The following is a 121,896-nucleotide window of genomic DNA, read 5'->3' on the forward strand; positions in this document are numbered from 1 at the left end:
AAAAAGAGAAACTGAGGCTGGAAGGAAGAAACAGAAGCAAGAAAGAACTTTGGAATCCAGGAGGCCTAAGTGAAAAATCTCTTCCCAGCCAGGCACAGTGGCTCAAGCCAGTAATCCCAGCCCTTTGAGAGGCTGAGGCAGCTGGATCACCTGAGGCCAGGAGTTCGAGATCAACCTGGCCAACATGGTGAAACCCCATCTCTACTAAAAATACAAAAAACTTAACCGGGCATGGTGGTGCACACCTATAATCCCAGCTACTTGAGAGGCTGAGGCAGGAGGGTGGCTTGAACCAGGGAGGCAGAGGTTGCAGTGAACTGAGATCATGCCACTGCACTCCAGCCTTGGTGATGGAGAGAGACTCCATCTCAAAAAGAAAAGAAAAGAAAAGAAAAATCTCTTCCCTACTTTCTAATAGCTCTTTGACTTTGGACCCATCTCTAGCCTCCCTGAGTCTGTTTCTTCTTCTGTAAAACAGAGATGCTGCTACCTTCTAATTGGGTTAGCTTTGAGATTAAGCAGGCTTGCTGTCAATTGTGTGGCACAGAGTGGGCATTCAAAAATTCCAGTTATTACATGGGTGCCCAAGGTCAAAGAGTAAGATGAGCATCCAACTTCAAGATCATTCACGCTTTAATGCGCACCGTCTGCGTTCCTTGCTTTTTTGTTTTTGTTGTGGAGTGCATTGGCATGATCTCAGCTCACTACAACCTCTGCCTCTCAGGTTCAAGCCTTTCTCCTGACTCAGCCTCACAAGTAGCTGGGATTACAGGTGCCCGCGACCATGCCCCGCTCATTTTTGTATTTTTAGCAGAAGGGAGGTTTCACTATGTTGGCCAGGTTGGTCTCCTGACCTCAAATGTTCCACCCACCATGGCCTCCCAAAGTGTTGGGATTACCTAACCTACCATCTGTGTTCTTTCAGACACTGAGCTCCATTCTAGAATTGCAGATATCAATACAAAAAGGTCCCAGTGGCCGACTATTGAGGAAGTACGAAGCAAGGAGTTCAGCTTGCACGAAATGCCAACCAACTGCAGACCAACCACAATGCAGCGTGTTTTCCCCCAACTCATCCCTGCTCCTTACAACAGTACAGATGGCCATGTTTTGAGTTCCGTTGAAGCACGTTCACCATGCATATATGACCACACACCCTCATGGTGCTCCATGGGACAAGTCTCCAGTTAACCAATGAGGAAACCTTAGCATGCAAAGAGCAAGCCAAGGTTCAATGTGCTAGGATCATTCGTTCATCCATTTATTCACCCAATGACGTTTATTGAGCATCTACTATGGCACTTAGGGTACAGCAATGAATACACAGAACAAGTACCCTCGTCCTTATGGAGCTTCCAAAAGCTTCTACCAAGTCCATCCGCATGCTTCTCCTGCCTGTGGGAGAGGAAAGACCCCCTCCTCATGGACTGAACCATGATGGAGGAGGGAGTTCCCTAGGGAGAGAAGGAAGCAGGAGTCCTATAAACCAAGCAGGAGGCTTATAAACAAGAAAACTCAATTCCATCAGCTTCCTCTTCTCAACAAGCCAGTCTGAGGCGGAGTACAGGCAGCATTTGATCTCTTCATCGTCATCCCCATCCTATCTCAGCCCCCAGAAAGCCTGGGGGCCTGGCGGGAAAGTTCATCTGGGCTTTTGTCGAACTTGTGCACAGCCCTGAGCTCCAGGCCAGCCAGGCTGGGCTCACCACCTCGCTTTGATTGTTTAATGAAAGTGCTTTGAAGATCCCACAGATGCTCTGCTGTGATAAGGTAATTGTCCAAGGGCAATGTCTACAACCCATTAATGCTAGACTTGGTGCGTACTGAACTTGGAGAAGGCACCTCAACACCATCCGACACTTGGTCTTTTGTTCGGCAGCTGGGAGTTTGGGAAGAGGCTTTCCTCTTGAAGTTTCTAAAGGGTGCCAGGGAAGAGAAATTTGTGTTACACACGCCCTTCCTCACATCTCTGCATGAGCATATGCACTCGTGTGTACACACATGCACACGCACACTCATACTCTCTAGTATACAGGTTCTCGTATACTCTTATACAGGTGCACACATGCTCTCAGCCTCACATCTTCATATGAACGTATCCCAACACAACTTCATCCCAATCCATTCCCTTTCAACCGCCCGGAACCATACTGGGGCAGGTTGGCAGGGGAGCTGGTGGGGGCATTCTCTTCTTCCTGGGAAGGTTCTTTTTCCACTTCAGAAATGGAAAGAAAGAGGGATTGCCAGGCACTGGCAGAGAGGAAAGGCTTTTACGGATATCAGGGACCACTTTGTAAAGATGGCTTCAAGCGAATCTCTGAAAGCCAGTAGAGAAGCATTTGTAGGAGAGGGAAGTGCGGAGAGGAGGAAGGGGAGTGAGAGAGCGCCTGGGCCCGTCCTGGGTCTCTCTCTAAGCTTCAGCCTCACTTATCTTTATTTCCAGAACCTCAAGAGGTAAAAGGCTCCCAGGACCTACCTGAGCAGGAGATGAAGGGAGAAGAGGGAGAAATGGAGGAGAAGAAAGCAGGGAGGAGAAGGAAGAATGGAAGAAGGAGAAGGAGGGAGAGGAAGAAGAGGTGGATGAGGAAGGGGAGGCGGGAGAACCCAAGGAAGAGAAGGAAGAGAGGGGAAGCGGGGCCGGGTGCTGTGGCTCACGCCTGTAACCCCAATATTTTGGGAGGCTGAAGTGGGTGGCTCACCTGAGGTCAGGAGTTCGAGACCAGCCTGGCCAACATGGTGAAAACCTGTCTCTGCTAAAAATGCAAAAATTAGCCAGGGGTGGTTGTGCGCTCCTGTCATCCCAGCTACTTGGGAGGCTGAGGTGGGAGAACTGCTTAAACTCAGAAGGTGGAGGCTGCAGTGAGCCGAGATTGTGCCACTCCAGATTGGACAACCATCTCAAAAAAAAAAAAAAAAAAAGAGGAGGAGGAGACGAAGGAGGAAGAATAGAAAGGAGAGAAGAAAGAGAAAATAGAAGAGGAAGGGAAGGATGAGGAAGAGCAGGGACAAAGGAAGAGGAGGGGAGGAAGGAGGAAAAAGAAGGGAGCGAGGGGCCCACGTAGCAGGAGGCCTGGGAGAAGTCTGCTTAGTATCACTGTCGTTGTGTCTTTCCCAATGTCGTTCTTGTCCAGTTCATGAGAGCTGGAATCCAGTGCGCGCTATTCTATTTTTCTGGGGAAAATGAAAACAGGAAAACAGCTCGGTTTCCTTTCCTGGTTACTGTTCAGGTTTGGGCAGATTATTTCAAGGTCACCCCGGAAGAGTGCCACTTCTTAAAAGAAAAGAATAATAAGAAAAGGTTGAGGGAGTAGAAAGAAGGTGCTCTTTTTCAAGGTTGCCTCTTGGAAATGGAGCGCTGATGAATTCCAGCCTCCGAAACCTGGAAGGAGCCTCCAGAGTCCTTTGTTCCTGGATGTTCAGTTTCGCTCCCCACCCCCACGCCCACCCCCTCCTCTCTCGTTATCGAACATTTGAAGACTGAATAATTCCATTTGTTGATGTCTTTGGCCTCTTCCAGCAGTGCTGAGCAGGCCAGAGCTTCTGAAAATGCAAAAGGCCCCCAATGAAATCAAAACCCCCGGTTTTCAAGGTGGATTTATCACCCTTTAAAGGAATATTTATTGAGTAATTGCTTTCAAAAAGTGTTCGTGACACAAGGATCTGAAATAAAGAGCATCCTCTCCCTTGGGCCGGGGGAAGAGGCTGTCGGCCACTTGGGTGCAGGGAGGAGGGAGCCCCTTCGTGGTCTGTCTTGGGAGGGAGCAGCCAGAGACAGACCAAGTTTCCCCAGCGGCACTCAACCTGGGGTCTTGCTTCTGTATCTTGGGCCTGCTTATTCCCATTCCATTTTGGTTGGATTTGGAAGATGCCACTTGGGAATTCGGGAAGAAGAATTCCTATTAGCATCTTGGCTGCCCTTAAGAAAGAGGAAAAGCAGAAATGCAGAGATTTCAGACCAGACGGGTGAGCTGGAGGTGGAGACAATCATCCGAGCCAGACCCCACTGGGATGGAAATGATTCCTGGGGTATTAGGGGGCTGGGCTGGGCCCAGAGTTGCACCCCCAGACCAAGCAGAGAAGGAGGCTCCCTTCTGCAAGGTCTTTAGCCAACCTCATCTGGACCAGAGGATCTTCCCAGGGATTCAGGTCTGAGTTACAGCCGAGAGAGCAGTGGAGGCCCATACATACCTCAGGAAACCATGGAGATGTGGGGGGTGGTGACAAGACAGACGGTCCCAGAGAAAAGCCGCTGGGGTGAAGCCAGAAAGGCAAGGAGGAAAAGGGAAAGACCGAAAGAACAAAACAGATGGAGGAGGCCACAAGATAGACTGAGGGGGACGGAGGGGCAGACGGGAAAAGTGTGAGTGAGAGAGAAAGAGAGAGAAAGAGGTGAACGAGGGTGAGGACAGAGAGGGACAGAAAGAGGGATCAAGGGCTAAAGGGAAACTTTCTGGAACGAGTCCAGCCCAGCTCATACAATCAGAAGCCCCTCACAGCCTCCCAGCAGCAACTGAAGGTCTTGGGACTTGATGAAGTCTGCATGGGAGTGACTTTTTTTAGGGGGTACGCAAAGGGAAACAAGAGGAGGGGAAGCTGCTCTCCCCAACCCCCAGCCACAGTGCCCAGGTGAACCCTCCTTTCCCCTGTTGGATGTGAAATCGCCATTTCACCCTGCCACACTCCTTAATTGTTGCAAAAATCATTTGTGAAATTGGTCTCCAACAGGCAAGAACGGCCCGGCTCATTCCAGTAGACAACCCCCCCCCCCACACACACAACCCTTCCCCCTGCAGGGGCCCACGGAATCCCCAGCTGCAGAAATGCTGGGGGCGTCACAGTTGGACCCGCCTGTGAGTCTTTTGCGGGGAGGGTGAGGGACCACACTGTGGACGAGGTGGCCCCAGTGCAGGACTCCTGAGGCTCTGAGGGTCCCTGGCTGCAGAGGTGTCCAGCTGTTCACTCCCCACTTGCCTCAAAATGCTTTGATAGCACCAGCCAGGAGAGACAGAGCCTCCCACCCTAGGCACGCCCAGGAGGTCTTTTCTCACTCCGGAATTGACCTAAACACACACTCACACATTCCTGACCCATGCTTAGAGCCATACCAAGGCAGCATGGAGGTGACCTCAAAGCAGAAACACAGACATGGACCCTCACTTAGAAACACAGACTTACTCCAAACAGACCTACACACAAAACCCACCTGCATCTTAACACACACACCCAGGCACAGGCCTATCCTCACACACAAGCACCCTGGCCTATTTCACAAACACATGGAAAAAGTGCCTGGAAATCTTCCAGGCAAAGAGGACAACTAGCGATGAATGAATGGATGAATATGCAATAAACCGAATCTATATGCACGTGAGTTACGTGTGTGTGCATACGAGCATATCATACAAATACACACACACACACACACACACACACACACACACATATAAAGAATATATACCCACCTATGGAGGTCAAAGCAGGCCAGGTCCCCAGCAAGGCTGGCGATGTAAGGGGGTTGCCATCTTCCCTGGGCACACATGCTATGGCTTAAAGCTTGATCTCCCAATCTGTCCTGGGGAAGGGCCCCATAATTTGGGCCAGGCAAACCACCCTGGTGTCCCCCTTCCAATTCTAAAGCTACTTGGTATCTCCCCTTCTCAATCAGAGATAGTGTGAGTTTAACAAGTTTTTCAGCAGGGCCCCCATTCCCAGAAGTGCCCCCAAAAATCTGATGAGCCCCTTGTGTTAGGACAGTGGGGAGAGGAGGGAGATCGGTCACGGGCTGAGAGGGGCAAAGGTCACAGGTGAGGCGAAGGGGAGGGATGGGGACACCCTGGGGCCAGCCAGCGGCGAGCCCCCCAGGCTAAGACAAGGCTGATCCCACTGCCCTGCCCAGAGAGGGCGGGCAGGGGGCAAGTTTGAGGGCTGGGTTTATTTTATTGTATTTTGCTTCCAGCGTGGGGCCAGAGACACTCTTTCCCCCGGGAGACAAAGGGCCTGCAGTTGTGGCGTCCCGCCCCGCTGGGAGGGCGTTTCGCCCCCAGGACTCAGTGTCCGGTGGTGGAGGCTACTGGTCACCCTGGCTTCAGAGAGCAAAGAATTCTGAAACCTCTGATCACCCCACCCCAATTCCCGATCATTTAATTAGGATGTCCCCCCAAACCTACCAGAAAGGAGCTCGGAGTTGATGAGCTCAGAAGTCTTGACCGGCTCCCTCCCTCCCATCTCCCACCTTTTTGGACCTCCAGGTCCTCACACCAGCACCACGTCCCTGTAAACCCAACTATCTGCTGGAAAGGAGTTCTGGGCCCGGTCTGGGGGACGGAGGAGAAGAGCGGAGGCGGCTGGAGGTGTCTGCACGGGGTGGGGCTGGAGCGGGGGAAAGAGACCGGTCCCCAACATTTGGCAAACCCACTTTTCCAAGCCTCGGAACCAGATACGGTTACTGAGGGCTTCTCAGAGCGGCGGGGAGGGAGAGTGAGAACCGGACACTGGGGCTCTGACATTGTCACACAGAAAAAGTCAGAATTCCCCCCTTCAAGTCACCCCAGGCCGGTTCCCGGGGAGCCTCACTGGAGTAATTTCAGAGGGTGTAAGACGAGGGAGAGAACAAGAAATACAGCGGACTCTGCCCCTGGGAGGCCAGAGAAAAGGCGAGACTCCTGGGAGGCTCCGGGCCGGAGGCAGACATTCCCATAGAGCCGGGACGCCGAGAGCGGCCGTGGGCGACCTGGAGGCCAGGGACTCGGCGGATCCGGCCCATTCATCAAAGGAAGGCACTGGGACAAAGTTGGCCCCCTCCCCTTCTCCCCCAGGCCCCAGCTCGCCGGGATCGCCTCCCTCTGTTTTCACGGCGGTTCAAATTCTCCCCCAAAACGAGGTCGAGCCGGGGATTAGAAACGAGGGGAAAAAATATTCGTTGGCGATTTCTTTTCGTTATTGGTCCCCTGCTCCCTTGCGCCCTGGCCCCCTTCCTTCCTCATGAATAAAAGAAAAGTCCGAACCTATCAGATCGCGTTCACTGCCGCCGCCTCCTCCTCCTCCTCCTCCTCCTCCTCCCACCACCCCCCCCCCCCGTTCCTCGTACTTCGGTGAACACTTTTGCACAACTTACCCAGCTGATCACTCGCGCCCCCTCGCTTTTCCATTTCTCTTCCCCCAACCCCGTCACCCCAGGTCGCACCCTCCAGCCCCGAAACCCGAGAAGGCTCCTTCTCCCGTCCTTCCCCGGGTCTCCTAGGGGGCGGGAGTGTGAAAGCTGGTGCGCAGGGAGAAGCCAGTGTGGTCCGGAGAAAGAAGGCGTGGAGAAGAGGGAGGGAGTGAGAGCGAGAGAATAAATATATAAATAAATACGAGAACGAAATCCACTCCGCAGCCTCCCGGCTCGGAAACTTTGGCCCCGAGCGCGAGAGCGCGGCGCTCGGCACTCCGAGGCTGGTGGCCCCGATTCCGGCCGCGTCCCCCCGGCCCCCCTCCGCTGCCCGGCTTCGTCTCCTGGTTTTGCCGGGCCCTTCAGCCCGCACAACTTCTGGTAGAGCCCAGCCGGCAGAGGCGGACTTGGGGCTGGAGTGTTTGTTTGTTTGAACTTCCTTGTCGTCGCCACCTTCCCTCCCCCCAACCTCCGCCCCCCACCTCACCCCCCTCCCCAGCTTCTGGACGCGTTTGACTGCAGCCAGGGGTGGGGGGTGGGGGTAGGGAGTGTATGCAGAGGGGAGGGAGAAGAGGTTAAAAAAAAAAAGAAGACGAAGAAGACGGAAAGAAAGAGATCGCAGCAGGGGTGAAGGGAGCGGACGGGAAGCGATTTTTGCCGACTTTGGATTCGTCCCCGGCGTGCGCAAGAATGGCGGCCCTTCCCGGCACCGTACCGAGAATGATGCGGCCAGCTCCGGGGCAGAACTACCCCCGCACGGGATTCCCTTTGGAAGGTAAGAGCGCCCAGGCTGCCCTCGCTGAGACTCCGCCGCCCGAAACTCGGGGTCCTTGGAGAGGCTGCTGTCTCCAGAGGATGGTGGCGGCGCCGGCGGTAGCAGAGGAATCCCGTTCTCTTCTGGGTCCCAGTCCGGGCGCGGAACCCAGGAAGTTTCTGGGACTCGTTCTTGTCCGCTTCTGCGTGGGTTTCACTGACCGGCGGCCTCCGCTTCCCAGGTCGCGAGCTGCCGGCCTTTCCCAGCAGGGCCGAACTTCTGGTAGATTTGGACTCCTAGTAAATTTCAGGTCCTGGCGAATTTCAGCTCTTTCCACTATTTCCACGCACTTCTTCCCTGACAGTTTCTCTGCTCTCCGGGCTCGCTGGCTGCCGGCTTTCTACTCTTGTTTTGAACTATTTTTTCCACTCTCGGAATTGGTCTTCCAGTACCTTTTATTTAGAACCACCTACCATGGGTGATACTTTATGTACCTCAACTACCAAGGCTACCCCTTTCTGCCAAAGCCACATTCAATCACTCCTGCTTTTCCTTCTGGAAGCAAACTAATTGGAAATAATAATTAGTAACGATTTTCCCCCTAAAACTTTTTCCTTGGGCTTGCGCGCTCTGGAAATTTCCCCGGAGAGAACTTCCAAATGGCGAGGTTTAGAGAACCTCTAAACTGCGAGAGGGGCACGGCGATGTCCAAACGAGGGGAAGGAGTCGATTTTTTAACGCGTCCTTCCAAAACCTCCAGCGCCTGCCCGGGGAGAGCGGAGAGGAAGGGCTGCGGCGAACCGGGTGCCCAGCTGGAGAAAAGGCTGGGAGCGCACGGCAGAGACCCGCTCCTGTGTTTTTGTTCTGTTTTCTTTTTAAACTAATGGAAGGCCTCAACGTGTCACTGATCATTTGGCTTCTGGGGGTAGGTAGCCTAGGGTGTCACAGAGGAGTCGTTAGAAAATATGTGCGACTTCTTTTTTTTAATTACTCTTCTTGTAATCGTTAGAGTCCCTGGCGCGTGAGGAAGGGGAGAGAAGGCAGGGAGGGGGTGGGCAGGCTGGCAGCCTGCGATCCGGGAGGAGCTCCCCTGGGCACCGAGACGGCGCCGGGTCCCTGAATTAGACAGAGGCAAAGAGAGCCGCTCCGTGATCAAGTGCGCGCAGGCAGCCACGCAGGCGGGAGAGCGCGCAAACCCAGGGATTTGCAGGGCCACTCTCCTGTAGCGAATGCAAGTAAAACAGGCGGCTGAGGACGCGCGGCGGATTAGAACAATATTTGCCCAACATGACGCAGAATACTGAGGAGAGCCGAATGCCGGTCGCTAAAGAGGCTCTTGAATATAAAGTTGGGCGCTCAAGAGCTCTTGAGCGCTAATGGCATATCCCGCCACGGAGACCGAGTGACTCTGACTTTGCGACGCACGATTTCTGATTAAATCCGAGGGTGGCTTCAGACACCTACTTTTACAAAGAGAGGTGGGGGGACCGGGAGAGCGAGGGAGGGGGCGGTAGGAACGGCCCAGCAGCGGAGCCTCTTCTCGCCTCCTCCCTTTCAATTACAAGTCGGCTCCCTCCACTCCTGCGGCTGTGAAATCGTTCTAATCTTCCAGATCTCCGCAGCCGCTGAGTCCCCAAATTGGGGGGATCGAGGCCGGATTAGTGTGCTGGGTGTCTCCCCAACCTTCTGTGAGGAAATTGTGTAGACTTTGCATTAAGGCGAGCAGGGCGTTCTCCCCTCCCCAGCTCACACCAGGGAGATCTGTCTTCCCGGTTCCCTAAGTCACCCCCACCTGGAGACTGTGGCCCATCCGCCTACCAGCCTCACGGAGCCTGCAGGGACGGTGTATGGAGTTATGTGGCCAATTGAACTACTTTATTTAGGAGCTTTGAGGCAGTGGAGTGGGTGCTAAAATTGTCCCAAAACGAAATTAGGACTTCGAGGGTGGTTAGAAGCAAAGGGAGTCGCCCAAGGGACAGCCAGGTACCCTCAGAGGCAGCAGCCAACAGCATATGTCACCAGTCCCTCGGCTGTCTCAGCTATTTCCTGGGGCAGTTCCACTGCTCCAGCCAGAGCTGTAAATGTAGTAATCAAACAGCCCTTTCCAGCCCTCAACAAAATGGGATCATTCGTGACTATCAGCAGTGTGGAACTGACCAGATGAGCCACCATCACTCCAGGTATTGGCCTCTCCGAGACGCAGGCAGGCCTGCAGCCCAAGCTTCAGCCTGAGGGACAGAGGGTCATTGGTCCCAAGATCTCTAAGGCGCTGCCAGCCTTGTAGCTCTGCTGTCTCACCTGTCTCCCTCTGTTTCTTAGCAGCATTCAAATCCCCCAGCTGTGTCCTCACCCCTCATAGTGTGGCAGGAGTTGGAGGACACAGCATCTGGGCAGACCCTTGCAGCCGTGACTCCTCTATCTATCTCTGCAGATTTCCTAGATTTATGGCAGTTATTTCTCCAACTACCTACCGAAGCCCCAGCATGAGGACCACCAGGATCGCTGTCTGGGGCCTTGGGGCTCAAATGGACAAAACTGGAGTCGGGGAGTGCACTCAGTGTCTGCCCTCCATCCTCACCCTGGGCCTCTCTCCTGCATCTCTTCTCCCTTCTCCAGTGTCCACCCCGCTTGGCCAAGGTCGGGTCAATCAGCTGGGAGGGGTCTTCATCAACGGGCGGCCGCTGCCCAACCACATCCGCCACAAGATCGTGGAGATGGCCCACCATGGCATCCGGCCCTGCGTCATCTCCCGCCAGCTGCGTGTCTCCCACGGCTGCGTCTCCAAGATTCTCTGCCGCTACCAGGAGACCGGGTCCATCCGGCCTGGGGCCATCGGCGGCAGCAAGCCCAGAGTGAGTGTCTTTGCCACAGAGGCTGGCAGCTGGCCTCCCATGGTCGGGGGATCCTGATTGTGGCCTCTCTTACTACCTTGTGTCACCGTGGCACTAGGTTGTAGGAAAGTATAACGGGAGGGTGTCTCCTACTCCCAGATAGCCTCCCATTGTTTTCCTATGATTTGAATTTCTCAGGGATGGGGCTAAGTGAGGTCTAGGTTGTCCTAGACATTGAGGCCAATGAGCCATTCCTGGGCTGTCCCCACGTTTGCACATTTGCCTCAATCCTTGTCCAATCCCCATCACCTAACAAGACCAGAAAACATCTTCTCTCAGACTTCCCTGAGATAATGAGGGGGACCCTGGGGGTCCTAATTAGAGTTACTTATTGCCTATCCCTGTCTTACCCCCACCCCCTGCCACCCTGCCAGGCTCCCAGCTGCCTTCCTGGGAGCCAGGAACTGGTTTCTTGAAAGGATAAAGCCAATCTCTCGGAGGGTAGGGGGACACTTGGTAACCAGAACTACCAGCCTGGTTTGGGGCTCTTAAGAGGTGATATTAAAAGTATTTCCCTCCCCCCCCCACCCCATATTTCCACTCCTACTCTCCCACCTCCACCTCTGAAGCAGGTGGCGACTCCGGATGTGGAGAAAAAGATCGAGGAGTACAAGAGGGAAAACCCAGGCATGTTCAGCTGGGAGATCCGGGACCGGCTGCTGAAGGACGGGCACTGTGACCGAAGCACTGTGCCCTCAGGTGAGAAGGCAGCTGAGCCAGCAGACCTGGCCGGGAGTGTGGCTAGGGTTCTGATGTGGAGGGCTGGAGGTGGGAGAGAGAGAAGGGGAGGTGATGGTTGACAGGGAACTTACTGAGAAGTTGGGAGGAAGGGAGATCAGAAAGGCAAAGAGAGTTAAGACAGAGGAGTAAATCAAAACAGAATGTAATAAGCTGGAAAGAAAAGAAGAGGGAAAGAAAAAAGTTAAGAAAGAGGGGAGAGAAGGAAGAGTGAAAGGGAGGAGGAAGAAAGGTAGGCGGGCAGGCAGGAATGGGCAAAAAGTTAACCTAGAAAGTTGGATGATAAGAGCCCCCCTGGCGCTTTCCTGGAGAAGTGGCTTTAATAGATGGGTCTGTCCTAAGAGAGTGGATGCCCACTGGCTTCCCTGAACCGGTGTTCAGAGTCATCATTTCTGGTCTGTCGCCACAACCAGCCATTTGGGTCCCAAATTTGGAGATCCCAAACCATACTGCCTGTGAGAGAGAAAGTGACTTGGGGTGTGTGTGTGTGCGTGTGTGTGTGCATTCTGGCATGCAGGGCCAGGATGCACACCTAAGTGTGGGGGTGGCAGCAGGGGCTGGAGAGTCTGGTGGCAGCAGGGGCTGGAGAGTCTGGTGGCAGCAGGGGCTGGGAGGTGCTGGGATCTCTCAGGGGTGTGAGTGGAAGTGCACCTAGGGCAGGTGATAGTGTAAGGCACAATTGCGTGCAAGCATCTGCATAGGAATGCACAGTCTAACCACCCTGTGAGTGCCCCGTCTGTGAGCCCGGCTTCCCCAAGTGAGTGCCGGTTATGGATTGCCTGTGTGTGGAGGAGGGATGAATGGATATCTGTAAGGAAGCAGGGGGCTTCCTGACTTTCTCCCAGGGGCCCAGGCCACCGCTCGCTCCTCTGCCCCAACAACTTATACTCGCTCTTTTGCCTTTGAATTTCTGAGGTTTAGTGAGCTCGATTAGCCGCGTGCTCAGAATCAAGTTCGGGAAGAAAGAGGAGGAGGATGAAGCAGAGAAGAAGGAGGACGACGGCGAGAAGAAGGCCAAACACAGCATCGACGGCATCTTGGGCGATAAAGGTAGGGGATTCCGGAGCTGCGAAGCCCCAGCCCGGGTTTTCCCACACTCAGGTGTGCGGGCCGGAGGTTCGCTCGCGCCGCCGGCGCAGGAGACTAGAACTCCAGCGGGAGAACTCTCAGGGCTGCGAGGCAGCCGGGAACCGCTCAGGCTTTGCCGGCAGCGCCCCTTCGGTGCGCACCCGGATGCGGGCTGGATCCGGAGCCCGCGCCTTCTTTGCGCAACAGAGACGGGGCGCGGACTGCTCGTGCGTCCCGGGAGAGCCCGGCTGCGGGGCCAGGCGCAGTGCGCCGCGAACCGTGCCACCGCCGTGCGCGCCGGATCTACCCTAGTACTGCGGGAAGTGTGTCCTCCCGGGCTGGTGTTTTGGCTGCTACTCCCGGCGTTGATCAATTATTTATAGGAAACTTGGGCACGGAAGCAGGGGGAGGGGGTGCGGGGGGTGGGAATCGAGGAAGGAGGAGCCGGCCCGAGGCTCCCTAAATGAATTTGTTAACCAGACCCGCACACGCTCTCTAAACGGTCCCTTGAAACCCCGCCTGACAGTTGACTGACCGCTGCAATCAATAAAAATTAGCCAGAGCCGCCGCCTGACTCTGAGCCCCGCGTTGCCAGGGCGGACTGGGGGACAGAGGGTGCCTTCACTTTGGCGTGCGCCGGCGGGGCCGGGAGTGGAGGCCAAGTTCCCAGCTGCCCAGGGTCGGAGGATCCCACTGGGGGTGAGATTGAGGCTGCACAAACCCTCTCCCCATTCTTAGCGCGGCTTCCGCGGGCAGGCTGGAGTCTGAGCCCAGCGCCACGCTTTATCTCTGGATCAGCTAAGGAAGGCATTTAGTTATCTAGCGCCCGCAAGCCCGGGGAAGAGGATTGTGCTTTTGTTTCTTGACGCGAGGAAGTTTCGAGAGAAGGAAGGGAAAGTTCCTCCTCACTACCCTCTCCCGTTCCTCATCGCCCTCTTAGTTCTCCTCCTAGTTCTCTTTGAGACTTGGTAAGTGCACGTTAAGGGGCGACCGGGAGAGAAATAGAAATGGAAGACCCAGAGTCACAAAGACTGACAGTTAAAAGAAAAGGCCCCAAACACTCGCGCGGGGTGGGGGCAAGCTGAGGCAATCGGAAGGACAGTGGCCGTGGGACCCCGCAGATCCATGGCTTTGGAAAAAGTGGCGAGTGCTCCAGAACCTGAAAGCTTACCAAGAGCCTGTGTGGTTCCAGTCTCCTCCCTCCAGAGGTTTCTCCCGGCACCCCTCTCCTCGCGTCCCAAGCACTCCCAGCCCAGGTCTCTCTCCAGTTCTCAGAAGACCCTCCCAACCTTGAAGATGAACTTCACAGACAAAGCCGGCCTAAGACAACTCCTATCTTCGCCCAGCCCCCACAGGCCTGGCCCGAGGAGGATGGATCGGGGGCCGGGCGGTCCCTTGTGAGAGCGGCCCGGAGCGAAGGGAAGGGGGGCGGGCTATTGACACGCAGGGCCCCTAGTGCTGCCGCTGTCCCGCCCGGGACAAAAGGGCGAAGGAAGAAAGGGACCAAGCGAGCTGTACCCGGCGCCCCGCTGTGCCGGGCCTGCTGCTGGGCCTCGGGTCTGCAGTGGGAGGCAGCCCGGCACCGCCAAGTGGTCAGAGGCCTGGCGGGTCTACCCAGAGCCCTGGGACACCTGCTGAGGGACCCAGCCCTTATTTCAGTTCCTATTGGAAGGAGACTAGACGGACTTTTTGTGGGCTGAGAAGGGGGAGGGGTACACAGAACTTGAATAATCTTTCCTGAACAAATAATCTCTGCTGCACAAAAGACAGCTCTTTTGAGAGTTATCCCAGGGAGAAGGAGACGAGTTTAGTTTTCTTTGGAGAAACTTTAGGTGTGTTTGCACACAGGGAGTGTATCCAGTTCAATTTGTGAGGAAGCACAAATAGGTAAATTTCCTCTGAGAAAAAAGGGAAGGGAAGGGAAGGAACAGGATGGAAAGATGGTGCAGTTTGGAGGATTCCTTTGCTCATCACACCAGCTAACAAGCCACTTCGCTGGAGAGAGGTTTTCCCTGCAGCAGAACCAGGAAGCACCGTGTCTCCAAAGGTTTAAAGAGAAACCCGTGCCAGATGGGGCAGGCTGAGTTCACAGGTGCTGAGTCTAGAGGAGCTGAAGAAATGAAATGATCTCAGGCAGTGAGCCTGGTGTCCAGGAAGTCCTGCAGTCTTTGCGTGGCGGTGGGTGCGCTGGGTGCGGTGATTGTGCACTGGACGGCAGTGTAAGCTTAAGCATCTGTTGGTGTGACTGTTCACCCACGGGCCTTTGGATCTGAATGCTGGGGCGTTTAGATGAGTGTGAATGAACAATATGATGGTGCAGATGAGAGAGGGCTATCTAGCCATCTGTGAGCAAATTGTATCCGTTTCCTATTTGAGTTCCTGGGCAGGTCAGCAGGCCCTCCTGTGAACTCCTCATCTCTCTCCCAGGCCCCAGACATCAGTTTCACGGCCAAGTTAAAGGTGACAAGACCTTCCAACCTCCATCCGAGTCTTCCAGGTAGGGAGAGGAAGAGATGCCCCATGGGCAGAGAAGGGGGAGTTGTGCACACCCACAACTTTGTTTTGGCTTCTTGCTCTTAAAAAAAATGCTTTCTCTGGGGGAGTTGCCCCTCTCATGGCAGGGAGCCACCAAAGAAGGGGTTTAAGAGCTCTCCTCTTTAAGCACTAAAGAGAGATCCCTCCCTGAGTCCGTTTTTTCCTGTCGTCCGCTTGGCATTTAATAATGTTAAGACTTATTAGAGCTGGTAATGAAAACTGGGACTGCTGAATAGAAAACTGTGTTGGAGAGGGGTGTAATAGCTTCCAGGCATGGTAAGAAACTATTTATCCGCAATCAGTTCTCACTCTCAGAGTTTGAAGCACAAACGTTAAGTTGAAGGGTTTTAAAGCAGATTAAATTGAGCTTTTATTTCTGTGCACTTTCATCTCTGAACAGCTCACTCCTGCTCCCCTTGGGCTGATATTCATGAGGCTGTTCGTTTTTTTTTTTTTTTTTTTTTTCTCTTATCCTTGTTAAGACTGACTTATTAGGATTGTTGGTTATGAGCATTCTCAGACCGCTACCGATAGGTGCCTGCTCCAGCCAAGCTCAGCTCACCTGCAGAGGGAAGTGGACAGTTCCTTGCCTCCATGCATGTAGACTCTCTCCTCTTCACCCCTTTCTCCAAGGATCAGGGGAGAGACAGACCAGGGACCCAACAGGGAAGGGATCTGAGGAGGGAAGAGAAAGGAAAAGATTTTCACAGAATCTGAGCTCAGAGAGATTCTTGTGGGGAATAGGATAGGGGTTTGCAATGGGTCAAACCATTCCTCAGTGGGAGCTGAGGGAGTATCAGGAAATAAGCAATAATAGAAACAACAATAATAGCAGTGACAATAAGAACACAAAAGCCCCACGCATCTGACAGTGCACCAGTTTAAGCCAAAGCTGACCAACGGGACCAGGAGCTCCACTTTGGTCTCGAAGATAGAAAGACCAAGGAGGTTACAATTAATATGAAATACAGGGGAAAGTTACAAAATCAGAAAAAAAAAGAAGTAGTAGTAGTGGAAGCAGCCTCTTTCTCTGGGTGGGTGGGGGGGAATCCTAGAGGTGTTGAAGTCCAGCTGGAGAATTCGCAGACTTCCTGGGTGTGAAAGATGGTCTGAGCTGGGGAGAGGGTTGGCGAGGAGGGTGTGGGAGGCAGATGTGTTTCTCTTTGCATTTTTCCTTTATTTTTAAGGCAGGGAACTTTTTAAGGCAGGTGTGGAGTGGGAAATGACGGGGAAGGATCGGAAAGGAGGGGAGAAGCCCGGAGTGTCGGTTTTAGACACTTGTAAAAGGAGGTGGGAAACAATTTAATTTGGCAGCGGCGATAGCTGCTAATGCGGTTTTCGGTCGTTTGCTACACTGGAGGAAGCTGTTTTGATTGTGTGTACAAGGACCTGCCAAATTTAATTAGGCTCCGGGGGAGCGAGTGAATAGGGGAAGGGGGGCATGGCTCCCCTCAGCCCACACCATTTTTTCGGCTTCACACCTGGAAGGGACATTGTTTATGGGATCTTCGAGAACGGAGAAGGGGCGGGGGCGGAGAGGGACAGGAGCCTCGGAAAAGGGGGCGAGGGAGGGGACGAAGATAGTCCATTTATCACGAAACAATCTGCATTGATTTAAACCAACAAGTTCCCTCCTCTGTAAATGTGTGTTTAGAGAAAGGTAATTGACACTCCACCAAATCAAAGGATTACCCCGGGTTGGCAATCTAATCAAACAGAGTCCAGGCGGGATTTGAAGCTGTTCAGAGTGGGATCAGCTTCGCATAATGGGGGCTCGGAGGAAGATGGGAGGGTGTCAGGCAATTCCCGGCTTTAGGCAGCGCTAGGCGGAGGATATCCAGTGCGACCAGGGGGAGAGAGGGAGGGGGCGCGGGAGGGGCTCACCCGGCCGGCGGCTGGAGGGGGATGGGGCGAGCGGAGAGGGGCTTGCGGAGCCGGGAACCTCCTGGAGGAGGGGGCTCCCGGCGAGGGGCCGAGCCCACACTGGGCTGACAAGGCTCCCCTCTTCTTCCCTCCATCCTCCCAAGCGAAGAAAAGAGAGAGGGAGGCGGGAGCGGAGACTAACGAGGAACAACAATGAGGAGATAACTATTACAAAGGCAAACACTGGCGCTCGCGCGCTCGCAGCCCCAGAACCCGCGGTAAATAAACAAAGTCTGCAAACTGTTTGCCAGATAAACTCGTGCCTAAATCGAGTGTGACGGGCAAGGAGAGAAGAGACAGAAGGAGATAAGGTTGGAGGGGGAATGAACGAGCATAATCTAATAGAAGACATTTAGAAAACAAACTTTAAACAAGGGAGAACAGGCGAGCGGAGGGCAATTATCCGCCCCAGAGAGCGGGGGAAGCCGTCGGAGGGCTGGGAAGGGGTGGAAGCAGGGGGAGGGGGGGACTGGGAGCCGCGGAAAAGCTGAGTGTTGAGGAGCGCCTTTGGGACTCCGTGGGGAACCAAGAGGGGCTCCCCAGGGCGCGCAGGAAAGGGGGCTCGATTCCCGGATTGCGGTTCCCGCGCTCAGCCGGTCTGGGAACGCTGGCACGTCTAAACCGGGCAGGGTCCCCTGCTGCGAGGGCGTGAGGGTTTTGTGTTCCCCTCGGGGCACGCACCGCCACACACCGGCTGTTTCCAGGCGTTTGTACCTAAAAGACTAGTGTGCACGGCGCAGCGGTTAAAGGAATTAGATATTTACCAGTTTGAAATAAGCCTGGCTAAGAAGAAGAGAGAAGAGAGAGAGACATTGAAAAGATGAGGCTGGGGGAAGACTTCAAACGAATTCATCATTTGGAATGGTGGAGGGGAGATTTACCAGACAGTATTGGAAAGTTATTTAGATATTAATAACACATTTTCCTGAGGCGCGACCACGGCAGCCATCTGCGCTACTCTCGGAGCTATTTGGCTGGGTAAAATATGGGCGTCTCAAATGTTGGGAAGAGATAACGCAATCAGGCTAACCCTGGTCCTAAGACTGCATCGCAGCGTTAAACCCGGATTAACCTCCCCCCAACTCCCGCGGCCCCCTCCCCTTTCACAGCTTTCCAAATTTTCAGTGGAATTTACATGGAAGGATTTAAAAGCACATATAACAGTAGCCTTAAAGCAGTAAGGTGATTATTTGGGCTTTTTTTTTAAGAATGTCTTTTTGAAAATGATCGTTGTTACACATTACATTATATATAAATAATATTATATAAAAACATATTTTTATATAAGAAACGAGGGCTGAGCAAATGAGATTTATTTCCAGGTTACCTCTTTGGAGTTTCTATTTGCCATCATTTTATCATCAACAAAGTTGATGAGGCTTCTTTTTGTACTGCGGGTCAAGAGCGCCTAAGGATATAAACATGTAATGTACAAGGTCCTGGCCGTGGCCCTGGAAGCTCATAGTCTAAGACTAGACACAACTCACACCCCAGAAAAGACAATGCCTGGGTCCTGCACGGAGGAGAGACCCCCAAATGAAGGTTCTCCAGAGGCTCTTCGGCCTTGAAGGCCATGACTAAGGTGGGGGGGGGGGCACATTCCAGAAATTCCAGAAAAATAGCTCTTCTCTCACTCTCCTTGCAGACTAAAGAGGTAATTAGGAAACTCAGGATGAGGGTCAGAGGCGCTTGGAAGATTGGGATGCCCCCTCGGTTTCTGCCATCCCGGCCTTCCTTCTTCTTTTCCCCTTCCCCCAACTCTGGCTGAAAGAGGAAAAGGTGGAAATGGGGTCAGCGCTTTCTGACCTGCTCTGGAGCAATTGGCCCCGGCTGGGGTGGGCAGGCGGAGGGAGGGAACTCGCCTTCCCAAATCGAATCAAGGCAGAACGGTGACCTAAGGGGGAAACTTCGCCATTACTAGATAGATCTCTCCAAAACTTCAAACGAAGTGGGGTGGGGGCGAGGTGAGGCAGGGAAGGAGTCCGGAGAGAGCTCAGGGGGAACTACGAGCTTGTGAATGGGGAGGGGCCTGGAGAAGGAAGAGACGGGGTCGAGGGCAAAGGGGAGGCGTGGGCCAAAGGAAGGGGTGTGGGGTAGGGGATGGAAGGGAGGGGGTCGGCTGCACTTGGAACTTCAACCCCCTGGGAGAGGAAAAGCGTCTGCGGGTCGCTGTAGCCTCGGGAGGGGTGAGGGGAAGTTGTGTGCGCCTCAAGTCCAGCTCCGAAGAGGCCCCGAGGGCGTTCCAGGGCGCCTTGGACACGCGTGCCTGGCCCCCGGTTTGGCAGCCGAGCGGAGCCAGGGTAGATTGTGAGGGGTACTGGGACCGCCGCGGGGCTCTGTGCGTCTGCTGCCGGCGAATTGTCCGATTTTCCCAGTCTGCGGGTCAGCGAATGGACCTTTCCACGGCTTAGTTGCCCTGGTCACGGAGATGCGATGGGCCTGAGCTCCGGTGGAGACGAAGGGAGGGGTCGGGGGAGACAGCAGAGACAGAGCCACGGAGGAGGAGAGAGCTAGAAAATTCAGAGTGAGAAAGGCTGAGCGCAGCTGAAGAGAACCGTGCGTACAGTTTGAGGACGCTGGACAATGCCGAGGGGCCGAGGGAGGCGCCGAGCACCAGGAAGAAAGACAAAGAGATGCAGAGTCCCCGAGAGGCTGGCCCTGGGACAGGCGGATCAGAAGAGCCAGCAGGACCCAGAGACAGCCGGCGGGAGAGCACTCCCGGAGAGGGCGAGCGCGCAGAGCCGGGCGGCGGCGAGGGGAAGGCGGGAGGCGGGAGAGCCGCGGCCGCCCTTTTGATCCTCCGCGGCTTCCCCTTATCAGAAGCGCTTTCGGTGACACTGGCACAAAGGCAGTTCATCATATTACAGCTCGTCCCAGCGGCTCGCTGCGATCCTGCCGCTTAATTAGAGGCGAGCGAGCTGGGCCGGCAGGGCGGGAGGGAGGCCGACCCCAGGCGGGGGCCGGGGCTCAGCGCTCCAAGCCGGGCTCTGGGCAGGGGCCAGCCCGCGTGCCCGGCGGTGTTGGGACTTGGAGCGAGGGGGAGGCGGGGAACCGTATTCAGAGCGTCGCAAAATTAACAGGCCGTCCCGGGCCGCACTGCCCGGAGAGTGCAGCTCGCCGCCTTCCACTTTAGCCGCCGCCCCTTCTAAGTTCGCGGCTTTGGGAAGGGACGGCGCTCGGGCCACTGTCCCCGCTTCCAGGCTGCGAACGCTGCAGACTGGAGGGCGAGTCAGGGGTAAACATACAACAGACACATACATGAGACACATCTGTTTATTTGTGGGCTTATTTTCTGTCTCCACTGCCCTCCCCCAGGGGGAGGTAACCCAGGGCGAGCTGAAGACTCAGTGCAGCTCTGGGTCCAGGTCGCACCCACCAGCCCCGCGCGGCTGTGTTCCATTCCCTCCTCGCGCCTCCTTGCTCGCCATCTGAACCCAGGTGTGGGAGGCCGGGGCGATCTGAGAGGGGCGAAGTGCATCACGGTCCTGGTCCAGGTACTAGTGTCTATCCTGCCCGCAACTCACTAGCGATGTCACCTTAGACAACCCACTCAATCTCTCTGGGCCTCAGTTTCCTTCCATGAAGAAAGAATTAGCTAAGACAAATGTTGTTATCCTTGTAGGGGATCCTGGATCCCTTTAAGAATAAGCTAAAACCGAAAAAATACTTTTTAAAACCTTGCCGTTTATATACTTACATACTTTCATACAGGCAGAATTTTTCATCTAGTGTAAAAGGATCTTTAGGCTCCTAGAGGCCACATCCCATTCAGAACCTCTCAACTGCTGCTTCCTGATGACTTCTGTATTCTCCAGGGAGCTTCTGATTCCAGGATGGGAAGCCCAAAATGAGGAGACCGGGAGGAGGGGCACTGAGTCCCTGCCCTTGGTCTGGTCCTTACTGCTTCCTCCCCTCTCCAAAAGAGTGGAGAGCATCTCCCCCACCCCATTTAGTTATTGGAAGGGTCCTTTCTGCAGCGTTTATGTGCTGAACTTCTGTCACCCAAAAGAGAAATTTTCCTCTGGGGTGTATGTGTGTGAATGTCTTTATTCATTCTGCAGAATTTTGTTGAGCAGCTATTAGGTGCTAGGCATGGTATCAAGTGCCTGGGACTCCTCAAAGGCACTTACACTCAAGAAGGTCCTTGCCCTCATGGAGTTCTGAGCCGGGCAGTGGAGACAGAAAATAAGCCCACAAATAAACAGATGTGTCTCATGTATGTGTCTGTTGTATGTTTACCTGGATACACGTGTCTCAAATATGTGTTGTGTGTTTACTTGGATCTCCTGTGGGCTTCCATCTTTGCAAGGCTGCCTTGTGTCTGGGTGTCTGTGAATGGTGGGGGAAGGTGGGGGGTGTGCACGCAAGACAGCAGAGTGTTTAGGGGGCTGGGGCTGAATTTGGCAGGCAGCATCCAAGCTGACCTCTGGAGTGGCCTGAGTCGTAGGCAGGCTGGGCCTGGCTTCGCCACAGGTTCGAGGGATAGGCGGAGGGAGGAGCGGCTGGGCTGCCGAGCCTCTTGCCTTCACTGCACTCTTTTTCTGACACTACGAAAAGACTGAAGATCAAAGTGGCCCCCCACTCCCCCGTCAGGACAGAAAAAGGGGTGGGGTGGCAGACACAATAAGTAGCTCGGAAACTACACCCTAAACTTTCCTGGGTCCTTTCTATGGGACCCAGACCCTACAGAACCCCAGCCGAGTGGGCGAGTGGGTGGCCAGTGCTGGGTTCCCTACAGTCCCAAGCCTCAGCGAGGGTGACAGGTGGAAAGGGACAGCCACAGCTTCGGGCTCTGATTCAGGCCGCGGTCTTTAGGTGGCTGGAGAAGGTGGAGAGAGAGCAACAATCAGAAGTTTTGTGAGGTGTGTGCGTTTGTGCAGTGTGTTCTGTAAACTTTTTCAGGGAGACCGTGGGTCTCGATCAAGCCTCCTGGTTTTCTGAAAACTTGTCTCAAAGTCTGCTCTGGCTTTACCTGGGCTGCAGACTTGGGAGTTGGAAGGGGTCAGAAGGAGTCCTAAAAAAGCTTCTGGCACGTCTTATTCCCAGTTGAAGCCTGCAGAAGTGCCTGCATCTTCCACGCTTTCTGGTAACCACAGACCTAACTCACGAAGCTGGTGTCTAAGCTGCCTGGCAAGGCGCTTTCCAGCCCTCGGTGATTCTCACCCTGAAGCTCTTCTTCCCGCCCGGATTTCTTGAGTTCGAATTCACCCTTCTGAGGGTCTAAAAATACAGTAGAAAGAGAAACTCCAATGGGGGGGTATAACCCATCCTCCATACTCTTCCTTCCCCCTGCCTGTAAATGCCAAAATTCAAAATGCCCACCCCTCCCACCTTTTCGATGGGTGAAGATTCTGAGTGATTGCAGAATCCCAGCATTTCTGGGATTTGTTGGAGGTCCTCGGAATGAACCCTAAGAAAAGAAGCCTTGGAACTTTCTTTAGTAAATGGGGCTGAACCTCCCCTCGTCCAGGGATCAAACTGGATTCTGGTTGGGACTTTTTCTCCGGTGGTCTGGTGGCCCATACAGGGGACATGGAGAGGTTCACCCAGAGCTGCGTGTTACAAGCGATTACTGCTGTAAATGGCCCCCTTTGCGTCTACCCCTCTCCCCAAAGACCCGTTCTTTTCCGTCTCGGAGGTACCTGAGCCTCAGTTTCCCTATCTGATTAGTGAGGCTAAGAGCCGCTCCTGGCCTCCGCAGGCAGCAGGAAATTAGGGCCGGGAAGGCGGTTTGGAAACTGGTCCGCGGGTGCAGGCGGGGAGAGGGTAGGAGGCGCCAGGAGTTCGTCCTCCTCCCGGGGCCGCCCCCTCCCCGCCGCCCCCTCGGCGCAGTCCCCGCTCGCGCCTCAATGGCCACTTTAGAAATACAAACAACTTTAGAAATAAAGTAACCAAACCCCCGAAAGGGGCTTTGAAGGGGCGAATGCCTGGTGGCGCTTTACTATGGTGTGGGCCAGGCCCCGGCCTAATCCCGCTTTCATTTCCACCGACGGCCGCGGGGGAAGCGCTCCCGGCCTCCCGGCCCCTCAGGAGGCTGATTAGGCCACAAAGAGCCCCCATTATCCCGAGAAGAAAACCGGGGGGCGGCGCGGGGCGGCGCGGCGCGGGGGGAGCGGCCCGCCCGCGCCCGGGCTATTGACTTAGTGGATGAAGTCAAGAGCGGGCACGCTGGGAGCCCGGGGGTGGCGGGGGGCGGAGGGCTGGGGCCGGGGCGGGGATCGGGAGGTGCGGTGGGGGGAGGGCCGGGGCCGGGTGCGGGGGAGGGGCGGGGGACGGAACAAAACCCGGCTCACAAAACCCACAACAAAACCGAGCGCCGGGCGAGGGGAAGCCGGGCCCTGGTGGAGGGGCTCGTCTGCTGAGCTTGGCTGGGTCAGCTGCCCGCGCCGGTCAGCGGAGGGGAAGGTGTCAGAGGACCCGGGCCCCGCTGCCCCTGCCGCCTGGGCTGGGTTGCTTACTTGGGACGGGGTGGTGGAGGAAAGGAGAAAGTTGCGTCCGTTGGACAATCTGTCGCTAAGTGCTACGTGGCTTGGGCACCCGGTTCTCTCTTCCTCCTCTGTGACCTTGAGGAGCTGGGTGCAGAGGTCTCCAAAAGTCACCCCGCTGTGGCGACCTGAGAATCTGTGATCACAGCTTTAGAGGTTGCTGAACTGGGGGCCGGGCAGACGGGAAGGAGGCAGGGGACTGAAGGAGAAAGAGGATTCTGAAAGAGCTGGGTACCTTTGGTGAAGCATTCTGAGCGCCTAGGTGTCCTCTTCTGAGAAATGGGTCCATAGGCAACCTCAAGGTAGGCTAGGAAGCCTAAACGGCAGAATTACAGGAAGTACGGGGCCAATGGCAGGCTGGAGAAATGTCAGCCCGATCCTCTCCTGCCCCTCACTTCCTCCAACGCTTGTTTCAATCACTCCCCTGTGACATGAGAAATAATAGTGGCCTTGAAAGAAATGGGCTGTAAATCCATATGTGATCACCAAATGCGGGCGGGGGTGCGCTGGGGGCAGGTGCTCAGCCAGGGGCAAATAAATAGTATCCCACCTGATGGACAGTTCTAGAAGGAGAAATACCCTGTGCTGTGGGCAGCTCCTCACTCGGCAGAAGGCCAAGAGAAGAACGTAGAAACACAGAGACAGTTCCTGGAGCCCAACAGACACTGCTCTGTGTGCGGAGGGACTTCCCTACCCTTATGCCTCCTGTCCCCACAGACGGAGGCTGCGCAGCCTTCACAGACAGGGTAGGGAGGTGGGGGTGAGTGCTCTGGATTGAGGAGGTGGTGAAAACATCCTCCAGTATAAGGGAGGCAAGTGAGAGTATTGACACAGGCTCCCACCTGACTTGCCCCCCTCCCCCCCATCACCTCCCCTCCCCAACCAGAGTGTTTTCCCCACCCCCAGCCATCTTCCAGAAACAAGATTGTCCTGACTCCAATCATTTGAATTCTTTGAAAAGTGAAGGCCACTTTACTCTTCATCCTTCACTCTACTACTTTTTTTTTTTAAACCTGGGTCTTGCTCTGTCACCCAGTCTGGAATGCAGTGGTGTGATCAAGGCTCAGTGTAGTCTCAACCTCCCACCTCTCAGATTCTCCTGCCTCTGCCTCCCGAGTAGCTGGGACTACAGGCACATGCCAACACACCCAGCTAGTTTTTGTATCTTTTTGTAGAATCAGGATTTTGCCATGTTGCCCAGGCTAGTCTGGAACTCTCGGGCTCAAGAGATCCTCCCACCTTGGCCTTCCAAAGTGCTGGGATTATAGGCATGAGCCACCATGCCCAGCCATTCCACTGCTATTTATCAAGGCCCTAGGTTGTGTGGGCTGTGCTGGGGAGGATACCCCCACCCCCAGTCCAGACTCATCAAAAGCTAAGTTAAAGAGTTAGGACTTTTTCCAAGGGCAGCAGGTAGCTGCCTTGGAGGATATTTCAGTAGGGGAGTGATGGACTCACCGAGCAGAGACTGTACCAGAAAGTAGAGATACTAGATAGGAGGTCAAGGCTGTGGGAAAGGAACAGAGAGGTACAGAGGGGCTGGAGAGCAAAGGATTCAAAAAGAGAGGGTTAGGAGAGGGCTGCCCCAGCTGGAGACAGAAGAGGAGGAAAGTATCCCATTCCCAGACTCCCCCACTGATGCCCAGGGGTCCTGAGCCCATGACTGGCTGCTAGGTTCTTTCAAGGGAACTTGGAATTCTTCCGCAGGCTGAGATTACAAAGGGTAGAGTGAGACTCAAACAGGTCTTAGAGGTCACCCGGCCATTTTTACAGATGGGAAAGCTAAGATCCAGAGGGAGCGACATGAATGAGGCCAAAGGAAGGAAAGGCCACTGGTCCCAGGGCAGTTGTGTGCGGGTACAGGAGCATAATAAACTGGTAAAGGCCTTGCCCTCAGGAATACGGACAACCACAGGAAATGTGGCCTTTCCCCAGCCTGGCACTTCATCACCCTTTGTGTTTTATGTGACACATGCTTTAAAGTTCTGATTCACGGAGGGGGAGACTGAGGCACAGCGAGTTGATTACCCAAAGGAAGTAAGGGGAGGAGGGCGCCCTCCTAACAGGCTCTGCAGGACCCTGATGCCTTTGCCCTAAGAGGCCCGAAGGGCAGCAATCCAGCTCCCCTTCTTACCCCATCTGGACAATTGCAGCCCCCAGCCCCCTTCCCGGTTCCTCTTAACTCCCAGATTTTCAGGTCCAGGGGAGACTGTGGTTCAAGCCAGTGCCACTCCCCACCACCCCACTGCCACCCACACTCCCAGCACCCAGAAGCACCTACTGGGATCTTCAGCCCTGCTAGAGACCACAAACCTGGCCCGCTGAAGAGTTTGTCCGTTTACCGTCTTGGCAACAGTCCTTTCAACAGCAAGGGAAAATAAAACCCAGAGGAAAAAGAGTCACAGATTGTGGTTAGGGTTGGAATTCAGATCCTCATGGGAATGGCCCCATGCAGAGGCCTTAGCCTGAGCACTAACTGTTGTGTCATTCTGGAAGAGCCACTTCGTGTCTCTGGCCCCTGGTCCTTTTGTCTGAACAATGGCAAGGCAGGATCCGCCTGGTGGTTTTCGAACTGTATTCCATGGGGACGGGATTCTCAGCCTCAGGGGCGATCCTCTGGGCATGTGTGCCGTGGAGGGGAAGCAGTAAAAAGCCAGCCCTGTTCCCCTTGGAGAGAGGAAACTCCAGGGAGGCAGAACTTTGTTTTGGGAAGAGCAAGGACCGCTTCCCATCCAAGGCTGCTCTAGAGGAGGGTGAGGGGAAGAAGCTCTGTATGCTCTTGGAATCGGAACCCTCAGACTCTGGTTATTGGTCTTTGGAGATAAGGTGATAACTGCTTCTCTGGTGACAAATGATTATCCTCCTCTTCTAGTCCTCTGATTAGGGAACTTTCCCTCCTGGCTGGGAGGTCTCTTTGGAAGAAGGGCAGGGCTGGTCCAGAGACACTGATGTCTGCCTCTTCAGTCCCTGCCCCGCCTGGCTTGCTGTGTGACCAGGAAGCAGTTACACTCTGTGCTTCATTTTGGGGCCTGGTGGGGCAGCTGGTTGCAATGCCATCCTTGGATGGTGCAGGAAGGAGAATTTAAGGCAGCTTGTGGGGGGTGGAGGAGCAGGAGGGCAGAGGGCTGTGCCCCGGTGTCACCCAGGTGCTTCTGCAAGACACACACACCCGGGCACTTTCTTGATTTGGGACATCTGAGCACCGTGGCCTTGGAGGAATCTGTCCAGGTCATTCTGACAGCCTCCCCAGCAAGAGCCACTGGTCTTGTGCAACGCCTTTTTTTATGGATAGGGATACTGAAGCCCAGAGAGGGGAAGGGATTTGATACCTGTTGTACAGCAAAGAGAGAGGAGTCAGAAGAGAGACCCAGTCCCAGACTGTCAAGTCAGACACCATGAAGGGAACATTCTTCCCTTCATGTTGCTGGGTCCCTCAGCTTTTGTTATGGTCACCTGTCCCTACTAAGGGTCCCATCTGCTGGGGCACCATGCTGGGAACAGTGGGGCTGGCAGGGCAAGACTTCTGCTCTGTCATGCTGTCCCCAACTCCTGCTTGTGCCACGGATGATCTCCTAGACACCCACTGTCATCTCAGCTCTGGGCTCTGAGCCCTTATATCCACAGGTAGCTTCAGTACATGGAAACCCCCTGGACTTGGAATCAGTAAGGCCCAGATTCCTCCCCAGTGCTGCCCCCACCATGTCCCCTGAGCTGTGGCTTCCCCTGTCTCAGCCTTAGTTTTCTCATCCAGGCAATGGGAACAAATGAATTAAAACACAGAAAAGCTATGTGGCACGTAGGTAGTACCTGTTTAAAATGAGCTAAAAGACCCGAAAGTGATTTGTGTGAAAGAGACAATCCCTTAAGGTCTATATGCTGGGAATTTCCTAAGTCAAAAGCACATTGCTTCATCGGTGGCTCTAAAATGTGTATGCATAAGTTTTTATAGGTTTTTGAAAGATTTATGGTAAAAGTAACATGGACTCGTAAAATTTCACATCATAAAAAACTATATAAAATACAAATTTTATATACTTCTCTATCCCAGGTTTTATATCCCTTCTCTATCCCTAGCAACAGCTTTGTTGAGTCAGGATATAGCTGTCTAGATTTATACGGTGATAACTAGATCTATCTCTGTATCTGGGTAGACCTATCCATCTGTCTATTTAGATACAGATATATATTTAAAGGAAAGTGCCGTCACATCAGCTTAACTTGGGGGCAATAGAGGCTTCAAGGGGTGACTATGAACCCCCAGAATTAATTTATCAGTGGTGGGTATGTGTCTGGATATGTGCATTTCCCTGGAGAGAGATTCCGAGTCTTCCAGAGCTCAGGGTCCCCCAAAGGTTAAGCATCCTGAGTTGGAAGATTTGCAGGTGTTTGTCCGCGCAAAGCTCCCTCCCTCCCCCGCACCCTCCCTCCAGGCCTCACAGTGCCTCCCCCACCTCCTCATGCACCTGCTGAGGCTTCCGGCCTCCACCGCTTCAAAGAGGCGGGCTGGGCTTTACCTGCCTGCCTCAGAGAAAAGCAGCCTGGTTTGAAAGGGGAAGTGGCATTTCAGGCACTTAATTAGACCCAGGACAAGAATGGAAGCTGGCTCTCAGGTCAGGCCAGGGGGGATTGTTGGGGGATTAACACCCAGGTAAACCCATCAAGGCTCACCAGCCCCCTGGCAGGAGGCGGCAAGAGAATCCCGGGCAGCAGCGGAAAGGCTGGGCCAGCTGGGCCCACAGCCTGGGAATCACATTCCAGAGTGGGGCAGGGGGGTGTGCAGAGCTGGTAAAGGGTGGGAGGGGAAGGGAGGGCCACTGGCTGCCTCTACCCTTAACTTCAACCAGCCCCCTTTCCATCCAACCCCCACTCCAACATTGCCCCGGAAAGGTAGAGTTAGATCTACCATTTTACTCCTACAGCAAAATGTATTGAGAACCCACTCTGTGCCAGGTGCTATGCCTGGGAGCTCAGCGGGCAACAACACAGGGTCCTGGCTACGCAGAGCTCATGTACTGGGGGAAGATAGGTGAGAAGCAGGTTCACCAATACAGAAAGGCTTTTAGAAGGTATAAAAGGGCTTGAAGAATATAAAGCAGAATCGTTACAGAAAAGGACTGATGGAGGAGTGATGTTTATTAATAATCAGGCTATCAGGGAGGCCTGCCACCAGAAGAGGTGGCATTTTGACTTGAAACCTGGAGGGCAGGAAAGAGACAGCCATTTATTGAAAACATCTACTACTTAGGACAATGGCCAGTGGAGAGCCGACTGCTGGCGTGTTAAGTGCTTTGCATTAATGAGTTTATCAGATCCTCCCAAGAATACCTGGAAGGAGCGATCATTAATTAAGACGCCCATTTGTAGGTACAGAAATGGAGGTGCACAGAGAGGTGCTTCGGCTCTTCGGGTGCAGATGAGCAGGGCCATCTCAATGGACACCTGTGCTCTCCACCTGCCCACCTCTTGCTACGTGGCAGGAACTGAGCCAGATGCTCTATATGCCTCATCTCCCTTTACTCCCCAGCCCTGCTCCGAGGGTAGCCATTACCCCAATTTTGTAGATGAAAGCACAGCTCAGAGAGGTTTATTCAGTTGCTTGGAGTCACACAGCCAGCAAGTGTAGAGCCAGTAATTGAATCCAGTACCACAAACTCTTCCTGCTGCGACACCTGCAATTTTGCAGGCATTGACTTTGGAATACCCTCAGCTAATTAACAGGGTCCTTTGTTCCTGGAGAATGGCCTTCCCAGTCTCCTTCAGGGAAAGGGTTTCATCCTTCAGGGAAGATTCATTGAATCAGAATTTGCTGATTGTTTTTCACGAGTGGGCTTCCTGGCCCACATTTTGATATGCTCTTGGGTTTATGAATTGAGGAATCACAGTCAGCCTTGGGAATGTGTTGCCAGATAGATATTGCAGTCCCGGTTAAGGACTTAAGAACTGTCACGTGTGTGTGTGTGTGTGTGTGTGTTGTTGTTGTTGTTGTTGTTGTTGCAGTGGTGCCGTGTATGCATGGTGACAGCAGATCGTATTTGGGGAGTTAGGAAGGAAGGGGAGTGGGTTTGTGGTTAGACTTAGGGGAGGCGTTGCTTTCGGTTGTTGGCGTTGCTGGTGGCTGTGTCCCTGTGACGTGGAGTGTGCTGTCTGGCTGAGAATGTGTTCAGGGGTGTGTGGCTGTGTGGCTATGGGTGTGCAGCTGCTGGTGACGTGGATGGAGGGCTGTATCCGGGTGTGTCTCTGCAGAACAAGTGATACCTGTACCATGTGACTCTGTCAATTCCACCATGTCCGGGCGCAGGTCAGGGAGTTTGTCTACGGCTCTGAATGTATCTGCCCCCATTTTACAGATAGGAAACCAAGGCTTAGAGAGATCAAGTCATCTGCTCGAAGTCATCTAGCTGAGAAGCCGCTGAGCCTGGCAGGGAAAGCAGGGCTGCCTTCAGAGTCCAGCCTCTTTTCCCTGCTCCCCAGGAAAGGTTTAAGTGACAACAAAAGGTTTAAATGCCAGCATGCGGCGACGCCAGCGTCGGTCACGGGGCCTGGTGGACGTGTGTGCGGTCACATGCATGTCCCCCTTCTCATTCTGGTGTCTCAGCTCCTGCCCATTCCCTGGGCCCCCAGCCCAGCCCTGTCGCAGGAGGGCCTTTCTTTCTCGGGGATTGCAAATACGCCAAAGATTAACGCCGCCCCGCAGCTGGCTGCAGCCCTGAACAATGGCAAGACCTAGGAAGTGAAGAAATTGCCTGAGGAGCACAGCAGCCCGGTCCAGAGAGGTGGTTCACAGAGTCTGCCTGCTGGCTGGGGCTCGAGTGGAGGGAGCCCTCCCCCGCCCGGCAGCTCCACGCTCGCTCCCGGCTGGAAGGATAAACAGCCTGCAAAGAAATTCTCCCTAGAAAGAGCACTTCGCTCAAGTGCAAGCCCACCGCCTTAGACCAGAGATTAGGGGACAGTTAAAGAAGGGGAGGGGTGTCGCCTACGTAATGGGGAGAATATGCAATAAATAATCATAGGTGGGAGAGAGTGCGGGGGTGGGGGCTGGAATCCCCACTGGATGCTGGACTCAGCCTCAACACAGTTCTCCAGAATGGATGACAAAACGCAACACAGCAGAGCGTACCCGGTGCTCACGTGCCATGCCCTCCTCCTTCCTAAATCTCCATTCACCCACTTCCTCCCAGTGAGCCTGCAAAGTGGCAGATGCCCTCTGAGCACTTCACGAGCTACCCAGGGTAGCACAGGGAAAAAAACCACAACATCGGGTGAGGTGCAAGGTAGCTCACACACATGAGCTAGGCTGTAATAATTAGAGGTGTAACGAGCATTCTCATGTCCAGTTGGGAGGGAGCTCTGGAAAGCAAACTTGACATTCTGGAGGATTTACCATGAGCCAGACACAGCTCCTTTAATCGTCACAGCCCTGTGAATGTCACAGGTTTTACTAATCCCATTTTACAGATGAGGGAACTGAGGCTCAGTGAGGTCAAGTCACTCGCCTGAGACCACAGGGCTAAAGAAAGAGGCCAGAGGAGGCGTTTGAATCCAGACCTCTCAGGCTTCGGGCCAGGGCCTCCTATCACCCCTGGGCTGGTAAGGAAGGAACTGATCAAAGTAAGAACTCATCTTGCTTGGCATGTGCCTGCAATGCCACTGTGATATTAGTTCCTGGGCCAGAATCATATATGCATTCCTTTAATTTTGGGCATCATTGTTATCGTTTCATTTTAACTCTGCTATTCTGTCTGGAGCTAGTCAGGTTGCACAGACTTCTTCCCAATTCATCTCATGGCTGCAAAGCATAAAGGCTGTTATTTTCAATGAAGACAACGTGACTCCCTTCCAGCAGCCAGAAGCTGGTCTCCCTGGATTCCAGTTTCCACGGTCAGAAACCAGGGCTGCGGCCGGTCCCAGCCCATGACTACGGAGCTTAGAAATGCAGGTGGCACGTCCCCTCAGTAGATGAAGCCACTTAATTACCACGCAATCAATATGCAAACAAGTGCCAGACTGGGTTTGAATCAAATTTCTCATTGGGGACTCAGTGGGGGAGGAAAGTCCAGGCGAAGGGGGGCCAACCAGGGCTGGGCTGGCAGGGAGGGGGCTGCCGGATGAAGCGAGGGGCTTGGGCTGGGACCCAGGCACCTGAGGGCTGCTCAGAGGCCCTCCAGAGTCCCCAGTGTCTGGCGTGGGGCCCGGGTCCCATTGAAGGGAGCCGGGGCCTGTGGCTTAGGGCTGCAGTCGGCGGGAGGGTTTCCAGGCCTGTCAGCTGAAGTCTGGCGGCCTCCACTAATTCATTTGACTCGGAAATCTCAACTTGACCAAGTTCCCCCTCCCTTCTTTAAAACAAACTCATTAAACTTGTCAACACTCATTAGGCCTGTAAAACATTGAACTAGAGCCACCGGGGAGACTTGGAGAAAGGGTGTGTGTGTATGTGTGTGTGTGTCTGGGAGTGTGCGATCCAAAGCTGAACCAGGTCCTGGGAGACCCATCTCCGAGACTTGGCAGGGGCAGAAGTCACATTCGTTTGTTCATCTACTTCCTTCCTTCCTGCATCTGTGTTTTATCAAAGGCAGAACAGCGTGGGGGTTTGCAGCGTCAACCCTGAGCTAGAACCAGGCTTTACCTTCCTGGCACTCTAATGCAGCCCTTGCCTATGTGTCAGTTTTCCCCGTCTGCAATATGGGTATTATCATAACCGACCCATCCCACTGGGCCATTGGGAAAATAATGTATCTAAAGCACCTGAAACTGCCTGGTGCATTTTAAGAGTGCAATGACTGGTAGCTGTTATTCTTGTTGTTGTGATTAATGATCTAAAATATAAGAGACAAGTCTGGGCTCGGTGGCTCATGCCTGTAATCCCAGCACTTTGGGAGGCTGAGGCAGGCAGATCACTTGAGGTCAGGAGTTCGAGACCAGCCTGGACAACATGGAGAAACCCTGTCTCTACTAAAAATACAAAAAAATTAGCCAGGTGGGGTGGGGTGTACCTGTAATCTCAGCTACTCAGGAGGCTGAGGCACAAATGGCTTGAACCTGGGAGGGCAGAGGTTGCTGTGAGCTGACATAGTGCCACTGCACTGCAGCCTCTGTGACAGAGTGACACTGTCTCAAACAAATAAATAAATAAATACAGTGTAAGAGGCAGCTTCATTTAGCACTTTGAAATTTGAATTTGGAAAGATTCAAGTTTGAATTTCAACTTCCTGGTGTGATACTCTAGATCAGGGACCATTTCCCTGAGTTTCAGTTTTCCAGAGTAAAATGAGTAAAATAAAATGTGTGTTAAAAAAAAAAAAAAGGATAATGAGGCCAGGCAAGGTGGCTCGTGCCTGTAATCCCAGCACTCTGCGAGGCTGAGGTAGGAGCATTTCAGAAGCCTAGGAGTTAGAGAGCAGCCTGGGCGACACAGAGCCTGTCTCTACAAAACAAAAAATCAAAACGTTAGCCAGACATGGTGCGGCACGCCTGTGGTCACAGCTACTCGGGAGGCTGAGGAGGGAGGCTCGCCTGAGCCTGGGAGGTCGAGGTTGCAGTAAGCTGGGATCACACCACTGCACTGCAGCCTCAACAACGGAGCAAGACCCTCTCTCAAAAAATAAAGAAAGAAAAAATAGGATTATGGTGACGAGTGAGTTCACGCACACGAAATCAAAACTAGTGTGGTGTCTGCTGCTGTAGGAATAGTAAGAATGTCATTTTTTTCTTTGTTTTCCCTCCCTATTCAACCCACGCCCCCGACTTTACCAGGCAGCGCAGAATCCGGGGGACAGACTGAGATCCCATTGCTCTGGCACAGAGAATGGGGGTGGTCAGAGGCTACGCTTCCTTATGACCCAATCCAAAAGTGAGGCAGATACGGGCTTCCGGGAGACCAGCTGGGGATCGAAACCCCACTCCCGGACTAAGGGTGATGATCCCTGTGGTCTGAGCAGCAGAAGCCTCATGTGGAGAGGAAAAAGTGATTAGAGGAGAAAACACTGGCCCCATTGCCTCCACCCTCCGTGAAAAAAGCACCTGCAGTTTTTAAAAACTCCAGAAAGAGAAAGAGTTCCTGGCTGCTCTTGCTTCCTGTCACACTTTCCTCCTAAGAAGCTCTTCTCGGCCCTCGAGCTACAGACCGGGTCTCCTCTGCCTCCTCCAGGCTGCCAGCAGGACCCAGCTCCACGAGGCCCAGAGACACTTAAAGGGAGGCAGAATTCAGGGGCCCCATGAATAGCGGTTTTGTCTGGGCTGCCTCTTAGGGTCTGCGACTGTAGCGATGGTGTGTTTTTTCCCTTTAAAGCGGGGTGTCTACGGGCTCGCTCTCTCTCTCTCTCTCCCTTTTTCCTTCTTATTGAGAATGCCCCCTAAAAAAAAAAAAAAAAAAAAAAGACGCCAGCCTTCTGCTATTTTTCTTCTCTCTCTGAAAATGAGAACATCAGCTATTGAAGCGGATTGATGAACTCTTCCCAAAAGTTTATTAAGGGAAGGTTAGACAAAGGCCCCAGGGCCCGCAGGCGACTGAGCAGTCAGTGTATATACTGGGCCCTTTTGTCCCCCCAGGGCCGACGCATGAATACCTCTCAATGGCCCTCTTTAGAGTGACAAGATCAAGCCAGACAACGGCTTGTTAAAAGGAACTGCGAGCTGTTTCTCTTTTTCCAGCCCAAAGCTCCGTCCCCCACTTCTCCTGCATTAATGTACATCTGCAGCGGGAGGAATAATCGCCTGGAATTCTGTCGGGTTTGTGTGGGTTTTTCTTTCTTCTTAAATACACCCTTCCTCCTCCTCTTCCCTGCCCCCACCTGCCCATCCCCCCTCCTGCCCTCCCTCTCCCCCCAACAAAGGTCCTGGAGCCATATGTTACTGAGCACATCCTGCCCGTGTCTTCCAGGGACCCCAGGGTGGGTCTTTCTGGAAGACAGCGAGCAAAGGGGGTTCTGGAGCTTCTGTTTCTTTCGGTCCATGCTCATAATAATCACCCTGTTTCTAAACACTTACTGTGTGGCAGGGGCTGGACTAGGGCCCCAGGCTTCATCACCTCTGCAGACTTTTACGTTAAGGTAGGCATTACTGGCCCCCCAAGTGATGGAAGGGAAAACGAGGCAAGAGAGAAGTCCCTTTCTCAGGGAATCATCTGGATGCAGCTCCAGGCTTGGCCTACTCTTGGGGTCTTGCCCTGATTTTCAGCTGCTGCATTCGGGCCGGGGTTAAAGCCAAAAGCAAATCTTAGCCCCAGTTCTATGGCAGGCTTCTGCCTGGCTGACGATGGCTCAGGCAGCTCAGAGAGAATGTGTTCTGCAAGGAAGGTTTGCTGGTAGAAGCCTGACCCTAAGGACACGTGGCTGGGCAAGGTCGTAGGAGGGCTGGTTGGGGTTGACATTTCATAAACGTGAAGTTGCCTTGGGAGAAAACTTTCTGAATTATCAATGCTCAGGGAATCCTTTCTCAGACAAGCCAGGGTTATACAAAAATCCAGAATTCCCTTCATTTGGGCTGGAGAGTGTGTGTGCGTATGTGTGTGCATATATGTATATGTGTGCACATGTACACATGAGTATGTGTGTGATGCATGTGCAGGCGTGTGTGTAATGTGCGCATGTCTGTATGTATATGTATGTGCATGTGTATCTGTGTGCATGCATGTGGCTCTGTGCGCATGAGCACATGTGTGATGTGTGTGTGTGTAATGCAGAGCCACTGTCCACTGGGCCTCCCATTTAGAGCTTGGCTCTTTGACTTAGACCAACTCAAGTTCGAATCCTGGCTCTGCCACTTGCTGGCTGGGAGGTTTTGGTCCAGTCATCCCCCCACCTGTGGAAGAGAGGCGATACCCCTCAGACCCAACTCTGCCCGGGGCAGAGCAGGCCTCTGACAAACGCCATGTTCCTGTTTTCCTTTCGGCTCTGCTCTTCCCCCAGACACCTTGTTTTTTCTGGCTTAAGGACAGAATTAGGAGGGAGGAAAACGGAAAATCCAGATGCCAAGTCCTTCCAAGGAGACCAAAGTGGGGGCTGAGTGAAGCCCGGGAGGTGGAGGGAGGGTTGTTGAGGAGTCGTCATAATTTAAGAAATCTGCCTGCCTTCTGCGCCCCAAGACGAGCATTGCTATTTCATGGATGATTCAAGTCGAACTTCCCCCAAGGAAGGACTGTGACCCCTGACCCCTGTAACCTGTATTTACCACGTTCAAAAGCCCCTACTAGCCCCAGAGAGCTGACCTGAGCTGGGACCAAGGCACCAGGGCCGGCAGGGCTATAAACAAGCCTGGCTCCTTGGGCTCAGGAATCCTGAGCGAAAAAACAGAAGGGGGCTCAGAGGTGGGGCCCAGTCCTGGCCTGTGAGCCAGCAGCTGAAGGGAGCGGGGAGAGGACTCACCTCACGGGGGTGGGGGACCTGGAGGATGAGTTCGGGGAGAAATTGGCAAATAAGAGGCTACTTCCTCTCTGTGACCCTCAGTTTTCTTGGCTGTAAAATGGAGCAAAAACTACTTTGCTCGTAGGAGTTTTATAAGGCTGAAGTTAAACAGTGAATGGATGGGCCGGGCGCGGTGGCTCAAGCCTGGAATCCCAGCACTTTGGGAGGCCGAGGCGGGTGGATCACGAGGTCAAGAGATCGAGACCATCCTGGTGAACATGATGAAACCCCGTCTCTACTAAAAACACAAAAAATCAGCTGGGCTTGGTGGCGCGTGCCTGTAATCCCAGCTACTCAGGAGGCTGAGGCAGGAGAATTGCCTGAACCCAGGAGGCGGAGGTTGCGGTGAGCCGAGATCGCACCATTGCACTCCAGCCTGGGTAACAAGAGTGAAACTCCGTCTCAAAAAAAAAAAAAAAAAAAAAATAGTGAGTGGAAGGGCTTCAGAGTGCTAGGCGGAAAGGTGAAAGGCAAATGCGTGCTGAAGCAGGGGCACGGGACCGGGACGGGGCCAAAGGATTGAGGATTAGACAGTTGACACGTGGTTGTTACTTGATCAGTAAATCTCTGTGGAAAGATAAAGACCAAGATCTCCGCTGAAACAGAACGACGTGGGTCGGTCCCTGCCCTCAGAGGCTGCTTTGCTTGGTGGGGTAGATAGGCAAACAGATATCCCTCCCTTCAGTGCAAGAGTTGCCATGGGGGCAGGGGGTATAGGGGCTGTGGGAGAGTCCAGCTTTGGGGTCCGTGAGGTGGAGATGAATTTGTCTTTATTTTATCAAAGTCGCATTTCCCAAGCATCTTTGCAGAAACTTTCTGATCTTTCCTCCCACCTCAAACCTGCCTTTGCTCTGTCCACATCTCTTAGATTAGACTTTAATTCTCTTCCGTCTCCTCGATGGGCATGCAGAGGCTGAGAGGATTGAAACGGCCTTTCCCAGAGCATGCTCTTGGACTGTCTGGAATCCTGCACCCTAACTCAGCCCTTTGCCCTGCCCTGTAACTGCAGACAAGAAATGACCTCCATGAGCCTCAGTCTTCTCATCTGTAAAATAGGGCTTACGATACCCACCTCACAGTGTCCGACAAAGCCACGTGCCGTGTCTGGCACACAGTAGGTACTCAGAGTGTGGGCCTGGAGCCCATGCTGGCTTTCTGGCAGCAGCACACAAGAACCCAAGCTCCTTCTGCCAACCGGGCCTGGCCTTTGAAGCTTAATTCGGCTCCTTATTATGGCAATTAATTACCGGGGGACAATGGAGCACAGCCCTGCCCTCTGCCCGAGCCTTCCAGTGGCAGGGGGCAGGCGGAGGGCCCTGGGAGGGGGAGGTTAAGTGGCTGACTGTTTGTTTATGGGCACAGGACGCTTTATTGGTTTAACACTCCAACTTGCTCTGAAATCAAAGACCATTTCCAAGGAGGGGGTGGGAGTCAGTCGCTTGGAGCTCAGAGAGTAGTTTTGTTTATTTTTTGGGTCCCAACAGCACAACCCGGTCTCTGCCTGTACCAGTGTCCTAGAAACCTGCTCTGGGGTTGGGCAACAGGAGTTGGTGCTTTGCTGGGGGTAGGGTGGGTGCTGGGAGGTTGCCAGGGGGTAAGGAGGCAGTTCCTCCTGTAGGCCTGGGAGGAGAGGGGGAGCTTTGCTTTCCAAAGCCTGGGGTGAGTGCTGCTGAAGCCGTTCCTGCTCTCTGAGCTTTGGTGATCTTGCCTTCAAAACGGACCTAAAGATGACCCCGGCCCAGCAGTCTCGGAGGATGTGCCGGGTAGTGCTCACTGGGGTGGTCACACGAGGCAACCTTTCTGCAGTCCTGGAATCTGCACTGCTCCGTTGTTCCTTCTTTAGTTCATTCGTTCCCTCATTCATTCAATCACTCATTCTCTCATTCTGTAAGAGAGCCTGTAGCTTCGTGCCCGACTTCTGCTTGGAATAAGAGAAAAGAAAGCTGGTTTCTCAAATTCAAAAACGCTTTATTAGTTCTAGGTTTTTGGGTTTTTGTTGTTGTTGTTGTTGTTGTTGTTGTTGTTGTTGTTGTTGTTTTGACACAGAGCCTCTCTCTGTCACCCAGGCTGAAGTGTAGAGGCACAATCTCAGCTCACTGCAGCCTCCACCTCCCGAGTTCAAGCCATCCTTCTGCCTCAGCCTCCCTAGTAGCTGGGATTACAGGCACACACCATCATGCCCAGCTAATTTTTGTTTATTTTTAGTAGAGATGGGGTTTCACCATGTTAGCCAGGCTGGTCTCGAATTCCTGACCTCAAGTGATCCACCTGCCTCGGCCTCCCAAAGTGCTGGGATTGCAGGTGTGAGCCACCATGCCTGGCCTGTTAGTTCTTTATATTGAAGGAATCGCATATTATTGTGATAAAACCTCAAACACAAACAGAATATAGAATATAGAAAGTAAAAGTTTGTCAGCCTCTGCCTCCTACTCTCCAGAGTTAAGTATGATGAATAACTTGGGAGTCTGATCTTCTAGATGTTTCTCCACAGAGGAATGTGCACATCTATACGTATGTTTATTTTGACAAAGTAGGACTATGCAATAGACACTGTTCTGGACTTAATCAGTTACTAATGTGTCCAGGACATCATTTCCTGAAGGCTGGTACAAGAGGCTGCTTCCTTCTTGACACCTCGCCCGTGATGGGTTTTATCCATTGTTTTAGTAACCTTCAACCTGATGATAGCCGAGAACTGACGCATCTAGCCCTGGGACCACCACTTTCACCTATGAACTGAGGAGCCATTGCTGTCCCCAATTGTACAGATGATAAAACTGAAGGCCAGAGAAGCTGGATGATTTCTTCGGGTCTCCCGCTAGAAAGTAGCTGGAATTTGAGGGGGTTTGTTGTGTTTTGTTTTGCTTCGTTCTGTTTTGTTTTTGAGACAGAGTCTTGCTCTGTTGGCCAGGCTGGAATGCAGTAGCAAGATCTCGGCTCACTGAAACCTCTGCCTCCCATGCTCAAGCAATTCTCGTGCCTCAGCCTCCCAAGTAGCTGGGACTACAGCCATGCGCCATCACCCACAGCTAATTTTTGTATTTTCAATAGAGATGGGGTTTTGCCATGTTGGTCAGGCTGGTCTCGAACTCCTGGTTTCAAGTGATCTGCCCATCTTGGCCTCCCAAAGTGCTGGGCTTATAGGCATGAGCCACCACATCCAGCCTTGAGCTGGAATTTGAATTTGGGTTATCTGGCTCTCGATCCTCTAGAATAATCTGGGGTATGTGGAGGAACTGGCCCTACCCTAAGTTCAGGGGGCAGCCTCCAGATAAGAAGTATAACACAGCCTGTGGTGAAAGATACGTGGCATTGACATCTCCCCACAGGCCAGGAACAGTTTTGACTTTAACATAGCCTTGAAGTTTAGGCCAGCTGCTACCAGCTCATCCCAGATGGCTTCCTAGTGCCACAGTCTTCCCTTTTCCCTCCCAGCGAGAGAGCACAGAGGTGAACTGGGGGCTTAGAAAGCCCCCACCCCACGCATTGGCCTTGGTAAAGTGGGATCCCCCGGCTACAATTCACTTTCTCTATCCAGGATTTTGAAAGTCACAGCTGTCCCAGATCCTCGTACCAAGATTGGGATCTGGAGCTGAAAAGAGCTTCTCCTGCAGATACTCCTCAGATGTCAGCTCTGGAAGCATTCAGTCTGACTCTCTCACTTTCACAGATGGAGGGGCAGAGGGCTCAGGAAGGTTAAGTGACTTGCCCAAGGTCACACAGCTAATCAGTGGCAGAGCTGGGACAGATTCCCTTTTGCTGGAAAGATGATCTCGTGCCTCTGAGGAGGTGGTGACCTCTCTCCTGGCCCCTGACAGCCTATGGCCACATCTGAGTTTTTCCTTCCCAACTGTTGAAAGTCTTCCAAACCTCAGGGAGGCCGGGAGGCGTAACAAATGGGGAGCTGGTGACCTGGAAAAGGGAACACCATGGCTGGGGAAGGGGAGGGAGGAGGGGAGGCAGCTACGTGGAAGTCCAGTTACCAGGCTCTCCCAGCCCTCTCATTTGGCCGGCACTTTAGAGTTTACAAAGCTCGTCCCAAGCCATGATTCTCACAGCCCTCTATAAAGTAGCCTTGCCATCCCTATTTTCCACCTGGGGAATTTGAGAGCCTCAGAGGGTGACATCCGTTGCTCAGAGTTCCACAGTAAGTGATGGAATGTCAGATCTGGGGTGAGGCGGGGGCAGCTTGAAACCATCTAGTCCTATCCCCCCATTTTACAGATCAGGAAGGTAAGCCCCTGAGACGGGGAGGCTAGGAGTCCCCTGCTATAATGCTCATTTCCCTAGACGTATGCTGGCCCCCTGGACATAGGACGGCGAACCCCACATCCTGAAGGGAGACAGGACCACGTGTTCCCTTTCCCAGGGAGCGTGCTTCTTGACAGGGCCCTCGGGAGACACTACCCTTTGGTTCCAGTGACTCTAAACCTGGGAGCGTAGTGTGGTGGCTAATCTTGGATCAGCTGGACTCAAGCTCCAATCCTGACCCTGCTGTGTGTCCTTGGGAGGATGGCATCATCTCTCTGTGCCTCAGTTTCCTTGTGTGCAATGTAGAGCTGTATTACAGGGTGGCTGAGAGGGTTAGATGATGTGATGTGTGCACACAGCTTAGCAGAGAGCCTGGGCTCGGTAAGTGCTCAGTGAAGATTAGCAGTTTATTATTATTTCTTAAGTCACGGTCTAGTGAGAGGGGTGGAGAGTGTCCCAGCTCTCAACCTCAATGGCCTTAACAACACACCCATGGCACACGACCTTCACAGGTCTCTAGCCAACCCGTGAAGGCGAGCAATGAGGTGGGCTTGTGCCAGGAGCTAGAGACATGCAGCATAAGCAGGCTGGGGTGGCTTTTTTTTTTTCTTTTTTCTTTTTGAGACAGAGTCTCGCTTTGTTGCCCAAGCTGCAGTGCAGTGGCACAGTCTTGGCTCACTGCAACCTCCGCCTCCTGGGCTCAAGAGATTCTCCTGCCTCAACCTCCCCAGTAGCTGGCATGACAGCCGTTTGCCACGATGCCTGGCTAATTTTTGGTATTTTTAGTAGAGATGGGGTTTCACCACGTTGTCCAGCCTGGGCTTGAACTCCTGACCTTGAGTGATCTGCCCACCTCGGCCTCCTAAAGTGCTGGGATGACAGGCGTGAGCCACCATGCCCAACTCAGGTTGCATTTCAGTGCAGAAATGGTGACCTTTTCCTGTAGAACAGAAGAAAGAGGCTGGGCGTCATGGCTCCAGCCTGTAACCCTAGCACTTTGGGAGGCTGAGGCGGGAGGATCACTTGAGTCCAGGAGCTTGAAACCCGTCTCGGCAGCATAGCCCTGTCTCAATAAAATAAGACTCTGTCTCAATTAAAAGAAATAAAAGAAAGGTGGTAGTTCATTTTTACCTCCGTTCCCCAGGGCTGTGCCAATCTAATTCATTCTGTTTCAAAATAGTCATTTAATTTAGAGCTACTTAAAAATAGCCCTGCAGACCGGGGCTGAAGGCTAACTCCAGACCTTGGGTCTATCCCACCAACCTCTTTGCACTTGGTGGCCTAGCTGTGGTCTAGGTGAGGCCCCAAGAGTGCTGTGACCTGTGGGGACCTCCTAGGCTCTCCAAAGAAGTTGTCAGGGAAGGAGGTGGCACAGTCTCCGCCACAAGCCCCAGAAAGGCTGATGGCACGGATGAACATACCTGCAAATGCCACAGTCTTCCTAATAGCTGCCCAGCAACATTTTCAGGGATGCTGAGGGCCTGCAACCAGTCTTGATCTTCTTAGCCCCCAATCTGAGGAAAGGCGGTGCCAGCCAGTGATTGTGGGCAAAGGCTTTGGGGTGAGGGAAGGGGTTGGTGGGGCCCGGAGGGTGACTGAGGGAGGCATCTGTCCAATCACAGAGCCCTGACACCACCCTATTCCCTGGCAGAGTCCTCGGGGTTCAGCCCTTCACCCAGGTGCTGTGTGGCAGCGTCCCACCTGGAGACAGCCTTTGAAAGTCAATTATTTGAAACTGAGGAAGCCAAGGCCTCACAGGGCTCTCGGCATTCTCAGAGCAAACAAACATTTGGCAAGTTCAAAAAAAAAGGAAGCAGGATTGAATTTCCTCTTCGACTCACCTGGGGAAAGATTCAGACTGCTTGGTGGTGGGGGCATCGGGACGGCTGAGGGAGTGGGGATCCACTGGAGTCACTGAGAAAGGCCCCTGGGGTACTCTATAGCTTCTCCACAGCAGCTAGTTCTAGAGCTAAGGGCACCTAGTTTGGACAGTTCTTCCTTTGGTCTGACCTCTTTCCCTCCTGCTGCAAATCAAAAGACAGCTTCCCCCTTGCTCACCGGCTGAGTTGAGGATTCAGGCTCAAGTCCTGACCCTAGCTGTGTGTGCTCTCAGTTAAGTTGCTTTACCTCTCTGTGCCTTTCCTCATCTATAAAACTAGGGGGAAAATAGTAGCCCCCTTAGAAGGTCTAGGTCAAGTGAAAAATTTTATAAGAAGGAGAGAGGTGGGGCGAAGTTTGTTCAGCGGCTGGGTTTTGCCCACATCCTTCAGAGATAGGAGGGAGGGAGGGAGGGAGGGAGGGAGGAAGGAAGGAAAGAGAGGAAGGAAGGAAGGAAGGTGTGAGTTTTGGTCGGCACACACCCAGAGCAGTAGCCCTGTAAAAGGGGATCTTGACCTGAGAAGCCAGATTCTCATAAAACAACGGAGGGCCAGGAGGACAAATCACAGAAGGTAGATGCTGGAGGATGCGGTGGAGGGACTGAGACTGGTTGTGAGGAAACACACACCTGTTACTATCTACAAGTCACGGAATCTGGGTTGGCGGGGTGGAAATCTGAGGAACTGGAAAGAACTCTACAAATGTGGTAGAGGCAGGGAGATGGTGCCAACGACCTTCCCACTCCATGCCCAGGAATGCTGGCCCACCTGCCTACTTCTGTAGGATCCCTGTCCCTGAGCCGGTCTAACCAGCACCGCGGGTTGAGGAAGGTCTAATCTTCCCTTTCCTTTTTCTCCAGCCAAGGCCAGTGGGACACGTGCCCTCTCCCGGCTCCCAATCCTCCTTTTCCTCGGAGGACTTAGCTACATTCTTCCCAGCTGAGCTATCAAAGGACCCTTCCTCGAAATCCCAGTCTCCTAACCATGCTTCCTCTGAAACGGAATAGAACACGGGAAAATTCCGAGCAAAACCCGTGAGCCCAGGAACAGGAGTTCTCAGCCTTGGCTGCATACGAGATGCCTATGAGGGAGCTTTTTAAAATCCCAGTGCCCATGTTGCACCCCCGCCCCATTAAATCAAAATGGACAGGGAGTGGGGAAGTATATTTTTAAATCTCCTTGAGCGATTCCAAGGAACAGCCCAGACTGAGAACTTCTGGCTCAGAGTCAGAGCTGTGGCTATGCCAGCCACATTAGATGCCTGAGCCACACCCTCTGAATTTCAGCCTCCTGGCCCACACAAAACAGGCACTGTCAGGATCATCTCACAGAGCTGTAAGGCAGACAGGAAGAGAAACCGGTGTGGGACAGTGCCTAGTAGGTGCTCAGTAAATGTTTGTCAAAAATAATAACGATGGCCAGGTGCGGTGGCTCCCACCTGTAATCCCAGCACTTTGGGGTCCAAGGCAGGTAAACTGCTTGAGGCCAGGAGTTAGAGACAAGCCCTGGAAACACAGTGAGACCCCCTCTCTACGAAATATTTTTTTAAAAATTAGCTGGGCCTGGTGGCATGTGCTTACGCTTCTAGCTACTCAGGAGGCTCTGGTGGGAGGATGGCTTGAGGCTGGGAGCCCCAGGCTGCAGTGAGCCGGGATCACGCCACTGCACTGCAGCCTGAGCAACAGAGTGAGACTGTTTCACAATAATAGTAATGACATAACCATAATAATAACAGCTCCCATTTTTGCAGCACCTCCCTGGTACCAGGTACCTTGCATGCATTTACATAAACTTTTCTCTGGACCTGAATGATGCCTGGGATTAGGACCACTTTCCCCAAGAGGAGGGTAGCCCTTTGTCCTGGTGTGGGGCAGGCGGGAGTGTCTGGGAATCCTGGAGCAGGACCCTGGCTGGCTCTTGTTTGGACACATCTTAGATAACCTTCGGCAAACAGTGACTCAGCCACTTTGGCTGCAGATGAGTTCTTCCCAGACCAGGCCTGGCTTCCTCAGGTTTCCTCCTGCAACATGTCAGGGCCCAGGAGGATGTGGTAAGCGCCTGTGTCGGTTTTCCTGGGGGGCCCTCGGGAGGGATCAGGGGCCGAAGGACAGGAGTCTCTCCTTTTTATCTGATTTCTAAGGCGTTTGTTTTGCTGGAGCTCCCTCCTCCCTCCTAGATGCTGGGGCTCAGAGAGGCAGAGTGAGCAGCCCGGGGGCACCAGGATTCAAACCCAGGTCTTAGTCTCTAAAGCCGTATTCTGCTGGCAGCCTCTGGTTCCACATAGCAGGGGAGCACCAGGAGGAATCCATAGCATCTTTAGAGCTCCAGAGCTGGTGTCCCGACTCAGTGGCCTTAGGACTTAGCAAAAACGGTGGCCATATGGTGGCACCCTCGGGAGATCTGCGGTTGGCCGCCCCCTCGCCCCTTACTGATACACCCCCAGCGTGTCTGAGAACCAGTTCCAGCTCTCTCACTAACTGCCATGTGACTTCTAGCAAGTCACATTCCCTGTCTGGACTCAGTATTCGCATCTATAAGACAATGAGTTGGAACTAAGTTATCTCTCAGATTGCTCCCAGCTTGAACCAACTCTTTTGATGCAGAAATGAGGTCTCAGACGTTGGAGACTAAGTCCATACTGGGAAGCTGTCCCCAAAAGGAAGGCTGGAGCCTGCCCGAGACCTGAGAACAATCCTGTACTCTGCTGCTTAGAAGCTTTGAGACGTGGACAGTAGCTTGGCCTGAGCTCTGGCTTCTTTATCTGCAAATGGAATGAAAATGTTGCAACGTGGCTGTCATGGTTAAAGGAACTAATCCACAAAAAGCCGTTAACAGGGAGGCCAGGCTGAGGCGGGTGGATCAGGAAATTAGAAGTTCGAGACTGGCCTGGCCAACATGGTGAAACCCCATCTCTACTAAGAATATAAAAGTTAGCTAGGCATGGTGGCACACACCTGTAGTCCCAGCTACTCTGGAGGCTGAGACAGGAGAATCACTTGAATCCAGGAGTTTGCAGTGAGCTGAGATTGTGCCACTGCACTGAAGCCTGGCCACAGAGCCAGACTCCATCTCAAAAAAAAAAAAAAAAAAAAAAAAAAAAAAAAGCCTTTAACAGCTCCTGATACATAGGAAGCGCTCCCTATGAGCTGAAATTATCACTGATGAGGATTTCTCTGCATCCTAGAGCCCTTGTCTATAAAATAGTAACTACCTCAGCAGGGCGAGGTGGCTCACTCCTATAATCCCAGCACTTTGGGAGGCCAAGCAGGTGGATCACGAGGTCAGGAGTTCAAGACCAGCCTGGCCAATGTGGTGAAATCCCGTCTCTACTAAAAATACAAAAATTAGCCAGATGTGGTGGTGCATGCCTGTAGTCTCAGTTACTTGGGAGGCTGAGGTAGGAGAATCACACCTGGGAGCAGAGATTGCAGTGAGCCGAGATCACGCCACTGCACTGCAGTCTGGTGACAGTGAGAAACTCCATCTCAAATAATAATAATAATAATAATACCTACCTCGTTGAGCCACGGCAAGGCTGAAATGAAACAGTAAATGCCGGCAGTTTGGTGTCTGGCAAATAATCCCAACTATTTTAAAATCAATTGTTTGCAAGGGTGTGGCTGAGTCTCCTGTTTCCAACCCCCATCGTGAGAGCAGAAACTGAGGGGTGGGGCATTGTAGGGCAGGGTGGAGGTGGCTTTCGGTTGCCCTGCCCGGGACGCCAAAGACATTCTGTTCCCAAAGCCCGGAGTGCCCAGGCCCAGGGGACCTGCCTGTGCTCTTCCCACCTCCTCAGCTGTGGCCCCAGCAGCCCCAGCCCAGGCCTCGTTCTCCACTAAGCACCCCTCCACCCTCTTGCTTTCCCTCTGGCCTCAGCTCTCAACCCCTAATTGACGAAACCTGTTGACCTGGGGCCCAGACCTGCAGCCCCGGGCGTCCGTCCGTCAGTCTATCTGTCCATCTGTCACACCGGAAACCTCGCTGGTCTCGATCCAGGGCCTGGCCAGAGGGTGCCAGCCTGCCGGCGGGGACTGCAGGCCATGGAGACCACAGCCGGGCCCGTGTGCGTCCCTCCACCTGGCTCCTTGTCCCATCAGGCACCACTTAAGAGGATATACCCGTACAGTACACGTAGAAGGCGAAGGCAGGGCTGGAGACGCCTTCAGAAATGGAAATGGGACCCATTTGTTTATAATTTACTCTGACACTTAACGGGAACCCGATGGGGCCAATAAAGGCCCAGAACCCACCCAAATCCTGCCTCAAAAGTGCTGGAGCCAGTCCAGTTCTCTGGGGGCAAAGGCATCTCAAAGCCGGGCAAACCGCTTGGCTCCCAGCTCCCCACACCCCCTCGCTCCCTCCCTCCTTGCTAAACTTTTGAAAGACCCCTCACTGTTCTGAGCTCAGTAGGCCTGCCAGCCTTTCCAAGCTGTGGGGCAGGAAGGCAGCAGGCCTTGCTTTCGAGGTAGAGAGGGGCCTAGAAGGCAATTTGAGAGCGGACTAGAATATTCCGGGCACAGGGTAGGCAAAGAGAGGGGGCCAGTGACGGAGGAGGAATCCAGTTTTCAATTTCCCTCAACAGAAAAATGAGTGCATGAGAGACAGAATAATTTTCCAGTGTGCAGCCCCTAAGTGAAACCTCCTTGAGACATTGTGAGTTATTAAAGAGGAGGAAAGAAAAGAAATGGTAAAATCAGTTTGCCTTTAGCAGAACTGTACAATGCACTCTTATTTCCAGGGGAATCTAATTAGAGGGCAGACAGCCGAGCCTGGGAGGGGAAGAAAGCCAGAGGTTGGGGCTGGGAGGCCGCAGTGGGCCAGGTGGGAGGAGGGTGCGATGGTGGAGAGCGGGTCCTGGGAGCATGACGTTGAACAGACATTTTCCCTCCCAGCATCTCAGAGGGCTCAGCAGGCCTGGATTCAAGTCCCGAATCTTGGCCTTCCCTTATATCTTTGGGTTGGTGGTTTAACCAGAGCACCTCCACTTTTTTCATTTTAAAATGGGAATGGACCAGGTGTGGTGGCTCATACCTGTGATCCCAGTGCTTTGGAAAGATGAGGCAGGAGGATCACTCAATGCCAGGAGCTGGAGACCAGCCTGGGCAACATAGCAAGACCCTAACTCTACAAAACAATTGTTTTAAATGAGCCAGGTATGGTGGTGCCCACCTGTAGTCCTAGCTGCTCGGGAGGCTGAGGCAGGAGGATTACTTAAGCCCAGGAATTTGAGGCTGCACTGAGCTATAATTGCTATAATTGCACCACTACACTTCAACCTGGGTGACAGAACAAGACCCTGTCTTTAAAAAAAAAAAAAAAAAACTGTAGGCTGGGAACTGTGGCTCATACCTGTAATTCCAGCACTTTGGGAGGCTAAGGCAGATGAATCACAAGGTCAGAAGTTCAAGACTAGCCTGGCCAACACGGTGAAACCCCGTCTCTACTAAAAATACAAAAATCAGCTGGGTGTGGTGGTGGGCACTTGTAATCCCAGCTACTTGGGAGGCTGAGGCAGGAGAATCACTGAAACCTGGGAGGCAGAGGTTGCAGTGAGCTGAGATCGCACCACTGCACTCCAGCCTGGGCAACAGAGCGAGACTCTGTCTCAAAAAAGAAAAAAAAAAGTAAATACCTAAATAAAATGGTAATAATAAAGTTCCTGTTGGTATAGCTGTCAAGATGAAATGTTGGAATGTCTGAGCAGAGCTTGGCGCATAGGGAAGGAACACTCCATGAGCATCTGTGTCCCTCCCTCCTTTCACCCAGGTGACCAGCCTGATGTCCAACCCTAACAGCTTCCTCCTCCCACGCACCCTTGATAACGCCCTTCACTTCCAGAATCTCCCTTTGCCATCTCCTATTCTTTCACCACTGCCCCTCTGACTCTAGCCACCAGGTCCCCTGGTCTCCTGGTATTACAGGTCTAGCTTAGCCTCTGAGGCCACCAAGCCATCCCCTTCCCCCATCTCTTACAGAATACATAAGATTCTTAATAAAAGATCAACATTTTTTGTTCAGAAACATACAACAGGAAATAAATGTCCTCAGGATTGTAAGGGTGCACCGTGCACCGTGCACACACCGTGGCCGGCAGGAGGTGTGTGTCCTTCCACGTCAATTTCAGGATGCACGTGATGCAGCATCTTCCCAGATAGGCATCCACGTCCCCGCCTGCCAAATGCAGCCCCAGACTGGAGAGAACTGGGTTTTGTTTTTTTTTTTTTTCTTTTTTTGAGATGGAGTTTCACTCTGTCGCCCAGGCTAGAGTCCAATGATGTAATCTCGGTTCACCACAACCTCCGCCTCCCGTGTTCAAGCAATTCTCCTGCCTCAGCTTCCCGAGTAGCTGGGCTTACAGGCATATGCTACCATGCCTGGTTAAATTTGGTATTTTTGGTGGGGTGAGGGGGGTTCATCCTGTTAACCAGGCTGGACTTGAACTCCTGCCCTCAGGTGATCCACCTGCCTCGTCCTCCCAAAGTGCTGCGATTATAGGCATGTGGCACCGTGCCCAGCTAATTTTTGCATTTTTGGTAGAGAGGGCATTTCACCATGTTGGCCAGCTGGTCTTGAACTCTGTACCCCAGGTGATCCATCTGCTTCGGCCTCCCAAAGTGCTGGGATTACAGGCGTGAGCCACCACACCCAGCCAGAGCACTAGTCTTTTATGCAGCCTCCATCAGGGCTATTTGGAGCAAGCCCGGCATGGTGCTGATGGGAGGAAGAGGAGGTAAAAGAGTTTGGACACAGCACCACTGGCAGGTACATGAGATGCAATTTCCAAGGCCTCCTCACCGCCCTGTCTTAGTGAAAGGGAGATGGAGTGACAAGGGGTCTGTAGCATGACAGACAGGGCGGACCTGGGGTCAAGTCCTGACGGACCTGGGTTCAATTCCTGACCCAGCCACATATAGCTGGTGTGACCTTGAATAAATCACTGCCCCTCTTGGAATCACTTCCTTAGGACTGGTTTAATATTGATGCCCACCATCTCTGAGTGCTTGCAATGATGCCAATTATCATGCAAAACTTAGCACCCAGCACAAGGCAGGAGCGTCATAGACACCAGTTACCACTGGTTTGTCCCCATGGAGAGGAACACTTGTTCCTCAGAACGGAGAAGCCCAACCCCACAGCGTCAGCCCCTTAAATGAACACATTTTTGTCTATCCCCAAATATCCAGAAGTATGACCTTGTGCCCTCTCGGAACCAGTGTGTTTTCAGAGTATACCACCTCCCTGCTACTTTAATGTAACTCACCTATGGCTGGCCACATTTTGGGAAAATAACATTATTTATTTGATTAAGATTCAGGAAACTGGGCTCAGAGCAATAATTGCCCTAGGGTGCGAGTAACAGATTTTATTTTTATTGATCAAAAAAAATGTTTTTATCTAAAACGCATCAAACTAGAAAAGGCGTAAACAGCAGGATCAAATTGGATTTTAACTCCTTTAAAAAGTGGCTCCTTCAGGAACCCATTCCAAAGTCTGACTCTTTGCAGTGAGACACTCAAACCCCGGGGTGGATGAGGGATTCCACAGGCAGGGGAGGTTGTTTTAGAGGCATAATGAAAACACTGCATTTGCATTTGGAGGCCTCTGAGTGGCTGAGGCATCTGGAAGCAGAAGGGGGAATTGACGTAGTACCTGCGTGTTGCTTTATCGTGTCAATCCTCTGGACCTCTTGGAACCGTTCAGCTGGCTAGCTGGGACTTTCAGCAAGAGGCCAGGTGTCTGGTGTTGCATAAATACATCTCTAATGAAATGATTGTGCCAAACAATCCTAACATCTCACCAACAATCACGTTGGCTTGAAGAGCAAACTATTTGGAACACGGCACTTTCTTGCACAGATCTGGTCAATTCTTTCATTCATTCAACAAATGTCTGTTGAGCAATTACCATGGGCCAGGCCCCCTTCTGGGCATTGAGGCTAAAGCAATGAATAAAACAGATAAAAATCTTTATCTTCATGCAGCGGAAACATGGTTCCTCCAAATAATTCCAGAGGGGAGGCTGGAAGACAGTTCATGGAGGAGGCAGGTGTCAGCTGTGGTTCCTGACCTCAGCCTTTTAAAGGTTACTCTCCTGAGAAGATGACAGACAGCTCTGTCCCCTTGCAAATACCAGTGACACACCTGATTGCTGAACACAAAGGGAAAGATGGTGAGGAGAAAAGGGACTTAGGGAAAGAGCCAGGGTACAGAGAAGGGGTGAAAAGAGGTGAGTCCAGAGCCCGAGGCAGGCGGGGGAGGCAGGCTTCCTGACTGTAGGTTGTCAAGAATCTGATGACGCGGTCACCATGGCAAGTTGCAGGAGCAGCTCCAAGCTGGACCCCTTGGCATCGGCTCCACCCTTCTCATGTGAAAAAGATCCAGGGCTTTGGAGCCATGAGGGGCTAGGGCTTGGCACCGCTGTCTGTCCCTCTTTTTCTGTCGTGATGGTGGGTGAGAGGGGTTGTATGTTTCTCCCTGGGCTCTTGCTCCCTTTCACAGAGCAGCGTGGTCCTGTTGATTCGCTGGTGGTAGTTTTCTCTGCATTTCTCTAGAACAGTGGTTCTCAAAGTTCGACCCCCCGCCCCGCCCGCCCAGCATCGGGAGTGGCAGCAGCACCTGGGGACTTGCTGGGAATGAGACTTCCTAGGTTCCTCCGTGTGGCCCAAAACCTGTGTTTCCAGAGGCCCTCTAGGTGATTCTGATGCTGCTAACACTTCACAGCTGGTCCAGAGGATGCTGGGGGCGCGGCTTGCTTTACTTGAAATGCATTCGTTGGCTTTGGTGTCTGATCCATCTGGGTTTGAATGGAGACCTTGCTGCTTAGCATCCGAGCAAGCCTCCACACCTTTCCGAGTGTTTGAAAGAGTGCTCACCCCATGAGATGCTGGTGAGGATTCTGTGAAAGGATGTGGTGCACACTGACTTCCTGGGACATCGGAGACCCTCAGTACCCCCCTTCTTTCCTCTGTGGCCGCCTTACCTGACACATGCCAACCATGAATAAAAGTTGAAACTGTCCAATAGGCCCGTGCCCATCACCTGGGAAAAATCAACCCCGCCAACTCTGACAGCAACAGACCCACAGCATCTTAGAATCGCAGACTCTTAAGATGTTAGAACCAACAAGGGACTATTCAGCCCCACCCAGTTTTTACAGGTGAAGGACAGCGGCTCAGAGAGGCCACGTACCTGGCCAATTTCAGGGCATCTCTCCTCTCCCCAGCCAAGTGTCTGCTGGTGCTGTCCTGGGCTCTGGAGGTGGGGTAATGAATACATCGCATACAGCCCAGGCCCCCTTCTCAGGCTGCCCCTCCCACCTGCTGTCCTGCTCTCTGAACAGCTTTGCAGAGACTCCCAGCCAGGAAGCTGGAATGAGCCCCCGGCTGCTTTTCGTAAATAGCTTTTGAAGTCTTATTTTCTGCCACAGCACTCATAACTAGCTCAGAACGGGGCTCATACCTGTGTTCAACCCCGATGTGTTGAGTGAATTAATATCTTGGAGGTGTGGCTCTAAGTTCCAGTCTTTCTCTGACTCTTCTCTGGGCAGTGTCTCGGGGGGCAGGAGCCCGGGCAGTGGGGAGATGCAGCAGCCCCCAGGGACACTGCTCTGATCAGGGCAGGTGATGGTCCCCACTTAGCCTCCCATCTGCCCGCCAGCCAGCATCCCAGCACCAGGAGCTGGCTTCAAGCCGGGGTCCGCTCAGGACCAAGTTTTCCAGGGTTGGGGCGTCTGCCTGACATAATGCATAACAGTAATTAAGAAATAAGCCACCTCGCCCAGCTTCACAGCAATCATTTGGCTAAGTAACTACCATGGTCCAGTGCCTCAAAAATCACCATTAGAGTACGCTCCTTATGGCCATAAAATTTCTCGTTTTCTGCCTTTCACCAGCCTCCCCCTGCCATCTTCGCCTTGCTTTATTTATACATTCGTCCGCAAACAATGGCAATAAACTCTTTCCCAGAGTGTTGCAAATCAGAAATTTGTCCACATTTTTCCACCACCTTCCACTGTGGACCTGCTCTGCCCGGGAATGGCCCAGCCAGGCCAGCTGGAGAGGGCTGGGTTGCAGTAGATTGATGGGGGCACGACAGGATGGGGTTGCTGGGGAGAGAGGGTGGGGAGGGGGGCAGCGGGAGAATGCACCATGAAAGGCCTCTCACTGCCCAGCGACCAGCCTGAGACACAAGGGGCCCATGACTCTCTGGGGGAGGGGAGGGGAAGCGGGGGAGGAGGGGGGAAGGGAGGGGAAGGATAAGGATTCCCCCCAACCCCCAAGAGGGAAAAAGGGGGGTTGGGCAATCCTGGGAGGCAGGGCAGGCCCCAGGCAGAATGGGAGGGTGATGAAATGGGTCCTTCCCCTGCCCCACAGGAAGCAGATGATCTCGGGGTGTCCTGTAGCTCAGCTCTTAGGATCCCAGTCCCTTCCGAAACTCCCCTCCCCAACCAGTCCATAACCCTTTCTCCTGCAGCAGGCCGTGTTGAAAGCCAGCCCCACTGTATGCGCGGTACTGTCCTGGACCCTGGAGGTGGGGTTTATCCATCAGATGCAGCCCAGGCCCTCCTCAGGTTGTTCTTGGAGATCCAGGAGGACCCCTTGGTTTTAGGGGTGGGGAAAATGCAGCTCAGATTGGGGTTTAGACTCTGCAAAGGTCACACAGCAAGTTGGAGGTAAAGTCAGGGACCAACTTCAGGGTTTCAACCCCAAGTCCGCTCATCTTTACAACCAGTCCGCAGGCTCCCAGGGACGCTCCTCTGGGCAGGGTGAAGAGCGCTCTCATCTAGAGGGGGTGTGCTGGTTGACTGTAGATGATTGTGGGGACATTTCAGCCACGACAACTCAGTTTAAACCTGGCGTTCCTGGAGGCAGCAACAGGGGACATAATCAAGTTGATGGCTTCGGTGCTGGGGTCTCCAGAGGGTGACGTCTGTTTCCTTGGGTGGGCTTCTCAGGTGGAGTTTTTGTTTCTAAGGCAGGCGGCCTGGACTCCATGACAGCATCTGCCCCGTGGTGGGGGCGTCGGGCCTCCGTTTCCAGCAATCCTACTTGACTCTCTCATCGGCACTCCAGGACCGGCCCACAGCCGCCCGTCTTTCAGAGACTGGGTCTCTTTCACAGTGGCAGCATCCTGAGACCCCAGGTCCTGTCGCGATGAACATTAACTGCAGCAGCCTTTGTTAGTGTGGGTTTGTGAGGCTCCGCTGGGTGCTTGGTGAACACCTGTGGGGCACGTGGTTCTCTGTACACCTCGTTAGGTACACAGAATGTTAGGTTTCAGAGTTTTCCTGGGAGGCCTATTTGAAGGAAGATAGAAGCGTGGGAATAGACGGGAAGCTGGAAGGATAGAAATAACTCCGGAGGGAAGAGAAACTGGCACAGAGTCCTGGGGCAGAAGCTGTGACTCTAGGGAAGCCTCATCAGTTCCCTTGGCTGTGTGCGTGTGATGACGAGGGTCCATGGCGTCGTTAGTTAACTGATGGCTGCAGTTCCTATACAGACTGTTATTAACAGCATTCTAGAATGATAGGAGCTGCAGAGCTGTTCGGACTTTCCGCACATACCCACTGAAACCATCAACTCCAACAGGAGTTGATACCGAGGGCTGAGAGGGCTGCCTGGGCAGCAAATGCCCCAGGGATTTAAGCAGAGCTCTCTGGATGTGGCAGTCCTGGAGGGCTTCATGGACTAGCTGGCCTTCGTGTCCAGATTGGGAGGATGGTGGGGTTAGACAACAGGAACTAATTTGGGGGCATCATCCTAGGGTGCAAGCCGGTGTGCAGCCTGGAAGCGGTGCTGCAGGGTGGGCCTGTTTGATCTGGTCTGGGGGGACCTGGCATGGCAGGCTCAGAAGTGCCACCTCGATGGTTAAGAGGGCACTGGGTCCAGCTGCCCGGCCTTCACGGTCACTCTGCCATTGAGTTACTGAACCCATCTGAGCCTCAGTTTCCTCACCCTTAGTAAAATGGGGCTAATAGAAATACCGATGAGAGTTGTAGTGAGATGATGTGACTTGCGACGGGAAAGGTGCTTAGTACAGCCGAAGCTTGCAGGGGTTTGAATGTTTCTTCTTCTGTGGCCTCACACCCAGCCCCACGGAGGAACGCTGTGTGGGTTCACAGAGCCCCGTCTTCAGGGTAGAGCGAGCCCCAGGTTGAAGCCCTTCTTCATGGCTGAGCCCAGAAGCAGGGAGTTACATGGACAGCGGGAGGATGCCCAAAGCCATTTTCCATCTCCACCTCCAAACAACTTTTTAACTGGACACAGCCCCTCTGCCTCCCAGGGCTCCAGCACGGAGGAGGGGTGAGGACACGGGGAGGGAGAGAAGGAGGGTCCCAGCAGGCTTGGCTTCTCAGCCATAGGGTCCTTTCACAGCCACTCTGTGGGGCGCGGATGGGTGGTCGGGCTGCCTTTTCCTTACCATGCCGGGCAGCCTCGTCTGGCCACTGGGGCCCCAGTTGCTACTGTTTCCCCTGCGCTGGTTTTGAAGCCTCCTCTGCTCCAGCTTCCTGGGCTTCTGTCTTCCTCCGGCCCCTTCGTGCCTCCAGCGTTTGCGCTGCAGCTGAATCACTTACCTGGTACCACCTGTTCCTCTCTTCTGTGTAGGGACCGTTTGCATCCAGGACAGATTTCCAGGAAAAGGAGGGGATGGGATGGATGTGGGGTCTGTGGGCGGGACTTGGTTTGTGCAAAGCCTCCGCCGTGGAAGAAGAAGGAAGGGATGACAAAGGCGTATTCATTCATTCAGTCATTTGTTCATTGATTCATTCGTGCCCTCATTCCTTGCCTTTGTCTTTTGTGCTCGCCTCTGAGGGATACAGAAGGAAAATAAGTCCGCACTGCGTGGAGAGGTCAATAATAACAGCAGCAATAGTAACAGCTAACACTGATTGCTGCCTCCTGCGTACCTGGAACTGCTCTTGCCTTGACGTTATTCCGTTCATCTCCTGCATGACAACTCTATGGGGTTGGTTTTATTCTTTTCCTCATTTTACAGATGAAGAAATTGAGGCGCAGAGAAATGAAGTCACTTTCCTAGGTTAGTGGGGGGCTGGGACAGCTGAATCAGGGTGGCCCTCTCTGTGTATTTCTCGAGATTCCCACCCCCGGAGCCCCACCAGTACCCTGGGGAGTAGGCAGGGTGGTGGCTCTTATTCCCAGGAGATGGATACGCGGATGGAGATTCCAAGAGGACAAGTGACAAGTGACATGCTCAGGCTCACACAGCAGGTCACGGAGGAGCCCAGAGTGCCAGCTCCCGACCTGCCAGGCTTCCGTTCTGAAGGAGAGGAGAGACTGGGTCGGAGTGGTGGCTGGCAGGTCGGCCAGTCCAGGCGAGCCCGTCACCCGCAGGGCTGCGAGCTCGGCCTCCACCCAGTTTTCCTCACCTCCCTCCCTCCTTTTCATCTCTCATCACTCTCGCCCTTTAGAAAGAACAAGAATGGGGCTCAGGACTTAAACATACTCAGGAGTTATGGCTGATGGGAGGAAGTTTTCGAATCTGAACTCAGGTCTGGCTAACTCTACCGCCTCTGCCCTTCCCACCTGTCCCCCAGGGCCAGCCCTTGGCTGCCTCCACCACCCTCTGTAAGCCCTTGAGGAGCAGCGTAGTGACCTCTGTCCTGCCCCACACAAAGCTGCTCTCCCTGATGCTTAAATAACTTGAGTGAGTAAATGATTGAAATAACCCATGAGAGAAGTGAATGAGAACTAGCAAGGAATTTCAAGACGGCCTTAAAGTCACAGGAAGAGTGTGAAAGATTTTGAGCCAGATATGGTGGCTCACGCCTGTAATCCCAGCACTTTGGGAGGCTGAGGTGGGTGGATCATCTGAGGTTGGGAGTTTGAGACCATCCTGACCGTCATGGAGAAACCCCATCTCTACTAAAAATACAAAATTAGCCGGGCATGGTGATGCATACCTGTAATCCTCACTACTCAGGAGGCTGAGGCAGGAGAATCCTTTGAACCCAGGAGGTAGAGGTTGCAGTGATCCGAGATCGAGCCATTGCACTCCAGGCTGGGCAACAAGAACAAAACTCCGTCGCAAAAAAAAAAAAAAAAAAAAAAAAAAAAAAAGACAGAAAAAAAAAGGATTTGAGCTGAGCTTCTCATAGAGCTGGCCTGCCCCTACTCCCAAGGTGCCCTCTTAAAATGTCCCACCTCACCCTCCTCACTAATCCACAGCTGCCACCCCTTCCAAAACCCTACATTAACTGCAGAGGACACCAGCATGTTAAAGAGACTGAGTTGGAAAGGTCCTGATTACATGTTCAGCTTCAACCTCTTGCTTCAAGGGAGAGGACCGTGGTTTTGAACTCCCTGCGCCCAGGAAACCTTCCCTAAGTGCCCTTGGCTCAGATGGTTCCAGCCCTCTACACCCCTTCTCTTTTCTCCCATATGTGCCCTTATGCTTGGTTCACAGCTTCGTGCAGAAGAAAGAGCTCTGGGTCCGTCATGAGAATACAGGGCCCTGAATTCTGCCCATGCAACTACACAGTGCCATTTCAAGCCATACTACTTCCTTCTTCCTAGAAAGTCTCCTTCCCGGCAGGAATGTGTACACGGTGCCCTCTAGTGTCTGAGGACCGTACCACGCTGTTAGCGCAGAGAATGCCCCACTGCGGCTTCCACTTACATCACATTTTGTGGTGCAAATCATCTACTTAGGGCTTAGAATTTTATTTTACTTTATTTTCATTTTCATTTTTGATACGGAGTTTTGCTCTTGTTGCCCAGACTGGAGTGCGATGGTGCAATCTCGGCTCACTACAACCTCCGCTTCCTGGGTTCAAGCGATTCTCCTGCCTCAGCCTCCCAAGTAGCTGGGATTACAGGCATGAACCATCACGTCTGGCTAATTTTGTATTTTCAGTAGAGATGGGGGTTTCACCATGTTGGTCAGGCTGATCTCAAACTCCTAACCTCAGGCGATCCACCCACCTTGGCCTCCTGAAGTGCCAGGATTACAAACATGAACCGCAGCACCTGGCCAGGCTTAGAATTTTAAAACTCAGCCTGATGAGGTTCCATTAGAGCTCCCTGGAGAAGAAAAAGTTTTGTGAACAAGGTGAGAGTCCGACTCTGGCTTTCCCAAAGACATTCTCCTCCCTCCCACCTCTCCTGGAGTTGGAAGCTGTGGGCCTCTTAGTCCCTGGGAGACGGTGTAGGATCTGGAGTCTGACAGAGCCTATTTGGATCCGCACGTTGCCAGTGCTTCTGGCCCCCAGGAGGCCTCTGGGGCAGCCGGAGGACCCGGCCATGGAGCCTGAGGTCTGGGTTCTGGTTAGGGGCCCGTGGGACCCTTCAGACATCAGCATGGAGCGGTCTCTCGCTTGGCCAGCTGTTGGGCCCCATGGTGGGGGAGGAGCCATGTTGACCCTTTCTAGAATCCCCTTTGAGAAGAAGCAGGAAGAGTTCTCCACTGGATCAATTCCAGTTCACCCTGTCTTCTTCCCAGTGGAGAACTGGGTGGTCGGGGAGCCACATGAAGTAGGCGGGACTCCAGCCCAAAAACCCCACGTTAGAATCCCTGCCCTGCCACCTTCTGGACAGTTGCCCCGGGCAAGTCCCTGAGACTCTGAGCTCCTGTCCCCTCCTCTGGGGCCAGCAACTCAGTGGCGTAGCCTTGGACCAAGGGTTGAAGGTAATGGACTCCCCAGATGTGCTGTGGCCTTAAGACATGCCTGGCCCCTCCTGAGCCTGCCTGGGAAGGGGAGAGAGGAGGTGCAGCGGGGCTGTGGGGGCAGGGCAGGCAGGACCTGGGTGCTGATGGAGATCCCATCTGTCACGACAGGTCTCAGGGGGTATATGCAGAGCCACTTCCCTGCTCCTGTACCCCCACTTAATCTGCTTCTTCACCTGGCCCCTCACGGCTGCCCAGCTGCCTGGATGGGGCAGGGCACCTGGCTGGGGTCCCTGCTCACCAGGACAGCGGAGTACGTATGTTGGGGGAAGCAGGTGGGGTCAGGGCAGTGGTCAGGTACAGCCAGAAACCAGAGCAGGGCCAACTGGTCAGGCAGTCAGCTCAGTGACTCTATCCAGAACTGGCCTCCCCTCCACCCATCTCCCCTGCACTCTCACAGTAGGGCTGGCTTGATTTCACCTTCGAACTCCCAGACACTGGGACTGAGTGGGTGCCCAGACATTTGAAATGAATCAAGCGCGTACAGTTTTGCTCTGTCCCAGCAATGAGGATGCAGCGATGGATACCTTAGACCCAGAGGGAGGGGAGCACCGACGAAGACCTCCCTGTCCCCAGCACGGTTGTCTCTGTACATTTCATTTCTTTGAACATGCCGTTGCTACCAGCCCAGCACTACTTCATGCGCCGTAGGATACCAACTCATTTCGTCTTCCATTCATTCCTGCAACAAAATTTGAGTGCCCAATTGTGCCGAGCGTTGGAGATTCGGCAACGAAGAATAAAACAGTCAGCAGTGCCGAGTGGCGGGGCGTGGTGGCTCACGCCTGTAATCCCAGCACTTCGGAGGCTGAGGTGGGCGGATCACCTGAGGTCGGGAGTTTGAGACCAGCCCGGCCAACATGGCAAAACCCCGTCTCTACTAAAAATACAAACATTGGTCGGGTGTGGTGACAGGCGCCTGTAATCCCAACTACTAGGGAGGCTAAGGCAGGAGAATCACTTGATCTGGGAAGGGAGAGGTTTCGGTGAGCTGAGACTGAGCCATTGCACTCAGGCATGGCTCCCCCCGTCCTTGTGGAACGTGCAGTGGGTGTTGGATGCATGCTGGGGACACATGACATGACAGAATATGTAGCAGGTCTGACTATGATACGTGCTGAGGGAGGCTCAGGGGCGTCTCTGTTATTATTTGTATTTGGCACATGTGGGGACCACAGCATCCAGGCAGACTGAGCGCAGAGTCTGCACTCCTCAGGGCCCGCTGTCCTCGGCCTGACCAGCTGCAAACTGCAGGAGTTCACCAGGCCTTGAGGAGGGTGGGAGGGGCGTGGGTAGAGGGCACAGCCTGTGCGAAGACCTGCCGTTGCTGGGGGAGAAGGTGGAGGCTGGAGTCTAGGGAGAGCTGGGGAGGTCAGATGCCAGGACAGGTTCCAAGCTAACAGGGATCCGGAATCTCCTGGCCTGGGTGCTGGGCTGGCTGCATGGGAGGCGTGAAGGGAGAGGGGAGGGGTATGAGCGACAGTGCTGGCTGGGTGTTGTGCCCATCGCTGAGACAAGCACCCAAGAGGACTGTGGGCAGCAGTGGACTGGAGTGGGATGCTTTATCCTCTCCTGGGCCCCGAGGGAGATTGAACTTGGAGTCTAAGCCCCTGCCTCTCGGTTCGATTCCCCATCGCCTTGTCCTTGCCAGACCTGCCGGAGCCCCACGCACAGCCCACAGCCCACAGCCCCGCGCGCTGGCTACAGCTGAGCAGTTCCCTCGGAGGGGCAGGGAGGGCTCCTGCCCTGGCCCCGGCTTGCCGGGCCCCCAGCTGAGCTGTAAATGACTTTTCCATTTTCTGAGAGCTGCGCCCAGGCCTGTTTGGTATTCAGGGACGCCTGGCCCACACTCGCCAGCTCTCAGCTCTGCCCGAATTACTTGATTAAAACGCATATCAACTATTATGTGATTCGTTTCTCTGCCGCAGCTCCACGCCGGGGCCTATGTTAAACTGTAATAAAAGCTGGGTTGGGAGGCTGCGGGAGAGGGGGCCGCAGGAGCAGGGGTGGGAGGGTTTCTGGGGGGTGTGAGGGAGGCTGAGAGGACCCCGAGCCTCAGGGCCACTGCTGGCCTCCACGGATCCGGGGTGCGTGATTTAGAGAGGGGTCGGCTCCCTCCTGGTCCTCGGTGAGCTGGGTAGGTCCAGAGATTGTGACCACCTTATTTCAAGGCTTTTCCTCTGGCAAAAAAAGGGAGGAGGGAAAGGTTGGGGAGGGAAGAGAAGTCACATTGGTTTTCAGGATCAGAGATGGAATTTTCCATAACCGGGAACTTGCTGTAGGCAAATTGTCCTTCTCGGTGCTAGGAGCCCCGAGTCCTGGGTTTACTTTGCAGCCTCACTGCCCCGGGACTCCGCTGAACATCTGTAAAATGGGGATAAGACTGCCTGCCTTCCCCTTCCCTTAAGGGACAGACTGTAGTGGGACAATGAAAGGGCGTGTAAACTGTAGAGTGCGGTGCACAGGTGCAGGGGGGTGACGGCTGCAGCGTGTCAGAGTTCCTCTTGAATCGCTCTGCCAAGCTCTGTTCATCCAAGAGGCCCTTTACTGAGCACGTGCTGGGTCCCAGGCACAGTCCCTGCCGCACTCAAGGATCTCCCAGCCCAACGAGACCGACAGACCCGTCAACGGTCAAGGTCAGTGTCTCCTGATGAACTTTGAGAACTCCCAGGAAGAAGGGAGGCGCTCTGAGCAGGGGAAGCTCATGTTCAAAGGCATCAAGGCAAGACCCACCTGGCTCACTTCCTCACAGAAGCCGTGATTGGCTGGACAGGGAGCTGCATGGGATGGCACAGTGAGTGGGGACACGTGGGTAGGGCCGATGGTGGTTCAGGCCTTGCTGGTGTGGCTGAGGCTTCCAGGCACACCCTGGCAGTCAGTGATGACTTCCAGAGGTCAGTAGCTCTAAAAGAAGGCTTTGAAGGAGGAGGCAGAGGCTGAGGGAGAGGTGATGAGAGCTGCCCATGGCAACCCTCCATCCAGCACCATCACCATCCTCACCGCAGCCTGGAGCTGAACTTGCTCCTGCTCCCCTCCCCCACCCCAAAGCTTTAACAACGCAAACTGCTCCCAGCCCCTTCCGACCCTCATTCTGTCCTGAGGCTCTGCTGCTTTAATGCGTCAGGATCTGCCCTGATGTTTTGTCTATCCTGTGCCCTGGTTCATATAGTGTTTCCTCCACTGGACTGGAAAATCCCCAAGACAGGGATGATATCTCCTCCATCAGACTGGGAGCTTTCTAAAACAGAGGCTGTTTCTCCCCCATGGGATTAGGAGGTCTCTCAGGTAGGAGCTGCAATTCTCCCTTGCTCAGTATGGGCCATCGCACATCCCTAACTGAAGCCAGGATCCAGGAACCCAGAGAGAGTGTCTCTCCCTGTATCCTTCTCTTCCGGGACAATCTCCAGACCAGCAGCCCCTGGGACCATCCCATTCCTTGGCTGTTTGAGAGTGTGGGGTCAGGAGCCGAGGCTGACCACGAGGCTGCTCCCCACTGCGCACCCTGAATCTGGCTGCCTTTTGACGAATGCATCCCCACGTTCACTCTCCCCAAGACCCCCTCTCCAAACCGGCTGCCCAGCCTTCACCGAGGTGACCAGCTTTGGGTGCACAGATGACTCAGCCCTTGCCAGCAGGGCCTGTCCGGCCAATTCCACCTAATCCTGCTGATTAATTAAACTCTGAGGGAAGGGCGTTTCCAGGGGTAGGGAGGGGAAAGGGTACCCCAAGAAAGTGGGTGTGCAGGAAGCTGAAGTGAGGCCAGTGTGGTGGCATCGGGGCTCTTTGTGTCCCCTCTCACGCTGCTTTGGCCCTGTACCCCCCACCCTCTTCCTTTTCTGTCATCACCACTGTCAATATCCTCAGCACCAACAACGGTAATAGCCTTCATGGGTCCTTGAAGTTGCAGATTACTCCCATGATCTTTATTTTATTTATTTAATTTTTATTTTTTAAGACAGAGTCTCGCTCTGTCGCCCAGGCTGAAGTGTAGTGGGGTGATTTCAGCTCACTCCACCTCCTGGGTTGAAGTGATTCTCCTGCCTCAGCCTCTCAAGTAGCTGGGATTATAGGCATGTACCACCATGCCCAGCTAATTTTTGTATTTTTACTAGAGATGGGGTTTCTCCATGTGGCTCAGGGTGGTCTTGAACTCCCAACCTCAGGTGATCCACCCACCTCTGCCTCCCAAAGTGCTGGGATTACAGGCGTGAGGCACCACGCCAGCCCATCATCTTTATTTCATTCCATTCTCAAAGCCATCCAGGGAGGCATACGAGGATGTATTGTTATCCTCTTTTTATAGCTGAGGAAACCAAGGTCCTGAGAAGAGGAACGACTTGTCCAAGACCACATAGCTAGAGAAAGACAGAGCCCAGCAGCCAGGTATCAGGCTGCCAAGACCAGGGCTCCTGATTAGACTGGAGCTGCCCCAAAGGGTCCTCAAACTCCCTCCCAATCTATCCCTTCTTGCCCATCCCTCTCCAGGGCTTACTGGCTGTGTGTCTTCCATCCAAGCGACTGAACCTCTCTGAGCCTTGGTATACCTGTTTGTAAAGGAGTCAGTAGTCCCAGCTTCACAGAGCTATGAAGGCTGGCACAGAGGTTTTAGAATGGGGGTCTCTTCCCCTGACCTTGGCCAAGGCAGGTGGTGGAAGCTCTTTTTCAGGGGCTGAAGTCACAAACAAATTACAATTCCGTTCTCTTAAGATCTCTCTGGATCTCGGGAGGCAGTGAGACAGAGCTCTGCCCTCCCCACTCAGTACCGAGAGGGTTGTTATGGCAGCCTCCAACATCCACGAGGATCAGCCTAGCTCCCTTCCGACAGGAGAGACCTGTGGGCCCTGCTTGGCCTTCCCCAGTCTGGGCTTTGGTCCAGGCATCTCTCTGGAGCTCCCCAAATCCATGCAGATTAAGGGGTGAGAGGGACAGGGAGACAGGAAGGAATTCGACCCAGAACTCCATGGTGAGTCTAGAAAGCTGCAGGTGACTTGCAGGACAGAGGGATCGGAGGAGGCATGAAAAGGCACTGAGGCTGGGGGCTTGGCAGAAGCACCTTTAATTTTCTCACTCAGTGGCATAAAGCAAATAAATGTTGGTCATTCACTAACTACATTCATGATTTTGGTCACGACTTTATATCTTGTCCTATTATGTCCTTAATATTTTACTTTCATCCAAAAGCACCTTTTTTTTTTTTTTGAGATGGAGTCTCATTCTGTTTCCCAGGCTGGAGTTCAGTGGCATGGTCTCAGCTCACTGCAACCTCTGCCTCATGGGTTCAAGTGATTCTTTTGCCTCAGCCTCCCGAGTAGCTGGGACTTACAGGTGTGTGCCACCACACCCAGATAATTTTTGTAGTTTTAGTAGAGATGGGGTGTCACCATATCGGCCAGGCTGGTCTTGAACTCCTGACCTCATGATCTGCCTGCCTCGGACTCCCATAGTGCTGGGATTACAGGCGTGAGCCACTGTGCCCAGCCTAAAAGCACCTTTAAAAAAATCTAATTCAAGGATATTAATGCTCTTATGAATGGAAAATGAGTATCGTTTCCTATAAAGAGATGGGAACCATAAAAAACATAAATAGCATAAAAACAAGCAACGTTGTTAAGTTCCACCTAGAGATTTGCACACAGGAAGCTATGAGCTTGGGGCCTGCCCCCTCTTTGTTAAAAGGAGAACAACTGTGTTCGTGATTGTCTCGGTGTGTGCTGGCTTCGGTGGTAGCCACCGGCCACACGTGACTGTGTGAATTTGAATTAAAATTAAATACAGTGAGAGATGAAGTTCTTCAGTTGCAGTAGGGAGGTTTCAGGTGCTGAAAACCACCTGTGGCTAGTACTGCCACATTGAACACTGCAAATCTAGTATGTTTCCATCATCACAGAAACTTCTACTGGACAGCGCTGCTCTAGAGCTGAATGGAGACTCAATCAGATCAGGATTTCCAGGCTCAGCACGGTGGCTCACACCTGTAATCCCAGCACTTTGGGAGGCCGAGGCAGGAGGATCACCTGAGGTCAGGAGTTCAAGACCAGAGTTCGAGACCAACCTGGCCAACATGGTGAAACCCCGTCTCTACTAGAAATGCAAAAGTTAGCTGGGCCGTGGTGGCATGCATCTGTAGTCCCACCTAATCGGGAGGGTGAGGCATGAGAATCATTTGAAACCCGGGAGGCAGAGGCTGCAGTGAGCAGAGATGTCGCCACTGCACTCAACTTGGGTGAGAGCAAAACTTCATCTCAAAAAAATAAAAATAAAAAATAAATTAAAAAGACCAGGATTTCTCCCAGGACAAGGCTATTCCTCCTCCACCAGCCTGGGGCTCTCCGAGGGTACGGCCTGTGTCTGCCCTCATCTCTGACCTCACAGCTCTGAGGACAATCTCTGCCCAGAGACTGCACTCCCCACAACTCTGTTCCCCATCCCACTCACCTCCTATCTGAGCTTGGGTATCCTCACTGGAGAATCTGGGCCTCATTCCCCATCCACGGGCTGACCTCCCTGCCTGCCTGACCAATGCCTGCTCCCTTCCTCTGAAGCCTCAAAGGCTGGCTCTCTTTGTCTCCATCAGAACACGGAGGTTATGCAGTGCATTTCAGGAATTGAATCCTTGGCATTAGTTGTATTTAGCTCTGAGCCCTAGTCGTGGTGGGTAAGGGGCCCCAGGATGCCAGCTATGCCCACCATGGTCTCCCCACAGGGACTGGGGGGCTGGGTAACTGGCAGCCCTGGCAGGAAGGGCAAGGGCAGAGGAGGGGGTTAGATCTGGCCCTAGGTCTCTGCCCTTGGGGATGAGGCAGGCCAAGGCGAAGGCAGGACTCTCTCGCAATCTGTTCCTTTGCTGTGTGGCATGGTGTCACAGTCAGAAATCACCTGGCACTGGTCAGCAAAAAGCAAGGATAACTTTCCAATGGAGAAGATAGCAGGATGGAAGGGAGTGGGCCCAGGGCAGAAAGGCATTGCCAAGATGGATGACTCTCTAGGCGCATGACCTCCCACACCCCCGGGCCACACCCACCTGGTTCCTGGCTCTGAATGTGGCCCCATGATTAAATTACCCGGCATGCCTTTTGACACACCGGGCCTTTGCACGTGCCCTTCCCTCTGCCTGCACTGCCTTTCCCTTCACCTCCACTTAACGTCTAAGGCTGTACTAGTTTCTGTTGTTGTTTTTGTTGAGGGGAGGAGGGGTCTGCCCCTTGGGGGAGGGGCCTAGGCCTATTTATATAATTAACACTTGAAGCGATGGGGAGGCAGGGGATCTTTGTCGTGGTGGAAGCGGTCAGGGGAGGGGAGCAGCGTCTGAGTGCACCCTGCGTTCGTTACCTTTCTGGGACTCAGTTTCTCCCATCTTTGGTGCCAGCACGAGGTCTCCAAGGCTCTTCTAGCTTGACTCAGGCTGAGTGCCTCAAGCCCAGGGCTCAGGTCCTACCTTGCCCACTGCATACCTAAGCCCTTCAGGTGCATACCAGGTACTCAATAAACGCTCTGGGGGACGGAGTGAATGAGTGAATGACAAAAACATAAAAGCGCTTCCAGGAATACCCGAGATGGAGGAGGAGAGGAAGGGAGAGAAAGAAGTGAAGGCAAATGGGAAAAAGGAGAAAGCAGGAGGGGGCGGGGAGGAAGGTGACCTCTGAGTGTCTGCTCCCTTTCCCATCTCCCTCTCTCCTTCCTCTTCTCCCCGCTCCCCGCAGCTCCCCAGGGGAGCCCTCGCTGGGAGATGCCTGCAACATCCCCTCTGCTGGGTCAGAGGTGGGCAGGAGGCATAGGATTGATGGGGACCAGTCCCCGGGTACCTCAGCCCCCACAGCTAAGGAGGCTGAGCAGCACTTCCTGTGGCCACAGATTCCCGGCCTGATAACCCCAACCAGGCCTGGGAAGCAAGCTGGCTCCAGCCTTCCGTGCTCTTCAGGTCCAGGAAACAAAAGGCCTTCACCCACCCCCAGTCTCCATGGTGGAAATTAGTGGGGATGATGGAGTGGGGTCCATGGTCTTGACCAAGGTCATTCAGCTGAGGTCTTCTCCTCCTCTAGCCTGGGGGGATCACTCAGAGACCCTGGGACATCCCAGAAAGAGCTTGTCACTGGAAGCCACCTAATCCAGACCCTTCATGTCACAAATGGGGAAAGTGAGGCCCAAGGAGGGGAGGTGGCCTTCCCAAGGTCACCCACATTTAGGAGCAGAGCCAAGCCTGGAATCTAAGCTTCTTTTTTTTTTTTTGAGACCGAGTTTTGCTCTTGTTACCCAGGCTGGAGTGCAATGGCACGATCTCGGCTCACCGCAACCTCCGCCTCCCGGGTTCAAGCAATTCTCCTGCCTCCGCCTCCTGAGTAGCTGGGATTACAGGCACGCGCCACCATGCCCAGCTGATTTTTTGTATTTTTAGTAGAGACGGGGTTTCACCATGTTGACCAGGATGGTCTCGATCTCCTGACCTCGTGATCCACCCGCCTCGGCCTCCCAAAGTGCTGGGATTACAGGCGTGAGCCACCGCGCCCGGCCCGGAATCTAAGCTTCTTAATGGGCAGCTCTGGACGCATCCACTTGCTTTGTCCTTCGCTTGATTTCTTCCCGCCTTCCTTCTTTCCTTACTTCCTAAGATGCACTCCGTTGCTGTTTAAAGGATCACTATTCTTTAAATGCTAAAATGTAAACAAGCGTAAAGAAGAAAACAAAAGTCCTGTCGCCCCGGAGGTTAGCATCGGTTATTTTTGGGGTACAGTGCTTCCTAATGTGTCCTGTGTGCTTTGTCCAAAAGTGGGATCTATCTTCGCACACTGGTTTCTGCCTTGCCTTTTTCTTTTTTTGAGGCAGGGTCTTGCTCTCTTGTCCAGGCTGAAATGTGATGGTGTGATTGGCTCACTATAACCTGGAACTCCCAGGCTCAAGTGATTCTCTCACCTCAGCCTCTTGAGTATCTAGGACTACAGGCATGCACTTCCACACCCAGCTAATTTTCTTACTGTTTTCTGGAGGTGGGGTCTGGCTATGCTGTCCAGGCTGGTCTCGAACTCCTCGGCTCAAGCAATCCTCCTGCCTCAGCCTCCCAAAATGCTGGGATTGCAGTCATGAGCCACCATACCTGGCTGGCTTTTTCTTAAAGTCAGGATTATTGAGGTATAGTTAATATACAGTAAAATTCCGCCCTTTTAACCGAGAATATAGCTCTATGGATTTTGTCAAATGTATCTCACCATGACACCACCCCTTGAGTCTTATGTCATGGACCTCCTTGCATGGCAGTGGAAGTAACCAAAACGCCCAACCAGAGGGGACTATTTTTTAAAGAGAAAGGCTTTGCAAGAAAGCATTTAAGCAGTACCCTAGGGTTGGGCATGGAGGTTGCTTTGCGACCTTCACACTGATAAATAATGCTGGGGGAGCATCCTTCTTCCTTGTGCTTGGGAGGGGTCTGATCCTCAGTGCAGTGACGGGTCCTAGGTGGGCACACATGTGCCTTTGTGCTCTCCTCCCGGATCCCGGCACCCTGCCATCTCTCTAAGCCCCTGCCCTCTCCCTCCCTCTCCTCCTGCTGTAGGGAACCGGCTGGACGAAGGCTCGGACGTGGAGTCGGAACCGGACCTCCCGCTGAAGCGCAAACAGCGCCGCAGTCGGACCACGTTCACGGCCGAGCAGCTGGAGGAGCTGGAGAAGGCCTTCGAGAGGACCCACTACCCGGACATCTACACCCGTGAGGAGCTGGCGCAGAGGACCAAGCTGACCGAGGCGCGTGTGCAGGTGAGGCGGCATCCCGGTGTTGGCGCTGCAGCCATACTCCAGAGATTCAGAAGTTCGGGACGGCCAAGGTCAGTGGCTTTACTGCACCAGGCCCAGGGGGTTGTGTAGACAAGTAATGCCACCAGCAGTTAATGCAGTTAGGAGGCTCACACCTGTAATCCCAACACTTTGGGAGGCTGAGGCAGGTGGGTGACTTGAGGTCAGGAGTTAAGATCAGCCTGGCCAACATGGCGAGACCCCATCTCTACTAAAAATACAAAAATTAGCCCGGTGTGGTGACGGGCGCTTGTAATCCCAGCTACTTGGGAGGCTGAGGCAGGAGAATCACTTGCACTGGGGAGGGACAGGTTGCAGTGAGCCGACGGCACTCTAGCCTGGGCAACAGAACGAGACTCCATCTCACAAAGCAAGAAAGAAGGGAGGGAGGGACGGCATTAGTTCAGCCAGAAGAGAGGGTTTGGGGAGTATAAAAATCTCCAAATCTCTGATGAGCAGAGGAAGTGATCCAAACAAGCCTAGCTTCCTCAGATGGGTGATGAGTGTCCCATTACAGGAAGCATGCAAGCAGACTCAGCAGGCAGGTTAGGTGCATCAGGGCAGGGTGGGCAGCCCCTGACGGCCCTGAACATCCCCTCCACAGTCTCAGTGTGTGGGAAGGAAGAGGGGAGAAGACCAAGAGCCTCCGACAATTGCTTGTCGACACAACCCCCAGAACCTGTTGAGGACTGCCTAGCCTGTCCCGGGGTGGCGGCTGGGGTAAAGGCCTGCCGCAAGGGGCCTGGGGGCATTGCCTCACCTCCCCAGACCAAGCTGTTGAATTCCAGGAGGCCTACAGTTGTTCTCCAAGTGCAGGAGCCTCTCTGGGGGCCTGAAGGGAAAGGCAGAGGCTGGAGGGTTGGGGATGGAGGAGGAAGAACCAGGACAGGTCGTGATGGATGGTTCTTGTGGGAATCCATTCCCAGGCTGCCTTCTCCATGGATGGGGAGGCATTGAGAGAGGAGAAAGATCCCCGTTACCAGAATCTAAGCAGTGCTCAGGGAGTCAGAGCAGCCTGCAGAGGGACCACCCCAAACTGCTGACAGCAAGCACTCCTATCCAAGAGGAAACAGCCCTTGCCTGGCACCCACTTGGTGCCACTGGCATTGCTTGGGCTGCTTCTCACACATGACCTGGTGGAAGCTCAGACCACCTTGTCGGGTCAGTATGGTCACCCCCTGCAAGCCACGGGTGCAGAAACTGGAAGTTCAGAGAAGCAGCTTGGCCAGGGGCCCGGGCTGGATGGGGGCTGAGCCAGGCCCAGCAGCTAGCAAAACCCACATTCTTTCCAGCCAGGGGAAGGAACAAGTTGAGTCAGAAGCTGGAATTTGAAAGCAACTGGGACAATCCTAGAAGCAAGGGGTGTTCCAGCACTCCAAGACCCAGCGGACACCCGTCCGCCCCCTGTCCCCACTCCTTTGAGGGAGACACCAAGGGGAAGGGGGCAGGCGGCAGCAGCCAGCTCATCTCCTTCCCTCCCTTCTAGTCGGAGGTGATATCTGAGCTGCCTGGTTCCAGGCCCCCCTCCCGCTCTGATCCTCCTGCAGCTGTTCTCCTGGGCACATTCCTGGGTGCTTTCTTGTTCCCTTGTCTGGAGGCCATGGCGGCTTCCCACCACCTTGAAGCCTGACCGCTCCTTGTAAAATTTCCTGGCTGTCAGAGCAGGGCTTTTATTGGCCCAGGGGACTCAGAAACAGGTGTCACTCAAGGTCCACGGAAGGAGGGGGTCTGGGAACAGAGAAGCAGCCAGACCGCAGGCAAAGCCATCCTGAGGGGGCTGGGCCTGCCTCCTGTGCCTTGTGGGCTTCCTATCATTCTCTGGGCTTCCCCAGTGCATGGGGCTCTCTCTAGGACAAGGCAAGACTTAGCCTGAGAGCTTTCTCAGAGAAGAGGGAATAAAAAATCTTGAGTTTTTAAAGAATAAACAAAGGGTTGGGCGCGGCGGCTTACGCCTGTAATCTCAACACTTTAGGAAGCAGAGATGGGCAGATCGCCTGAGGTTGGGAGTTTGAGACCAGTCTGACCAGCATGGAGAAACCCCGTCTCTACTAAAAATACAAAAAAAATAACTGGGCATGGTGGCACGCACCTGTAATCCCAGTTACTTTGGAGGCTGAGGCAGGAGAATCACTTGAACCCAAGAGGCAGAGGTTGTGGTGAATGGAGATCATTGTACTCCAGCCTGGGCAGCAGAGCAAGACTCTGTCTCAAAAAAAGAAAAATTAGCTGGGCATGGTGGCACGTGCCTATAATCCCAGCTATTTGGGAGGCTGAGGTAGGAGAATGGCTTGAACCCAGGAGGTGGAGGTTGCAGTGAGCCGAGATCGCACCATTGCACTCCAGCCTGGGCAACAAGAGTGAAATTCCATCTCAAAATAAATACATACATACATACGTACATACATACATACATAATAAACAAAGGTTGACCAAAAAAAGAAATCAAGAGCATTTAGCCTGGAGAAGTGAAGACTTGAAGGACACAGCTGCTCTGAGAGTCCCCAGAGGGTGAGCCCAGGGCCAGCATCAAGAGAGGAGCATCTCAAGTCCAACGTAAAGGTCTATAGGAAGAGAGCCTGGGACTGAGAGCTCCTGGGTTTCTGCCCCCGTCGGCTGTGTCACCTTCAACACGTCAATTTCCTCTCCTGAGACTTCATTTTCTATCCGCTAATAAGGGGATGAAACTCAACCATCACTAAGTCTCTTACAGTTCTAGGATCCTTATTTATTGACCATCAGGGATGCTTTGTGAGGTGATGAGATTCCCATGACCAGAGGTATTCAAACAAAAGCACAGGGTCCAGTCAATCAGGGACCCTGGAGTTAAGACCTCCAAGTCCCCTGAGTACTGCTGAGATTGTATGACTTCATACATTTTACATCTTGGTCTTTGATTCTAAAGATCTGTGGTTCTGGGGTTTTCCCATCCTATAATATTTCATCTCGGTGGCCCTGGGAGATGGGGGGGTTAGTGGATTGGTTCAGGGTGGGCTCAGAGCCAAATGCCTAGATTTGGATTCCAGCCCCACCTCTTCCCCTCTCCACCCTCCACCCATCTCTCACCTGCAAGATGATGATATTAATGTCTCCCTTGCTCTGAGGATTAAATGATTACATGTAAAAACAAAATGGATGTACCTGCACACAGAAATACCAGAAATGGGGGTTCTTCCTAAAACTCTGCCTGTTCTTGGCAGCTCCAATTCTAGCCGCCTTTGCAGCTCCAGGTATGTTCACCCAGCAGTCATTTACGGAGTACTTGCTGTGTGCCAGGCGCTGTTCTAGGCATTGAGGATTCACTGGGCAAAACATCTCTGCTCTCTTGAAGCTGGTGTTATCATAAACATGTGCTCAGGTAGACATGAGGGCAGCCAGGGATCTGGTCACCAAAGAGTGGCCTGTTATCCCCTCTGGCTCCCTCCAGCCCTGCTTCTCTGCAGGTGCCGGGAGCCTCTGCTTGAAGCCTGCTGGATGTCACCAGTGCCCGCAACACCTCTGCCTCAGCCAGGAGAAAGCCAGAGCCACGTGAAGGGCAGGCAAGGGGGAGTCAGGCAGGAGAGCCCATGCCTGGAAATCCATCTTTTCTTTCTCTGGAGTGATACATATGTCTCTCTTAGAGGTGAACCAATCCATTTTTTTTCCTGGGTGCCACAACCCTGAGCCTGTGAATTTCTTCTAGAAACAGAGGCTTCAGGGCTAATAGGTCCCAAGGTCACCCCATGGCCTCTCCCACAACTGCCTGTGACCACTCCCCCATCCTTCGGATGACCAGCACCAGGAAACTAGGGCTGTATGCAGCACCTCCTTACTTTACAGTCCTTGGAAACCTGCTACTTGCTTGGGGTACGGGTGGGATGTTCTGAACAGAAATTCCATTGTGGAAGCACTACAGAGATTTACTAATTAACAGCTTATACCGAATCTCTTAATAATAATAATAGGTAGCATTCCTGATGCATTGCTTTTAATAATAATTTAATTGTACCTTTAAAAAAAAGGCGGGCAGATCACGAGGTCAGGAGATCAAGACCATCCTGGCCAACACAGTGAAACCTCATCTCTATTAAAAATACAAAATTACCTGGGTGTGGTGGTGTGCACCTGTAATCCCAGCTACCTGGGAGGCCGAGGCAGGAGAATTGTTTGAACCCAGGAGGTGGAGGTTGCAGTGAGCCAAGATCGCACCATTAAACTCCAGCCTAGGCATCAGAGCAAGACTCTGTCTTAAAAAAAAAAAAAAAAAAAAAAAGAGTATAATTGGACTGTTTGTAGCACAAAGGGCAAATGCTTGAGTTGGTGGATACCCCATTTGCCCTCGATGTGATTATTATACATTGTATACCTGTATCAGAATATCCCCTCTACCCCATAAATATGCATGCGTACTATGTAGCCACAAAAAATTAGACATTAAAAAAAGGACACAGTTCATAAGTGACTGTGCTGGGACTTGAACCACAGTCAGTCTGCTCAGGTTCGTTTCCCCTGTGCTATGTGAAGAGACGGGCCAGATGGAGTACTGGTCTCAGTCCGCAGATGGCAGCAACTGTACCCTACTCACAATGTGGGGCACTGAGAGCAGGATCAGAAGTGAAGAATAAAACCCAGCCCCTGCTTTCAAAGAACTCAATCCTGACAAGAGATTCTGGGTAGGGTGCTGGGGCTGTCACTGTCCGTCTTAGAGCATTTATTTTCTCCTCTGTAAATCAGCAGCTCACACGAGACACTGGCAGAGACCCTCCCAGCTTAGCCATCTCAGAGGGTCTCCAGCAGAATGATAGTTACATGCGGCTGATGCTGTTCTAAGCACATTGCCTGTGCCAACTCATTTGAGGTCCAGAATCATGTAGGAGGTGGCTGTTATTAGCCCCATTTTATGAAAAACTGAGGCACAGAGGGATAACAAAATTTTCCCATCTTAGGAGATGGAGGCAGAATTCCAACCCAGGCAGTAGGCTCGAGTCCCTGATCTCAATCATCCTGTTACATTTAGTGGGAAGGGTGACGCCTACTGGGAGTGATATGGACCTCGGGACATAGCACAATAAAGGAAGAAGAGATGACAGAATTGGCAACAAAGGCATACCCTCTCTGCCAGGAAGTCCTCCCAGCTTCTGAGAGGCAAAGTTGGAAGTCCCTCCTCTGAGCTCCTTATCCAACCTTGCATGTCACCCCATCTGGGTTGACTGCACTGAAAAGCAGCTTCTCTTTGACTCGTGCCCAGGCAAAAGGCAGCTTGAGGGCTAGGATGGGGTCCTGTCCATCTCTCCAGCCTGTCTTGCTTGGCACAGAGAGGAGTCCCAGTAAAAGTCTGAGACGGGAAGGCGGAAGGTAAGAAGGCAGGGAAGAGGGAGAAGAGAAAGGGAAGGAAGGAGAAGGTGGGGGACGGAGGAGGAACGCTTCCAGCTTTCCTCAGCATTCTTTTTTTGAGGAAAAGGCAAGAGCTGCACCTGAGGACCAGCTGCTACGTAACAAACTAGAACAGCGCATGCCAAACACCCATCATTCTCCAACCCGCTCCAAGACGTTTGCCACGTTCACATATTATCGCTATTGTTACTTACTTTTCAATAAAATCAATGTGTTTTAAAATAAAAATGCACAACACGCCCATAAAGGGAACGCAACTGTACACACACACACACACACACACACACACACACACACACACACGGAAAACAAAACAACATGATGAAAACCTTCCAGGAAACTGTCACCGGCAAACGCCTCCTCTCCCTGCGTTCAAAAGGGAGGTGAGCACAGGTTAGAAGGTGCTGAGGATGCATTAGCACCAAAACCTCTTCCCCGCTTCCCCATGCCCAGGAGGCCTGGGTGAGAAGTGGAGTGGAATAACCTTCCCAGCCTCATGTCTTGGTTATTGAATTCTGTTTCTCCAACATGGAGCGGAGGTAGGAGGCCCAACGTTTGGGAAACACTGAATTAGGACAAAGACCTCCCCACGGGAGCCTGGGAGCTCGGAGACAAGGCCTTCCCTTGCAGGGCTCCCTCTCCAGCATCCCTCCCACACCAGGGTGCCCTGGGGAAGCCCTCGGTGCCCTGCCGAAGTGGGGAGAAGCCAGGACTTTGAATCGACTGGGGGCCGGTTGTTTTCCCTCCGGGTTTGGCTGCCTCCTCTCCTTTCTCTGTGAAACCTGAACAAGTCAGAGGCAGCAGCTCTGTGTATCTAGACTGAGAAGCTGAACGCTGCTTTCTCCACCCTGGAAGGATGACACGAGAGGCACGGAAGCACCCTCTACCTGGCTGCCCTCCCCTCCCCCATCTCGGCAGATACTGTCCAGACATTTGGTGGTCTCGGGTGATCAGGTGCCAGGGGAGGTTGGGGTCTTCATCCCCACATCGGGATGGGACACCAGCTAAGCCTTGTGGCCCCAGCCCCAGCAAAGATACTCCAGAGCCAACCCTGCCTTGCCTTGTTCATTCATTCATTCATTCATTCATTATTCACTCTTTCATTCATTCAACAAGTATTCCTTGAATACTGAGCTCCAGGCATTGAGCAAGGGATGCATAGCCTCTGCCCCATGGAGCTTGGCCTCGAGAGGGACATTAGGAGCAGCATAGCCAAGAAACAAGTAAATGGAGTCATAGCTCCTGTGGGGAAGCACAGAGGCAGAAGGCTCCCAAGAGAAGACAGAGAACCTACCTGAACCCACCTTATATGCGACGATTAGGGAGTCGGAGTAGGAGGAAGCATTTCAGCTGAGCTCTGAAGGCCAAAGAGTCAGCTGCAGGCAGTGTTCAGGTGAGAGGGACCAGCATGTGCAAAGCCCAAAGTGGAAAAGAGCCCCTCCAAGCAGCCCCAGAGCGCGCCCTCATTCTCCTCTTTCTCTGATCTCTCCCAGGAAACTTGCAAAGCCACGTAAGTGGGCTCCAGAAAGCTAGACTGATTTTAAGTTTGAACCTCAGCTCCAATACAGACTAGCTGTGTGGACTTGGGCAAGCAACTTGACGTCTGTGAGCCTTGATTTCCCCTTCTGTCAAATGGGAATAGGAGGCCGTGTCTTACGGGTCTGTGTATGGATTGACACGTGAAGTGCCAGCACAGTGTTTGCAGGAAAGGGGGACAAAGATTTCGGGTTACTATCCCACCCTCCGTGTGCGTGTGTGTTTCCTATTTCAAGGAGTCCCAGGGTATGTAAGCAAAGTAGGGCCTCCGTCTTCAGACACATAACCCAGCTTGCACATCTGAGTCTGAAGTGCAGGTCTCATTCAGATAGGTTGCAGATGTGTGGCTTCCCCCTGGGGGGCTTCCTGGAGGAGGTGGTCAAGCAGGGAACCAGCATCCCTTGGGGAAGGAGCAGCTGCAGCGGAAAGAACGCTGGACTGAGAGCCACGCAGGACTGGCTGGGCCACTGACTCACCCTGGCCCATGGACGAGTCACCTACTTTCTCTGGGTCTCAGTTTCCTCATCTGCAAAATGGGGATAATACAGAACCCCCTCACTGGTGGTTGTGAAGGCAGAATGTGGACATGACTAGGAAAACACTTTGCAAACCACCCCGCCCTGCGCAATGCAAGGATTTCCCTCCCTGCAGGAGGATGCTCTCTGGATCAGAGGGTGATGGCTTGGGCATCTGGGTCTAGGCGTGTTGCAGCTCTCCGCCAGGAACCTGGCCGAGGGGTCTCCATTCTCTGCTCTCTGTTCCCCAGGTCTGGTTCAGCAACCGGCGCGCCCGTTGGCGTAAGCAGGCAGGAGCCAACCAGCTGGCAGCATTCAACCACCTGCTGCCAGGAGGCTTCCCGCCCACTGGCATGCCCACGCTGCCCCCCTACCAGCTGCCGGACTCTACCTACTCCACCACCACCATCTCCCAAGGTAAGTGTCTCGGCCCCGTCCTGCCATCTCAATGGCGCCCCGTCCCTTCTTCCTTTTCTTTCACTTACAAGGATTCTTTTTTTAAATGACCGTTTCTGACTTTCATATGAGCAGACTATTAAGACAAAAAAGATGCCATCCTGCCCTTAGAATTTGTGGCCCTGACACAGAGCAGATAGGCACGGTCCCCAAGGCAGCCTCTGTGCACCTGTTTAGAACTGAGCGCCTCAAATGGTACCATGAACGTGGATCTCCTAGGGATGTTATTAAAATGCTGGTCTGGGTGAGGTCCAAGATTCTGCACTTCTAAAAAGCCCCCTGGGGATCCCGTTGCTGGGGCATGGACCAGGCTTTGAGCATGTGGATGTGGAGCAGAGGACACTGGGCCGACCAGCTTTGGAGGGAAGAAGCCAGATCTCCAAGGACTAGCGTTTAAAATGAGAGCGCGACATGAGTACATGTGTGAGTGTGAGTACGTGCATGAGTGTGTGTGTGTAAACGTGTGTGTACTTGACAGGAGGACGTTGGAACCGTTTCTTTTTAGATTATGTTGGCCTCCAACCTATAACAAAAAAATTTACAAAGGGGCTTAAGTAATTTGCTGGGACGTCATTTTCTTGCCTCTCTCTCAAAAGATCCGTTTTCGCAGTTGGAATCAAGATCAAGACCTCCCTTGGGGACCTGAGAAGCTCCCTCTGAGAGATTCCTCCCGCTCTTGTGTGAACAGCTCTAGGCCAGGCTGGGCTGAAAGGGGTCAGAACCCTGAGGTCTGCCTAGGAAGGAGGCCTCACCCAGGCCCAGTTCTCCCAGTGGCTTGAAGTCTAAGATTCCCTTCTAGCTTTGGAAAGGGGTAGGCAGAGGGAAGAAGGTGAGTGGGAGAGAGAGGCTAGGGGATCAGAGGGGCCTTGGGAGGGGAAGGGGAAGGCTGAGTCCCAGGAGAGAAGGTGAGCCTTGTAGGGAAAGAAGGTTCCCTCCCCTACCTCCCAGACCCTGCCCATTCCGCACGCCCCATCCCATGCCCTGTCCTAGCACGCACCAGAAATACCAGTATGTGATACTGGCCTCATGGGCCAAGCACAGTGGCTCACACTTGCAATTCCAGCACTTTGGGAGGCTGAGGCAGGAGGATCACCTGAGGCCAGGAGTTGGAGACCAGCCTGGCCAGCATGTGAAACTCCGTCTCTACTAAAAACACACACAAACACAAAAAAAAAATTAGCTGGGCATGGTGGCATGCATCTGTAATCTCAGCTACTGGGGAGGCCAAAGCAGGAGAATCGCTTGAACCTGGGGAGGAGGTGGAGGTTGCAGTGAACCCAGATCATGCCACTGCACTCCAGCCTGGGCTGCAAAATAAATAAATACATTTTTTAAAAAGTAGCTACCTCGTAAAGCCTGCTCTTAAAAGGCTGGCAGGCTGAAGTTCTGGAGGCCAAGGAGAGAAGCGAAGAACCCGCTCCACCACCGCTGTAATGTTATAAGATAAACCGGACCAGTGCTGAGGGTCCCCGCCCTGGCATGCCTGCACAGAGGGGTTCAGAGAGAACACAGTCACAGCCCAGCAGCAAAGAACACAGCGGGCTCCTGAGTCAGGCCATTCCAATCCTGGCCCATCCCTCATGAGCCTTGTCATCTTGTGTGAGTGCCCAGAGCCCACCAAGCCTCGGTTTCTTCATCTGTAAAATCGGATTTATAGTCTTGCTTCATACCCTTAGGCAGCATTTGTAAAAGCACTCGGCAAGTGGTTGATGCTCACAAGATGAAACAGGTCTGGGTAGATTAACAGAGTTCTCATTGAGGTCTGGCTTTCAGTCCAGCTGACATTTATTGAGCACCTACTGTGTGCCAAGCACTGAGCAACAGAGGCTGGTGTGCAGTTGCCTAGGGGTTGTCTGGAATGTTGGGCTGTCAGTCAAGACCTGGCCAGTGCCCAGTGCCCTGCCCAGGAGCCAGCCTGTCTCATCCCAGGTAGCATGAGAAGGGGGTCCCTCCCCTCCCAAGGGCTGGAGACTGGGCGGAGGAGGCGCGTGGCGTGCCTTCTGCTCTCGGAGGCCCAGCCTGCGGGGTGAGGTCACTTGCTTAGGACCTCTCTTGGGTCTCTCTACAGATGGGGGCAGCACTGTGCACCGGCCCCAGCCCCTGCCACCGTCCACCATGCACCAGGGCGGGCTGGCTGCAGCGGCTGCAGCCGCCGACACCAGCTCTGCCTACGGGGCCCGCCACAGCTTCTCCAGCTACTCTGACAGCTTCATGAACCCGGCGGCGTCCTCCAACCACATGAACCCGGTCAGCAACGGCCTGAGTCCTCAGGTAGGTGGCCTCAGCCCAGCACCCAGGGTCCCACCGCCACCAAAGTCAGGCATTTGTGGACCGCATGTTGGTGGAAACCTTGTGCTCATTCCTGTAGGAGGCTGACGGTGGTTGGGGTTTTTATTCTAGAATCAGGAATCCTCCCTGGATTCTGTCCTGTGCTCTTGGCTTTTCACCAGGAGTGACCAATTCCTGAAAGGCAGGATCGTGTCCTGTTGGTGGAGGGAATGGCCGATGGGGTTCTGGGCTGGTAACTCTACCCTGATTGGTCATTGGAACTCTGTTTGCTCCTGTGTGATTGGTTAAGTCACTCATTGCCTGGGGGTGCTTTGGATGAAGTCAGAGAGATAATGCGGGCGCCGATGGTGGTGATCGGTGAGTTTGGGGAACAGGACTTGATGCTGGAAGTCCCAGTGAACTTGAGGGACTGATGGGCTCAGCTTTTTGTAGCTTCAGCAGGCTCCCAAATATCCATGGGAAAGGAATGAAATCCCCGCCTTCCCAGCCACGTGTCTGTGGTAAGAATCCACTGCAGGTGACGCAAACCGATCTGAAGAGCCATAGTGTGAGAGAAAAGTGAAAGCTTTGGCGTGGGTCTAAATCCCAGCTCTACTGCTCAGGGGGCTCTGAGACAAGTCAGCATCTGTGAGCCTCAGTTTACCCCCCATTAAGCAAAGAGAGTCTGTTACTAACCTCTCAACATGGGGTGCCTGCCACATTCAGCATGCTAACAGGTCAGAACACCTAGCCCGGAGCCTGGTACAAAATCTGTGCCCAGTAAATATTAGTTCTCTGGCCTTCCCTTTGCCAGGACAACATAATTAATATGGGACACCCACTACTTAGAAGGAGAATAAAAAGAAGTCAGAGAAGACCAGCAAGCTGCATCCTGCGGGCCGCATCTGTCCAGATCCCTGTCTTTTGTAAATAAAGTTTTATTGGAATACAGCCATATCCATTTGTTTATGGCGGCTTTTGTGCCACAATAGTAGAACTGAGTAGTTTTAAAAGAGATCATATAAGGCCAGGCATGGTGGCTCGCACCTGTAATCCCAGAACTTTGGGAGGCTGAGGCAGGTGGATCACCAGAAATCAGGAATTCTACCTGGCCAACATGGTGAAACCCTGTCTCTACAAAAATACAAAAATAGCCGGACATGATGGCGGGTCCCTGTAATTTCAGCTACTCAGGGGACTGAGGTGGGAGAATTGCTTGAACCTGGGAGGCAGAGGTTGCAGCGAGCCAAGATTACACCATTGCACACCAGCCTGGGTGACAGAGTGAGACCCCATCTCAAAGAAAAAGAAAAAGAGAGATCATATGGCCCACAAAGCCTAAACTATTTACTATTAGACCCTTACAGTAAATTTAAAAATAAAACAAAACGAAACAAAAACCTTGTTGTGAAACATTCCTGAGAATGTGAAGTTTCTGCTTGCCTGGATTCATTTCTGTTTCCCTCCATTAATTTGTGTAGTTAAGGGTTAACTGCATTTCAGTTCCATCGTTTATTTATGGGAACGCTCTTGTGTCAGTCCCTTCCCCTCTCTATGCCTCAACCTTCTCATTCATGAAATGGGAATAATCCCAGTTCTTGCCTCCCAAGGTTGCTGAAGATTGAATGAGATGATCTGTAGAAGGCATGCAGCTCAGGCCTGGCACAGAGGGAGTGCCCAGTGCCTGTAGGCAGCTGCCTGCAGAGCTCCTAGTGATGCATCAAGCCCTCTGAGGCTCCACAGTATAGAGGCTGATGCCACTGACCTGGCTGGCCTTGTCAGCCCCAGCTCTAGTTCTCACCAGCCCAGCCCACTCTCTTGCTGGGATCCCAAGTGAACTAAACCCTGCACATGTAATACAGTCTGTCGGCCAGAATGTCTTTCCTGGGGGCCCCGATTGGCCTCTTTGGGGTTCAAGGTCATGGCCTCCATCTCATTAGTGCTAACCTTCCAGAGCCCTTGAATAAGTCCCAGAGCCCTTGAGATGAGTCACAACAGGATCCCCGAGCTGGCTGGGGGAGGACGCTGCAGAAATCCAGAGTGCCCACACCCAGAAAAGGAGTCTGGCCCCAGCTCGGTGTTACAAAACACATTTAGAGGAGTGTCCTTAGAAAGCTGGAGAGGGACTTCAGGGTTCTGTGCGCAGCGGTCTTGCTTTGGAGATGGAAGGCCCTGGTGCGCATTGATCAGGCCAGGGTTGAGAGTCCAGGGCACCTGACTCTGTGACCACTGCTCTTCCCAGCCCACCCTGTCTCGCTGTGGGCTGAGTTTTATCCCCAACACAGGGCTCTGTTACAGGACAGAGGAGCGATTTAGTAAATAAGAGGCCCCAGGCCTCCAGAGTATGAGTCGGGATGGGAAATGGGCCCGTTGGGATGCACAGTAGATCAAGGAGGAGCATCCCCCATGGCTAGAAGGCTTCAGAGTTGGATGCTGTGTTCTCCACCCTCTCCTGGAAGTTCCTAAGTTGGACCCCCAGCCCTCTACCCAGCCCAGGATTTCACTGAAGTTAAAAGTAAAAGACCCTCAGGAGGCCTCCAGCCCATTCCTCAGGGCTGGGAGGCTGACATGATGAATTGGAGAAGCTCAGAGGCTCACCCAGAGGCTCCCATCAAAGGTGTGAAGACAGATGGAGGGTCTGACAGGGGCAGAGGGGACCAGGAGGTGAACAGCTGCTGGGGGAGGGCAGATGCAGGGCCAGTAGGGCAGGCTGCATGTGCTTCCGTGCGTGTGAACCGCAGAGGTGAAGCTGCGAGCGCTTCCTGAGGGACGGGTGCAGCGATCGGGGCGGGAGAGTCTGCGTGTTGCACAAAAGCTCCCCGGCTTGCTGGGCTCCGACTCCCACTGCCCTCCCTCCTCAGTCTGGGCAGGTGGACTTGACACCATCCGCACATCGCTGTGGTCCTGGGAGGTGCCGGGCCAGGAATCCTCTGCACGTAAGGACCTGTAGGGAGACGCCCTGTGAGGATAAATCTGCCTCCTGCGTCCTCTCTTCCCGACAGGACCGGCTTCTCTGTAGCTCAGCTGAGCAGGAGGGACAGGACAGACTTTCCCCTGGGCTATGGGGTCAGCACACTGTCCCTTTCCCCAGGATGGCAGGTCCCTGACATATTGCCCAGATGCCTGTAAACTGGAGCTCTCAACTGGAAGAAACGTTTATTCTTACGCAAGCCAAAGGGGCTTACGCTGGAGGATGAAGCAATGTCTCCACCAAGCACCTGGGCAGACCCGGGATAAGCTAGGTGGGCAGCATGCTGCCAGCTTGCTACTATGCGGGGAAGACGTGCCTCCTCCAGTGGCTTGACCTAAGTCCCTTGGCTCAAACCCAGCCTGGGAAGTGGGGCCATGGCGCATCAGGGACTCCGTGCGGAATCTCACGGAAAAGCGACTTCCTCATCTCGTCTCTGCGTGTGCCCCCTGGCTCGGAGGGGTCACCAACATAATAAATGTTGATAGATATAGACACCTACTGTGTGCAGGGCACTGTTCTAGGCGCTCGGGATAAATCAGGGAACATGAGAGGAGTGGAGGTGACAGTACAACAGGGTCAGACAGACAGAAAATGCAATTTAAAAAATAATACAGTATGTTTAATACCAGTGTTGACAAGGATGGCTGAATTTTCTGGAGCACTTCTGAACTTCAGACCCTGCTCTGGGTGTTTTACATAGATCAGTCCACTTAAAGGGTAGAGCCAGGATTCAAACCCATGTCTTTAGAGCCTGAGATCTTTTTCTTTCTTTTTTCTTTTCTTTTCTTTTTTTTTTTTTTTTTTTTTTTTAGTCTCACTCTGTCACCTAGGCTGGAGTGCCGTGGCACAATCTCGGCTCATTGCAACCTCTGCCTTCTCCCAGGTTCAAGCAATTCTGCTTCAGCCTCCAGAGTAGCTGGGACTACAGGCATGCCCCACCATGCCCAGCTAATTATTTTGTATCTTTAGTGGAGACGGGGTTTCACCATGTTGGCCAGGCTGGTCTTGAACTCCTGACCACAAGTGATCCACCCACCTCAGCCTCCCAAAGTGCTGGGATTACAGGCATAAGCCACACTGCACCTGGCCTAGGGCCTGCATCTTAGTTATTCATTGTCTTCCTACCTGTCAGAAATGCCCATACCTGCACTCTTTTTAGAGATTGGCTAGTGCAAGAATAAATCATCTAGGGAGGCCAGTCCCTTCAGCTTGGTAGAGGAAACAGCTCATTCAACCCATGTGGTGGATGAGGAAACTGAGGCCAGTGACCTCAGCTGAGGGACAATTGGGCAGAGCTGAGTTATATGGATGAATGGCTTTCCAGAGGTTTCGATACCCTTGAGGCTTGGTTCCCTCATAGTCTCCCCTACCCACCCAAGCCCCAGTCTAATAGGATTAGAGATGAGGCGCTGAGCACATGGATGTCCCTAGCTTCATGCACTAAGTCCTTCTGAAGAGATGTAGGGAAAAGGAATTCTGCCCGTGAGACCTCATTCCTGATGAGGCTCATCTGGGGTTAGGATCACAGGCTGTTCCCCACCCCCAGCCCACTCTCTCCCTTTGCTCCGGGCTGAGGGCCAGTTATCTGGACAATGATTGTTAGAAAACAACTTAGAGGTGGGGCACCGTGGCTCACGCCTGTAATCCCAGCACTTTCGGAGGCCGAGGCAGGAGGATCACCTGAAGCCAGGAGTTAAAGACCAGCCCGAGCAACATAGTGAGACACAGTCTCTATAAAAAATACAAACATTCGCCAGATACAGTGGCAGGAGCCTTGGTTCCAGCTACTAGGGAGGCTGAAGTGAGAGGATTGATTGACCCTGGGAGATTGAGGCTGCAGTGAGCTGTGATTGTGCTACTGTACTCCAGCCTGGGCGACAGAGCAGGACCCTGTCTCAAAATTAATTAATTAATTAATTAATTAAAGACATAAAACAATTAGGATGAAAGGAATCTTTGGTAACACAAATGACTTTGAATAATGTGACACCTGCAGATTGAGCCCTTCATACCAGCTCCTGTCTAGGAATCGCAAGCAGACCACACTCTTAGGGGTAGTGGCCACAGGTAGAAAGGACACAAGACCACTCCTTCAGGGGTCTCCAGTCGATGAGGAAGACACAACCCCTGTCTTCAGTAGTCTGATGGAAGAGACAAACCCCTTATCCTCAGATGCCCCAGTCTGGTGGGGAAGACACAGCCCCTGTCCTTAGGAGCTCATAGTCTGATGGAAGAGACAAACCCCTTATCCTCAGATGCCCCAGTCTGGTGGGGAAGACACAGCCCCTGTCCTTAGGAGCTCATAGTCTGATGGAAGAGACAAACCCCTTATCCTCAGATGCCCCAGTCTGATGGGGAAGACACAGCCCCTGTCCTTAGGAGCTCACACCTTGTCCCTAAATGCGTTAGTCTGATGGTGGAGTCCCAGCCCTCTCTTGGAGCACAGTTCCAAGAGACAGATGGGGGAGACAGGCATCAGAAAGTCATTCAGAGCTGCAGTTCTTGGCAGGCTGAGATCCCAAGCAAAGAACGAGGAGAAAAGTTCTGCCAGTTTTGAGGGTCCTTTGGGTTGAAGGCTGCAGGCAGTCAGGGCTTTCTCAGGGTCCGTGTGCTGCGTGCTGGGTGGAGCCGGGGGGTGTGGTTTGCTGGAACTTTCTCATCTCCCGGCTTAAGATCCCAACTCTGTCAGCATAGGAGGTGAGAACGGAGGCCCAGGGAGAGCCCAGTCTCCTCAAATTTATCAAAAGTCACACCGTTGGCTTGTGTGCCAGATGGAGCTGGGGGGTGTGGTTAATTGGAAACTTCCTCATCTCCCAACCTTTTTAAGATGCCAACTATATCAGAGTAGGAAGTAGAAACTGAGGCCCAGAGAGGGCCCAATCTCCCCAGGTTTTCTGAAAGTCACACCGTTGGGTTAGTGGCACCCTTGGCTGGCATCGAGGGCCCCTGCCACAGCCTCGGGGAAGGGGTGTCCGTCTTGCCAGCACCCTCCCCATGCTCCTTTGGAATGTCCCACATTCATCTCCTTTGTTCCTTTCTGGAGCTTAAAATGAAGGAACCCATCAAGGGATTTACATATTTACAGTTTCCCCACACCCCGAGCTAATGAAGGACGTTCTCTAAGCGAGCGGTTAACCACAGGACCACGACGGTGGCCCACCAGCCCTTTCTGTCCTTTCCTGCTTCTCGGTCCCCTTCTCTCCCGGCCAGCCTGTGCCTTTAGTCATTACGGCGACAGCAGTGGCGGAGATGGTGCTTACAGCCGGCCGGGTCCCGATGGGTCTGGATGCTGACCCCGCTGGCCCTCCTTGACTCTTGGCTGCTTTCTTGTGACCCTCGTTTTACAGACGAGGAAACCTTCCTTGTCCAGGGTCCTCTATTCATCCAACCATCTAACAAACATTGACGGAGCCTCTCCCGGGTGCCCGCCGTGTCCTAGGACCTGGCAAGTGGCGGAGTTAGGATTCCACCAGCCCGGCTGCAGAGCCCACTATGCTACTGTGTCGTAGCTGCCTGGTGAGGTTGGTCTGGTGGTCCATCCAGGGAAGCTGAGGCCCCAGGTCACAGGAGCAATTAATGGCAGAGCCAGGTTCAGAGTCGCTGTCCCCAACCTCGAAGCTTCCTCTTGCCTCCTCAGACCCATAGTAATCAAGCTCAAGGCTTTACCTTTGTTTATAATTTGTGAATGAGGTCTCTTGGGTGCGTCTTAACAGCACATGCCCGGTACTGCCCTTTGGCATTGCCTGAGACTTCGGGGCAGCCAGTTGAGCAAGAAAAGACATTCCATCAATGCCACACATACATGTGTCAGATCCCACATAAACCCTCTGCCTATCTGAAGTCATTCCAGCCCCACAGCAACCCTACTCTTGGGGAAATAGGGTCAGAGACGTCAAGTCACTTGCTGAAGGCCACAGGGCAGGTGAGCAATAGAGATGGGGTTCTAATTCGGGTCTGCCCGACCCAGGAGCCTCCCCAGCACTTGACTCTCAGCAAGACACTACCAAGACAGCCCACTTGCCCTAGGGGACTGAGCAGTGCCGTTCACACAGTGGGCACCGGAGATCCCCTACCTCTCTCTCACTTCCTCTTCATGCCCCCTGCCCCTTTATTGGCGACACTGCGTTTATAATAAGCATTTAAAATGAGTCTTGCTGGACCAGAGACGAGGAAGAAGGAGGGAGTGAGAGATTTGTAGGCAGGAAGATGGGGAGGGGGATTGTGGGGTGTTAAATAGCCCGGAATTTTAAAAAAAACTGATGCAAATCACTGGTAGGAGAGAAAATTATGTGCAATTACGTCCTGATATTGGAAGGTTTTGCCTAGCCCAGGCAACAAGATCTCATTAACAAGCAGAAAATAAGATTGAAATGGTGTGTAAAAGAGCTGAAAAATGAATTTGAATGCTGCGTTTGTCCACAATTACCCCCTCCTTCACACATATTTTATTGCAATTTTTTTATTATTCTTAATCTCTCCATTCCTCAAAGCAGATTGGGGACATCCTGGCATTACCAGGGCGTCAGGAGGAGGTGTGGAGGATTTCCTGCCCCCTGAAAGGAGACCCTTCTCTTGCACATTTTCCAAGGTTGGGTTTTGGAGGGATCAGAATTCATTTCTCCGGCTTAGCGGGTTGTAGGAACATGGGGCTTTAACCCCGGCCTCGCACTCCTCTGCGCCCCGCCCAGCCCTTCCTTCTCCTCCTTCCTGGGCAACTCTCCTGCTGCCCGCTTCCTCCCTTTGCCTTCTCAGGGTCTCTTTCGGGCCTCCGCTTCCTCAGGAGGCCTCTCCCTCGGGCCCCACAGGTGGAAGGAAGGCTGGAGTGAGAGACACTGTGCAGCCTGTGCCAACAAGCAGCCCTGAGTCAGAGCTCTGCTTCTACCGTTTACTGAAGTGCTGTGTGACCCTGGCACAGCTTGCTTAACTTCTCTGGGCTTCCTTTTCCTCATCGGAAAACAGGGGTGGTAATCGCTGCCTCTCAGGGGTTGCTGTGAGAACTAAGGGAAAATTTGAATTAGGTGCCGGGCACAAGTAGGCGCTCACTAAATGCGCACTCACCACACCCCTCCACCCGCGCCCTCCCTGGCCTCCGCCCCTGCCTCACTGCCGCCCATTCTTTTCCCTTCCCTCCGTTCCCTTCTTTTACCTCCCCTCTCTCCTTGACCCCTTTCAGTTAGCTGGACAACGCTTGAGTCCGTTTCCTATCCAGGGCAGCGGCAGGTGTTCTGCTGACCCGAGTCTGGGGAGGAGAAGGTGCTAGGTGCAGGGGTTCCCTCTCTCCAGAAAGCGGGGGAAAGGCTGTCTCCTGCGCCTCCCTCGGGCCCCTGGGGAAGGATGAGCTGATGCAGGAGTGCTTGGCTCAAGCTGGAAGGACGTGGGCTGTGAGTGGTTTTTCCCAGGATGAGGGGAGAGCTAACTGAGGCATCCCCCCACCCTCCAACACACACCCCACACCCCTCTTTCTCTTTCCCTTCCCGGCCAGCGGTGATGGTGTGGAACGAGAGGTCAGTTTGTGGAATGGGCCAAGGGACTGCAGCTGGATTTCCTGGACCTGAAGTCAAATGACATTTTTCAGTGTCTGCCCTCCTGACTGGCCTTCTGTACCCAGGATGAGCCCAGCTCCCAGAGACCGCCCCCGCCCACACCACACCCACCGGCCCCTGGTCACCGCGTCAGGCTAACAGTTAGGCTGCTGTCCCCTCTGCTCGTCAGGTAGCCTCCAACTCCCCAGGGCTCTTTCTGGTTCTCTTGCCCGGGAGGCCCAGGGCAGGGATGCACTGCAAGGCTTAGGGAATTGGCCGTTGCGGAGGTGTGAGTCAATGGTCACTTTACCCCCTGGCCCTGGGCATTCTCAGCCCGTCCAGAACCTGGAGAGACAGATCCCGCCAAGATCCTGCTGTCACAGCCAGCTCTGTCTGTCCACAGTTAACCCACTTCAGTGGGAGAAGCGGAGTTCCTTCCCCGCCGGCGGCTCCTCATCACACAAAACCACCTGCTCCCGTCCGTCAGAGGCTCCCGCTCCAGCCCACCAGGGAGAGGCCTGCGCAGAGCCTCTTCCCCTGTGAAAATAGCCCCATGTTTGTGTCTCTGCCTTTCCCACCCCTTTTTCCTGGGTGGAAGGAAAGGAGAGGGCAGGGGAGAGGGAGGAAACCCCTCCCAGAAAGAAAGGCCAAACCCGGTTCAGGAACTTTCCAGGCTGCTGGTGAGGGAGTGGGGCAGGAATCGGGAGGACTGGTGTATTGACTGGCTTTCAGGGTGCTGTCAGAGCCTTTTTATCATTGAGGGGAAAGCGGAAGAGCGACCCTGGCCTTGTCTCCTTTCTTAGAGAACTGAGTGGGATTCTGGGAAGATTCCAGGCCTTCAGCCCATCTGTCTGAGTCTGAAGGAGAGGTGGATAGAGGGTGACCTTCAAGGGCCACTCTGGGGCTGGATGTGGTGGCTCACGCCTATAATCCCAGCACTTTGGGAAGCTGAGGTGGGCAGATCACTTGAGGTCAGAAGTCTGAGACCAGCCTGGGCAACATGGTGAAACCCCATCTCTACTAAAAATACAAAAATTAGCCAGGTATGGTGGCGGGCACCTGTAATCCCAGCTTCTTGGGAGGCTGAGGTGGGAGGATTGCTTGAACCCAGGAGGCGGAGGTTGCAGTGAGCTGAGATCACAGCACTATCCCCCAAGCTGGAGCAACAGACTGAGACTCTTGTCTCCAAAAACAGGGGTGGGGGCCCCCTCTGAGCCTCTTTATGCCCACTAGCAAAACATCTGCTTCCATCCAAACTCCACACCTCCAGAGAGTGTGAGCAGGAGCTGACCTCTGCCCCTCTGCACAGGTGGAGCCGAGGCCTGGTGGAAACAAGTGGGAAAGGGGCTCAGAGCCTGCTTGGAAGCTCTAGATGTTCCCACACGCCCCTGTTGTCAGGGACCATGGTCTTCAGTAGGACCACAGGCACACAAAATCTTGGCGTGACACTTGTATTAGAACTCGGCGTCTGGCAGGTAAGGGACCGCCACCAACTGCTGGGTAACCCCTGGGCATACAGCAGGTCTGGTGAGACACAGCTGTAGTCCATTCCCAAGAGGATTTGGAGGCGGCTGACGATTTGGTTTGCACTTGAATATCACTGCATATGATTCCCTTCAAATTCCTGTTTCTAACTCTATGTATCACGGCACGGAGGGAGACGAGAAATGTGCATAGCTCTCTCGGCTCTTTTTGTTTGTTTGTTTGTTTTTGTTTTTGTTTTATTTTTTTTCTCTCGGCTCTTATACTTTGGAGAGACAATACTCCTCATCCCACCCCAGAGAGAAATTCTTCAGTGTTGACAATGCAGTGTGATTTCCAATCAGACGGGAAGTCTAGAGAGGGGAGGGCATAGTCAGAGAAGGCTTCCTGGAAGAGGAGCCCCAGTGGGAAGACAGGATTTGCTCAGGGATAAATAAAGGAAGGGGGAGGAGGTTGGTGCAGACCAGACAGTGGCAAATGATATGGCAGATATTAAAACAGCCACTAATTCAGGCACATCGTGGACACAGTGGAACGATCATACAGACCACGGCTCAAATTCTAGCTCTTAGGCCGGGTGCGGTGGCCCATAATTACAGGCACCGGGTGCGGTGCCTGTAATCCCAGCACTCTGGGGGAGATCGAGGTGGGAGGATCACTTGAGGCCGGGAGTTTGAGATCAGCCTGGCCAGCATGACGTCTTTACTAAAACCTGGTCAGAAACCCTGTCTCTACTAAAAATACAAAAATTAGCAGGGCATGGTGGCACGTGCCTGTAATCCCAGCCACTCAGGAGGCTGAGGCAGGAGAATTGCTTGAACCCCGGAGGCGGAGGTTGTGGTGAGCTGAGATCTCATCATTGCCTTTCAGCCTGGGCAAAAGAGTGAGACTCTATCTCAGTAAATACATAATAAAAATTAAAAAACAAATTCTAGCTCCTCTACCTATTTGCTGTGTGAACACAGGCAAGTTATATGAGCTCTCAGAGCCTCAGTTTACTCATCTGTGAAATCGGGCCTCTGCTACTCACCTTGCAGGCTTATGAGAATTAAATGAGATTGTTCATATGAAACACTTGGTACCATTCCTGGCATCTACTAAGAGCTTCAGACAGTTTTCCCCTCCCTGCTTCTCCTTGCCCTGAACAGAATTGAACTACAGAAATCTTGCTAGGTTTCTGCGCCCAGGCTATTTCCTTTCTGGGCCCTGGTCACTGGTTGGAAACTCAGGAGATTCAAGTTTCCTCTATGCTCTGCCTCCAACCCACCAAGTGGTCTTGACAGATGCCTTACTGCTGTGGGCCTCAGTTTCCCCATCTGTGCAATGAAAGACATGGGCCAACTGCTACCCACGAGCCTTCCTGCTCAGAGTCAGTGATTCTGTGGGTTTCTTGTCCATCCACGGGAGTCACAGCCTCCAGATCTGCAGGCAGGGCTGGCCCGCCTCTCGTTCCTACATTCTGTATCTCCCTCCTATCTCCTGGGAACCCCAGCAGGCCAGGGGTTTAGCCTTCCAGAGCTGCCTGGCTTGGTGGGAAAGAATGCAAATAGTGGATTTGTCCTTCTTTCTGATTAGCACAGGGACTGGGGATGAGACAGTTCAGCAGACAGAAAGAAAGAAAATGAGGGAGATTAGCAATTAATACGGCGGGCAGACTTGGCGTTTCACAGGCCTGTCCCTGGGGTCCCCTGTTGCAGGGAGGCCGCCAGGATGGTTGGGGAATCCGACCTGAGAGGCCAGGTGAGGTCCCAGGTAGGAGAGGCGGGGATGGATGACTTTGAGGGTCACCAGAGGGGACCGGTGCTCTCTTCTGCCTGCAAGCCTTTGCACCTGCTACTAACGGCCCAGAACACCTTCTCCACCACCCCATTGCCATCTCCAGCCCACCCCTACTTATTCTTCAAGACTCGGCTCCTTCCATGAAGGCCTCCTTCACCTCCCCAAGCGTGCTGGGTTAGCTGTTCTTTCCCTGGGCGGTTACTACATTTGATCAGTGCATTAAAAGTATATATTGATAAAAGTGATACAGTATGTCAGTATCGCTACACAAATATTATTAAATAATAAGTAAAATGTTTGAGCTCTTACCACAAGCCAGATGTTGTGCTAAGCCAGCTACATGAATTATCTCATTTAATCATTATAATGTCCCCTTGGAGGAAGTGCTGGAATTATTATTTCTCTGTCCTATAGATGGTGGGACAGAGACACCGAGCAGCTTAAATAATTTGTCTAGGGTAAGTTGCTCGCTAAGAAGAGCAGGGGGATCAAAATGCATAGAATCCCTGTGCCTGGGCTCAGTCCCCAGTACAGTCACTTCCTACCTGTTTGGCTCCTAACAGGCTCTTCCCTGCCTCGGTTTCCCCCTCTGTAAAGTGAGGCTAATGGTCGTTCCTATCTTGTAGAGCTAGCCTGAGAAGTGTGTTCATATACGCAAAGCGTGCACAACACCCAGTGTGATACGAGGTAGCTCTTTGCAGATGGGGTCTGAGGCTCCAGCGGGTGCCACGGCGGGCCAAGGTCACAGTGAGTTAGGGCAGGGCCAGGATGCAGACCTCCTGCTGCAGAATCCATGTTGCCTCAGCACCTTTGCAGCCGTCTCTTCCAGACTCATGTGCCCTCTTCTTTCCATCGGCCTTTTCCATCCTGTTCCCGGCTCCTTCCTGCCCCCAACTCTAGGTTCCTGCCTTGTCCCCACCGCAGCCCCGGGGGCTCCCTAACCTTCCCCACCTGCCCCTTCTCCCTCGTGGCCCTCTCTCCAGCTGTGAATGCATTTCTCCAACACCATTTTCAGTGGGGACAGGTGTCCTTGGTCAGCAAGGGGTGTTCTGCTAAGGGCAGGGGAGGCTCCTCCCTTGCAGCTTCTGAGAGCATCAGAGATCTCGGTCAGTCCCCCAGGAAGTGGTTGGAGGTGATTGGGAGGATGGGCCTGAGTGCTGCCCTAACTCCTGTGCACCTTGGCCCTGCCACTCCCCCACTCTGTGGCTTTGTCGCGCTCTGAGTGAAAAGAGCCTGCACTTTCTTGGGAGGGTGGACAGCCTCCCCACGCCCCCAACCATTCTTGCCTCCCTGGCCCCTCCTGCAGCCCCGAGCTTTCTCTAGGGCTCACGTGATGGAAAATCCACGTCTGTTTCCCGCCCCCCCCACTCTCAGCTTCCTCTTTCTCTCCTTTCCCCATTTCCCTTCACCCCCCTGCACTCCCCGCCCGCCTTGCTCCCCTTCTGCCTGTCGGTGTCATAACCCTGAGAAGACCTGCAGCCTGGATCCTGTCTCCAGCCCACCCCCTTCTCTCAGATCCTCATTTATTTCCCTCCTTCCCGTCTCCTCCCACACGTAGCCAATCTCTCTCATCCCGCCGCCAACAAACACCTCTTCCCCTCCATCTTCAGCCCCTGCGCCCCCCCTTTACCCTCTCCCCCTCCCCTGTGTCCCCTTTCCGAATTCCTGCGCTGCTGCTGCTGGGCTCCGAGGCGCGGGCTTCCGAGGCCGACCCGGGTCGGGGCGGGGGTTGGGCCGCGGCGTGGAGGGGGATCGGGTCGGAGCTGGGGGGGGATCCGCGCGGCCGCCCCTCCCCGCGCTCCGCCGCCGCCGCCGCCGCGCCTTTGATCCATGGCCCGAGGCTGCCTGACAGTGGAAAATGCGGGGAGACAAAACCACTCAGTCAAAGTGATTCCCAACAACTGTCTCCCCGAGATAAGGGCGCCCTCGGGCTCGGCGGCCTGCTTAATTCCCGCTGCCCGGGCCTGGGATCCCGAGCAGCCGCGCCTGGCCGCCCCCAGACTGGGGACTGCGGAGGAGCCGCAGCGCTCGCTCGTCCAGTCTTGGTCGCCCGGCCTCGGCAGGCTGTCTGGGGACCGGGCAGGCGGCGAAGGGACGAACAGCCGGTGAACAAGAGCCTTGCTGCCTGCTGGGGAGAGAGGCCGAGAGGCTCCCTCGGGAGCGCCCCGTTCCCCGCCGGTTCATTCGGGCCTTCTTCACCGTGCCCTTCCCTCCCTCCACCTAGAACCTTCTCGCCCTCCCTCTCGGCGCTCAGCCAGCCCTGCTCATCCCTCTGGTCTCAGCTCAGATGTCATTTCTTCCAGAAGTTTGCCCTGACCCGGCTCTGGTGGCCAGGCTTCCTTCCACACCGTGTATGCCCTTGGGGAGCAGCTTTGCCTCTGGTTTCTAACTTTTTGGATACAGCTCTCTCCCTCTAAGGCAAGGACTGCTGGGCTCTTGGCCTGTGTCCCCCACACAAAGCCTGGCACAAAGTAGGTGCCCAGTAAACAGCAACGGGCATGCCCTGGGCTCTCATGAGGGTCTGTTCTGTGCCCCGTTCTGCACATAGAGGATGCCAGGTTGGCTAAACCTGGCCTCTGCCCTCAAGAACCTTCAGTTAGTCCACCCACAGACAAGCCAGCAGACAAACCATGAGCCAGAAGCTTCCAGAGAGGAGGGAGGCCTGGGGAGGGCCAGCCGCCCTGACTCACTGGGCAGACCACCTAGGGCCCCGGCTCTGCTGTCAGACCACCCTCCTTGGCAAGCTATGGCTCGACAACGTGGAGATTCCAGAGGGACAGGAGGTGAGATTCTGTAAAGTGAGGCCAAACGGAGCCCTCATGATCCCACCTGAACCTCCACCGGGGTGTTTGTGAAGATGTCAGGAGGCAGGTGTCCTGCGGAGGCAGAAGTCAGCTGAACTGAGTTCACTCGGAGCTGGCCAGGGATGGAAGGGGTAACTTTGGAAAGCAGGGCGTGCCACATCTCTGCTCAGTGTGGGGTGTGCGCAGAATCCAGGCCCTACCTGTCAACGTGGTTGGAGGGCGAGCCCTGGCCGGGTGGGGCGGTTGAGCTAGAGTCAGCGGTTCCCAGACCTGAGCCTCAAAATGATCTGGGACACCTGTTACAAATCTAAATTCGCAGACCCTGCCCTGAGCGGCTGTTACAGTAGTCCACGGTAGGACTGGGGAAATCTGTGTTTTTTTGAAAGGGCACGATGCAAGGCAACCAGTCCCAGGCCTGGCACACCCAAAGCATGGATTAGCGGGCTTCCCCCTTGTCGGCCTCACCCTGCGTGGAGGAGTGTGGAGCTCTGTCGAAGGCCTCCTAACCTCAGTGCACCTGGGGGTCCCAGTGCACCTCAGTGGTATCCTCGCCTTGACCCTTTGTTTCTCTAGAAAACAAGTTGGAGGGAGTGTCTGTTGCAATGAACTGAGATCACCCTCCCCAGCAATCTCAGAGCTGGTAGGCACCTAGAAAGAGTGAACGGCTGTCTCATGTTGCCGATGGAGACCCCCCCGCCCAAGGTCCCTGGATGCTTTCACCGTCTGGGACTCAGGAGTTAGCAGGGCTTTCTGAGGGCACAGTGCTTGTGGTAATGACCTTGATCTGTAGCATGTGTGGTTATCTGTGCCTCTGCTCGCAGTGGCTTAGGTCAGGTGACTTCCGCTCTCACACAGAGCCCTGGGAAACCTTTTCAAGCATCCACAAAAGAGGCAACCCGTGTGGCAGACCTAGGTGGGGCTTTGGAGGGAGATCCACCCCTGGCCTGCTCTGGTCCCTCCATCCTGCTGTGTGAGGGCCAGGGCTTTAGGGGTTAGGAGATAGTATGTGCTCTCAGCCCTCAGCCCCCCAGGCCCTGGGGACTGCCAGTGAAACTGGCCCGAGGCCAAATGAATGTGACCCTCTCACCAACCCCGGGTCTCTGACCAGCAGCATCGGAGGATTAAGGTCCCGTGAGGGCCCTGGCAAGTGTCTTATCACAAAGAGGACACGTCCAGGCTGAAATTGAGACATGACGCCCAGGGGCAGAAGTTCTGGAGCCTCCTCCAAAAGGGGCTCCCTTCCCTTCTCGGGCATAGGTAATGCCTCCCCTTGGCCCTGGAACTCCATGGCCTCCTTCCCCGAGACCCCTGGGCTGTGGTTCCAACCCCAGCCAACTTCATTCTCCTTGTCTAAGTCTCTGGGGTGAAACAGCTGTCCCGACTGACCCTGCTTTGACCCCAAAGAACTGGAGCTGGTCTCCCAGCGTGGTGACTGATCATAGTAGCAGTCGTGTCACACCCCATGGGTTCAGCAGTTGGCAAAGTCACCTCTACTCCTATTAGCTGTTTGGTTCTCCCTGAGTCCTGAGGGCTTGGAATCATTGTGTCCGTTTTGCAGACGCAGAGAGGTGAAGCCCGTGATCAGCAGCAAGGGGCAATGTTGGAAGCGAAGTTCATGGTTTACCCAGATAACACTTCTCTCCTCCAAGCTGGCCTGCCAGAACAGGCAGGGTCCAGAGCAGACCCTTGCTGCTCCTAGCGAGTTCCCCAGAGGCTCTGCGTGCACGTGAATGTTTGAGAAGCACTGAAGGATGACCTCTCCTGCCCTCCCCCGCTCCCAGCTCTCACACGCCCCATAAGCTCCCTGTGGTGACTCAAAGTGGACCTCGTTGGACAGCAGAGGACAGAGAAAGGAAGGGGCCTGGGAGGGAACCCCAGATCTCTCAGAGGTCCAGAGGAAGAAGCAGGAGAGTGAGGGAGGTGGCTGAGAACTCCTCCAGCCCTTCAGTTCTGTCCTCAGCCAACGCCCAGCTAGACCAGGGCACGGGCCTGGCACCCTGGCATGGCAGCTCAGTCCTGGGCACATCAAGCTCCTGGTCTGATTTGGCAGGTGACTGTAGCAGGGGGGTATACAGGGGGCAAGGAAGGGGTCAGAGAGACGCACAGGCCCAGAGAGAGCCAAGGTATGAGGTGCTGATGGAGAGAAAGGAGGTGGGTGCAAACTGACCCACCGAAGTGTCAGAGATAGGAAGGGGTGGAGAGGGGTGGAGGTTGGGGGTGGTGTAGAGAGAAAGAGAGGCAGAGAGAGACACCCAGAGACCAAGAGACAGAAACAGGAGTGAGAAGAGCTAGGGCAGAGCAGTGTGGAGGCGGGGGCATATACAGGGGCAGGGCCCGGAAAGGGCTGAATCAAAGAGGCTGGGGGTGGAGGAGGGGGACTCCGGAGCTGGAAGGAGGTCCAGAGAGAGGGCTTGAGGGCTCAGAGGGAGAGACACAGACAGCTCTGCCGTAAGAGGAACCCAACTTTGAATCTCACAGCCCCATCGCCTGCTCCCCCATGTCGGTCCATAGGAGCAGCAGCAGCAGGTCTCCTTCCCACTCAGCCCAGTGACCTGCCGGAGCCAGCTCCTCTCCACTCCCTCCAGCCTCTTCTCCCACTCCCAGGCCAGGAGTCTGTGGCAAGGACCTTTTCCCATGCACAGGGGGCTGCCGGGGCCTGAATCCCAGATGCCCTGGCCTCCCAGTGTGGCGGTGGTGGGTCCCAGAGCCCTCAGAGCCCAGGGTGAGAAGTCCTGCCCTTTTGCCAAGTGTTTTCCTTTAGTTCCAGATGCCACCCTGACAGGTGCTACCCTGTGATTAATGTCCCCATCCCGTAGGCCTGGGGCCAGCTCCTTCTCCGCAAGCCAGAGGTGGCGGTGGGTGGGCAGCACAGGGACTGAACTTCCAGAATCCCTTCCTGGTTCCTCTCTCTCCCTGGATCCCCTCCAGCCACCAGGAGCAGAGAGCAGACCCTTCCTCAAAGACACTCTCAGATGAGCCATGTGCCTGTGGCTGTTTCCCTTCCAGCCTCAGTTTCCCTGGCTCTGTGAAAGTGGCAGCAGTCCTGCTGCTGTGCTCAGGAGGCCGTGCCAGCAGAGAGCCTGGAGCTCCCTGGGGCAAAGCAGAGAGGCTATTGGGGTTCTCTGGGGAGCCCTACAAAGTCCTGACACCAGAGCCACTAATGGTGGATGTGAACCATTTCTGGTACAAAAGAACCATTTCTGCTCTGTCCATGATGCAGGGATGTGAACCTGGCAGCCATCGGGCCGTGTCTGGAAACACAGAGGCTTCAGCAACTTGGAGGCCCTGTGCGGAACAGCAGAGAAACAGACCGTGGTTATTTCAAAGGAGAGTCAGGATTAGGGGCATTGCGTGGTTTGGGGGACTGCCATCAGAGATGGGATCAAGGTTGGAGTTAGAATCGGCCATGTTGAATCGGAGAGTATTATCTAAGTTGGGGGCAATGGTTGCCAGCTCTGTGATCTTGGGCAAGTGACTTGACCTCTCTGTGCCTCCGTTTGCTCCTCTGCCGAATGTGGATGACACAGGGTTGCACCTACTTCCCAGGGCTGTTGTGAGGAGTAAATGGGTTAACTGAATGAAATGCTTAGAATCGTAACTGACATGGAGACAGCATTAAAGAATATCAGCTTAGGATTTCGAATGGCTGACCTTGGAAGGGTGGTCAGCACCAGGGACATGGAGTAGGGTCATCATGAGAGCGGGGGCCCAGGTTGGAGTTGGGTGTATGCAGCATAGGATGAGGCAGGGACTCCATGTGCCCAACCCCTTCTCCCGTGTAACCCACAGCATCGGCATCGCCTTCCCAGCCTGCAGCACCCGCGAAAAAGCCCGAAAAAGCCCCAATCTCCTCCCGCATCTCTTAGGGCCTGGGGACTGAAACGAGACAACATCTCTCCGCCACCGTCCCCAGCCTCTTGTTTGCCTGGTGCGTCGATGCCGTGGGCACGTTTTTGCTAATTTCGTAGCTGCCTTTATCAAATGGGGATTCACAGGCGCTTTATCCTTCATAAGTGGATTAGTCGGTGAGCTAAACAAGAAGGTGTGGGACGCGGGGGCTGCTCCGGAGAAGATATTTGTTTTGCAAAGAATGGAGCCTGCGTTCCCGGCCCTGTGTGGGTGAGGCGGCAGGGCGTCGGCGTAGCTGCAAGGGCCGTCTGTGTTCCTTCTCCCAGGGCCCCGGAAGCCCTCACTCGTGGGAACTTTCTACAGTGCAAGCAGGGAGCAGGAGGGAGGCTGGGTCTCTGGAGGAAGAGCTCCTGGGTCCGTCCGGGGAGGGGAGAGTGAAACTCCAAATCAGATCCGGGTAAATAGGTCTACTGAGCTCATTCTGAGTTGTCACCTCCCCCGGCTGCAGCTTTTTCCTCTCCATCTTCTGTCTTCGGCCGCCTTTCCTTTTCTTCCTACGCTTCACCTCCCTTTTCTGTTTCATTTCTTCCTCCCTCCAACCCCTCCAGGGGCCTTTTGCTGAGACCTGTACATTCAGGGATTGCTAAAACGTTCGTCTCTGCTCTTGCAGACTTTATAGTCCAGTCGGACAAAACCAAGACAACAAATTAATGGACCCCCAAACGTGGCAGCAAGAGGTGAATCTGGTTGGAAACCCTAGAATGTTTCCAGCTGCTTCCTTAGCCTTGATGCTCTCTAAGGAATGGCCATCTGGTACTCGCAGGGCTTCTCAAACTTTTCTTCACGCAGCCAGCATGAGGGCTGAGTGTGTTCCCCCTGAGGCCCAGGAAGTGGGGTATAACATAGTGTCACGTATTCTCTTTGAGGTGCGTTCTTTGCCACTACAGAACCATATATGTTGGGTCATAGTAATGAAATAAGTTGGCATTGTATCAACTTGACTCCTCTCCAGGAAGTCACACCATGTTTAACTTGTGACTTTGCCTGGCACATGATGGACGACTGAATGTGGGCACTGAGAGGGGAAGCAAAGGCGATTGGGATGTCTGAAGCCTGAGTGACCAAGAAGGCGGGGCGATCAGACAGAAACCGGGAATGCAGGAGGAGGACTCGCTCAGAGGTAGCTCTTTGCAGGCCGAGACCAGGAGATAGCCAGATGCGTGTCCAGGACAGAGGTCAGGGCAGAAATAGAGATTTCAGAGATATCTCTCTGCAGAGACCCAGAGATGGAACAAGGAGAGAAAGGCTGAAGGTTTCATTGCACCCGTGGAGGGAAAAACCCAAATGCTTTCTTCTTCCCTTCCATTTTTAACATGAGTAGCTAGAGGCGTCCCCAAACCACGCCCGCGGGCTGCATGCGGCCCCCTGAGGCCATTTATCCGGCCGCCCACCGCACTTCAGGAAGGGGCACCTCTTTCATTGGTGGTCAGTGAGAGGAGCACAGTATGTGGCGGCCCTCCAACGGTCTGAGGGACGGTGAACTGGCCCCCTGTGTAAAAAGTTTGGGGACGCCTGAGCTAGGATCTTGAGGTCCCAGCTCTGCATTGCAGCAAGAGCCTGGCTGAGGGAGAGAGAGGGAGCAGAGACTCTAAGAGGAAAAGAAAAGAGTGGAGCAAAGCATTCGGGTCCCCAGCTGGTCCTTAGCAGCGTCTGTCCTCCCCAGGCTGCCTCCAGCTGAGTGTGATTTCGCTATTTATTTACATGTAATTATTGCTATGAGGTGCAGATATTAACGCTGTCAAGAGCAATTTGCTCTGACATTTTTCACTCCCTCGGTGCCCCTGCCACTCTTGATGGGGCCCAGGACTCTCCCCGCTCAGGCCACCTCGCGCGCTCGGTGGCCCGGCCGGGAACCACCCATCCGGCAAGGAGTGGCGTCAGCGAGCTCACCCGGCTCCTCTGCAAACTCATTAAGCTTCGAAATTGAATTTGGTCTGGGAGAGGGCTGGCTGGGCCGCACTCCACCAGCCGAGGCTGGCTCAAGGCCTCCCTGCTCTGCCTTCCTCAGAGAAGACTGAGCTTGGCAGGGCCGAGCTCACTGGGGCACAGGCCACTGGCTAAGGGGCAGCAGGCTGGAGAGGCAGCTGGTGAAGGCAGTGGAGGGTCATGGTCAAAGGTGAGATGTACACGGCCGCCATCAGCAGAGCCCCAGCACGGCCATGGCACGGTGCGGGCGTGGTAGCTCAAGCCCTCTCTGTCTGTTCCATTACCAGGTCACCCAAGAAACCAATCCCTAACTTTGAGGGACAGCACTGCAATTGACAGCTATACCCAGTTAACTGACAGACTGTCCTATGAAGCCAGTCACACACCTTAGTCATCCTACAGAGAACGGTACCGTGGGGTACGAAGAGGTGCTGAGCTGTCCCTGCCCAAGGCCCCTGGGTGGACCCTAGAAAGAGAATCGACTTTCTGTTTACTATGTTTTAGTTCAAATCCAAGCCCCAGTGCTTACTCGTTGTGAAGACCGGGGCAGACTATTTAGCTTTCTAGAGCCTCCATTTCCTGATCTTTAAAATGGAACAGCCATTTTTCATTATAGTTCATTTTTCATTGAATCTGAGACATCTGATGCTGGCCCTCTCTCAGCCCTATCAGAAGGTGGGAACAAAAGCTTTCCACGCAGCTGCCTGGCCACTTAGCCACGGCGAGGCAGCGGCGAAGGCAGTACACGTCCTGATCTCAGAAAGGTGAACATGTACGTCTTTGACCTGATGTGGGGATGAGGGGCTGGCAGTCCGCCTGCACAAAGTAGGTGATGGGCACATAGCAGGTGCTTAAGACTAGGATCCTTTTTCCCTCTCTCTAACCAGGGGCTGTTTTACAAATGGGGAAACTGAGGCTTGTGTGTTTATTCATTCCACTGAAGGGATTTTGCTTCTCGGAGGGGCGAGCTGGGCCTGAGCTATCATGGCCCTGAGTCCTTAACGCATTGTGATATGTGCCAGCTTGTCTGCCCAGGTACTAACGAGGCCTCCCTGCCACCACTCAGTCCCTGCCATGGCCAATCTGCATCCTCATCTCCACCAATTACCGAGGTGGAGAAGCGCCCCCCTCCCCAATCCTCTGCCATGCCAGGGGAGCCTGAGAGCCCAGACCTCCTCCTTTTCCAACCTGGACGGGGGGACCAGAGTCAAGGAGGCCCTCCTCCCTCCCCTCTCCTTCCTCCCGCCTCCCCCTCCTCCCCTTAGCTCGGCCAATTAGGCCCCTGACACCTGGAGCCGCTGACAAACTGTTTCTGTCACTTGCTCTCTGTCTTTCATTAGGGCCGCAGAGGAGGGGGAGCAGGGAAGGGAGGGGGAGAAGATGGGATCTTTCATGCTTAGTAAGGCCAGATACATTAATTACAAAACGGCCATTTGCCGCGTGAAAGTGTGCTAATTAAATTTATGCAATCATTATCTTTAAATAGTCATATCTTTCCCAGCGATCGGCCCCTTCCCCCCGCAGCCCCGCCGCTCCGAGCAGAGCCGCTCTAATCCCTCATCCGCCATTTATCGGGCCATCAGAGACGGTTTGTGAGTCTCACTACATCCTGCTGGCACCAGCACCCTCCAGGGGCCCCGAGCCCTGGGCCCATCCTGGCGTGGGCACCTTCAAACTCAGGCCAACCCAAGGATCTGCCCTGGGATAGGGGGGTAAAGCCTTCATCTGGTGTTTCTAGATATTTCTAGATGTTTCTGGATATTTGGAGATTGACATCTTGTAAAACAGACATTGGAAGTGTGTGTGTGTGTGTGTGTGTGTGTGTGTGAGAGAGAGTGTGTGTCTTTGACTTCTTGGACAGTAAGTGGAAAGCCATTCTGTTCCTCCCTCCACCCCCACCTCACCTCTAGACAGTCCTTAACCAAAAGCCTCCAAGGACCCCCGGGGTCGGGAGGGGGCTCTTAGAAACCCATTGGGTTGAAGGATGTTTGCCAAATGACCCCTCAATTTATAACCAGCTCTGTGCTAGACCCTGTGCTCGGGGTAAAAAGCTAAATTCAGTTATTCATTCACGAATTTCCTCACTTAGCAAAAATGTTTGTTGGGTGCCTTCTGGGAGCCAGGCACTGGGAATAAGACACCAAGTCTGGCCCCAGGCAGCTCCCGGCCAAGTCCAGGCATGTCAGGGCCACAGGAAGACAGCAAACGGGGCGGGGCTCTGTCTGTTCCCAGGAAAAGGATTGGGCCTTCCTAAGACTGAAAGTTTCCACGAGGTAAGGCTTGAACGCAGGGACCCCATGGCCTCTCTTGGCTGTACCTCCCAGGGTCTCTCCCTCACACACAAGAAGGATATCTGGATATCTTCTGCTGCCGTTTCGCAAATTATCCCCCTTGCTTCCCTCTTCACTCAGACAGAGCCGGCCTCATGAGTCTTCCAAGTCTGGTATATCAAACTGCACGTGGGAGGAGGAGAGACCCCAAGAGGGCTGTGAATGAGGAGCCCCCGCCCTGGTCAAAGATGGCAATCCATGACCCTGTGTTCGCCACGTATCCTCTGACCTTCCAAGGTCCCCACGCTTCAGTCACAGAATCTGTGCTCCATACATGTGCAATGCTCACGTGCACACACACACAGGCAACAATCACACACGCACACACAGTAGTAGCTACTGCGTGCACACGGAATACTTATGCATACACACTGCTGACACAAGCACACGTACAAAATTTACACATACACAAATGCTTGCACATGCACACAAAAATTCTACACGTGCACGTACAGTACTCCCATGCACACATAACACACATACACATACAAAGACACAATGCTCACACATCACGCAAGGACTTAGGAACACACACAAAACACACACATAGCACTTCCATGTGCACAAGCATGCATGAACACACAGTACTCACACATGCACACACAGTATTCACACATGCACACACTCTCCCTCTTCTCTCTAACACACACACATACACAAAAACACACATACACGCAAACACACACACTCTGAGTTAACACTCAGTTAATAAATGACCCTGAGCCACCTGGGGTAAATGAAGGCCACAGACAAGCACAAGGTGACCACCTTCCAGCATCAGACCAGAAGTCGAGCATCAAGGGTCCTTGCCTCGATCCTGCCACTCATCCCCCAGCTGATTCTGGGTGAGCAGCTAAGGCTCAGTTTCCTCACCTGAAAAATGGAATAACAGTGCTTCCTAGAGTAGTTATGAAACTTACACGGAAATACTTCATCAACCGTAAAGTGCTGTGCTTGTGCAGGAGAATGTCATCAGCCAGGCTTAGAAAAGCGTCACGGGAGGCTTTGGGGGTGACAAATGAGAGGGAACCAGGTGTCAGGGAGCTGGGTCGGGGGAGGGAAGGGGAGCTTTTTAGCCACACGGCAGGTGCAGGGCTGCGGTGTGGGATGCTGGTGGTGGAGGGGGTGGGGTGTGAAGGCCGTGAGCAGAGATGGGAGCTGAATCGGGAGGCGGGGCACAGGGAGACCTGCAGGAAATCTTGTTTGGAAGCTCCAAGTCAGCACCCGAAGCCCATTACCGCTGTCCACAGGAGGAAAGGATGGGGGGAAGGTCCAGATCCTCTTAGTGGAGAATTGAGAAGAAGGGGGGGCAAGGGGAGCAGCTGCCTGGGTGGGTGATTTCTGGCTTCCACTAAGCCCAGTGTGGGGCTGGGGACAGGCAGTCGCGAGCAGGGGCATGCGTGTGATGTGTGTCTGGGTGTCCCCTGGAGGCTGGAGGAGGGTGAAGGGGTGCGCAGGTTTGCATGAGTGAGCCGTTGAAGGCGGAGTTGTGGGGCCGCAGCATGTGAGTGCGTGAGGGTCTGTGTGCTCTGTATGTGTGCGCCGGGGAGGCACGCAGACGGGCTGTGGCCAGCGGGGCGGGTGCCTGCGGGTTTGCACGGATGCCGTTCTCTGTGTGTTTATGTTGGCACATCTGTAATGTGGGTATCTTCCCACATGGAGTCTGGGTGTGTTTTGTGCGCATCCCATGTCTTCGCCTGTATGAATACGGATGTGTCATGGTATTGCGTGTGTGTAGCAATTCACAGTGATGTCTTGAGACTGGTGGCTCTCAAACTTGGCTGCTCATTAGAATCACCCGGGAGCTTTAAAAACTCCTGACACCCCAGGCTCCTCACTGATTCCAGTGGACAGTCAAGATGGACAACCAGTGATGGAGCAGACAGACCCAGGGGAGCAGCCCGTTCCTCTCCCCCAGTCCTCAGCCTGCCCTGACACTGTCTGCCTGGAGGCAGAGGTGGACTCCAGGCCCCAGACCCTTAGGAATCAAGGCAAGTTGTGAGCTGGGCTGCCCCGGTTCATCGCCCAGCCTAGGGACAGTTCTTGGTCCGTAGAGACACTTTCATGCAATTCAGACAAATGATGCATTCTATTTCTGGAAAGCTGTGTTCCGACCACGGGAACAGATGGCTCTGAAAAATATCCCCTCCTCTCACCTCTCGTGGAAGTCAAGGTGGTGAGCCAGGCTGGAGTTGGACCTGAGGCTTGGAGATACAAGTGCTCTGTGTGTCAGGCCAGGAGATCCTTCTGGAAACAAACCCAAGCCTGGGGACACGAGGGAGTGGCAGTAACCCCTGGGGATTACTCCCAAAGCCACTCCCTCGCTTTGAGCCTCGGTTTCCCCATTTTTGAACATGCAGCAATCTCCAAGTTGCCTCCCAGGTTTCATGTGCATATTTAGGTGTATTCACGTGCACGTGTGTGTGTGTGTGTAAGTGTATTGGACGAGTCTAATAAAGTAAGCGTGCAAACGGGAGAAACTATCCTGCCGGCTAACTGGGGCTCTGATGAAAGGCTGTTTGGCGATCCAGACCAGAGATGCTTTCACTGGACCCTTCGTGCTGGGTTCAGGTGTGTGTCCTGTGGAGCGCGGTGCGGGCTGCCCCGCGCGGTGTGTGTGTCGTGGAGTTGTGCGGATTCCAGGCCTCGCTCGGCTGAGACTGGGAGACTCCCAGGACTTGTGCTTTGAGGGGCCCTTCTTTCTATAGAGGAGCACATTCAGGCCAGAGGGGGTGTGACTTGCTCCCTTTCCAGAGTGCAGGCCCAGCTTCGGCACGCAGACAGAACAGTTCTCAGAAGGGCAGAGCAAGTCTTCATTCAGAAAGCACCCGCTGGGTGTTGGCCCCCATGGGGGGAAAAAGATGAAAAAGTGCACGGCCCCTGACTGGGAGGTGTTCCCAGAGTCTGCTTCCAAGTGCTCATTTCCATCTTAGGTGAGGTCCGGGAGCCGCCTCCTCCCTTCTAATCCAGGCAGAAGAGGTGTCAGGGAGGTGAAAAAGGAAGGGGAGGAGGAGGGCTGATATTTACTGGGAACTAACAACACACCAGCGTGGCACATCCTGTGTGCATTTATTTACTCACTTAACCCTTACAATAACTCTCTAGATAGCTACAATTATCGTCATACCCATTTTACAGATGAGAAAACTGAGGCACAGAAGGTTAAAGAAATTGCCCAGGGTCACAGTTACTCAGGGCAGATATTCTGGCCCCCATGCTGCAGGAAAGCCCTTCTGAGCACTGACAGGCCCAAGCCCAGTGCCCTCAGGAACACTGTTGTCCTTCATTGAACCTCAGGGTCCGTCTCAGGCAGTACAGAGGTGAGGCTCCTTGACCTGCCGCTGGTCCCCACGGTCTTTGACCTGATTCCAGACCCCACCCCTATCCTGACCTTCAGTCTTCAGGCTCTGCGCCTCCCTCTCCCTCTGCACCCTGCTGCGGCCTCCACCCACCCACCACAAACCCTGCCACGGAGCCGGATGATGGCGATCGCCCTTCTAATTGCAGCCGCACTCCCAAAGCCACGTTCGGTTATCACAGAGGGTGCAGCTCTCGCAGCTCAGCCTCCACAGTCCCAGGCCCTCGGGGCCAGCTCAGGAACGGAGGGAATTAATTACATTTTTCCCATCCCCTTCTTTTAAAGTAGAGGAGCGCGCCGGCACGTCCCCGGGGAGGGGGCGGTGAGCAGAGGCTGTGGAAGGGGGGGTCCCCCACCCTTAAACCAGCAAGCCTCTCCCCAGCGGGCGGAAGGGAGGGTGAGGCAGGGCCCTTATTGATTTAGTCTGGTTGAGGCTGGGACTGATTTGGAGCAGAGGGAGAGGAAGGGGTCGGGGGCTGGGTGGGGGCCGTGGCAGGTGGGGGGAAATGGAGGAGGAAGGGAGAGGAAGGGATGGCTGTCCGTCAGCCTGATGGACAGCCCTGAGATTTGCCTTCAGATAAAACCTTACAGATGTGGAGGTCGGTATTGATTTTGAGTTAGTAACGGTAACGTACCAAGAAGTAATACATTAGTGAAAGCAAGGTCACCGGGAAAAAAGTAAGACCCACCCGGGGAGAGGCCTTAGCATTCTTGAGGGTGGGTAGATGACTGCATCAGACCTGGACTTCCTCAGGTTCAAAAGTTTGCAGGCTCCAGACCTCGGCTGGGCTCCTAGCGGTGGGCCAATGCTTCCTGCTTCTGCAGGCCAGGAGGGAGCCCTGGAGGTCCTGGGGAAGCCAGAGGCCAGCGAGGGTCATGTAGGCCCGTGGGGCTCTGTGCAGTGAGGTTGCCAGACCTCTCCCCGGGTGCTCTGCAGCTGGTGGTGGGGCAAGAGCACAGCTGGGGACCCGGGAGACCTGGGTGCAAATCCCAGCTCTGCCACTTCCCAGCTGTGTGGTTGTGGATGAGCCTTTTTGCTTCCCCGTGCCTCAGTTTCCCCATCTGCATAATGGGAGTAATGATACCCTATCTGCTCGAGGAGTCCATGAAGTGACCCATGCACAACTCGGGCCCTGCAGTCTTCATCCATGAGTGTCCTCCCCTCCCGCCGCTCGCCACTTGGGTCCTGTTCCATTAGCTTACATGCTGCCCTGCCTGGAGACAGGAGGTTGGATGAAATGGAAACCCTTTGATCCACAGACCCCCAGGGACTCTGGAAGAGAGTGAGCCGCAGCCACACAGCCCCCATTCACACCTTCCCCCGATGTGGATTTGATTTGATGGTCCAGGGCAAATCCCACTGAGCAAATCCCATTACGGGAAAAGCTCCTGGACCCAAGCTGTTTCTGAGCTGCCTGTTCACGGCCCAGGGTCCAAGGCCCTCCTGAGCCACTGGGCACCACCCAAGCCCCTTCTGAGAAAGGACTGCACAAGCCCCTGCAGCTCCTGGAGTTTTCACTCTCTCCACATTCACCTTCTTGCTGTTTCCTAAACCTGCAGGGTGTATCTCGTGGCTCAGCCCCCTCAACCGCAGGGACCTCAGGGCCTTTGCACCTGCTGATGTCTCTGCCTGGAAAACTCCCCTGCCTCGTCTTCTCGGGGCTGTTCTTTCTGGTCTTGCTGGATACCACGTCTTTGGCGAGGTCTTGCCTGACTACCCCACATTGCCGCTTGCTTTTCCTCCGTAGAATTGATCGGTGTCGGAAATTATATTATTTGTTCACTTGTTTTAAGTCAGCGTTGTTTCTTAGGCAGATAGCTCCAGGAGGGCATGGGATTGGCATTTTTCATGGCTGTGTCCCCAGCGCCTGGCTCAGCGTCTGGCATATAATGGGTGCTCAGTAATTATTTGTTAAAGGAATGTGCGTGAATTCAGCAGAGGTTTTCTGAGCTCAGAATATGTAGCAAGCACAATGTAGGCACTGCGGCTACAGAGATGGACAAAACGCAGTTCCATCCTGTTCTTGAAGAGCTGGTAGTCCAGCCCTAGCTCCAGACTGGCACATAGTAGCACTCTATGAAATGCTCGTTGGATGAATACATGGATGAATAAAGGATATCTTCAAGAAATAACACATTGTTGGGGATAGCTGGAATAGAAAGTGCAAGGTAGAGAGGAGTGAAGAGAGTTGGGACAGGCAACTAGAGGTCTGGTCAGGAGAAACTTTTGTTGGGAGGTACTAGGGAGCCATTGATAATTCTTGAGTGATATAGTCAGCTTGGGCGGCAGTTCTGTGTAGGCCTCTGTCTTAGAGGATGAGTAGTGGGTCTACGCACAGCTCTCAGCCTGTCCCAAAGCATCCTCATCCTCTTCCTGACCGTCCCCCCATTCCTCCCCTCTCATCATCCCATCTGGGTTGGCATCTTGCGGATAGGCAGGAGGGAAGGATCAAACTGGGGTCTCATGGGAGCTGTCAGATCCTCCCAGGAGCCTCCCAGTCCTCGACGACAACCCTTCTGAAAGAGGGGATGTGGAGCCCGTCTGAGCATCTAAGTCTATTCTTGGAGCCCAGGCCTCCTTTGAGCAGGGAACAGGGTCCTCGTTTGTGTTGGGTCAGAAAGGAGATGGGTGGGAAAAGGCCTAGATTGAGAACCCCAGGGCAGAGTTAGATGCCTGAGTTTGTCCTGGGACCCAGCTCTCCTCCCAGGCCCCCAGCACATTCTTCAAGCCAAGGAGATCCCAGCGTGACAGACAGGAAGCAGCAAACGCAGCCCTGCAGTGTCAGAAGCCCTCGTGTACCACCCAGCACCCTGCTGTTGACCCAGTCATGACAAAGGCCTCAGAAGCACAGTCAACAGAGCAAGCTGGGGAGACCTCAGCTCCCTAAAGCAGCGCTAGTGTCCAGAGCACTCCAGACGCTGCCTAGCCCAGCCTCCTGGGCAGACTTTCTCTCCTTCTTGCAAACCCATCCCAGTGTGCCTTTGCCATCTTGATGAGGTCAACCCACCCTTATGTCTTACTCAAATCTCCCCAGCTGTGTGAAGATGAAGACCAGCCAGCAGACAGCCCCAGCTGGCCTAAGTTCTGGGCTCTGGATCTGGGAGGACAGTGACAGAGGGAAAAGATGGAGGAGGGGAGACCCCCAGGGTTGAGGGCATGAGGGAAAGAATCAGGCAAAGGCTCTGCTCAAAGCCCTCCAGAGGACCTAAGTTTCCCCAGAGTAAGGAACCCAGCCCCCCTCAGCCCCGCATCAGCTGCCCAGGAAACACACTACTGCTGGTCCTTGGAGTGAGACCCTCTAACGTGATCAGATGCCTCAACCTCATTCATTCTTGAGAATCAAACTTGACATTTTGCAGGTGAACCAGGGTCAGGCGAACTGAGCCCTGGACCTGCTGTGAGATCTAGGGAAGCCACAGCCCTTTTCCAGGCCTCAGTTTTTTCATCTGGGAAATGGGCATCCTAGCTCCACCACACACATCTCAGTGGGGTTTTCGGTTGGGAGATCAAATGAGTTAACTGCTCAGAGAGACTCCTGAGGTTACGCAGCTGGTAAGTGGAGGAGCTTGGTGTCTGTCCCTGGCCCAGGGAATCCATCCATGCCCTCACCTGTGGCCAGGCCTCAATGCCTGTGGAACAGGCCAATCATAAAGGCAAAGATTAAAATCTTCAGGTGTCTAGTTGGCAAAACGATCACTGCTTGGATGCCCACAGCCTGCTTTCTTAGCCTGGATGGGGAGTCAGGGAACACGACTGTGTGGCCGGCAGGGATTGCCACGAGCTTCTCCATCTCAGTGCTGGGTAGATTATCAGCAGAGCCAATCCCACCTCATTATATTCAGGGTCTTCCTCCCATAAGGGGTGGTATCGCCAGCAGGTCATCAGGGACCTGGGCCGTGCGGGTCAGGGTCACAAGGACCTGCATCTCCCTCCTGTCCTCTCCCTGCTCTCCTCTGGACTGGCAGGGACACTGTGCCCCCTCACGCTGCAGGGACTCCTTCAACACCACCCCAGCCCCACCCCACAGGAAAGCACTGCTTTTCCCCACCCTCTTTCCTGGAGAGCTGGACAGCAGGTGCCACCTCCCCCAGGTTTCCCAGACTGCCAGGGATGGCGGGATGCCCGCCTCTGCGTCGTTTGACGGGTAAGAGCCTGTATCACTACTCCAAGTCTCCATGGACTTTGCTAGTAGCCTCCCTCGCTGGACCCAGACCCTTCCTCCTCCTCTCCTGCCCCTGAGGGCAGGGACTATGACTCTTTCTCCTCTGAAGTCCCAGAGCCTTCAGCTCTCAGCCTGGGGCCAGAGTCACCATCCATGCCCATTTGTGGAGCAAATAAGTGAACGTCCCAGTCAGTAAACACCTGAATCTCCACCCAGGCCCCCTAAGCTGAGTTTCTAGAGACAAGCCTCCCCTGCTAATCTGTGTTGCCAGCTCTGACAGCGAGTTCCTACTTGTGGAACCTGACCAGGCAGGGAAGGAGAGGACGGTCGCAGACCTCAGGAGCTGGTAGAATCCAAGGAAGGGACCTGAGAGGCTCTGAAACATTGGCTGAGGGCTTTGGTGTTGAAGGGGCAGGAGCTTCAGAGTCCAGAGAAGTGGTGGGCAGAGAAAGTTGAGCACAGTGATGCTGGACAGATCAGAGTCCTCCTGAAATGCTAGAAGATGGGGGCATCCCGGTGTAATGGGGGAGGCACAGTTCTCTGAGCTGGGAGAACTCCCTGACTGATGGGAGAGGCATCATTAGCCAGTTGGTTCATGCATGCATGCATTCAATAGACAGGCCCAGCGTGCCCCTTAGAGCCAGGCCCTGAAGCTAGAGTAAGGCCTCACCCAACACCCAGTGGAAGGAGGACCTTTGGTTCGGGACCCTCCTTCAAGAGAAACACTGAAAACCCGCATGAGGGCACGCAAATCGGGTAAACCAAGGATCTCAACACTCCAGCAACTTCAAGGGAACAGCTCCGGCCAAGAGCAGTCCAGGGCCAGCTGGGCGTTGTGTCTTTGGGGTCTGTCAGCTGAGCCTGGCACTAATGACCTTTTCCCCGCAGGTGATGAGTATCTTGAGCAACCCCAGTGCGGTGCCCCCGCAGCCACAGGCCGACTTCTCCATCTCGCCGCTGCACGGAGGCCTGGACCCGGCCACCTCCATCTCAGCCAGCTGCAGCCAGCGGGCCGACTCCATCAAGCCCGGAGACAGCCTGCCCACCTCCCAGGCCTACTGCCCACCCACCTACAGCACCACCGGCTACAGCGTGGACCCCGTGGCCGGCTATCAGTACGGCCAGTATGGCCAGAGTGAGTGCCTGGTGCCCTGGGCATCCCCCCTCCCCATTTCTTCTCCTCCTCCCCAGGGCCTCCCGCTTATCTGTAGAGAACTACAGGGTGGTGTCGGTGTGGGGATTGTCCATTTTACAGATGGGAAAATTGAAGTTCAGCCAGAGGAATAGTTCACCTAAACTGACACTGAACTGGGCAAAACCCAGGACATCTCCTGGCCAAGCCCCTGCTCCCATGCTAGGGCTCCAACAGAAATATAATACATGACACAAATATCATTTGACATTTCCAGTGGCCACATTTTAAAAGGTAAGAATAAACAGGACAGGCATGGTGGCTAGTGCCTGTAATCCCAGCACTTTGGAAGGCTGAGGAGAACGAATCACTTGAGGCCAGGAGTTCAAGATCAGCCTGGTAAAGATGGTGAAACTCTGTCTCTACTAAAAATACAGAAATTAGCCAGGCTTGGTGGCATGCACCCGTAATCCCAGTTACTCAAGTAGGTGAGGCACAAGAATCACTTGAGCCTGGGAAGCGGAGGTTATAGTGAGCCGAGATCATGGCACTCTACTCCTGTGTGACAGAGTAGCCTGTGTGACAGAGCAAAACTCTGTCTCAAAAAAAAAAAAAGAAGAAACAATGGAATTATTTTTACTAGCATTTTATTTAACCCAGTACATCCAAAAGGTTATTATTTCAAAATGCAATTCATATATATTTATGGAGATATCTTACATTCTCTTCTTCATGCTATGTCTTTGGCATCCTATGTGTGTTTCACACTCACAGCCGTTTTAATTCGGGCACTGAGTTTTCAGCCGAAAGACTCAATCTACATTTCCATTTCATGTAGTTTACAATTGAGAAAATAGACCTATACACCCAAAGTGTTCCAAATTGCAAGTTTTCAAACCACCAGATAACTGAAGATCAGTTTTTAGTTTTGAATGAGTGAATGTGAAATTGACATTTGAAATTCGCTTCCCCCGGTTGCACTAGCCACAGTTGAAGTGCTCGATAGCCATGTGCTGCTGGTGGCCATGGTGCTGGATGGCTCAGTGGGAGACCCTGCCCTTTCTGCCCAGGGCATGGGAAAGCTGCGTTTCCAGCTCTCTCCTCGACTCCAGACTCTTCAGTGGGCTCACACACCCATTCCAGCTGCTATCCCCTTGGTGCCTTGCCTTGAGGCAGGGACGGTGGACCCTCGGACCAAAGGCTGGAAAATGCAGGCCTGGACATAGCCTCTGCTGCCTGGCAAGGCCAGCAGCCGGGCAGACCTAGATGTGACAAGGAGCCAGAGGTCACTGGTCACTCTCCTGCCCCACCTCCCTACAAAGGCCTCATCTGCTGGTGTCAAACCAATCAGAAGGGCGTGTGGCAAGAGGGCCAGGCCCCCATCCCGGAGGGTGTCCTCTCCCCAAGCCCAGCCTTGGGCCAGCCTTTCTGACCTCTGCTTCCTGCCCGCCCCAACCCACTCCTCCTCACATGGTGTTGGCCTCCACTGCCAAATGAGGGCCAGCTGTGTCAGCCTGCACCTCCCAGCTGTGTTCACGACCCTTCCTGCGCATGCACATGCTTGCATATCTGTATGTACACATGTCTATATGGGTGTGTGTGAGTACATGTGTCAGGACATGTTACAATTCCTGTGTGTGTGTGTCTGCATGTGTTGTGTGCATGCGATGCCTCTGAGTATGTGAGAATCCATGTGCTATTGCATGTGTCTTTGCATATATGTGAGTACAGGTGTGTGTCAGTGGGCACATGTGGGCATACGTGTATAGGACTGTTCACACACATGCACAGAAATGAGCATCTTGTGCACATGTGGTGTTACATCTGTTTGTATGTATGAACACACATGTGCACACATATGTATGTGTCTGCTTAAACAAATATGTTTAAATGTCCATTCAAGTCTGTATGTGTTTGTGTCTTTATGTGTGCCTGCATGTTTTTATGCATATGTCAATATGTAGATATGTATAATAAACATGCATGTGTGTGTATAGATGTACGTTAGTGTGCAAACATGTGACTGTATGTACATGTGCATAGCTATGCATTGAGGCGTGTACACATGCTTGAGTGTGTCTGTGATTGTGTGTTTGGGAGTACCTGTGTGTGAACACATATACTCTATGTGCTGTGTATAAATGGGGGTGAGTGTATGTTTGGGCATGTCATAGGTGTGGCCATGAGCACATGTGTATGGATGTACATCTCGGTGTAGACATATACCATCTCTGTGTGTATAACTCTGTGTGTGTGTGTGCGTGTGTGTGTGTGTGCGCGCGCGCGCGGGAGTATACATGTATATTTGAGAGCTGGGTGCATGCATGTGCTGGGGACTGTTTCTAAAGGGTCCCTGGGCGACCTCCTGACCCAGCCCATGTTCCTGGGCATGGAGCGGGACACACATGCTCTTGATAAAGATTTTAGAGTGACCTCAGCGGCAGCGGCAGCCCCGGCCTGGGGCAGGCGTTAGTCACACCCGAGCTCGGTGCCCTGCTCCCGGGGCGCCTGCTCAATACGGAAATAAAATTAACCCCAAAGTCAGCATGGGGGTGGCAGGGGACGGGATCAAAAGGGAAGAGGCCTAGGAGGCGAGAAAGGAGGGTTTGTTCTCCTCTTGCTTGGGCAAAGCCAGGCAGGGCAGTTTCCTCCCCCTCCCCCAACTCCATTCTTCTCTTTTCCAGCCTCTCCTTCCATCCCTTCTCCTCCTCCCACGCCCCTTCCAGCTCCACTCCTGCTGCCCTCGCTTCTCCAGGAAGAGCTTGTGCTCTTCTTGGTCACATTCTCCAGCCCTCCCCAAAGCGACCCCTACACAGACCCCACCTGACCCCACAGAGACTCCTGGCCTGAGCTGGGAGGGAAGAGCTGGAGGAAAAGTCCGCTCCTCTGACATCAATTAGTGCGGGCAAGCCACACACTTGCCTCTCTGAGCCTCAGTCTTCCCATCTGTGAAATGGAGGCCACAGAGTAGACTTAGCCATCTTAAAGTGTTTCCATTGCACCACCTCCTCTCCTCTGGCATTTTGCGGGCCCAGAGACACATTGTGTTCCCATTAACCATGGGCACCACACCCCTTGGCACCTGAACACGTCTGTGGCTGAGATGCCCAGCATGTGTGCAGGAGTCCCATGTCCCGGACCGTGCTTGTGTATGCCCAGGTCCACCTGTCATCCGCTGACACCTGTCCTCTGCCCAACTTCATCCTCTAGGGCACTGGGCAAAATGCGTGCTCCTCATTCATGTCATTCTCTGAGTTATTTGTCCCCAGGTTGCAGATGCAAAAACGAGGCTCAGAGAGGCTAGGTAGCTTTTCCAAAATCCCACACCATGGCAATGGTGGACCCAAAGTCTCTTAACGTCAAGCCACAGATTTGTGGAGGCCACTCAACAACAATACACACCTGAGCCCACCCACGTGTGGATTCACGTCCACGGCTTCACAGACGCCTGCATATGGACAGATGCACCACAGAGAGAGGGGTTTATATGTGAGTGTTCACTGATGTGTGTACACATGTAGCCTTAAGATATAAATACACAAAATGTGCGTGTGTAAAGGAAGGAGGGATGACTGTTTATTGAGCATCTACTATGGGTCTGGCATTTCATCCTCACACCACCCTATGTAGCGCACGTGGTTATTCCCATTGGACAGATGAGGAAATGGGATCTCAGAGAGGCTGTGTGCCCGAGGTCACCCAGCGGCTCATACTGATGTGTACACAGCCACACCTGCAGCCCATCCCTGGAGAGCCACCTTCAGGTGTGCACAGAACCAGCATACACACGGGCCAAACCCTTAGGCCCCCGAGTCCTCCTCCTCCTCTCCCAGGGACTCTCCTCTTCCCAGAGACACCTTCGCTCCTTCTTTTCCTGCTCTGGCTATTGTCCATCCACCTGTCTGTCTCCCGTCGTCCCTGGAGGGGTGGAGGCAGGGGCCCAGGGATGGGGCATACGGCAGATTAATATGGCCCTGGTGTTCCCAGAGGCCAGGGCCGTACTAATGATGGGGCTGATAGAACGCAGAAGTGTGAAAAGAATTTTAATAGATCTGACAAGTCTAATAAGAATTTGTGTCTAGAAGGGTCCTCCTCTGGGGCCGCGGGCTGACGAGGCACTGACGGCTGAGATTGTTTACCAGTTGGCATCACCACCATGTCTCCTGCCAACTCCCGATTAATCTAATTTGAGACATTTAGAGACCAGGCGCGGGCGTGAGGCAGAGGAGGGGAGATGCAGAGAGACAGAGGGACAGGGAGGGCCATTGACGGAGGCCATAATGAGAAATGTTACAGCCCTGGCCTCGCCGGCCCCTCGGCTCCACCCCGGGGAGAGGCAGGCTCTGTGGCCTGTTGGGTGCCCTTGAAGTTGGCAGGTCGCTGGGAAAGTTCCCTTGGCTACCTAGACTGGGCCTGGCAAGCTCCTACTGTGCACTGGGCCACAGGCTGGTCGCTGGGAGAGGCTGACAAGGAGAAGTCACACAGAATGGCCAGAGGCACAGCCCGGACCAATGCAAGCTCCTCCATGTCACGTGCTGCATATGACTCCGGGCCAGTGGCCTCTCTGTGCCTCAGTTTCCACATATATAGAAGGAGAACGCTCATACCTAAACCATGGGGCTGTCCAAAGAAATAGATGTGGTCATGCCTGCCAGCACACAGTAGGTGGGCCATACATGAGGGTGCTCGCTTTGTTGTTCTCATTATTATTCAAAGCCTGGGAAAACTAGAACTACCGTATTTATCCAAAGTATAGGAATCAGTATAGCAAAGGGATACCTGCACTCCCATGTTTATTGCAACTCCATTCATAATGGCCAAGATACAGAATCATCCTAAGTATCCATCCGCAGATGAATGGATAAAGAAAATAGTGTATGGATACCCAGTAGAACACTATTCAGCCAGAAAAAATAATAAAATTCTGTCATCCGCAGCAACATGGATGGAACTGCAGGTCCTTTTATTTAGTAACATAAGCCAGGGACAGAACGACAAACATACATATTCTCATATGTGGGAGCTAAGAAGGTGGATCTCATGGAGACAGAGAGTCGAACGATGTTTACTCGAGGCAGGGAGGCAGGGAGGGGGATGAAGACACTGGCGAACCGGTACAAACACACAGATAGAAGGAGTAAGCTCCAGTGTTTGATAGCAGAGTAGGGTGTCTACAGCTAACGGCAATGTACTGTATATCTCACAATAGCTAGAAGAGAGCACTTGAAATGTTCCCAACACACAGGAATGATCAATACTGGGCCAGGTGCAGTGGCTCACGCCTATAATCCCAGCACTTCGGGAGGCCGAGACAGGCAGATCACCTGAAGTCAGGAGTTTGAGACCAGCCTGGCCAACATGGTGAAGCTCCATCTCTACTATAAAAATGCAAAAATTAGCCAGGTGTAGTGGTGGGCACCTGTAATCCCAGCTACTCGGGAGGCTGAAGCAGGAGAATTGCTTGAGCCCGGGAGGCGGCAGTTGCAGTAAGCCGAGATTGCGCCACTGCACTCCAGTCTGGGTGACAGAGTGAGACTCCATTTCAAAAAAAAAAAGAAAAAAGAAAATAAATAATAAATACTGAATGTGATGGATTCCCTAAACAGCCTGACTTGATCATTACGCATTCTATGCATGTGGCAAAGCATCACATGTACCCCAATAAATACGTACAAATACTATGTATCAATTGTTTAAAAAGCCAGAGCTCTCAGCCCACCCACAGGAGTAGCTGGAGAGGTTGGCGTGAGAGGCTGGTGTGGTGTGAAATAAGGTGGGAAGGCAGCGGCTGCTGAGACTCAGGGAAAGGGTCACCTGTCTCGGCGGTGTGCCCTTGGACACATCGCTTACAGTGCCTGCAGCAGAACATGGGATCAATGCAGAATTTGGGGTATAGAGTACCTCATGCACTCTAAAGTGTGCATGTACAAAGGGTTATTCGCTAGGAGCATGCAGGGGTGGCTGGGAGCTAGGCTCCCAGGGAGACAGCCTGGGTTTGAATCCTGGCTCCACAGCTTATGAACTGTGTGATCTTCGAAGTGCAGCAGTCTCTCAGGGCCTCAGTTCCATCATCTGTAAGATGCCGATATCACCACTACCAGCCTCACAGAGTTGTGAGAACTAAATGCAAATGACCACAAAGTGCCTCTAACAGGACCGGCATAAGCAGGCTCTCTGTAGACATTGGCTCCTCCTCTTTCCATTCCTGGTGTCACTCTAAGAATGAGCCTTCTTAACGCGGTGGACCCTGGAGCCCGGGGACAGTGGGTTCCCAGTAGCAGAGTTGGTGTGGCCAGGGCTGCATGGTCCCCGCAAGGCCAGAGAGGGGAATGGCCCTACCCCGACGCAGAGCAAGGGGCAGACCCAAGGCAGGGCCAGGCTGGCCTCTGCTCTACCAACTCGGAGCCTGGAGGCCAAGTGACTTCAGAGGAAGGTTGGCAGCCCCCAGGGACTCAGCTCAGACCCTAAGTAGGCTTAACTTTCCTCTCATCACCCACCCTGGATCCTGGCAAGCAGAGGGGCACAGGGTTCAGACACTCCAGAGAGACCCCCGGGCATCTGCACATCCTTCGAGAATTGAGGGCCTAGCCCCTGCATGCTCCGTAACCCACATCGTAAAGATCACTGACTCACTTCTTCCTCAGAGCAGCAGCCCCGGAGGAGGCTGGACTTTGTTTTCTCCCTTCTGCAGACAAGGAAGCAGGCCTGGAGAGGTCAAGGGATGCGCCCAGGGCCACATGAGCGGGAGGTAACTGGAACTGCAGCCACCTCATCTGCCGCCCCATCCCCTCCTGCCCTGATCAAAGGCCACGTTTGCTCACTAAATCCCAGTCCGAGTCTCCTGCTGCTTCCAAACCCACATCTCTCGAGCTCACAGTGTGGCGGCACGGTCCTAGCTAACCACTTTGTATGCATTTCCCCTTTATCCTTCATAACAGCTTCTCAGATGGACGCTATTATGATCCCATTTTACAGACAAGGACACTGAAGTTGGAATAGATGAGGTGGTATGCCCCAAACCTCACGCTAAAAGTTGGCCTGTGCAGGATTTGAACCTCCGTCATTTGAACCACTAGGCAATACGGCCTCCCATGGCTCAGTGATTGGCACTCCCTGGCCTCGTCCTCAGGCCGTGCCTATCACCTTTTGGCTTCACCCACCTGCCCTAGGCAGAAACCCCGAACCTTGGGGAAGCATGTAGGGCGCCATAGGGTCCCCCGCGGGGAGGTGATAGAACAAGTGTCGGGCCGGGCCTCGGAATTCCTAACGCGGTATTCTTTCCATCTTCCTCTGGCTTCTGGATCCTACAGATCCCTGGGATTTGGACTGGCCACAGCCCCAGACCCCAATTTGGGAAGCCCCCATCCCTGTGTCTCTGGAGGGCCTGACCACACCCCAGCCAAATCATTTGGTCAGGGCTGATTTCTGCTGTGACCTCAGATAGGCCATCCCTGCACATACACACAGAGAGGCAGGTACCTGGCTCAGTTGGAACTCACCTGTCCATAGTACCCGCACATGCATTGGCATTCCCAAGGTTCGTCTACTCACAAAGGTGCACACAACTCACACACACATATGCACATGTGTGTGCAAACGTTGCTCTTGTGTGGACATTCAAGTGCAGGCTAATTATTCAAGTAGAGTCTTGTTTCCGCTGTTCACACACACAAATATGCACCACTCTCAGGCTCAGACACTCATCTGTGTCCTCTGGGTGACCAGAAGGACAGAGCTGTCGGTCTCGGCTCCCTGCATATCTGTGTCCTGGCTTCTTCCACATGGATCGCTCAGTTCACCCTCAGTTGCTTTGGCCTTGCAGCACAGATCTTGCTTCGCCTTATCTGTAAGCTGAGCACAGATAGAGAAAGCAGAGAGACCTTGCCCTAATCATTGCCTGAACTCAGGGACTCACAGGGCCTCCTCCATAGCAGGAATATGTAGTGGGTTTGTTGAGAGGTGGCGAATTCTTTGCTCAGCAATGTGGATAATCTTCTGTGCCTCCCTAGGAACTTACCAGAGAGCTGGGCACACAATGTATTAAATAGATAGTTGCCCAATAATTGGAGAGGAGGTGAGAGAATGAGCTTCATGAAGAGATGGATGGCTGGATGGATGGCTGGATGGCTGGCTGGCTGGATGGATGGATGGATGGATGAGGGATGGATAGAAGAATTGATGGATAGATAGATGCATGGATGGAAGGGAAGGATGAGTGGATAGAATAGAAGGATGGGTGGATGGATAGATGGATGGATGAGGGATGGATAGAAGGATTAGATAAGATAGATGCATGGATGGAAGGGAAGGATGAGTGGATAGGATGGTGGATGGATGGATGGATGGATGGATAAATGGACAGAATGGATGGGTGGGTGGATGCATGGATATGGCTGGATGGATGAGAGAATGAGTGGATAGAAGGCTGGATGAGAGAATGAGTGGCTAGAAGGATGGAAGGATAATGGATGGATACAAGAACAGATGGATAAACAGAGGATGGATAAATTGATAGATGGATTTAGAGTGAATGGAAGAATAAACAAAAAGAACCTCAATTTCTAGGAGATTCTCTTCTTTTTTTCCAGCTGCTGTTGATTACCTGGCCAAAAACGTGAGCCTCTCCACCCAGCGTCGCATGAAGCTCGGGGAGCACTCTGCTGTGCTGGGACTCCTGCCTGTGGAAACTGGACAGGCCTACTAGGGCCCCTGGGGCGACTTGCCCCTGCCCAATTCCCAGCCCAAGCCTAACTGACCCCTGAGCCTCCCAGCCTTGCTCCCTCATCCCCCTGGGGTCCCAGGAGGCCAGGAAAGGAGCCCGCCCGCTTCTCATCGCCGGCCCCCTAGAGGTAGACAGCCAGCCTGTCACTCACCTGTTGGTTAAGGGGATCCAGAGTGATGCCCTTGGAGTCTGCTCCCCACTCTCCCCCAGGAGGGTTTCTGGTTGTCCTGCAGCCCTCCCCGTCAAATCCCATGGTGGCCTCTGTGCCCACTCAGGCATGGAGATCGAGACCCGCCCTAAACACCTGGGGCACCCAGAGGAGGACAGTGCCTGGGAGGACGTCCTGCAGCCCTTTGGACCCAGCTCCAGTGGGTGCCCTAGCTAGAGGTTGGAGGTGAAGCTTTCAGGGCTGCTCTCAGCTGGATGTACTGGGAGCCAGCCCTCCAATGTGGGTCTCTGGCTCAGTGTCAGAACCACAGTCCTTTCCTCCTCTAGACATTGGGACTCCAGCAGTGAGGGGACCCTGGCTCTGGGGTCTTCCCAGAGGAGTCAGCAGGGAGACAGTCTCACCCCCACCCAGAAATCTGAAGGACTTCAGAACGCTCCCCCCACACCTCTACTGGGTGCACAGGGAAATCTAGCACAGGCAGGGAGACTGGGGAGGCCCGGAAGAGGCTTAACCAGAGGGCAGGGCCATGTGGGGGTGGAGCTTGTCAGCCATGGGCCCACCCAGGTTACAAGGACCCAACTCAGGTATCTAGAAGCAGAGGGCTCTTAGCCTGAAGCCCGAGCTCCCACCATGTCCACCCCATCTAGGGCCTGGGGAGCCCACAGAACTTTTCAATGTCCTCATTAGCTGGATCAGATGAGATGGAGAGGGGATCAAGTCTTGAGGATCCGTGAGTGGAGGAGCATGAAGTGGGCTCAGAAGGGGCTCTCATAACCAGGTCCCATTGCTTATGGGAGGGCAAACCTTTTTTTGCCCAAGGCTTCAGCTCTCTGCCTGCAAGTCCATACCCCAGGGAGTTGAAATTTTGCCCAAAGCCTCCGGCAGAGATCCAGGCCCATGCTCACCATGTCCCATCCTCTAGGAAGAGGCCTCCATCTTCCCCAAACCCCTTTCAGCTTCTGGGGATGCAGAAAGCAACCCTCAGAGCTTTGGAGGAGGGTTCAGGACCGGGCAGGGATTGTTTGCCCCACAGACAAGACTACAAATTCCCCCTGGCGTGTTGGTAGGGACATATTCCATTGTCCCACTCAGAGTGGCATCTTTCCATGTTGCTTCCCTCTTGGCCAAGGAGCCTCTGTCTCCTGATCCAGCACAGCTGAGCTGGGGCAGCTGGGACCAGTTTTCAAGCTACCACCCCTAAGCAGAGGAAGATGTCAACAGTTCCAGAGCAGAGAGAAGAGGCTGCTTCCTTGACCACACCAGCGGCCTCCTGAAGTACCATTCTCTTAAGAGCTGGAACCTTGAGGGGGTGATTCAAACCCCCGGTTCCCCTTCCCTGAGAACTTTTTACCACCTTTACCTATTTATCAAAATCATATTCGTCTTTACCGTCACTGTCACTGTAATCCACATTCCATCACCGTTATCAAGCGCTGCTGGGTACAAAGTACTTGGGATGGGAGACACAGTACTGAATTCACAAACATTGGACCAAATTGCTTGTCCCCACCTGGGTTCATGAGGCCACCTCTTTGCTCAATCTATGCCTCTTGCCCTCAGCCAACAAGACATTCCTAAAGGGAAGGGCTGCTGCTCTGGGAGTCAATCTGAGTTCCTCCTTCCTGGGGAGCTGGTTTGGCAAGATTCTAGGACACTCGCCTGCATGGACGTCACCTTTGTGACAAATGCTCACCCGCTTCTCATCTTCAGAGTCAGTGATATCAAGCCTTTCCTGGACCACAACCAGGTTGGTTCATATCTCTGGTTTAGAGGAACCTATGAATAACTGGGGACAAACAGACTCTTTGGTAGCAGCAGACACGTGTGACCCATCAAGGTCAACCAAGGTTGCAACTGGAGCATCCACTGCGGGAGACCTTTGGTTCTTCAAGCTCAGGCAAAAAAGAAGACTCTGTTGTCCCTTGGTAGCCCAGTCCCTGCTTTTATAGCTATCACAGCAGAAAGCAGCTCTTCCTGAAGACCAAATACTCTTCATCCACATTCCCTGAACAGTCAGTCCTTCCCCCGGAGGCCTGGCTCAGAAAGTGTCTGAGTCTCCTGACACCCTCTGTGACTCAGGAGCAGAGATCTCAGACAGGTGACATCAAAACCACCCAGCTCCACCCCCAGGAGGTGACATTTCCTTGTTAGGACCAATCCCAGATATCTAGCCCCGATGGTGAAATGGAACTAAGACCTGCTTGGAAATAAACCAAATGATTTCTCATGATGTTGAAGATAAGTTCTCCCAAGCCACCGTCTTGGTAGAAAATGGGACTTATTCCTTGAGGGGCCCCACCCCCTTCAGAAAGAGGCCCTTGACCCTGATAGGTTCTCTCTAAAACCCGTATACTAATGTGTCTGGCCAACTTGGGCTATAAAATTCAGCCTTGTGTTGGCAGCTCGAAACAGCACCAGAGAGGTGATGTTGGACAGAAGACAGAAGGCCTCCATGTCTCTGGGGCTGACCACAGCCTGAGAAAGAAGGCCTGGATTTCAGCAGCCAGGCTGTCCCAGAAACAACCCCCATCCATCCCTGTAAATAGAGTCCGTAGCAAAATAAGAGCTGCTTCCTCCAACTTAATCACAAGTCGCTGTTGGTCCTCTCTGAGGAGGGCTCTCTTTTGAGTTCATTGTACATTAGTTGGAAATGTGGTGATGTGCTGTTCGTTTATAGAAAGTTGACTTTGTATAAATACATATATATATACTAAAAAAGGAAAGAAATCCCCACAGTGCGTGTCGTGCTAGTGCCAGCAACCATCTGTAGGGATATATCTTCATATCGTGTGTTTCAAATTATGCATTCCAGGCTCTGTTGGGTTCTTTCATTCTTGTTGTTTTATTTTTTCATTTGGTATTTCTCTCTTGCTATATAAAGAAAAAAAAGAAGTGATGTGTAAGAACCAAGCTATGCTTTTATCCTTCCATTTTATACTTGATTTACCTTTGTTGTTCTTTTGCCAGAGGAACATGAAAGGGCAGAGCAAACAGAGAACTAGGGAGATAAGAGAGAAGGAAAGACGGATAGAGAGAGAGGTTTGCCCAGAAGGAAAATGACAAGAGTCAGATTGGAAATCTGACTCTGGCTTAAGAACAGGACAGGTCGCAGACTTTGACCACACTGTCAGCCTCCGGTGTTTTAAGACGGAGTTGGTGAAGCATCCAGATTTTGGATCCTGGGACTCGGTGAAACTCCATTACCCAACAAAGAAGATGTTCTCTAGCGCCTCTCTCAGGCTGATACGCTTCTCATCAAGCTCCCGAATGTGTCCCACACTATTGGACACTTTTTAGGGGTACACAGGTCTTCTCTCCTCCCCTCCTGCAGAGGCACCAAACCAAGACCAAATGGGGATTCTCTAGCTGCCAACTTGAAACGCTCCGAGACTTCTGTGTATTTGATGCTTCTTCAAGTCAACGCTGACATGGCCAATTCCCTGACCTGGGAAATATCTACATAGTACTCTAGATCATTCCTCCTTCCTAGTAACTGCAACTTGGTTGCTTCCGTGTTTGACTCACAGCCATTTCCCCCCATGCGGAAGTGAGTGGGTGTGCGTGAGAGTGTGAGTGGGGTGTGTGTGGGGGCGTGTGGGTGTGAGGTGTGTGTGTTTAAATATAATCGCACCATAATTTATTCAGCTATATGGAGTAGTAGACTAGAAAGAGAAACTGGTATTTGCTTTAACTACCTGCTGCTTGTAAGCGCTTCCTCTGTAACTCAGGCGTAACTGTTATACATTAAAAGAAATTAAAAGCATTTTGAAGGTTTCGTGTACTCAATTGATTGTCATTTGGATTTCTCCAAAAGGGACTCTGAGGGGTTGTCCAAGAAGCCTTTGTACCTAATTTAGAGGATCAGGGTAGAAACTATGTTTCTCTTGCTCCCTACTGGGTCCTCTAGGGCCAAGCAGCTGCGAGGCTTCTAGTGAATGCCTGGTCAATATT

The 121,896-nt window shown here is 53.4% G+C and overlaps 1 protein-coding gene across 2 annotated transcripts; it reads left to right on the top strand.

Annotated features, from left to right (window-relative positions):
- The first annotated feature begins 7,697 nt into the window (after nucleotides 1–7,697).
- On the top strand, nucleotides 7,698–117,801 carry PAX7 (paired box 7). Of its 2 annotated transcripts, none has more exons than XM_003934949.3 (9): nucleotides 7,698–7,925; nucleotides 10,521–10,756; nucleotides 11,365–11,494; nucleotides 12,449–12,583; nucleotides 67,298–67,497; nucleotides 75,206–75,371; nucleotides 77,479–77,681; nucleotides 108,811–109,057; nucleotides 117,643–117,801. In XM_003934949.3, exons 1-9 carry the CDS (start codon nucleotides 7,841–7,843, stop codon nucleotides 117,756–117,758), a joined length of 1,518 nt encoding a protein of 505 aa, XP_003934998.2. In that variant the 5' UTR covers nucleotides 7,698–7,840; the 3' UTR covers nucleotides 117,759–117,801. The 2 variants fall into 2 exon arrangements, with proteins under 2 accessions (XP_003934998.2, XP_074236264.1); XM_074380163.1 differs by having other exon boundaries at nucleotides 12,455–12,583.
- The last annotated feature ends 4,095 nt before the right edge of the window (nucleotides 117,802–121,896 follow it).

Source organism: Saimiri boliviensis, chromosome 11 (assembly GCF_048565385.1).
Source record: "Saimiri boliviensis isolate mSaiBol1 chromosome 11, mSaiBol1.pri, whole genome shotgun sequence".
Lineage (NCBI taxonomy): Eukaryota > Metazoa > Chordata > Mammalia > Primates > Cebidae > Saimiri > Saimiri boliviensis.

Bases quoted from the DNA above. Each gene is read 5' to 3' on its own strand.
- PAX7 (XM_003934949.3), top strand. From the start codon at position 7,841: ATGGCGGCCCTTCCCGGCACCGTACCGAGAATGATGCGGCCAGCTCCG. The intron at 7,926-10,520 runs GTAAGAGCGCCC...TCCCTTCTCCAG, and splicing joins CACGGGATTCCCTTTGGAAG to TGTCCACCCCGCTTGGCCAA. The intron at 77,682-108,810 runs GTAGGTGGCCTC...TTTTCCCCGCAG, and splicing joins GCAACGGCCTGAGTCCTCAG to GTGATGAGTATCTTGAGCAA.